General features: G+C 44.2%; 4 protein-coding genes across 8 annotated transcripts; 2 read left to right on the top strand and 2 right to left on the bottom strand.

The window, feature by feature from the left end:
- Positions 1-65,144: 65,144 nt before the first annotated feature.
- rab3gap1 (RAB3 GTPase activating protein subunit 1) lies at positions 65,145-114,562 on the bottom strand. Of its 2 annotated transcripts, XM_055878524.1 has the most exons (25): positions 114,461-114,562; positions 114,309-114,364; positions 112,625-112,700; positions 112,367-112,499; positions 111,347-111,425; positions 110,973-111,092; positions 108,227-108,392; positions 103,885-103,984; positions 100,311-100,392; positions 100,048-100,116; positions 98,367-98,440; positions 96,917-97,009; positions 96,431-96,594; positions 95,756-95,866; positions 95,287-95,459; positions 92,969-93,023; positions 84,584-84,961; positions 79,660-79,797; positions 77,359-77,586; positions 75,591-75,687; positions 75,395-75,498; positions 75,062-75,177; positions 69,616-69,718; positions 68,127-68,150; positions 65,145-65,870 (listed from the first exon to the last, which is right to left on the bottom strand). In XM_055878524.1, exons 1-25 carry the CDS (start codon positions 114,479-114,481, stop codon positions 65,625-65,627), a joined length of 3,006 nt encoding a protein of 1,001 aa, XP_055734499.1. In that variant the 5' UTR covers positions 114,482-114,562; the 3' UTR covers positions 65,145-65,624. The 2 variants fall into 2 exon arrangements, with proteins under 2 accessions (XP_055734499.1, XP_055734500.1); XM_055878525.1 differs by lacking the exon at positions 68,127-68,150 and having other exon boundaries at positions 114,461-114,561.
- A 211-nt stretch (positions 114,563-114,773) lies between these two features.
- LOC129821176 (FAST kinase domain-containing protein 3, mitochondrial-like) lies at positions 114,774-118,910 on the top strand. 2 transcript variants are annotated; one of them, XM_055878527.1, is made up of 6 exons: positions 114,775-115,161; positions 115,418-116,835; positions 117,124-117,206; positions 117,412-117,656; positions 117,948-118,062; positions 118,283-118,910. In XM_055878527.1, the coding sequence occupies exons 2-6, from the start codon at positions 115,458-115,460 to the stop codon at positions 118,379-118,381; spliced, it is 1,920 nt and encodes a 639-aa protein (XP_055734502.1). In that variant the 5' UTR covers positions 114,775-115,161; positions 115,418-115,457; the 3' UTR covers positions 118,382-118,910. The 2 variants fall into 2 exon arrangements, with proteins under 2 accessions (XP_055734501.1, XP_055734502.1); XM_055878526.1 differs by having other exon boundaries at positions 114,774-116,835.
- Positions 118,911-119,894: 984 nt separating this feature from the next.
- On the top strand, positions 119,895-133,777 carry LOC129821173 (mitogen-activated protein kinase kinase kinase 19-like). Its single transcript, XM_055878521.1, has 14 exons — positions 119,895-120,101; positions 122,670-122,863; positions 123,666-123,857; positions 124,212-124,372; positions 124,651-124,766; positions 126,011-126,222; positions 127,007-127,067; positions 128,108-128,195; positions 128,948-129,198; positions 129,381-129,424; positions 129,545-131,758; positions 131,874-131,978; positions 132,221-132,918; positions 133,223-133,777. The coding sequence occupies exons 2-14, from the start codon at positions 122,681-122,683 to the stop codon at positions 133,296-133,298; spliced, it is 4,401 nt and encodes a 1,466-aa protein (XP_055734496.1). The 5' UTR covers positions 119,895-120,101; positions 122,670-122,680; the 3' UTR covers positions 133,299-133,777.
- LOC129821174 (cyclin-T2-like) lies at positions 133,559-143,574 on the bottom strand. 3 transcript variants are annotated; one of them, XM_055878522.1, is made up of 10 exons: positions 143,363-143,572; positions 142,357-142,438; positions 142,112-142,240; positions 141,541-141,601; positions 140,954-141,016; positions 140,691-140,736; positions 137,081-137,244; positions 136,864-136,934; positions 135,535-136,684; positions 133,559-135,315 (listed from the first exon to the last, which is right to left on the bottom strand). In XM_055878522.1, exons 1-10 carry the CDS (start codon positions 143,518-143,520, stop codon positions 135,248-135,250), a joined length of 1,992 nt encoding a protein of 663 aa, XP_055734497.1. In that variant the 5' UTR covers positions 143,521-143,572; the 3' UTR covers positions 133,559-135,247. The 3 variants fall into 3 exon arrangements, 2 of the variants coding, with proteins under 2 accessions (XP_055734497.1, XP_055734498.1); XM_055878523.1 differs by lacking the exons at positions 142,357-142,438; positions 143,363-143,572 and having other exon boundaries at positions 140,954-141,821; positions 142,112-142,202; XR_008754279.1 differs by lacking the exons at positions 133,559-135,315; positions 135,535-136,684; positions 136,864-136,934 and having other exon boundaries at positions 137,155-137,244; positions 140,328-140,736; positions 143,363-143,574.
- Positions 143,575-144,179: the final 605 nt, after the last annotated feature.

Raw genomic sequence — 144,179 nt, 5'->3', positions numbered from 1 at the left:
AGGTTGCCGTATTCTCTGTAATTAAGTAAAATCATTCATTAATATTCGCTCACCATCAGAGTGTGAGTCTCATGAACGTGGACGTGTTCAGCTGCCAGCGGTGTCTTCTTCCATTACCTCATAAAGATCCCTGAAAAGTACAGCGTCTTGGAAGTTTAAGCGCCATCATGGACATATTGTGTCGACAATACAGCTCCTGCTCCTCCTAACTTTCTTCTTCTTGCAATTTATTGCTTATTGCTTTTCAAAAATGTTGTTCTGACGTTTGGCTTGAAACACTGCCTGTAGACAAGGTGTTCTCTTTCTTGCCTCTTATTTTGTCAATCCCACCACATTGTAGAGGACAAATCATTTGAGAAGACATTTGACTTTGTTCTCATACACTGACTTTATCAATATTGATCAATATACATCTGAACGGTGGTGGTGGAAGGACCCATCTCTTGGAAAATTGTCCTGGGGCTCTGTGAGGAATGGGAAACTAAACACGCTTGAACTTATCCTTTGCAGAAAAAACTGTACTGTATCGAATTCCACAGGAGCGGGAAAGCAGAAAGAATCAGAAAGAAACAGCTTCCCAGGGACAGAGTAAAAATGGTCATGTTAGTTTTAAGTAAAGATCAAGAACAAGTGATTCTCATTAATGAGTATCTGAAATGTCGGGGGATTGGCAGAGGGTACACGAGCAAGGTGACATTTATTCTCTCATACTTAATAGCTCTAGTAACATAGCCATCCTTGACTCCTGTCTCCTTCTCTCTGTCATTTAATTAACCTTTGCGCAGATTAAAATGTTATCCGGTGTTATCTGAAAGCAGAGGGTGCAAAGAACAGCTTCTCGCTGAGTTTTAAGCCTATATGAAGTGAGACGTTCGGTTCGCCACAATCTATTCCCTGCACACTAGGGATACCGGTATAATATGTGCTTTGATATTCAAAGGAATTATCATTGGGCGATGAAAAGGAGAGTGAACAGGTTGGCTGGTCTGTCTTTTCAGAAGCCAGCTGATTAGCATGGCAGCCCTGTGACAAATCACTGGGGCTAGATTAAACAACTCAGCTGCTGATCGTAAGGCCACTGCCTGTTGTTTCTGTCCTGCTCCCATCGTGTGGTCTATGCAACACTGGCACATCTGAATGGGCCAATTGTCATCATAATGTTTGGGAAGAAAGTCCCACAGCATAGGAGGAAAATCAATGCAACAATGCTTGGTTGTCATGCTGTGAACTACACATTCAAATCCGAAACTGAACTATATTACTTTTATCATTCAGGAATTCATACTGTTTTCTGAAAAGATCCATCCACATAATTAAAGTTTTTAATTGTAATTTAACCTTTATTTAACTAGGCAAGTCAGTTAAGAACAAATTCTTATTTTACAATGACGGCCTACCCCGGCCAAACCCTCCCCTAACCCGGACAATCCTGGGCCAATTGTGTGCCGCCCTATGGGGCTCCCGATCACGGCCGGTTGTGATACAGCCCGGGATCGAACCAGGGTCTGTAGTGACGCCTCTAGCACTGAGATGCATTGCTTTAGACCGCTGCGCAACTCGGGAGCCTCCAAATGACAAGTTGACAAGCTGATAAGATGACAAGTTATCCAGCCAATTTGCAAACTTACAAGAAAACCCTTTATTACTGTGTCATAACGCATTTGTTACACATCTGTAATACAATACCCCATATCGGCTTGTGTGTCCGAAGGAGTTTCGATACCGAAGGGTGTAACAAACCCTCATCCAACTGATTTTTTTTATTAGAACATTTCATTTTTCTACCATGTTTACCACCCATGAGAGAGGATGGCAGAGGCTACGGTAGAGATGATTCGGCTCCAGGATTCACGGGCCTATAAAGTGGGTTTATTGTGATTTGTGAGCTCCACATCTCCTGATATCATGATTGCCAGGATGTGCCTGGGAATAGACAGACCAGGTGGATGTGACGGAAGCAATTTAGGCTAGTGAAACCATACAGCTACTGTAACTGCTTGCATTGTACTAACCATAATTGGCAATAAGGTGAGGGCTGATACCGCACCATCTCTTGTACCTCATCATTGTCCTTCCCTTCCCTGCGACTGATGGCTATAAGCTATAAGCTTGGGTTGTCAGGGAGCAAAAACAGAATCGGCTCTGAAACCGCTGACACTCAGGTTTATAAAAGATTGATGTGATGCCTCCCAGCCCTGCACACTTTCTGTGTTGTTTGTCGGCAAGGAAACAACCAGGTACAATCCCCATGTGATATCTGGCATGCTGAATGTTTTATGACTCCGGAGTGCATCGGGACAGAGGTGCTGCGACGTTTGGCTACTTCAGGAAATTGTCTTGTGTTGCCCCATGGGACGAAAAGGGAATCATGAAAGAGATGCCAGAAAAAGACAAGAGATAGCAGCCACTTCTGCGTTTCTTCTGTTTCTCAATTTCTGTGACACAAAAGCTTGCTTGCACATTGACTCTGTATCGGTACCACCTGTATGTAGCCTCGTTATTGTTATTTTATTGTGTTACTTTACATGTTTTACTTTAGTTTAACTCTATTTCTTGAACTGCATTGTTGGTTAAGGGCTCATAAGTAAGCATTTCACGGTAAGGTCTACACCTGTTGTATTCGGCGCATATGACAAATACAATTTGATTTGAACAACAGTAGCCTACTGTCTCACACTTATTCATTTTTAAGATGTTAACAATTGGACCCCTGCTAACAATGAATGATTCATAACTATAACAAATGTTTCTATACATTGACATAACCAATTCATATAGTTCATGACAGGAATATAACAGAAATAATTGTCATAACGTTTCATTCAAAAGTGGGAAAATGCTGTTGGGAAGTTATTTTGTCAAGTTTTGGTGGACTGTGTGTCCTGAAATAGCAAAGAACAGTAAATATGTGACAAGTTCCTTTGTTCACGAGAGGATGAATTTATGTTGCTAAAGAAAGATTCTCACAAATGAAGGAGTTCTTGTTGTTCTGGCAGTAAACCGTCCCTGAGAATTCCAGCAGCATCAGTTAGGTGGACCTGTGTTGCTGCCATGGTAACATTTAGAATACATCTCTGATGTTGCCTGCCAGGCAGTATGCATGCATGTTATTTATATTGTATGTCTCCATACCTTATGTTAAACTATTAACCTCTTCCAAGAACAGGATGTTTTTCTCCTTCAAGAGAAAATAAAAACATTAAACATGTCAATTACACACAATGAGATTTTAAAGAACTCCCACTGTGCATCGCACGCCACCTACGTATGTGCAAAGAAATGATCTTAATCATTGGAAGTAAATTCAACATTTTATTGACTCAATTTAGTTTGTACAGAAATATGTGTATCTCTTTGTTACGTCACCTGAAGACTAACTCTCTACTTAAAGTTGTGTATAGAGAGCTTTACTCATACTAAGTGTTCTTGCTGTGAAAATGTGAATAATCTTTGCTTATTTAAAATAGTCACAAGCTACCCTGTTAGTCTCTTTATCAGGATATATTGTGCATCCAAGATTGTCATCGTTGTGTTCCTTTTGATTATTAACTTTAATACCCATCTTTTTTTCTAATCATTTGATGTTTGAGTTGACTTCTACTGACGAGCTGTCACTTTTTGAAACAAACATAGCAACCATAATTAATAACAAGCAAGAGTCTATCTGTCAAAGACACCATTCACAGTGTTGTTGTTTTTTTCTCACATTTATTGGTTATGCTTCTTGCTACACGCTCTTTTTTCCTAATTAACAGCTCATATGTTATAGCTTTAATTACAACAACAAAAAAGGCACATACACAACAACAAAATCTAAAGTATAATGTTACTTGATTACCATAAGCTGTGCTATGGTGTGTGGGATACTTCTCGAGTTCTCATTCGGAACGTTCACAATCAAATGATCATGTACAAATTAAAACAATCTCACACCTTAAAAGTGTTCACTGACTGTTTAAATGAACTCCCACACTAAGCTGAGGTGAGAAGAACAGCTCTGAGAATAGCTCCGGCTTTGTCAGATTGCCTTATGTTTGACTTTATTTCCACCAAACTTTTATATTTTATGAGCACATATATTCGTTTAACCTTTACCCTCCTACTGCAATGTCACAATCTAGACAGGTGTTCATGGGCTTTTACAGTATGATTTAAAAAAAAATGCTATGTACTTACATATGGTTTTTCAAAATCATTTAAACATGTTGCATGGTAGGATCCTATAGGACCAAAACAAATTTTTATTTAGTTTGTCATTTTTTCAGAAGGGGGGTTACAGGTACGTGTGAACTGAGTAGACAAAACATTAGGAACACCTTCCTAATATTGAGTTGCACTCCCTTTTGCCCTCAAAACAGCCTCAATTCATCGTGGTGTGTAGTTGATGCCAATGCTTGATGTCCTTTGGGTGGTGGACCATTATTGATTCACACGGGAAACTGTGGTTGTCGAACATCTCATTCCAAAGTCATGGGCATTGATATGGAATTGGTACCCCCTTTGCTACTATAAAAGCCTCCACTCTTCTGGGAAGGCTTTCCACTAGATGTTGGAACATTGCAGCAGGGACTTGGTTCCGTTCAGCCACGAGCATTAGTGTGGTCAGGCACTGATGTTGGGTGATTAGGCCTGGCTTGCAGTCGGCATTCCAATTCATCCCAAAGGTGTTCGATGGAGTTGAGGTCAGGGCTCTGTGCAGGCCAGTCAAGTTCTTCCACACCGATCTCGACAAATAATTTCTGTATGGACAGCGCTTTGTGCACGGGGGCATTGTCATGCTGAAACAGGAAAGGGCCTTCCCCAAACCTTTGCCACAAAGTTGGAAGCACAGAATCATCTATAATGTCATTGTAAGCTGTAGCATTAAGATTTCCCTTAACTGGAACAAAGGGGCCTGAACCATGAAAAACAGCTCCAGGCCATTATTACTCCTCCACCAAACTTTACATTTGGGGCAGCATTGGGGCAGGTAGCGATCTCCTGGCATCCACCTAACCCATTATTCATCACTCCAGAGAATGTGTTTCCACTTATTCAGAGTCTAATGGCGGCGAGCTTCACACCACTCCAGCCGACGCTTGGCATTGCGCATTGTGATCTTAGGCTTGTGTGTGGCTGTTGGGCCATGGAAACCCATTTCTTGAAGCTCCCGATGAACAGTTCTTGTGCTGACGTTGCTTCCAGAGGCAGTTTGGAACTCAGTAGTGAGTGTTGCAACCCGAGGACAGATGATTTTTACGTTTGCACTTCACAATAACAGCACTTACAGTTGACCAGGGCAGAAATTTGACAAACTGACTTGTTGGAAAGGTGGCATCCTATGACGGTGCCTCATTGAAAGTCACTGAGTTCTTCAGTAAGGCCATTCTACTGCCAATGTTTGTCTATGAAGATTGCATTGCTGTGTGCTCAATTTTATACACCTGTCAGCAACGGGTGTGGCTGAAATAGCCAAATCCACTCATTTGAAGGGATGTCCACATACTTTTGTAAATATAGTATATATTTATGACTATCACCCCCACTTATAGATGTTGGAGTTTCTAATAGAGCTGTAATACTAGTGACAGGCAGTGGGTATGTGTGGTGATGCTGGGATCCTTTGATGAGTGCAATCAGGTCTCTCTGTTCTGCACGTGGGCAACACAACAGTAGCGTCTCAGTAATTGCTAGTTATTAAAGCTGATAATCAGCCCCGGTGTGCAATGAAGTATAATGACCATCGTTGATGGACCTATCTCTGAGGATGTGAAAAGCCCTCATGCAGACGTACAGTATGGGGGTGAAAACATAGGGAGTGCGGTCGTGTGAGAATTAAACTTCAAACCGTTTCTCAGAACCACAACGACTGTTGTGATCGACTGTCATTTACTCAGCAAGTGGGGACTTCAGTGGGGTCTTCAGAGATGGAGTACTGCATTAGGGAAATTACCTCTTTACTTTGTTATTCCAAATTATATTCCATATAGAAATTCTAGTGCTGTAAGACATACAGTGCCTTCGGAAAGTATTCAGATCCCATGACTTTTTCCACATTTTGTTACGTTTCAGCCTTATTCTAAATTTGATTAAATAGTTTTTCACATCATCAATAAACACAATATACCCCATAATGACAAATCAAAAACCGTTTTTTAGAAATGTTAGCTAATTTATAAAATACAAATAACTGAAATATCACATTTGCATAAGTTTTCAGACCCTTTACTCAGTACATTGATGAAGCACATTTTGCAGCGATTACAGCCTTGAGTCTTCTTGGGTATGTCGTGACTATACTTTCATTCATCTGATGACTGTTATTTATTGAATCAACTAACTATGTGTAATTGTTACCCAATTTAAATGAATCATGTAACAATTAACTCATTAGGAATTTGGGGCACCACGAGAGCGGTTGTTTAAAGAGTTACCATCTCCTGAATTAAACTCCAAAGGTCTTTACCTATCACATCCATAAAACTGTCAAAGCATTAATCATAACTTCTTATCATATCATCATTTTGAACAGTCGTAACCTCCTGCAACTGCAAAATCCACCTTACTGATAATTCAGTACTACACAAATTGGTTTATTTACAAATGTATTTATTTACTAGCTAACTAAATGATAACATACAGCATACACACTTAATACATTAGGAAAATGTCCCAAGCGGACTGACACAAAATGGTGGCTTTTTACACAACGACATAGAGAGAAGAGAGAGAGAGAGAGACACTTATCATTGATACATTTTAAAAACTATTCTCACAGTAATCATATACTTTGCACATGAACCACCGTCCGTTAGGAGTAAGAAATCATTCATGTATTTACGTGTGAATGCCTTCGTTCACCGTTTATCTCTGTCGGAACCAGCCATCCTTAGGAAGGGTGATGGGTCTTTTAGCGGCATGCGTGTAAGGCTCTGATTGTCCGAAAGGGTCCAGACCCGTCTCTTCTACTGTTGTTCACTCTGGACGATGCTCCTGTCGTGGAAATTCTTACACAGGGACACTCAAAGTCAATCTTAAATGAATCATTGTTTATTGTCAGCGCTGGAGAGGTTCCAACCAACTCAATGCACCATAGTACAGATGTTAATCAGGAGCTCTGCCTGGCTGTCCCAGCAGTTGTCTTATATACAGCTATACACAGACAAGTTATATTTGCATGATTTAGCATCATTAATGAATCATTACCGTTTTGTTTCATTTGTGTGACAGACCAATACTGGTTCATAACATGTGACAGACCAATACCTCACAAGGCTTCTTCTCTCTAAACTGAGACCATGAAACTGAGATATCTTTCGTTCGTTCTCAAAACAAGGTCTGGGCGTACTGCCAAATTGCAGCTAAGCTACTGATAGTGAGGATTTGGGGAGTCAATCACATGCATGAACACAGACATTGATTTAAAGAACAGCACATGAATAGAACACAGACATGAGTTATAAGAAAAACATAAACATTAAAATTCCCATTACACTCATTTGAAGATAGGCTAGCCAGCCATGCTGATGGTTCCCATGGGGTGATGAGAGTAGTGTACTACGGTGATTTGAGAAGAGTAGTACAGTGGTCCCACTTAAATTTGGTTTTCAAAATGCTTATCTTGGGACAGCTAATCCGCTGTACCAGTGATTGTCTGAGGGGGGAGTTTTCTTCTACAAATCGTGTTGGTATTCAGGGTTCAAACCTCTTTGTACGTGAGCTGCAACTCCCCGTCTTTCCTGGTCTAAATGTTAATTTATTTACGAATCCTTTTATTGCACTCTGGTAGAAGGGGACGGTTCCGTCAGGCTGACACACTCTCTGACCTCACTCGGGAAACAAAGCACATTCCTATAAACAGGGTGTGAACTGTCAACCCCCCAGCAGCTCCCTCCTTCCCTCTGTGTGTGAGAGAGGGTCTTTTAACTGTCATCCATTGCCAAGCTGATCTGACCCATTCGCATTCTCACAGGACAGTCATGACAGGTATGACACTTGGCACACCTGTATTTGGGGAGTTTCTCCCATTCTCCCACTCTGCAGATCCTCTCAAGCTGTGTCAGGTTGGATGGGGAGCATTGCTGCACAGCTATTTTCAGGCCTCTCCAGAGATGTTCGAGTAGGTTCAAATCTGGGCTCTGACTGGGCCTCTCAAGAGCATTCAGAGACTTGTCCTGAAGCCACTCCTGTGTTGTCTTGGCTGTGTGCTTAGGGTCATTGTCCTGTTGAAAGGTGAACCGTCGCCCCCACAGTCTGAGGATCTCTCTGTCTTTGCTCTGTTCATCTTTGCCTCGATCCTGATTAGTCTCCCAGTCCCTGCTGCTGAAAAACATCCCCATGGCATGATGCTGCCACTACCATGCTTCACCGAAGGGATGGTGCAAGGTTTTCTCCAGACGTGACACTTGGCATTCAAGCCAAAGAGTTTGATCTTGGTTTCATCAGACCAGAGAATCTTGTTTCTCATGGTCTGAGAGTCTTTAGGTGCCTTTTGGCAAACCTTCTACCATAAAGGCCTGATTGGTGGAGTGCTGCAGAGATGGTTGTCCTTCTGGAAGGTTCTCCCAGCTCCACAGAGGAACTCTAGAGCTCTGTCAGAGTGACCATCGGGTTCTTGGTCACCTCCCTGACCAAGGCCCTTCTCCCCCGATTGCTCATTTTGGCCAGGCGGCCAGCTCTAGGAAGAGTCTTGGTGGTTCCAAACTTCTTCCGTTTAAACATGATGGACTGGGGGTCCTCCAGAGTGGCGCAGAGGTCTAAGGCACTGCATCGCACAGCTTGAAGCGTCACTACAGACCCGGGTTTGATCCCAGGCTGTTGCACAGCCAGCCGTGACTTGGAGACCCATGAGGAGGCACAAAATTGGCCCAGCGTCATCCAGGTTAGGGGAGGGTTTAGCCGTCCGGGATTGCCTTGTCCCATCTTGCTCAAGCGGGTCAGGCGCCTTCAAGCTGACTTCGGTCGCCAGCTGAATGGTGTTTTCTCTGACACATTGGTGCGGCTAGCTTCCGGGTTTAGCGGGCAGTGTGTCAAGAAGCATTGCGGCTTGGCAGGGTCGTGTTTCGGAGGACACATGGCGCTCGACCTTCGCCTCTCCTGAGTCCGTAGGGGAGTTGCAGTGATGAGACAAGACTCAGTACGACAAAAGAATGATGGAGGCCACTGTGTTCTTGGGGACCTTCAATGCTGCAGAATTCTGTTGGTACCTTTCCCCAGATCTGTGCCTTGACACAATCTTGTCTTGGAGCTCTACGTACAATTCCTTCGATTTCATGGCTTGGATTTTACTCTGGCATGCACTGTCAGCTGTGGGACCTTTATAGACAGGTGTGTGCCTTTCCAAATCATGCCCAATCAATTGAATATACCACAGTTGGACTCCAATCAAATTGTATAAACATCTCAAGGATAGTCAATAGAAACAGGATGCACCTGAGCTCAAAGTCTCTTAGCAAAGGTTCTGAATACTTATAAGGTATTTAATTTTTTTGGCAAAAATGTCTAAAAACTTGTTTTCGTTTTGTCATTACAGTATTGTGTGTAGATTGCTGAGGATTTGTATTTATTTAATCCATTTTAGATTACGGCTGTAATGTAACTGTCACGTTGTGTATGTAGGTGGCAGGGAAGTCAAGCGCAGGAGAATTAAACTTAGTATAAATGGAGTATTTTAATAACTTAAAACATAAACTCCAAAACCAAAGTCCATAATAAAATAAATGTCGGTACAAGAACCTGTCGCACACCAATCCATAAACATGAACATAACAATAAACAATCTCTGACAAGGACATGAAGGGAAACAGAGGGTTAAATACACAACGATTAATGAATGGGATTGGAACCAGGTGTGTAAGAAGACCAGACAAAACCAATGGAAAATGAAACATAGATCAATGATGGCTAGAAGACCGGTGACGTCGATCGCCGAGCACCGCCCGAAACAAGGAGAGGCATCGACTTCGCCAGAAGTCGTGACAGTAACAAATTGTGGAAAAAGTCAAGGAGTTTGAATACTTTCTGAAGGCACTGTATATGTAGACACCCACACACAGATAAAGGTGAAAATGCTTATATGTCTCTAGGAATGGTATGTTTTATTCCTCTCAGAAAGGAGAGAAAAATAACCAGTCTGATTGATTGGAGTTTGGACACACCTACTCATTCAAGGTTTTTTTTCATTATTGTTTGTATATTCTACATTGTAGAATAATAGTAAAGACATCAAAACTATGAATTAACACATATAGAATCATGTAGTAGCCAGAAAAGTGTTAAACAAATCAAAATATATTTTATATTTGACATTCTTCAAAGTAGCCACCCTTTGCCTTGATGACAGCTTTGCACACTCTTGGCATTCTCTCAGCCAGATTCATGAGGTAGTCACCTGGAATGCATTTCAATTAACAGGTGTGAGTTGTTAAAAGTTAATTTGTGGAATTTCTTTCCTTAATGCGTTATTTAAAAAAAAATTATCGGCATTATCTTTATGTGTACTTTATATCTGGTTTAAGCTTTAAGTTTACACCAAAAATGGTTTATCATCCCAAATTATTATTTTTATTATTATTATTTTTATTATATAGTATACAGTACAAGTCAAAAGTTTGGACACACATACTCATTATATATATATATATATATATATATATTCTGGCATCCTCCAAGTTACCAACTAGTGAATAAATGATAGCTGGGAAGGTAAAGAACTTGAAAGGAACTTTGTTTCATGGGGATGCTATTTGAAAGTTCCTCTGTGGTTGCTGAAATTGTAGGAACGGTTTTAGGCAAGTGCAGACTATACACTTAAAGTGAAAATGTACGATTTTGCCACTGTTACCATAAACAATCCATATTAATTCTGTGTGATTTGAATAGTAAGTACATTCAATTCAGTTTGAAAGATGTAAATTGTGTGCTGTCACCTGTACTAGGGATTGATACAATCTCACCAGGGATGTCAGTAGGTGTCACGCCCTGACCGTAGAGATCCTTTTTATGTCTCTATTTTGGTTGGTCAGGGCGTGAGTTGGGGTGGGCATTCTATGTTTTGTTCTATGTTGTCCTTTTCTATGTGTTTGGCCTGGTATGGTTCCCAATCAGAGGCAGCTGTCAATCATTGTCTCTGATTGAGAACCATACCATACTTGAGAACCCACCTGTGTTTGTGGGTAGTTGTTTCCTGTTTTGTGTTTTTTCACCTTACAGGACTGGTTCGTGTCGTTCACTCTCTTTGTTGTTTTTTGTCGTTCAGTTTATTTGATTAAATTTACTATGAACACTTACCATGCTGCGTGTTGGTCCGATGATTCCTATTCCTCATCATCAGACGAAGAGAAGGAGTGTTACAGTAGGCCTATGGATAAACATTCAGAACATTAAAACTTTGCTCATCAGAACCGGTATTATTCTGTTGCAGTGTGTAGCCTTGTAGAGAACTTTGCCCATCACTACAGAATATTTATGTTTTCAACATTTCTGGGCATTTTCTGCAACATTCCCTATGATATACAGTCAGGTCCAAAGTTATTGGCACCCTTGAGAAAGGAGCAAAAAATCCTGTATAAAATAAATAATACAAATACTACATATTTTTAAATTATATTATTTTATACTAGTACCATTTCTCAGAGAATGAGTGCCAATAATATGTTAATGTTTTTTGTTGTTATATTAGACTGTTACAACACAGATTAAAATGCTTTAGTTCCATTGCATTTATTAGGTTTTCTAACGACCATACAACATCACACACTGATGGCTTTCTATTCATTATTGATTTATAATTCATTATCAAATAAGTTACACTCATTTCATTCCAGCTAGGATAATTGATTTGGTAATGTTGTCTTTGTGAAGTGTTTAATTGATAGATCCTATTTTTTTCTGTGGTTGGGTCTCTCCTTTTTATATGAATGATTAAAGAGAGAAAATTTAATCAGTCTCAGAACCCTGCAGTAGATTTGCGTACAGTACTTCCATCTGACTAACTAAGTGGAGCGAGTGACGGCATCCCAATGGCCCCATATTCCATACATAGTTCACTACTTTTTACCAGAGCCCTATGAGGAATAAGGTGCCATTTGGGACACAGCCAGTGTCTTTGACCAAATGGCCAACTAATCGCCTCCCTCCCTCCTCCCTGTTCCAGATGACCCAATTGACATATCACACTTGGCACCTCACAGTATTAATGAACGTGTTTCATCATCTGTGATTAAATTGGATGCTTTATGATTCATCAGCAACATTTTTTGTGGGAATTAGAGTCTCTCCGAGGGGATTGACCATTTTAATTGCAGGTATGTGCACGGCACAACAGAAAAGAGAACGCGGGAGTTGCCTGCTGCCCACATAAATTCACCTGTGCATCAGCATTTTCACCAAAACCTGCTAGCAGAGGTGATACTACTGTAGCAAAAAATATTATTTTCAACATTACCAGCACTTCAATATCAGCATAATTTTGAACCCACGTACAATGGCTCCCTCCTTCAAAGCAGTTGTTGAGTGTGGCTGCATGGAGAGAGACAATCTGTTTTGTTCTTCTAAGTACTTTAATGGCTCTTCAACAAGCACACATGCTTCCTAATTCAATCTCTATGGAAATGGAGAATCACATTTTAATTTATGTAGTACTCAACTGCCTTGCGAACATGCACAGCAATTTATGGAAATCAGACCCTTCTATTGAGCCAAAATTAAGAAATGATTATCCTTAGCTCCGAAGTGTGTTTTTCTAATAACCCGGTGTGGATTACACATTAGTAATCCATGTTAGTGTCATTTAGAAAACGATAGGCAGCTGAGCTTTTTATATTTCTCTACATATTTATGGAACGTCACTACGATGAGTGCTGCTGACATCAGGGTTTCCGAATCAAAATATAGCTGTTACTTTGTGAAAGAACAAAATGTTCTGAGTCCATACAGATTCTTTTGATGTGATAATATGGCTTTGGGGTAAAAAATGTAAATGAGGCGTGGATTCCCTTTTAGAATGAGATCTGAGGCAGCAGCCCTGTCTGTCTGTCTGTCTGTCTGACACACACACACACACACACACACACACAGACACAGACACAGACACACACACACACACACACACACACACACACACACACACACACACACACACACACACACACACACACACACACACACACACACACACACACACACACACACACACACACACACACACACACACACACACACACACAGAGGCAGGAAGGCAGTACTGCCACTCTGGCCTTTCCTGTGCCCCCGAGCCAGGCTATGGGACGACAGGTGACTGGCATTGCCTCCTCTTCCTTTGCCTCCCCTCATAAAAGTTTTGAGCTGCACCTGAATGAAATAATAAAATCCACCTCTAGCTAGATATGAGGAAAAAGTCTGATTGACCCACAGCTTAAAGGCAGTTCTGCAAACCTCTTCTTTACTCTTTGAATCCGCCTGTGGTTCGCCTGAGAGGTAGTGGCGTGGCCAAATCCTTCTCCGGTACTGAGGGTGGGGGCAGAGGGAGAGACGGAGGAGATAAAAATAGAGCCTCATTACTCCATTATTGCAGCCCATTGTCTGTTGCTAGGCAATGGTATCAGATTAACACTAATTATCATTTTGTCACACTTTTCTTTCCCCTGTCGTTTTTTCTTATGTTTTACTCTACCTCCCTCTCGCTCACTCTCTCCCTGTCTCTCTGCTGTAAAGCTGAAACTGTGATTTTGATCATTTGCACTGAGGAGTTACTTTAGGAATTCACATTAAGATATTTACATTCGGAAGCATTTCATTTTCTGATATTATGAGAAAATAATCAATAAGAGCGATCCAATATTGGTGAAGGGCTGATATAACGTTAGTCCCTTTCAGAAATACCAGTCATTTGGCACATCACATTAAAACACCACTGATATATCTAGTTTGGGAAGTGCAGGACACGAGCAGAATCCAGAGAGTAATACAATTGTCTTAATCTGTTAGTCTGGAATAACTCAATTCAAGGTCACCTACTGGGCAAAAACTGGTTGAATCAACCTTGTTTCCACATCATTTCAACACAATTTTTTTTTTTTGATGATGTTGAATTAACATAGAAAATTGATTGGACTGGCAAAAAGTTGTCAACGTGAAATCAAGGGCATTTAATCTTTTTTTTCAACCGTTAAACTAAATCCAATGACATGGTGACATTTTTGTTGATTTCATGTTGAATGCACGTTGGTTGACAACTAAACCAAATGTACAGTACCAGTCAAAAGATTGGACACACCAACTAATTCAAAGGTTTTTCTCTATTTTTACTATTTTCTACATTGTAGAATAATAGTGAAGACATGAAAACGAGGAAATAATACAAATGGAATCATGTAGTAACCAAAAAAGTGTTAAACTAATCTAAATATATTTAACATTTTTGATTCTTCAAAGTAGCCACCCTTTGCCTTCTTGACAACTTTGTACACTCTTGGCATTCTCTCAACCAGCTTCACCTGGAATGTTTTTCTAACAGTCTTGAAGGAGTTCCCACATATGCTGAGCACTTGTTGGCTGCTTTTCTTTCGCTCTGCGGTCCAACTCATCCCAAACCATCTCAATTGGGTTGAGGTCGGGTGACAGTGGAGGCCAGGTCATCTGATGCAGCGCTCCATCACTCTATTTCTTGGTCAAATAGCCCTTACACAACCTGGATGTGTGTTGGGTCATCGTCCTGTTGAAAAACAAATGATAGTCCCAGTAAGCGCAAACCAGATGGGATGGCGTATCGCTGCAGAATGCTGTGGTAGCCATGCTGGTTAAGTTTGCCTTGAAATCAAAATAAATCACAGACAGTGTCACCAGCAAAGCACCCCACCCCAAAACAGCTCATCCTCCATGCTTCACGGTGTCACGCCCTGACCTTAGAGAACCTTTTTATGTCTCTATTTGGTTTGGTCAGGGTGTGATATGGGGTGGGTATTCTATGTTCTTTCGTTCTATTAATTTTATTTCTATGTTTTGGCCGGGTAGGGTTCTCAATCAGGGACAGCTGTCTATCGTTGTCTTTGATTGAGAACCATACTTAGGTATCCCTTTTCCCCACCTGTCTTTGTGGGAAGTTGACTTTGTTTGTGGCACTATAGCCTTTAGCTTCACGTTTTTTTGGATTGTTTATTGTTTTTGTCGGCGTCATATAAATAAAGTAATATGTACGCTCACCACGCTGCACCTTGGTCCTCTTCATTCAACGGCCGTGACAGAACTTCCCATCACCAAGGGACCAAGCAGCGTGGTAAGGGGGAGCAGCACTATCTGGAGAAATGGACATGGGAGGAGATACTGGACGGTAAGGGACCCTGGAGGCAGGCTGGGGAGTGTCGCCGTCCACGGGAGGAACTGGAGGCAGCAAAAGCAGAGCGGCAGCGTTACGAGGGAACATGGCCAGCAAGGAAGCCCGAGAGGCAGCCCCCCAAAAAATGTTTTGGGGGGCATGCGGGGAGTTTGGCTGAGTCAGGTTGGAGACCTGAGCCAACTCCCCGTGCTTACCGTGGCGAGCGTCGTACTGGTCAGGCACCGTGTTATGCAGTGGAACGCACGATGTCTCCAGTACGCGTTCTTAGCCCGGTGCGCTACATTCCAGCTCCCCGCATCTGAAGGGCTAGGGTGAGCATCCAGCCAGGACGGGTTGTGCCAGCCCTGCTCTCCAGACCTCCAGTGCGCCTCCTCGGCCCAGTATATCCTGCGCCGGCTGTGCCAGTCCTGTGCCAGCGCCCCGCATTTGCAGGGTGAAGATAACCACCCAGCCAGGACGGGTTGTGCAGGCTCTAAGCTCGAGACCTCCAGTGTGCCTCCACGGCCCAGTGTATCCGGTGCCTCTGCCTCTGCCAAGGACAAGGCCTCCTGTATGTCTCTCCAGCCTGGTGAGGCCTGAGGCAGCTCCACGTACCAGATTGCCCATATGTCTCCTCACTCCAGTGATGATCCATGGCACGAAGCCTCCAGTGATGATCCATGGCAAGAAGCCTCCAGTGATGATCCATGGCACGAAGCCTCCAGTGATGATCCATGGCACGAAGCATTCAGTGATGATCCATGGCAAAAAGCCTCCAGTGATGATCCATGGCACGAAGCCTCCAGTGATGATCCATGGCACAAAGCCTCCAGTGATGATCCATGGCACGAAGCCTCCAGTGATGATCCATGGCAAGAAGCCTCCAGTGATGATCCATGGCAAGAAGCCTCCAGTGATGATCCATGGCACGAAGCCTCCAGTGAGGAGTCATGGCACGAAGTCTCCAGCGACGTTCTACAGTCCGGGGCCTCCAGCGAGGGTCTCCAGTCCGGGGCCCCCAGCGACGGTACCCAGTCTGGGGCCCGCAACGAGGGCACTTGAAGAAACTTTCAAAGTTCTTGAAATGTTCCGTATTGACTGACCTGCATGTCTTAAAGTAATGATGGACTGTTATTTCTCTTTGCATATTTGAACTGTTCTTACCATAATATGGACTTGGTCTTTTACCAAATAGAGCTATCTTCTGTATACCACCCCTACCTTGTCACAACACACGTGATTGTCTCAAATGCATTAAGAAGGAAATAAATTCCACAAATTAGCTTTTAACATGGCACACCTGTTAATTGAAATCCATTCCAGGTGATTACCTCATGAGGCTGGTTGAGAGAATGCCAAGAGTGTGCAATGCTGTAATCAAGGAAAAGTGTGGCTACTTCGAAGAACCTCAAATATATCATATATTTTGATTTGTTTAACACATTTTTTTTTGGTTACTACATGATTCCATGTGTTATTTCATAGTTTTGATGTTTTCCCTATTATTCTACAAGGTATAAAATAGTAAAAATAAATAAAAACCCTTGAATTAGTAGGTGTGTCCAAACTTTTGACTGGTACTGTAAATCAAAACTAAACGTTGGACTGGCATCTGTGCTCAGTGTGAAGGCACCAATTTTCCGGTTAACATCCCAGAACCTACAGTAAGCTAATAGTGTACTCTGACTGCAGGTTTTTCTCTGAGATGGAACCCATCCAGAGGACTGAAGAAAAAACTTTCCACCTGTACACGGAGTTCCTCCTCTGTTCTTTGGAAATGTGTTTTCCTGCTTAGGAACTAGAATGGGAGGTGTATGTAATGTAAGCTGTGTTTTTGTGTTAAAAAGAGAATCCTGCTGATCACCCTAGTCATAGTGATTTATTCCTGTGGATCTCTGGCACCCGTGTAGGCCACAGCTCGGGGGCACACAGCATTCTTCCAGACCTGCCCATTGTTTCTCTATGCTGGCAGTAATGAGAGCTTCCATAGGAACAGAGCCCATCTTTCCTGTCAGGGTGAAGAATGCAGGCGGTGTGCTGTGTGCAAAAAGCCCACACACAGATGCACACAAACACACATGCACGAGCACACACAAATACACTACAGAGAGGCAAACAAGTAACACATGCACATACATACACACAACAACACAAAGACAGATTTGCCGGAAAATGTAGACACACGCACGCATGCACGCACGTACACACATACACACCTTCCAGCGACACAGACACTGTTCAAACACCTCAACAGCCCATAAATCACAGTGTCATTTCACACTAGCCTCCTGCAGTTAAGGCAATTAGGAGGAGGAAAATGCACTTATTTTTCCCTACATTTAGCATGCAAGAACATAATAACTATAACATTATGCATATGTAAGGTCTACATTTCCTGAAATATAATGTGGCTATCTGTATATGTACAGTACCAGTCAAAAGTTTAGAGAGGCCTACTCATTAAAGGGGTTTTCTTTATTTTTTACTATTTTTGACATTGTAGAATAATAGTGAAGACATCAAAACTATGAAATAACATAATAATGGAATCATGTAGTAACCAAAAAAGTGTTAAATCTAAATATATTTTATATTTGAGATTCTTCAAAGTAGCTTCCCTTGTTGACAGCTTTGCACACACACACACACACACACACACACACACATTTTCTCAACCAGCTTCATGAGGTAGTCACCTGGAATGCATTTCAATTAACAGGTGTGCCTTGTTAATTTGTGGAATTTCTTTCCTTCTTGATGCGTTTCAACCAACCAGTTGTGCTGTCACAAGGTAGGGGTGGTATACAGAAGATAGCCCTATTTGGTAAAAGACCAAGTCCATATTATAGCAAGAACAGCTCAAATAAGCAAACAGAAACGACAGTCCATCATTACTTTAAGACATGAAGGTCAGTCAATGAGGAAAATTTCAAGAACTTTGAAACTTTGAAAGTTCCTTCAAGTGCAGTCACATAAACCATCAAGCGCTATGATGAAACTGGCTCTCATGAGGACCGCCACAGGAAAGGAAGACCCAGAGTTACCTCTGCTGCAGGAGATAAGTTCACTAGAGTTACCAGCCTCAGAACTTGCAGCTCAAATAAATGCTTCTCAGAGTTCAAGTAACAGACATCTCAACCACAACTGTTCAGAGGAGACTGTGTGAATCAGGCCTTCATGGTTGAATTGCTGCAAAGAAACCACTACTAAAGGAAACCAATAAGAAGAAGAGACTTGCTTGGGCCAACAAACACGAGCAATGGGGATTAGACCGGTGAAAACATGTGCTTTGGTCTCATAGGTCCAAATTTGAGATTTTTTGTTCCAACCGCCGTGTCTGTGTGACGCAGAGTAGGTGAACGGATGATCTCCGTATGTGTGGTTCCCACCGTGAAGCATGGAGGAGGAGGTGTGAGGGTGTGGGGGGCTTTGCTGGCGACACTGTTGTGATTTATTTAGAATTCAAGGCACACTTAACCAGCATGGCTACCATAGCATTCTGCAGCGATACGCCATCCCATCTGGTTTGTGCTTACTGGGACTATCATTTGTTTTTCAACAGGACAATGACCCAACACACCTGCAGGCTGTGTAAGGGCTATTTGACCAAGAAGGAGAGTGATGGAGTGCTGCATCAGATGACCTGGCCTCCACAATCACCCGACCTCAACCCAATTGAGATGGTTTGGGATGAGTTGGACCGCAGAGTGAAGGGAAGGCAGCCAACAAGTGCTCAGCATATGTGGGAACTCCTTCAAGACTGTTGGAAAAGCATTCTAGGTGTAGCTGGATGAGAGAATGCCAAGAGTGTGCAAAGCTGTCATCGAGGCAAAGGGTGGCTACTTTGAAGAATCTCACTTTTTTGGTTACTACATGATGCCATATGTGTTATTTCATGGTTTTGATGTCTTCACTATTCTATAATGTCGAAAATAGTAAAAATAAACAAAAACCCTTGAATTAGTAGTGTGTCCAAACTTTTGACTGGTACTGTATATAAATCGAGAACAAGCTGGATTTGGGGCAGAATGAGAGTATTGCTATTCCAATTAAGAAAAATTATAATCATTTGTGGCACAAACTGTTCAGGACAAAATTATGGGAACTTACACCTTGCAATTTTTCAAGTCAACCATATTCTACTGTAGGTGTTTCCTTTTCACTGTAAGAGTTTCACTGTACGTGAGATGTGTAACGGTCAATGAACTCTCATCCATTCAGTGATTTCAGAACTTCTGTTCTTCCTTCTCTCTCCAACGTTCTAGAATCCTGGTTCTCCTTCCGTAATGTAATTCTCTGACTTTCCAACTTCCCTAAATGTGGATGGCTCTTCACCTTAAGAGGAGCTATCCATCTATGATTTATTACGGTGAAGCACTGAGTTTCCATCTTCGCCCCTGGGTTGTCACTGCTGTTCTATAATTGGGCGAGCCGCATGACTGACCTAGCCAGTGTTGATGCTTCAGCCACGCGATAGCTAGCGCCAGCACCGCCGCTGTCTTTCTTTGGGAGATTACCTCCCTTTCTCCCTCCCTTGTCTTCTTTCGTTTTATTTTTCACCAACAGAGAGTGAAAGTAGGACGCCATTTGCGTCTCCTTCATTAATTGCTCTGCCCTTTCTAGCTCAACCACAAAACAACCCCCTATAAAAGTGACGAAGTAAAAGGAAAGCAACAAACAAACGAAAAAAGAAATAAAGAACCGCAGCCAGTGCTGGACCCAGCTTTGAGGAATGGGTCAAATTAATGAGCCTGTTGTATCTTGTGAGCTGGAGGGAGGTGGAGGCAGCTCACTCCTGCTCGCCCTTTGAGAAAGTCATAATGATGGTGCTCTGTCTCCCTCACTGTTCCCAGTTCAAGGGGGGATGCTGCTACAGGCTCTGGACTTGACCTGACCCCTATGACTGGCCTCAAAATGTAATTTGCCCTTGTGACCCTGTTATGTCTCCTGCATCCTCCAACCATCCTTCCAACCTCAGCGTGTCATCCCTTCCTTTTTTTACCTGGCTGAGAAGACCTCTAGAAAGCTGGGGTGGAAACCATCAATCTCTCCCACCTACCTCTCCCATCTCTCCCCTTTTCTCCCATAGCTGTGTATGTCTCTGTCAGGGGAGGAAGTCTGCTTCCAGGTAGGCATGCCAGTTTGTTTCTCACCAACTCCACCCCTCATTTCCTTTCACTGTAGACAGTCAACACACAGAGCTTATGTAAAGCAATATTTACCTTTATAGGCTATGTCTGTGTTGGGCATCACTTATTAATGCATGGATCTCAATGGAAATGGAGAGGCATCCCGGGTCATGGGTGAGTATTTATGTCTCCCAGGGGAAGAACAGACCAATTAGCCAGGAAGACAACAATGTATTTCTGCTAATTACTCATGCTTCCTTTATGTCTGAACAAGAGGATCAACATTAAACAAAAAAAGTGGGGGGGTAGCTGAACAAAACAACACTGACACAGAAAAATAGTTAAAACTCCCTGTATGCTATAGGACTGGGAAGTACTGTAAAGGTGTTTTGAAAGAGGACTGTGTGCTTATAAGACAAGGATTTCCCCTAGAGGCCAGTATCTCTATGTTATAGTTTCAGTGTTCCATCTTTGAGGAAATGTGTTGCCTATAACAGAAACATGGTTTATTAGCATCTCCTTGATTATCTGCTAATAAATGGTGTGTAGCCACCGGTATTAAAGGTGTGGACCAACCAACAGTAAAGGTGTGGACAGGCTCTGTCGACCCCCTGCCATTTGGGCTTTACACCTCCCTTTCCTCAACTCCTCTCGGCTCCTCTCTGTTCCTGATACCACCCTGGAGCCCGAGCTGCAGAAACCAACCTTCCTCTTCCAGCCATCCTCTCTGAAGCAGTGGTTTCCATGACAACCTCGGGAGCTCAGCTCGCAGGAAAGTTTCTATCTTCACTTCTAGAAAGTCGGGTGCTCCGGGAGTCACAGAGGTGCTTTAGCTACAGGTGACATGAAGAGGAGCACTAAATATGCAGAAAAACAAAGCAGGGAGGGAGCGGCTTGGAGACGGATGGTATTTTTACGCTCCGTTCACCAACTCCCAACCCTTCTCTCTCTTTGCCATGAGGAGTCATGAAGTGGTCTCTAATGAGGGGAAAGGGATAGGCGTCAGGCACGAAGACATTGTCTATTGTGATAAGACACCCCCAATAAGAGAGTGGCTGCCATGGCAAGGCTTACTAGACTCCTACCAGAAAATGTGCTTTCTTAATCTGTCATTTTCAGATTCGAAGTCACCAGGCAGTTGATGAATTTCACTGCAGTTTGCCTTATCCTCTTTAAGTCCTATTCTCCCACTGTTGTTCACCAATGCAGATACCAACCGTGTTTCATTCCCTCTCTACTTTCTTAACATTAACCACACTGCCAGTTAACCAGAGGGGTGAAATAGGACATTGTGAGTAGCACGTCTGCAATTCCCCTCCACACACACATCCACGCCGGACGCACACACGCAAACACACACTAACACACACACGATGTTCTATCTACTGGCTCTCTGCAACTGAGAGAACCCAGTGAACGTGTGATGTAGCTAACATATTTTGCCTGACTCTTTACGGTGGTTCTGTTCTACAAGGCAGACATTTTGCAAGGAACAGATTGGGAGCTCAACGCTCCAATTAAGGATCGGAGCGAGTACAAAAGCAGGTTATGGTAAGAGCTCCTGTATCGCACATCACGAAAGACTTCAAGTTTGTGTGTGTGTACCTTTGTTCCCCCCACCCACACTCAAACCCTTTGATATTTAGTGGCTCTGCACTTTTGCAGCAGCCACCTGCGAGAGGAAGCCTGAGCCAGATGATGTGTGTATATTGACAGGCAGCTTCACAGCAGGTAGCTAGCACATCAGCTTGTTACAAAGGGAATTTCAGGTCTGTGCAGTGTGACACTTGGGGAATGTAAGGTGCTCAAAAGCACTCACACACACACACACACGCATGCACGTACGCACACAGACACACACATACATGCGCAGACACACACACACACACACACACACACACACACACACACACACACACACACACACACACACACACACACACACCAAGCTACAGTTTTTTTGGTTTTCACTTGTCATCCCAGCACAGTTGAGGCGTTCGTTCACCTGGGCCAGGAGCAATCAATGCTACCTGCAATTATACTGCCACCTTACCCTCCCCATCATGGTGGCTGTCATAGGTTCTGTTGTCTGCTTATTAGACCAGAGACAGGGGCAGGGTGGGGGAGCAGTGGAAGGGGAGGGGAAGCAGGTCCCTTCATGAGGCAGAACACAGATGTGTAGCATGGGCATCACCTGTCAGAGCCATCATCACATGACCTCCCCACCTGCCTCTCTCTCTCTCTGTCTCTCTCTCTCTCTCTCTCTCACTCTCTCGCCATGCAATTACTGATCTCATCACATGCTCGAGCCTTCTGCTCAGAAAATCCCATTGTCTTAAATTTGCAAGACCTTTGTGACCCGTCGTGAGGATGGGGAGTGGAAGGTAGAGAGAGACCAGGAGTAATGAGGTGAGAGAAAGAATTAAAGTACACTGCATGACCAAAGTATGTGGACACCAGCTTGTCAAACATCTAATTTCAAAATCATGGGCATTAATATGGAGTTGGTACCCCCTTTGCTGCTATAACTGCCTCCACTCCTCTGGGAAGGCTTTCCACTAGATGTTGGAACATTGCTGCAGGGACTTGCTTCCATTCAGCCACAAGAGCATTCGTGAGGTTGGGCACTGATGTTGGGTGATTAGGCCAGGCTCGCTGTCGGTATTCCAATTCATCCCAAAGGGGTTCGATGGAGTTGAGGTGAGGGCTCTGTGCAGGCCAGTCAAGTTCTTCCACACCAATCTCGACAAACCATTTCTGTATGGACCTTGTTTTGTGCACGGGGGAATTGTCATGCTTAAACAGGAAAGGGCCTTCCCCAAACTGTTGCCACAAAAGTTGGAAGCACAGAATTGTCTATAATGTCATTGTAAGCTGTGGCGTTAAGATTTCCCTTCACTGGAACAAAGGGGCCTGAACCATGAAAAACAGCCCCACACCATCATTCCTCCTTCTCCACCAAACTTTACAGTTGACACTATGCATTCGGGCACGTAGCATTCTCCTGGCATCTGCCAAACCCAGATTCATCCGTTGGACTGCCAGATGGCGAAGCAGGATTCACCACTCCAGAGAACGAGTTTCCACTGCTCCAGAGTCCAATGGCGGCGAGCTTTACACCACTCCAGTCAACGCTTGCCATTGCACATGGTGATCTTAGGCTCATGTGTGGCTGCTTGGCCATGGAAACCCATTTCTTGAAGCTTCCGATGAACAGTTTTTGTGCTGATATTGCTTCCAGAGGCAGTTTGGGACTCAGTAGAGAGTGTTGCAACCGAGGACAGACGATTTTTACGAGCTACGTACTTCAGCACTCAGTAGTCTTGTTCTGTGAGCTTGTGTGGCCGACCACTTTGCTGCTGAGACGTTCTTGCTCCTAGACATTTGCATTTCACAATAACAGAACTTACAGTTGACCGGGGCAGCTCTAGCAGGGCAGATATTTGACGAACTGACATGTTGGAAAGGTGGCATCCTATGATGGTGCCACATTGGGGGTCACTGAGCTCTTGAGTAAAGCCATTCTACTGCTAATATTTGTCTATGAAGATTGCATGGCTGTGTACTCAATTTTATACACCTGTTGTTACGTTCCCCAGTTTCTGTGTTGTAGTTTGTGTATTTGAGTGTGTGTGTTTCAGGAGATGGCTTCCTGAATTCTCCCCAAGCAGCTGATTGGTCAGCCCCATTGATGATTGGAGCTGACCCCGCCCCCTCGTCAAGTTACAGCTGTATCCCATTAGACTCCTTCTCCAGCTATAAAAACCAGTGTTCTATTGCTCAGAAAAAAAGAGATCATTGCTGAGAGATGATTGCTGAGAGAGGAGGCTGATGGCTGAGGGTGATATACTGTGTTGGTTGTTCTCAGAGGGAAATTATCAGTGTGTCCTGTATTGGTTGAGTGAGAGAGCTGATTGGTTATGTCTGTTGTGTGTAAATTGGATGCAGTTTTTATCACTGTGAAATTGTTTGTAAAATTCTGTTTTGTTTGTTCCCAGGGGGGAAGGGGAAGGCACCTAGGGAGTGCTTAGGCAAGAGGCCTGCGGGCATACATATACCCATAGTATATTCACTGTATAGGCACACTAGGTAAGACCAGGTAGTGCTAAGTTGGGTAAGTAGTGGGTAGGCAGGTAAGGTAGGAGAGGGGGATTTGATATTTACTTTCTTTGCTTTGGTTCCATCCAGCCCCTTTTCCCCATATTACCGTGTGAAGGAATAAATTCCTAGTAAACGGTAAATTCTCTGCCTTTTGTCATCCTTACTCGCACCTACAGTCCCATACCTCTTTCACTTCACGGAGTTGAGTTGTAGCAGGGTGTTGCGTTCCCTCTTAGAGGCGTGCGTAACACCTGTGTCATGACGTTGGCTTGGGGGTAGGTTTATGACAGTCATAAATACCTCTTCCCCCCCCCCCCCTTTCCTCTCCCTACTCTACTGATGTGAAATTAGCAAGCCCCTTGGTTAACATAGATTCTGGGAACATCAGAAGTTGGGGGGAAATTAACTATATTCTGGTAATCCGACCAACTGAACATATGGGGTGGTACTTAAGGTATATTATGTCAGTTCGGTTGTCCTCTGGCACATTCTCATCAATGATAGAATGACAGTCTAAACATCAGCGGTATCGGATTCACATGGAATTGTTTAGTTCAAATGTTTGAATACGAAATTATTTGTGAAGAGATGAAATGTAATTTTAGCTTCCAAATGAGAGATTTGGGTTTTCATAAGTTTAGGGCTCTGCTCAACCAGTGGCCCGCCCCTGTGAAGAGACATGGGTAATAAACTTTTCAGACACACCCCTCTCCCTCCACTATATAAGCCATTAACAAAAATTTAACCTTCTGTTCCAGGTACATTAGGATGGTGATCCGATGTCAGAAGGGTTCAGGTAATAACTACAGAACGAAACCAACCTCAGCATAAGCTTTGGTTGCGACTGGTCTGAACTTTGAAATCTTATTGACTATAGAAGTGACACCTCCTTGACGTTGTTAGCAACAGCAGCTGCAAATGTAAATTAGGACAGAAAGAGTATCCAGTCTACCACTCTGCAGCAGCAGAGACATTCTTCAAAGGACAACGGACCCGGTTGGGCAACACGGCCTTCCATCTACCACCAACCTACCGAAGCACAGCTCAGAGTAAATATTTATTGCATTTTCCTTTTTCAAATGGGCGGTAATGTAGAATGTTAAGATATTGTATTTACGATAGCACAGCTTCGCCCCTTTGTTCCTCAGTCTTCCCGCTCTTTCACTCAAACCCAGCCCTTTTCTTTTGTGTAACAAGCTGTCATATCTGTTCAGCCCGCTAGGGATGTTTTCCTTTATGACGTAATTTGTAATCAAGGTATGATTCTTTCCGTGTATATGTAATTCTGTGTGATTTAGTTAGGTATTTAGTAAATAATTAAACCCAATTTTGTATGTCTGATTCAACTTGTTAGCCAGGGTTCGTGAAGATAACCAAGAATTTACAACTTTCAGATGAGACTGAAATAATGTGACGATTAATATTGACTGCTATTGACGTAAAATATTATTAGTTCTTCATGAGTTTATTCGGAAGATAACAGCTCTATAAATATTATTTAGTGGTGCCCCTCTCTAGTTAGTTACATTTACATGATTAGTTCAATCAGGTAATATTAATTACGGAGAAAGTATTTTATAGAATAGCATGTCATAACACTTAATCCGGCATAGCCAAAGACACGACACCTGTCAGCAGCGGGTGAACTAGCCAAATCCACTAATTTGAAGGGGTGTCCACATACCTTTGTATATATAGTGTATGTCTGGGGTGCTTTGTGGGTTTGTGACTGGAAACACATTTGACGTTGAGAATCCTTATCATTCCTAGCTGTCCATTCAGTGCTACTAGAGGGCTTGAGAGTTTCAGCACCATGGAAAGCGTCTATACTTTCCCTGCTTTGTTGAGTTTCCATCAGTGCTCTGTTATGCAGTTGGATGACCTGTGCAGTTGGATGAAGTTAGCATTGTAAGGTAATACAGGATATTATAATTTTATGACCAACTAGAGCATAGGAAAAGCATATTTTAAAGCATACTATTACATAGCACCTTTGTATTTTTGCCCCTTGCCAGGGAACAATAGACAGCAATTACCATTAAACAAGAGTAGTATCTCTTAAACAAGCTTCAGTTTAAGAAATGTTTTGATTTCTTACTTTACTTTCAGCTTGGCTATTATGAACTTTGGCCTGAATGTCTCTGTTGTCAGGGGACTGTGAAAAGCTAGTCTTAAAATAAGGAAGAAAATGAGATGTTTTATTGCTGTTGTTGCGCCATGCTCCTCTGAGAGCGGTCTCCGCAACTCAGGAAACTAATCTTCTCCACGCGCTCTCAATAACACGCCAGGAAAAGGTGTGAAAAAGAAAAAGGAGAAGACAGCAGGAAACAAAACGTCTACCGTAAAGTACGCAATTTCACCTCCCCATGCGAACATTTTCACACGTTCAGATTCCTCACCTCCAATAAGCAAGGAAATGGAGGCTGAATTTAGATCTCCCAGAACACACTCAATCTGATCACAACACATGGTTGGTAAGAGACCCCAAGAGCAAATCTGTATCACAAATGGCACCCTATTGCCTATATGGTGCAATAGTTTTGACCAGAGTCCGATGGGCCCTGGTCAAAAGTAGTGAACTATGTAGGGAGAAGGTTGCCGTTTGGGACACATCTCAAATGAATGTGATTACAGTTAGCTGACGGAATGAAGCCCTGGTGAAAAGGAGGTAAAGTTAGTTAGCTGGGTTGCTGGATAACTGGCGCCCTGTGGTGTGGCCAGCAGTGCCTTCCACCAATCTCATCAGCAGCTCTCGGTGGGAGACAATCAGAGGGCTTTGGAGAACTTTGTGTTCTAGAATTGTAGAACGAAGGAAATGATTAACTATTGTGCTGTTGACAATCTGGCTTAGGGTATGGCATGGGTTGAGTGCTATGTGTGTCTGTCTGCCATACAGTTGGGTGGTATTATTGTCCTTTTTAAATCAGGCTCTTTAGTGATGCCTTTTCCTAATGATGACAATGTATCACACTGTGAATGGAATGTAGCACTTGAATAGACCGGTATGACAATACAATAGTAGCCCAGTAAGACATCTATTTATCTTATCACAAAAGGAATGGCCTTCGACTGAAATCGCTTTACTGTTTCATCTATGTATAAAGGTTTTCGCATGCTTCCCATCCGAAACAGTTCTTAGCAGTTTGTACATATATTATGACGACATTTTGTAACTTTTTTTGTTAGTTTTGGTCTTCGGCAAGTTTTATTTTTCGGCTGTTCGTGCACATAATGTTTCTCGAGGCAAGCTGAAGTCGGCACCCGAAGTTTACACCCCTTTGTTGGTGATTGGTCAATAGTAGGGATTCTTTAATGAAGTGTTTGTTGTAATTCAACGAGGGACGACTTGTTTTCATGCAAATCTTTTCACTTGAGTAATACTGACACAAAAAAACGTCAAAATGAATTTTTTGAGTTATCTTATATTAATTCTGACTATTTTGAGAAGGTGTATACTGGCTACGGTGTCTCAAGATGTACGAACAGTACTACTGCCACTTTCTCATTTTTCAAGCGAAGGTATTTTAAGAGAGTATGCGAGCACGCTCGGTTCGCCTAGCCGAGTTTGGAGCATGCTAATGCCTTAAGAGTTGTGTCTGTGGCTCAGTGTCTGCATGCAAGCCCTCAGAGTAAAGGTCAATTTGAAAGCTAGTGAGCCATCTCATTGGACTCTCGCCTCAGGATAGGGATGGAGCATCCTAAGACATGCACAGCTACACAGCTAGTTGGCTACACCCCCCTGGGCACTGTTGTTGTCTATGGAACAGGGGTTAATCCATGAAGATGGAAGCGTCCTGTCCTGCCTCCACTGGCCGTGGCGTATCCACTGCAAAACTCTGCTGCAGGCCTTGTGACATATCATCATTATGGTGGACGAAAGGGGCCAATATTCCGTAATGGCCCTAGTAATAAAGTCCTGAACCAACCTCTGGCCCTCTACTGGGGGTCATACAGCTCAATCTAAAAACACCATCCTCCAGGCCTATAGTCCTAGCCCAGTGAGCAACCTCATTTTCTTACCACTTACAAGCAGCAAGTCCCAATCACGTTCTTCTATTGGTTTGAGGCCAAACTCTCTAATTCCTCCCAGTACACCCCATCTCTCTCCCATTTCTCCTGTTCCCCACATTTCTCCCCTTTCAATCTTCCCCCATCCCCCTATCTCTCCCAGTCCCCCCCCCCCATCTCTCCCAGTCCCATCCCAACAGTGGGAGTGTGTCAGTAATTAAGAGGTGGACTCACACCCAGAGGCCCCAGAGTACAGGAGAAGGGGCCTCCAACTCTCTCTCCACCCAACCGTTAACTGGCCAATGACGAGAGGAGAGCCAGGAGGAGAGGACGTCCTTCTCCTTCCCACTCATATCCCCCCAGCAGCCCCACTCAAGGTGACAAATCCAGGATGGCCCTCAGAGGGATTGGCATAACATGGAGATGGGGTTGGGGTAGGGGGGATGAGGGGGGTGATTGAAAACCTAATTTACACAATTTTATCTGTTATGTAGAGAATGGGCACAAGGGGTATTATGTATTCTATGTAATAAAAGAGCTCAGAATACACTTTTTGTGGTTGATAAGAGATGAGAACTTTTTTGGACTGCTGCATTCTCATAGTGATGTAGTACCACTATTATGGAAGACATGCTATTGCAAAACGGACAAGTCTTTCTTGTGTCAAAGTGCTAAATTTGACCTTATGTTATATTAAATCAATCAACTCAATGTGGTTCTTTCCACCGTTTTGGCCGGTATGCTGTGTACAGTAATGACATCTCACTTCTAAGGCCTGTACGTCACTGAGCTGTGTGTGCTTGTGTTTGCTTATGTGTGTGAACTATGTCAGAAGATGACACACACACACACATTGTCCTCGGCCACTGTCCCTCACCCCAGTGACCCTGCCAGCACCCCAGCCGGGTGAAGCGGATGAGGCAGGTGATCTCAGTTAGACCCCCGTGCCACTGGTGAGAGGACATCTGTCTGCTTTGCCAGTCTCTCCACACAGAATAACACATACAGTACACACCAAACACACGCAAACACATGCACACACACACAAACGACCACACAGTGCACAACAGAGAACGCCATGCCACGTATGTAATAGAGCCCGGTGGGTGAGCTCCCAAAAAACAACAGAGAGAAAGAAAAGGGTTAGAAATGAACAGGGTTAGAAATGAACTTTACATTGATTTATAAGGTTAAGAAAACCCTTACCATCTTGCCCAACCTGTTTTTAATCAAATTGTTAAAAGCAAATAGATTTTTTTTTGTGCTTTCAGATTTTTTTATTGTTGGTTTCTTTCTACGTCCTCAAGTTGTTATATTTGACCCCAAGTCACTCTTTGAACAAAGAATTTAAGTGCTCACAACAACATTCAACAGAAACCTGCTGCCTGCCATACGTTTCATCAATCACAGCATACTCACAAATCCTCCGGAAACCTAGCAACAGCAGGAGCCAAGCTCCACAGATTTAACGATTCCATTCCATTGGTGTGTCTTCTTAATTGGTGGTGTTTCCAAATATCTCTGTGTTATTTCAGAGTACAGGGTACATTCTGCCAGATCTCACTTTATTGGTATCATGAAAATCATGCTGCTTTCATCTACCTTTCATCCCCTTATTTTCAGACAAACGGTATGGCGGGGTGAAAATGTTAACTATCAGTAGGAATTATTGTGTAGGCAGAGAGTGATCATTAGAAGAGAAAGCAGATTTTTCCGCCATCAGATATCTTTCTGATTTACCATTGGAGACAGCACACTGGCTATAATGTTAAAAAATGCAGATTCTGACATTCTGTGTCGTCTCCTGTTTGATATCTGAGTACACAGATGTTAATAGGCCCATTTCTTGCTCTCTCTCGCTCTCTCATCCTCAATGCAATTAACACAAGCTAGCTGTTCTGTTTTATCTCTAATAAAAGAGCTATCAAATTGAATATGTCTAGCTGTCTACCAAGTTATGTCCTAATCTTAGGCTTCATTTTGCTATATTTTTCGGGTGCTCAGTAAAAGTAAGATAACAATTTGAAAGTCAGACAAAAATTATGCCCACCAGCCATCTGGTTGTCACTTATATTCATATCAGTCTTGAATCACACTATAATTTTTGATCAATATTATCCCATTATTACGGAATCTCTTATTTTGATATAACAATTAACCGTGCAATGACAACACCATAACAGAAAAGCATAAAAATATAGAAAGTGCATACAGTAAGTGAAAGGACATTTTTTATGAAGGGCTATTTGAAAGCCTCCTGTTTTTGCTTGGTGGATTGACCCTGCCAGTGCCATGACTCCTGATACAGAGACATTTTCAGTTTGTCAGTATTTATGGTCAGGCACCTCTTTGTACCCTCCTCCCAGGAGAGGAGCACGGTAAGTCAGCCTCTCAGTTGGAAGATTAGATTAAACAGAGGAAAGGTCAGTTCCATCACTTTCCCCTCACATTAAGGACCTCCGTCACCTGTGCTGCTCAGAATAGCACCTCCGCCATTCTATTCTATCTCTCCACCACCATATGGCGTGATGAATGTGGAGTGTAGAGAGGAAAGAGGAGAGGAGATTGACTAGAACACGTTAGTTAACGGGATGGAATGACATTAATTCAGCTCTGGCAGAGCTGAGTAGCTGGAAAGATGTGTTGACCTCGCTACCCTTGTCTTAATGAATCTACCGACCGCCACACTGAAAACAAAGAGAACACACACGAGTGTCTGTTGTCTCTCCTTTTTCAATTATGGTTTTGTGATTGAACCGATGCAGCAGGCGTTTTGTTTCATAACTTATATAAAGAGAGTACATTACTAAAAGAGGCCCATTAGCGGTGTTATTTGCGTTGCTGGCTCTCCTAGTGTGTGATTTCCCATTGTTCCTCCTCTGAAACATATGCTGTTTGATTGGCTCTAACAGATGCATTCAATGTCCTACTTCCTGCTCGTGTTCAGTGAGACAAAAATGGGCTACACCAACATGATGATTTAATACGTCAACTTTTCTGGTTGGTTTATTGTCAGAATCAGAAATGTTTTAGCAGGAAATATTAGTCAGAAATGTTATACTTTTTACATTTTAGTCATTTAGCAGACACACTTATCCAGAGTCACTTAAAATTTGAGCATTCATCTTAAGATAGATGGGTCAGAAATCCACATATCACAGTCAAATCAAGTACACTTTCCCTCAATAAAGTAGTTATCAGCAACGTCAGTGCTAGTAGAAAGAAACAATTTTCTGGGATTAATTTAATATACTCTTTGAAGAGGTAGGGTTCCAGACGTATTCGGAAGATAGGCAGGGACTCTACTGTCCTAGCTTCAGGCGGAAGCTGGTTCCACCATCGGGAAACTTTCTCAATTTGAGCTAGGATATATATAATCCCTACAGTGTTAGAATTTTGAGAACTAAGCAATTTTTTACACGTTGGAGTGCAGACATACTGTATCTCATTTTCATATTGGCGATATAGCTAATATGTCGGCCAAAGTGACATAACTACAATGGTTAAATGTCACAATTTTGACATATTCTAACGAGAACATGTTGGAATGGGGAGACAGAAAGCGTACTTTCTCCCGAAAGAGTCACATTCACGATGATGTGCCCATGGCAGCATGCTGCCATGTAATAAAGTCCTTCAAGTTTTTCTTCATCTGTTCCTTCACAACCTGGCAGCTGAGAGACATCTGATTGGACAGTCCTTATCGCTGTCCTTATCACTGCAGCTGTGGTATATTTTTCCCTACCTGCGCGGTGTTGAGACAACGAAAGGAACCCAAGTGTGTGTCACTCCCAAATGTTCCCCTGTAGAGGTGTGATGAGGTTCTAACATTGTCTCTCTGTCACACCAGCAGCCCTGTCATGACACACCCTAATGAGCAACACTTTACTGTCTGCCATTGATGAAGGCTTCTCTTCTTCTCTCTCACACAAGGGTACAGAAGTGAGACCAACACCTAAAGTCAACCCTGAACTATTCTGATTGGACCTGAAGTTTTTCCATGCAATGTGACCTGACAAAAATAAATCGAAGCCACCACTACACCTTGACACGTATACTACAACATGACAGTGAGGCCCAATGTAGCGAAAAGTTTCAATTAAACTTCCACTTCAAGACATCCCTGTGCTGAACTATTCTCCCACCTTTAATACAACCCAGCTTGGAAAGGCCCCAAGGCATGTCTGCCAACAGAAAATGACAAGACGAATTTAGACACTGTGTAAAGTGAGTGAGGGGCGATGCCATACACGCCTCCCTCCCAGAAGCTTACTCAAACAGCTGTAAGAGAGGGCTATAGTAGTACTAAAATGAAGAAATGTAAGTCACCTTGGCTAAGGCGAATGAATAATGGAATGGAAAGCGGGCCTGGCCTAGTTGAAATGTTATCTGCGGGTGCGTCCGAAATGGCACCCTGTTCCCTATTTAGCAGTGGCTCTGGTCAAAAGTAGTGCACTATCTGGGAATAGAGAGCCATTTGGGCAGCAGACTATGTGTGAGGCTGAACATGGGGAGGATGTCTCCAGTTTAAAGACAGACCTCCTGGGTGCTTCCATCTGAAACAGGATCTCACACACGGCTATCCTCTACGTGAACTTACATATCTTATTAACATTCGGTGAACACCTATCTGTGGTGTTAATACAAGTACTACATATATATCTCCATGTTCTGATATATGTGGTGTTAATACAAATACTACATATATATCTCCATGTTCTGATATCTGTGGTGTTAATACAAGTACTACATATATATCTCCATGTTCTGATATATGTGGTGTTAATACAAATACTATATATATATCTCCATGTTCTGATATCTGTGGTGTTAATACAAGTACTACATATATATCTCCATGTTCTGATATCTGTGGTGTTAATACAAGTACTACATATATATCTCCATGTTCTGATATCTGTGGTGTTAATACAAGTACTTGTCACGCCCTGGCCTTAGTATTCTTTGTTTTCTTTATTATTTTAGTTAGGTCAGGGTGTGACATGGGGAATGTTTGTGTTTTGTTGGTTTTGGGTGTTTTTATGGTGAAGGGGTTGTTGGGTATAGTATATGGGTTTGTGTGGAGTACATGTGTCTAGTGTTGTCTATGTATGTTTAGTTGTCTAGGAGAGTCTATGGTTACCTGAATGAGTTCCCAATTAGAGACAGCTGATTTCGGTTGTCTCTGATTGGGAGCCTTATTTAGGGTAGCCATAGGCTCTCATTGGTGGTGAGTAGTTGTCTATGTTATACGTTTGTAGCCTGTGTGTGCACATCGTTATTTAGCTTCACGATCGTTTTGTTAGTGTGTAAGTGTTTTTGTTTCGTTTTGCCTTCTTCGTCAATAAAAGGAGATGGCTTATTTTCCTAAAGCTGCGTTTTGGTCCGTCAATCCCCCACACGATCGTGACAGTACTACATATATATCTCCATGTTCTGATATCTGTGGTGTTAATACAAGTACTACATATATATCTCCATGTTCTGATATCTGTGGTGTTAATACAAGTACTACATATATATCTCCATGTTCTGATATCTGTGGTGTTAATACAAGTACTACATATATATCTCCATGTTCTGATATCTGTGGTGTTAATACAAGTACTACATATATATCTCCATGTTCTGATATCTGTGGTGTTAATACAAGTACTACATATATATCTCCATGTTCTGATATCTGTGAAATGCGGCTGGCTATCTATCTCATTAGACTATAGTAGACTGGGGAATACAAGGTCTTCAAGTATGGATGGTACATATGTAGAATAGAATAGAACACAACAGAATAGAACAGAATAAAATAGACTAGAATATAATAGATTAGAATATAATACAACAGAACAGAATAGATTAGAATTGACACTGCCGTCAGCTGGTCCGCCTTTTAAACTCTATAAAAAAGCTTCAAAAATATGTTAAAATGGGTCTACAAACTAAACTGGTCACTTAATGGCAATGTCAAATACCCATTACAGAGGTTAAAGTCTCTGAATTCTAATGGAATGTTAGGCCCACAGGCCTAAGCATAGAAAAAAATGATCACTAAGGGAATTTTAAAAATTATTCTAATCAATAAAACATAGAAAATATTAATGCATCATTTACACTGATGTAATTTACATGAGCAATGGTGACACTAGGGATAAATATTGTATTGTTTCTTATTATATGAACAAATTACCAAATGAATAATTCATTGATAACTGGTGGCTTAAGTATCACAAATATGCTGCTTCCACAATGAGTTAAGCTACGATGAGGGAGATTCTGATTGCTTCAGACATTTACAGTTAAGTAAACAGATTGCTGTCAATGATATAAAAACATTGAAATTAGAGCAAATGATCTCCAAATAGTATACTGATAAACAGGTAGCAGTCATCATATTTTTGTACTGTTTATAACTAAAACATGTTTTTTCTTATTTTCAATTTCATTTTAGTTTTATTTTACCAGGTAAGACTGAGAACACATTCTAATTTACCCTGTTTCTTCCCAACACTCCATCAGAATGTGTTTCACGCTAGATTGGTTCTGACGACAAGCATCCGTTCACACACTCTCAACACATGTCAGTGTTGCCGCGGCAGCAAGCGCCAGCAGATGTAACGCTAGGATGGGAAGCTGCCTTCATGTCGCTGAAGAAGAAGACACAGCGGTACAGCAGAGCTGGCAGCCAGCTGTTACACTCCACAGACACAGCTCTCAACGGCAATGCTCTTCTCAACTACACCGTGTGTGTGGGCCAGGGGGCTGAGAGGGTGACACGTCTCAAATGGCACCCTATTCCTTATATATTGCACTACTTTTGACCAGAGCCCTATGCACCCTGGTCAAAAGTAGTGCACTAAATATGGAATAGGGTGCCATTTGGGACACACACTAAGGCCTACTGTACACCCCAGCTCAACGTGATCACAAAACACACATCACCCATGATTCACAGGTCTGATGTGCGTTGGCACGACGATAGAGAGAAACGAAAGACGCCAGGTGGCTCAAAGAGGTAGGCATCATCACTTTGTGTAAATAATCAGGTGTTAACCAAATTATATGCTTATTTTCATAGGTGCAAGAGGACGTGGTATTGTTCACAAAAGGTGGTGTTTAGATTCATCACTAATCAAGCCATTCTTACTATCTCCTAGATTTCCACCTGCCTTGAATGAATTAGTAGAGTCGCAGGCTACGTGTATCCAGTTTCTCACAACAATAGACAACAGATTACATCCCAGGCATTAGCCTTTAGTAATGCATTAGCAATCATACAGCTAGTACCTATACATCCACAGATATGAAAAGTATTAGTGTTGAAAATAGAACCATTTGATATACTGCATGAATAAGTAATGAAGTGTTGTCTCAAGAATATGAAGCTTAGATTTCAATGTGTTGTTAAAAGGCATGTCTTTGGAGATTTTGGCTGGCACTAGGGAATGGAGGGGAATTTAGTGGGGGTGGAACCCAAAACTCAGATGACATTTCATAAAATCCATAAGAGTCCCTGGCCTTTTGAGAGATGCCAAGAAACAGCTTCTCGGGGTGGAAAAAACAATTAGCAGCCTTTCTGAGGCGCAGGAAAGGAAAAAGGCACGGCATGCGTCTTTTGTTTTCACATCGACCTGTGGGGGAAGGTGTCTACAGCCACTTAAAAGGGGTATTGGCAGCAGTTAAAGCATGTAACACATTACACGGGTCGTTGTCGGTCATGCAGGCCTGCTTTTCTAGTCCCCACTTAAGGCCTATATTGTAAAATCATGAAAGCTATATGTTTATATATAAATATATATATATAAAAATATATACACATATTTGCACATAAAGCATTTAACTTCCTTTTTTACCTGGGTTATGTCATTATCTCAATCCTCCATGTAGTGAAAAGGTCTATGACGGCCAAATCTACTGTCTGTTTGTCTTCCTGTATATGTTACATAAAGCTTGTATGTGCACGACTGTGTAAAGACCTATGTTGTGGGAATGTTTTATCCATCCACGGTGAATTCTAACATTGCTGTCACTCCTCAATGAGGATAACCGTCAATATTCCATTACACTCTGGATCTTTATCTTCCGAAGGATATCGCCGATTCCTCATCTCGCTCTCCCTGCAGACCAAAAAAGTACAGATATCTTCAAATATGGATTTCCACAGGCCCCTTCTCTTACTTGCAGATGTAGGATCTTAATTTAATCTATTTTGTTGCTGAGAATTTTTAAACTTTTAAAAAGGCTTCTAAAGTTTGTAATTTCCACTTTAAAATGCCAGACTTGATTTGCCCTAACAAAAAAGGTATCAACCCCTGCAAAAAAAGTCCATTAATTACAAACCATATAATAATTCACATTTCCTGTTGCTGCAGGATTATTTTCCTGCTGTAGCAAACTGGCTCAAATTAAGATCCTACATCTGTAGCCTGAGTATTCCATCCCTTCGCTTTCATTTAATCTGAAGGTTACTGCAGGGTTTAATCACTACTTGCTAATAAAATGGAATATCTAGAATGTTCAGAGCATACATCTATTTTTATGCATTCCATCCATGCAGTCAGTTCCTGTCTGTGTCCCAAATGTTACCCTATTCCTTACACGGTGCATTACTTTGGACCAGAGCCCATGGGCCCTGGTCAAAAGTAGTGCACGATATAGGGAATAGGGTGCCATTTAGGACACAGCGCCTGACTGGTCTGGAACCATGACGTCAGCTGTTTTATTTTATCATTTGATGCCATTGACCAGAGAGGTATCCTGATGGGTTTATGGATTGGCCTACGAGCTATGGCCAGGCTAGTGTTTAATTCACAATCACACCTTCTGAGGCATATTTCACTCCTTAATCACTGATCCCTACTACTGCTCCCTGTGGAGCAACAGGCCGCAAATGACACCATTTATTACACCTGCTTATTTTCCATTTGAGGAGGGTGAATCTTGATTCTTCATTAATTTGTACATATATTAAAAATGGTACCAAAATATCCATCAAACTACTCATCAATAACATAATCCCATTTCTAAGTGAACACAGTAAACAATACAGTGCAAAATAAATTATGGTACATTAGTAATTTACTCCACATCTACATGGTAAGTAAAATTGGATGCAAATGAAGGAGAAAAAATAGATGCTCCAGAGTCTCTTCATACATACTGTGCTGAGGGGAAGGGAACCATATGCTGCTCGCTACATCACAGCAGCTCGAGGTCAGGGAAGGTTGAGGAAAACGAGTTGGCAGTGAACCATCAAGTCAGCCTCATACATACACCAACCACCATCAAAGACCCAGTGTCAACCAGTGGACCAGGGTTCCGGTCTAGAAGCATCCTTTTCACTGCCTTCAGAAGGCACATTCGGGACTTCAGTTTAGCTAAAACCGAGCCCAAAAGGACAATTCCTATAGATGGCTCCATAGAGAATTCCAATTCCAAGACACTTTCTATGTCACTTTAGCACCAAAAATGTCCATTCTTTTCCATCACTCACAGCTGAAGATATTAACGTATAATATTCATCCGATGTCTGCCATATTTCTGGATGACATGATGATGACATCCCTGCTTGCTCTAGTGCGCACTGAGTGCTAGTGCGGCGTTATCGGCTCTGTAAAGCACAAGACGGGCCACGAAATGGCGAATGCAAATATGGGTAGATTACGTTGAGAACAAGGGGCGTCCATCTTTTAGAGAGAGAGAGAGAGAGAGAGAGAGAGAGAGAGAGAGAGAGAGAGAGAGAGAGAGAGAGAGAGAGAGAGAGAGAGAGAGAGAGAGAGAGAGAGAGGAGAGAGAGAGAGAGAGAGAGAGAGAGAGAGAGAGAGAGAGAGAGAGAGAGAGGAGAGAGAGAGAGAGAGAGAGAGAGAGAGAGAGAGAGAGAGAGAGAGAGAGAGAGAGAGAGAGAGAGAGAGAGAGAGAGAGAGAGAGAGAGAGAGAGAGAGAGAGAGAGAGAAACAAACACACCAATCAACAACCCCTCTTCCTCTGGATGCCCTCTGAAACCTGTCCAAGGATTTCTTTCAGGATGTTTTAGATCCTTGAAAGGATAAAAAAACTGCCAACAATCAAACAGAGATCATTGAAATGGCAAAGGCTTGTTTATTTCTTTCATTTTTCCGCCTGCCTCCACTCCGTCTCCCTGGAGAAAGACGTTGCCATGACCCCAGAGAGCAGCTCTTAATGGCTGTTAATGGGTCTGTGTGATTACTGAGGCAGTGCCGACGCTGTGTTCCTAAAGGCTACCTCTGCTCTCTTGTACCAGTGCTTCATTCTCATAGATTGTCGGTACCAATGCTACGTTCTCATTGGGTGAGGCTTTGCTCGCCAGCGGTGGCATGTCAGGGGGTTAAATTTCAGGGCAGAGTGGTGGGTCAGTTAGACTGGACCTGCATGGATTTGATGCTCAGCACCAAGCGAAACGCTTGCTTGTTCACTCATTCGACCAGGGACACAAAAAACGCTCTCCGTGAAAAAAGGAGCGTTAGCAACACGTCTTCCTTTTTTAGCAACCTAGCAACGCCAACGTGGCACGGCAGCTTGCTGGATGCTTTCTCAAGGTGCTGATTGATCCTAAGGGTTGCTCGCCCGTTGTGTCTGTTCCTTCCATGCCTATTTCCTATGTAGTGCACTGCTTTTGGACCAGGGCCTATAGGGCTTAGGTCAAAAGTAGTGCACTCCATAAGGAATAGGTTGCAATTTGGAAAACAAACCATGACATTTCTTCCCGCATTCAAAAACGTCTCCGTTCTATTATTCAGGAGTCAATGGGTTGTATAACCAGGTTAAAATCACATTCACTCAGTACGGTCTCATGGACATTGATGGTTGAAAGTTAATAGGCGCTATAGACAGACAGCAGTGGCGGTGGGTGAAGGACGCAGCAACATGACCAAACTACAGTAGAGAGAAAGAGAGTGATCTTCACAGCTTTCTCTGTCACCTGCTGGCCTTTTCTCTCACAGCTCCTGGCATTATTATTTTGAGGCTCTGTGACAGACATTAATGAACACCACCCCCATTCCATCAGCACTACTTTCCTCTGCCGTGTTGACAGGGAGCGGGTGGCGGGAGACGGGTAGTGGTGCGATTCTGCTGATGCCACCCTTCCTTCCCTCATTCGCCACAGGCTCTTATGCCAGCAGAAAACCTGACAGGATCTGTCTTCAGAATAGCAAGGTGGTGACGAACGAGATGGTGGATAGGGTCTGTGTGTGTGTGTGTGTGTGTGTGTGTGTGTGTGTGTGTGTGTGCGAGCTGACACACACAGGCATGAACAAACACTCACCCATTGCAATCACCTGTTTACCTACACACACATGCAGTGAGCATACACACACACATGCAGGTGCTGACATAAACACGTTGCGTACTCTCAACACACGCCTACACAAAACCATCATCAAGTGCGTTGTTGAAAAGACGGAAAGATGCAGTAAGAAGAGTTATTTACAATCTCTTGCATCCAATCAACTTCATTTGATTCTGCGTCTGTCCTTATCTGACGCCCTGCAGATAGAAGAGAAGAAGAGAGGGGACATGGTCGTCTCGCTAAAGCACATAGCTGAAACTGAAACAAGCCACTCGGCTCAACTCAGAGGAGAGGAGACCTGATTTACACTGTGTCAGATTATTTTAAACCCAGAGGTATTGTTCAAGCCCCCTCTCAGTCAGGGTTTATGTTTTCAGAGGGGATCTGTTTAAATCTGTAATGAGATTAGGGCTGCTGAATGGAAAAGAAGATTATGCCGGGATGGGGTCTGGCGAAGGAGAAGAGAGAGAGAGAAGTGTATCAATGTCTGTCCTCTTCCCCCAGTCAATCACGTCAACTGCCGTCACTTGGCTGTATCGATCGCCAACAAGCCGCCATGCGTTCTCATGCTGATTCCTGTCTCTAGTCAAAATGCCTGCTCCTGCTCTCTCTGTTTCTTTCAGTTTCAACCGACTTGAGTTAAGATTTTTAAAAAGCGTAAAAACCTGGTGGGTGGATAACCCCAGTGAGTCAGTGACATCCATCCATCGATTGGCCATTTGTAAGTGATAGAATGGAGAATAGCTTTTATTCCTGTCAGGATGGAATTGGTTTTGGCTTCTGTGTGGGAGTGTGTGTGTCATTAGAGGGCTCACTCTTTCTCCTCGCCCGCCCACACGCTGAAGGGGAGAGCGGAGCGTCTGAGCAGAGCTTTCATCCCTATGGATGAGCCGGTAGATGCATGGTGGGAGGATGGAGAGAGGATGGAGTGCATAGTGGAGAGAGAAAAAAGAGAGAGGAACCAGGCTGCTGTGAACAAGACGGCAAGCACTGTGGTGTTTGAAGCACACAGAGAGAAAGAAGTCCGACATGCACATGAAGTGGAGAATGAGAGTCCATAGTGGTGCAGTGTGTGCGTGTGTTGTGTGTTGTGTGTGTGATTTGTGTGTGTGTTGTGTGTGTGATTTGTGTGTGTGTGTGTGTGTGTGTGTAAAGTTTGGGCTGCGAGAGAGTGCGCTCACAACTTACACGAGGAGGACAGAGACCACAGTTAGACCCAAGGCTGTAAAGTGTTATGCAACACAATGACTCCAGTTTCCACATTGGACCTCTTTCAGCTTTGGCTTAACACAAAAACAACTGCAGGAAATAACGGTGAATTTTACAATAAATTAGTGAAGACTGTTAGAAAGACCTCTGAAGTTTACACTCTTTTCATTTGCTTAGGAGACTCAAAGATAACATTTATACACTTGTACAGTACATGATATTTATGTATTTGAAATATGTTCTTAAGCAGTTCAGCAGAGTTGAGTGACTTTAGCTGTCTTTACTCACCCCAATAAATGTATTTCCTGTTACCAAGTTATTTACGGTTTCTATTAGTTTTCCATTTGGACCAATTTATCGGTGAATTCTGAAAAGCTATCCAAGGATTGTTCCATAGGGTTGTGTTTTTAGGGAGTGATATTGGTTCTTGTAGAATCCATTTCATCTTCTTCCATGTTGTTATAGTGTTCTTAACAATGAAGTTGTTAATGGTTTTAGGTTTATCCTTTGAAAATAGACACGTACAAATATTCTGGGAATGAGCATCTTCCATATGTACCCATTGTTCCTTGTTGGTGCATTTAACTATACAGTATGGGTAGCGAGTTGATACAATTCCAAAACTGGAAGGTTAAAACCACCCTCAGACTTTTTATTCTATTCATTTTATTTGCCCATATAAAGTCTGTTATGCCAAGTTTACTTTTTAAAAGAATGTCTTCGTGGGGTAATTGGTATTGCCGAAAATAAATCCTCAAACTTTGGGAGCTAAGCCATTCTAAAGAGTTTTATTCTACCTGTAAGATTTATGATAATACTGTTCCATTTAATTAGTTCTGCTTTCATATTGTTGAGTAATGGATTAAAGTTATCTTTATATATTTGTTGTTTTTTGTCACTTATTAAGTATCTAATATTTTTTGTGGTCCACTTAAAGGATTGCTGTAATCTGCAAATAAATTTAGTTTATATTCATGTTTACCAACACTGATGCCTGTTACCAGTAGGACTTTTAATAAAAATGCTAGCTGAGGTTAACTGTTTCGAATTCCAAGCACAGAGAGGACACATGGAAATAGATTTGGTTAGGCATTAATCATCAAAACACACAAAAAAATGTGGCATGGCATCAGTGAGATTAGAACCTTGGATCTTTTGATCAATATGCATGGTTTTAGTCCACCGAGCCACCAGGATGAAGCTAGCATAGCATTGTTTTTTACTCATACGAAGCTGTTCATTTTTGTCTATTCAAACAGACCCCATTACAACGGATAGATCAGGTGTGGCCAATTAATGGGTGCGGCCAACACACCTGAACACACTTAAAAAGATAAAGGATTAAAAAAAGAAATATTACGCTGAGAACAAAATGCATATGTTTTTCAATAATATTCTTAGATTATTGACTCGGTAACGGTAGTCCTTGTATATATTCTCTTTATTGTACATTTTTGTCTTAATATTTATTTTATTTTTTGGCACATTTTTCTTACTTTTTACCTCTGCATTGTTGGTAAAGGCCTTTCGGTAAGCATTTCACGGTAAAGTCTACACCTGTTGTATTCGGCACGTGACAAATACAATTTGATTTGATTCCTTGAACGTTACTAATGTTTTCTTGTGGTTTTTATGGAAAGTTTTCTTAATGTTCTGAGAACATGACTTTAAATAGAACCATGAGGAAACCTGTAGGAAATGTCATTCTGAAGTATTGAAATTCCCACAGAAGAACCTTTCCTTCACATTCTCTGAACAATTTGAGAACATTCCCAATGCCAAAGCAGTTGGAGAACATTCCTAGGACATTTGCCAAAAGATGTATTAAATGTAACCATGTTCTGATCTTTTAGGAAACATTCTGTTAAAGTAATGAAATACCAAGAACATTTTATTTTGTAAAGTTCCTTAATGTGCTGAGAATGTTCAAAAGCCAAGCAACTATCCTGCACCAGAACTTTGTGGGAAGGTTGTATGCAAAATAATCATAAGACCACAACACTCACGCCAAGCTCTAAGGAACATATGGTTCACAGAACATTATGTGTTACTGGGACAACCCTATGATTGGTTTCCCACTATTTCTGTTAGGTACAGTACTGTAACTCCTTCCAGGTAGAAGACAATAAAAGGAGGCACCAGTGTTTCTTCACTCCATTAGCGGCAGCATTGAGGGAGAAAACATGGCAATTAAAAGGTGAGAATCCTATGGAGGAACCAGTTCCATATACAAACCTCCAGTGAGATCACCCCTCAGCCCACTACTGTCCCTGTGCACAGACACACGCGCCCACATGCAAGCACACCTACTCCTATAACTTGATCCGAACCTTGTCAGGGTGGGATGCACCTTTCATGTGGTCCTTTTCATTCCCCCCTCCATCCCTAATTTCTACTGCTCTCCGCTGCTATTTTCCACACACACACACACACACACACACACACACACACACACACACACACTCATTCAAATGCACACATGTGCACATACACGGACACACACTTAAATAGTGCCATACATGCACTCAAACATATTCAGTTGGCCTTGCTGTTATGATTTTTGTTGTCCTTTATGTCTTTTGTTATTTGCATTGTTGTTTTCTGTTTTCCTTTGTCTTTGTCTTTTTTCTCTTTTGTTCATTTTCTTGGTTATGGGGGGGTGGAATGGGTTTAGCCATGGTTTAACCAAGCGATTACTGAGGCGGAGCACAGAGAATATCTAACCTTTTTGAGATATTAACGCACAATATATGCTAACCGTATTCTCGACATAACATGAACTACGGCGGATCAACAGAAATCAAATAACATACAGTATCTTTACAGAGAACAATCATTGAAGAACACAAACCAAGGTCCTACCATACCAGAGCCCACATTTGTATCCTGTGGCGTACAAGGTACTCTCTAATAATGGAAGGTAAACACGGGTGGTCATGGAGACAGAAGTAGTGGTCAGATGGCACCAATATGCAGAGAACTAAGAATAGACCTGATGAAGAGAGAGCGATGACCCCATCTGGGATCTGCACACATAGAGTGGCTCTGCTGTCAAATCAAAACAAAATCAACCCCCTCCAATATCACCACCAGAGAATAGATATATTGTAATAATAATGAAATGTGAAACCAACGCTCCCTCCTCCAATATCACAGTGTTTGCTGAAGCGATTCCCCCCTCCTCTCCCCCTGGCTCCCTCTCTCAGGGGCCTGTTCAGATGGGGCTCGATATGAGGTTAGGACTCAAAGCAGAGGATGAGATATCGCCCACAGACTGTTTGCTCTGCTGAGCCCGGCGGCGTCTACAAAAACAACGTCGGGCGGCTCCTGGAAGAGGAGCGAGTGAATGTTTGGCTATGCGGGGAACTTAATCCATTGTCTAAGACCTGAGGCAGGTGGAGCTGGAACCCCATTGGCTGGTTGGTGTGGACGTTGCCTTGGGAACAGCGGTGGGCTTTATGTCGAGCAAAGAAGGTCTCTGTGAAGGCTGGGGCTTCTGGGTAGAGCAGGAACCCTCAGCGGGCGAGGCACAGGTCAACAGGCTCTCACTGGTGCACCATGGGATATGTTCACCCCTCCACAGAGAAATAAAGCAAAGAGAGCCATGCAGATAAAGCTACATTATGTCGGCTTCAACGTCAACATCTGAACTCTGTGTAGTTTTGATGAGGTCTGTTAGGCTGGAGGAGCATGGAGTTAGTGTGTGTTTTGAAAGAGGTGGAGGAGAGGATAACCTTCAAACAGAACACGAACCGTGGGGTAGTGCTCAGAGAGAAACACACTGCTCTCCTCTCTGTCTCTGTGTCCCAATGATCTGCTTGCAAAGCTTAAAGCCTCCTTTAGATCCATTCGACTGGATAATGACAAAAACATGATTCTATTGAAACAAGATGTTAGAAATGCTCACAAGATCATTGAAAATCCATATTTTGCTTTAAATGATGATGATTTTGGTAATTATTATTGATCATGTTTAGTCACAGTATTGAATTACTTAGCTGACGTGCTATTAATAGATCCCAGTAAATGCATGCATGACTAAGTTGCTTTGGATAAAAGTGTCTGTTAAACTGCATATATGTATGTATATATGTTATAAATTACTAGAAATATCTAACTTTATTCAAACTACTGCCTGACAAAACATACGAGAAATCATATGAGTAGTGTACAAAAACAAAAAAAACGTTGTTGTACAATCGATGAAAACTCAGGTTTACATAAATATTACGCAAACCAATCCAATAACTGGAGTAAAATACTGTATATTCATACAGGACAGTATATCCGTCCACACTCCAAGACTGTGGACGTTATGGAACAGCTAGTGTGAATCATTGTGGACTACTAGGCATAAATGTTTCAGAGTGAACTACATAAAGCTACAGCACTTTTCTACCATTCCACTAAAGCCTTTACAATACCCTACAAGAACTGGGGTGAAAGGGTAAGAACATGTTCCAACCCCTCAGTTCTCCTGTAGCTTCTCTGTCCATGGCTCCTCTACCTCGTAAAGCTCCGGGAGAAAGAGAGAGGCGTCTCTGAAGCTGTCAAACAGGGCCATGGGGAGGCGGGGGGGAGGAGAGAAGGCGAGAGGGAGGGAAGGGGGATGGAACACCAACACATTCTCTCTCTCTTTCTTCCCCTATGATCTGCGGCTTTGTGCCGGGAGAAGATAAACGATTTGGAGCTGCGTGGGATGCCCTCCCCCTGGAAGAGAGCAACAATGCCAAGATGCCGACGGAGGGATGGTGGTGGGGGAGCGATGAAGAGAGTTTGAGGGAAGGAAGGAGATGGGGGGAAGTAGAGAGGGTGAGATGAGGTTGGAGGAGAGGGGTGGTGAGGGAGGGGTAGGTGTTTAAGGGATGTGCAGATGCCTGTGGGCCTGTGAGACGCTTACAGGAAATAGAATCCGGGGTCCGGTGGAACAGGCATTGATTTCTCCCTGCAGCTCAGCGCTAGCCGCCGGTCCCCAGCCCAGCGGCCCTCTGATACTGTTTGCCATTTTCCCACAAGAGCCCCCAAAGACTGCTTCTCACAAATCAATGGTAGGCTTTTTGGCTGGCTAGACCTCCGCCGTGTCAGAGAGGAAATAGCCAGGACAATAAATACTATCAGCAGTGAACATGATTAGTCCAATACAGTGGAGGTTCAGACCTCTTCTCCCTATAGAGGGGTGTACAGGAAGGGGAATGCCCAGATGTGGTAGTATTGGTCTGTGTTTCGGAGGAGGGTGTGTGTGTGCGCGTGCATGTCCTACGTGCAAGTATGTGTTTGAGTGAGATTGTGCATGTATGTTTTCAGGTGGTTTGTCACTCCCACTAAGTGCTCCTTTAAGGTCCTCTGGGGGTTCTCTAGTGCTGCTCAGCCCAGATCAAGCTTATTACACACTATGAAATGGGGATCGATTTCTGGAGCCGGACTCCTCCTGTGGGTCTCTCCTCCTAAAGAGCCCTCAAGGTAAAGTCTGTGATTTGGGCCTCTCTCTCTCTCTAATATGCAACTGCGTTTTCATTTTGTACTCTCCCTCACTGACATTTTAAATGGAATTTTATTGAATTCATTTTTAGTGTGCTGGGGAAACATTATTTGTTTAGCCAAGTCAACGCTGCTCTTCAGAAAGAAAGAAAGTAGGTCTTCACTTCAGACCACACAACATCTGCAAAGCATCATAAACAATCAAGGCAGTCATCACAAATGGGTTAGCCCTTAGACAGATCTCCAACAGCTCTGAAATAGAATGTTGGTAATAGAATGTCGGAATAGAATGTTGGTAATAGAATGTCGGAATAGAATGTTGCCTCAAACAGAGAGAAGGAAGACAGGTTAGCTAAGGATACAACATTCTTGTGTACGCACAGACAGAGAGACAAAAGTTGAGGTCCAAAAGGCTTCTACTCCCAAGCCTCCTGAACAGCTAATCAAAGCACTAACACTTTTCATTAACACTTTTCTTCTTAACTTCTTAAAGCATTGTTGGTTAAGGGCTTGTAAGTAAGCATTTCACTATAAGGTTGTATTCGGCGCATGTGACAAATACAATTTGATTTGAAAAGCTCCTTGCATTGATTTCTTCTCTGAAATAACAGAGATTACAAAGACAGGCCAGAAAGACAACCCTGTGCACCTGGTCTGAGGCCTTATCCTCACGACTGATGATAATAGTCTCTCTGATAGGTGGACAGCATATTAATAGCAAGACTGTCAGAAGTAGTTAACACATAGAGGATGGGCAGCACTTGTCAAAGATGAGTGGCATCAAGAATCATGTGGGCTGAGTGAGTACATAAAGAAACACTATCCATGTTTCCATTGGCTTGACACAGAATTTCAAGCAAGCTTCACAGAGAAATACAATCAGATTCTATTAAAGTGGCCTTATGTTGAACAAACAAGGGAACATATTTCATCACACGTTACAATTTTCTTCACATAGAAACTGTTTTGATGGATTGATCAGCAAACTTTGGCAAGACAAAAATAACCAGTGTTTGAGGAGCCCAATACACCATCCTCTCATAGAGGGGTTGTATAATAGTTTCATTTTTACAGCAGTTGTATAACGAAGCATTTTGCTCCTCAGTTCGACACAATCCTATTTCGCTGGAGGTGTTGTAGCAAAATCCATAGCATTGCTTGCTTTCCCTGTGCAGAAGGAGCATCCACCACCCACTCTGTCCTATCTCTACCCATTCAGGAATCACTTTAATCCTGATCAGCAAGCCACACAGCACAGAGACACTAATCTGGCTGTCTGCTTTTCACCGCGACCGACAGTCAAGCTGCAGTCTCTTAAACACAGTTGATCTAAACAAAGGCGCTAGGCAGCTGTAAATACAGTATACCAGTTCTAGCTACATGCCCTCCACCATAGAGGGGTAATATCAAGAAAGTACTGCATCATGGGCAAGGACTGGAGTAATCTACAGTTATCTGCCATGTATTTAAGTTCTCCCAGAACTGTATCCTATGCAGCGGATTCGTGTCAGGTTTGATTTATGACAAGCTTATCTGGCTCAAGGGGGAGGGGGGGGGGGGGGGGGTTAAGAGGGAAAAGCGAGGGAAGGAGGGGATTGAGACAGTTGGGAAAGGAGGGTACGGTTAAAAGTGTCACAGCTATTTTAAGTGGTGCAAAACTTAATGAAAAATGGCATTCGCGATGCCTTCTCGCTGCATATTCCAGTGTGTTTTCAAGTTTCACAAAGTTCTCCTAACATTATGTCTGTTAGGTTTTGTCACATTTGTGTGAAGGGAAGGAAAGGGAAGCAGCCCTCGCTTTTAACACACCCAAATGTTCCTTGTCTTCTCTTCTGCGCTCCAGCCGACTCTTTTATCAGTGCTAATTGAGCTTCTGAACTTCACAACACAACATACAGTATTCATACCAGGGGTATGTGCTTCATCGAGCTGCCGTTGAAAAACAACAAAGGAGCATCGGAATTCTCCGGCCTTAGTAAAATATGTTGTTCCGTTCTCGAAGAGACAGAAGTGTGTGTGGTGTGTGCATGCGTCCCTGTGCGTGTTTGCGTATCACTGCCCACATAAAAACCCATCCAACTGTACTTTATGTTTGTGGCTGTAATACAAGAGGAGTAAGGCGAAGTTGGGGGCGGAGGGGCTGGAACCAAAGTGCTGCGCGTCGCCATGGAAACAGAAGCTGAGGGATAAGCCGCACTTAGAGTGTTAAAGCGCTTTACAGCCATATTTCTGTTTATGGAAACGCTACGGGACCAGCTAGCAGCCATTGATGAAGCTGTGAACAGCTCTACCACTGAACTGATCATATTGTGCCAGGAGAACCATATCTCAATCTGTCTCACATGCTCACACATTTGGGCTAGCAATAATGAGACGATCAGCTTGATTGATAAACTGTTGAGAAAGAAAGTTGTGTGGCTTTTATTTCAGTCAGTCAGTGATGAGGCTATTGAACAATTGACAAGCCAGAAGTTCACAGAAAGGAAATGCCATTATCCTGAATACGTGAAGAAAAATGGAACTCCCTGAAACAGTTATCAACGGCATACCATTATATGGCATAGTTGGAATGTTCTTTGTGGTTGCTCATTGTATTCCTTATCTTTTAACCCATAAGAGTCTAAGCTGGGGGAGGGGTTCTACTAAGCGATGGAATTGTTTTAAGAAGGTCATACCAAGGATCATTTTGCTATTGTATTTTGAATTTCAAGACCCCTTGAAGTATCCCAAAAATATATTTAAAAAATATTTGATAAAATGTTTTATTTGGCCTTTTATTAGCCCATACAAACGCATTGAATAACAGATTCACTACATGGAACAACAGACAATCCCACAAAAAAAAGGAAGTTTGTTCTGAAGTGTATGTCCTATATCTGAGAGATATAAGAAAGATCAGGATTTATATATATTTATTTTTACATGTGCTTAACCCCTTAACCCCCATTTACATAAGGATTCAGACCATTTACTCAGTACTTTGTTGAAGCACCCTTTGCAGCGATTACGGCCTCTAGTCCTCTTGGGTATGATGCTACAAGCTTGGCACACCTGTATTTGGGAAGTTTCTCCAATTCTTCTCTGCAGATCCTCTCAAGCTCTGTCAGGTTGGATGGGGAGCGTCGCTGCACAGCTATTTTACAATCTCTCCAGAGATGTTAGATCAGATTTAAGTCCGGGCTCTGGCTGGGCCACTCAAGGACAATCAGAGACTTGTCTCGAAGCCACTCCTGCGTTGTCCCGAAGCCACTCCTGCGTTGTCTTCTGTGTGCTTAGGGTCATTGTCCTGCTGGAAGGTGAACATTTGCCCCAGTCTGAGGTTCTGGAGCAGGTTTTCATCAAGGATCTCTCTGTCTTTGTTCCGTTCATCTTTGCCTCGATCCTGACTAGTCTCACAGTCCCTGCCGCTGAAAAACATCCCCACAGCATGATGCTGACACCATTATGCTTCACCATAGGAATGGTGCCAGGTTTCCTCCAGACGTGACGCTTAGCATTCAGGCCAAATAGTTTAATGTTGGTTTCATCAGACCAGAGAATGTTGTTTCTCATGGTCTAAGAGTCTTTAGGTGCCTTTTGGCAAACTCCAAGCAGGCTTTCATGTGCCTTTTACTGAGGAGGGGCATCCGTCTGGCCGCTCTACCATAAAGGCCTGATTGGTGGGGTGCCGCAGAGATGGATGTCCTTTTGGAAGGTTATCCCATCTCCACAGAGGAACTCTAGAGCTCTGTCAGAGTGACCATCAGGTTCTTGGTGAGTGACCATCGGGTTCTTGGTCACCTCCCTGACCAAGGTCCTTTCTCCCACGATTGCTCAGTTTGGACTGGGGGCCAGCTCTAGGAAGATTTTTGGTGGTTCCAAACCTTTTCAGTCTAAGAATGATGGAGGTGTAACGGCTATCGTCATTTTCCTCCTCCTCGGACGAGGAGAGGCGAGAAGGATCGGACCAATACGCGGAGTGGTTAGTGTTCATGATGAATGATTTATTATAACGGAAAAACTGAACACCAAAAATACAAAACAAATAAACGAAGTGCAGAAAACAGATACAGTACCGTGTGGTGAAAAACACAAACACGGAAACAAACACCCACAAAACACACGTGAAACCCAGTCTGCCTAAGTATGATTCTCAATCAGGGACAACGATTGACAGCTGCCTCTGATTGAGAATCATACCAGGCCGAACACAAAAATCCCAACATAGAAAATCAACCATAGACAAACCCACCCAACTCACGCCCTTACCAACTAAAATAAATTCAAGACAAAGGAAAGCAGGTCAGGAACGTGACAGAACCCCCCCCCCCCTTAAGGTGCGAACTCCGGGCGCACCACCATAAACTCTAGGGGAGGGTCTGAGTGGGCGTCTGTATGCGGTGGCGGCTCTGGCGCGGGACGTGGACCCCACCTTAACAATGTCTTTGTCCGCCTCCTTACTCTCCCCCGTGGCCTCCTCCTAACCACCACCCTCCATGTCAATCCCACTATACCAAAGGGCAGCACCGGACTAAGGGGCAGCTCCGGACTGAGGGGCAGCACCGGACTGAGGGGCAGCACCGGACTGAGGGGCAGCTCCGGACTGAGGGGCGGATCCTGGCTGGCTGGCTCTGGCGGATCCTGGCTGGCTGGCTCTGGCGGATCCTGGCTGGACGGCTCTGGCGGATCCTGGCTGGACGGCTTTGGCTGGTCCTGGCTGGACGGCTCTGGCTGGTCCTGGCTGGACGGCTCTGGCTGGTCCTGGCTGGACGGCTCTGGCTGCTCCTGTCTGGCAGAAGGCTCTGGTTGCTCCTGTCTGGCGGAAGGCTCTGGCTGCTCCTGTCTGGCGGAAGGCTCTGGCTGCTCCTGTCTGGCGGAAGGCTCTGGCTGCTCCTGTCTGGCGGAAGGCTCTGGCTGCTCCTGTCTGGCGGACGGCTCTGACGGCTCGGGACAGACGGGCAGCTCTGACTGCTCGGGACAGACGGGCAGCTCTGACGGCACGGGACAGACGGGCAGCTCTGACGGCACGGGACAGACGGGCAGCTCTGACGGCTCGGAACAGACGGACAGCGCTGGGCATGCAGGCAGCTCAGACAGCGCTGGGCAGGCAGGCAGTTCAGACAGCGCTGGGCAGGCAGACAGTTCAGACAGCGCTGGGCAGGCAGGCAGTTCTGGGCAGACTGGCAGTTCAGGCAGCGCTGGGCAGGCAGGCAGTTCAGGCAGCGCTGGGCAGGCAGGCAGTTCTGGGCAGACGAGCACACCTGTAGGGAGGAGACGGAGAGACAGCCTGGTGCGTGGGGCTGCCACAGGACCCACCAGGCTGGAGAGACCTACAGGAGGCTTGATGTTAAGAAGAGGCACCTGAAGGACCGGGCTGTGGGGGAGCACTGGAGCTCTGGTGCGCAGCCTTGGCACCACTCCCCCAGGCTGGAATACTACTCCAGCCCGTACCCTCCAGAGTGCAGGCACAGGTTGAACTGGGCTGTGGATGAGCACTGGAGATCTAGTGCCTACTACGCGCATCTCTCCCTTAGGCTCCACTCCCACATTTGCCCGGTACGAGCGGAGCGTAGGCATAGGACGCACTGCACCCTCCCAGCGCCCCGGAGACACAGCACGCAGAGCCGGCGCAGGATACCCTGGACCGAAACTGCGTACCGGAGACCAGACGCGCTGAGCAGGCACAATACGCCCCGGCTGGATGCCCACACTCACATGACACTTTCGGGGGGCTGCCCTATAGCGCACCGGGCTATGGGCACGCAATGGCGACACCGTGCGCTTAACCGCATAACACGGTGCCTGACCAGTAAAGCGTTGCTTATGATAAGCACGAGGAGTGCGCTCAGGTCTGCTACCTGGCTTAGCCACACTCCTCTCTAGCCCCCCCCCCCCCCCCCCAAAAAAAATTCTGGGGTTGCCTCTCGTACCTGTCGCGCTGCCGTGCTGCCTCCTCATATCGCCGCCGCTCAGCTTTCGCTTCCTCCAGCTCAGCTTTGGGGCGGCGATACTCCCCAGCCTGTGCCCAGGGTCCTTCACCGTTCAAAATCTCCTCCCATGTCCAGGAGTCCTGGGATTTCTGCTGCTGCTGTCGCTGCCCTTTTCCACTCCGCTTGGTCCTTTGGTGGTGGGTGTTTCTGTAACGGCTATCGTCATTTTCCTCCTCCTCGGGCGAGGAGAGGCGAGAAGGATCGGACCAATACGAGGAGTGGTTAGTGTTCGTGATGAATGATTTATTATAACGGAAAAACTGAACACCGAAATACAAAACAAATAAACGAAGTGCAGAAAACAGATACAGTACCGTGTGGTGAAAAACACAAACACGGAAACAAACACCCACGTGAAACCCAGTCTGCCTAAGTATGATTCTCAATCAGGGACAACGATTGACAGCTGCCTCTGATTGAGAATCATACCAGGCCGAACACAAAAATCCCAACATAGAAAATCAACCATAGACAAACCCACCCAACTCACGCCCTGACCAACTAAAATAAATACAAGACAAAGGAAAACAGGTCAGGAACGTGACAGGAGGCCACTGTGTTCTTGGGGACCTTCAATGCTGCAGACATTTGTTGGTACCCAGATCTTTGTACCTTGACACAATCCTGTCTCAGAGCTCTATGGACAATTCCTTCGACCTCATGGCTTGGCGTGACAAAACAGTTTTTTGAAATGTTTGCATTATGGGTTATTGTGTGTAGATTGCTGAGGGTATTTAAAAAAATCCATTTTAGATTAAGGCTGTAACATAACAAAATGTGGAGAAAGTAAATGGGGTTTGAATACTTTCCGAAGGCACTGTATACTTCCATTCAACTGGTACTGGGGGAACTTCAGATGAGTCTTGTGAAGCCTGTGGGTGTCCTAGAGCAAAACAACCAACACTGTACATGTTCGTGAGAGTTTCATCTCTCCATAGAGGGGTCATAATAGTTTTCTAGGCCAAACCGTTCGGACGCTACAGACAAGCTACAGACGATTTTGTGAGAAGACTGACTTTTGGGATGTCTCATGGTCTGACAAACACCGCTCTAGCTCTGTCACCTTTCACCGCAGATGCGTAAGTGCGACATGGGTGGATGCGGTGGATTGAGATGCATCCAAAGAAAAAAACTGATTTCTCTAGTTTAAACTAACAGGTTTTTATGGCGATTTTTGTATTATGCTAATTCGATTTCCGCAGGAGCGAGGACATTGATCTATTCAAGTTATTCAATGAATCGCAATTCCACAAGAAAGACTCCTTCATATTTGTTCTTCATAGCCCAGAATTTCTTCAAAGTAAAAGTATTTTTTTTCAGTGTAACAGCTACAAATAGAGCATGGACTGTCATTAATGTAGAGGAAATCATGTTGCTGGAATAATAACATATTAATAGGGAAACACTTTAGCTGGATAAAGGACATTAGGCATACTAAAGAGACAGAACGGAAGCCATTACAGAGGGGCTAGAGTAACTAAACTGAACGTGGCACTAGCAGTGCTTTGATGTGATAATGATGTTCTGTCTAACATTTTTACATACAGTATCCTATTTACTTGGTGTACTTAGAAACCACATGGCAAAATTGTTACTTAATACAGTTGGTTTCTTTGAGATTCATTAACCAACAGTGCAGTTCAAGAAGAGTTATGAAAATATTTACCAAATAAACTAAAGTAAAAAATAATAAAAATGAACACAATAACATAAAAATAACGAGGCTATATACAGGGGGTACCGGTACCGAGTCAGTGTGTGGGGGTACAGGTTGGACGTAATTTGTACATGTAGGTATGGGTGAAGTGACTATGCATAGATAATAAACAGTGAGTAGCAGCAGTGTACAAAACAAATGGAGGGGGGTCAATGTAATAGTCCGGTGGCCCCTTGATTAGTTGTTCAGCAGTCTTATGGCTAGGGTGTAGAAGCTGTTAAGGAGCCTTTTGGTCCAAGACTTGGCGCTCTGGTACCGCTTGCTGTGCGGTAGCAGAGAAAACTGTCTATGACTAGGGTGACTGGAGTCTCTGACAATTTTATGGGCTTTCCTCTGATACCGCCTATTATATAGGTCCTGGATTGCAGGAAGCTTGGCCCCAGTGATGTACTGGGCCGTACGCACTACCCTCTGTAGCGCCTTACGGTCAGATGCCGAGCAGTTGCCATACCAGGCGGTGATGCAACCGGTCAGGATGCTCTCGATGGTGCAGCTGTATAACATTTTGAGGATCTGGGGACCCATGCCAAATCTTTTCAGTCTCCTGAGGGGGAAAGGTTTTGTCGTGCCCTCTTCACTACGGTCTTGCTGTGTTTGGACCAGGATAGATTGTTGGTGATGTGGACACCAAAGAACTTGAAACTCTCGACCCGCTCCACTACAGCCCCGTTGATGTTAATGGGGGCCTTTTCGGCCCGTCTTTTCCTGTTGTCCACGATCAGCTCCTTTGTCTTGCTCACATTGAGGGAGAGGTTGTTGTCCTGGCACCACACTGCCAGTTCTCTAACCTCCTCCATATAGGCTGTCTCATCGTTGTCTGAAATCAGACCTACTACCTTTGTGTCATCAGCAAACTTAATGGTGGTGTTGGAGTTGTGTTCCCAGTTGCAGAGGGAGGTGATGCCTTAACTTAGTGATGAGCTTCGTGGGCACTATGGTGTTGAACGCCGAGCTGTAGTCAATGAACAGCATTCTCACATAGGTGTTCCTTTTGTCCATGTGGGAAAGGGCAGTGTGGAGTGCGATTGAGATTACATCATCTGTGGATCTGTTGGGGCGGTATGTGAATTGGAGTGGGTCTAGGGTATCCGGGAGGATGCTGTTGATGTGAGCCATGACCAGCCTTTCAAAGATCTTCATGGCCAGTGACGTGAGTGCTTCGAGGCAGTAATAATTTATGCAGGTTACCTTTTACATGAGTCTTTGAAAAAGCCACCTGTAGGTCCCAGTATTCCTTCGGGATAGGGACGTGGGTGGCCTGGTCCGGACTTTCCAAGGAGGTGACACTGATAGACACCAAAACATCAGCCAGGAAGCATAGGAACTGAGAAGTGGTCTGTGGTCACCACCTGCAGAATCACTCCTTTTTTGGGGGTGTCTTGCTAATTGCCTATAATTTCCACCTTTTGTCTATTCCATTTGCACAACAGCATGTGAAATGTATTGTCAATCAGTGTTGCTTCCTAAGTGGACAGTTTGATTTCACAGAAGTGTGATTGACTTGGAGTTACATTGTGTTGTTTAAGTGTTCCCTTTATTTTTTTGAGCAGTGTATATATCATTGAGTTAATAAATCCGCATACAAACATGGTCTCTTTTTGTTTTCTTGAGTAAGGCAGCTCCAAAATGCAGGTGTTTCAGCCTAGCTCAGTGCTTTCTGCGGTGGTGGGGCAAGCCAGCAGAAAATACGGAGCGTTGGGTCTTGATTGGCTCAGTGTTCTGTTACTCATGGGGACTCAACGTCACCGCCAAGTCTAAGGGTAAAGCTAGTAAATTCAAGCGCCTTGGGTGCTGTCATAGAGTTACATTAGAAGTTCCCATGCAAGAAAGCTCAAGGTCATTGGCCACAGTTAAAATGACATCAAATCACATTATATCTAGAGTAGCTTTGATTGGACTGATCATCTCAACATCATACTTTCAAAATCTTAGGTAGCAGTCATCATCATGAATCAAGTCGACAATCTACTTGCAAATCCTTTTAACTCCTTGTCATATGAAGAGAAATAATGAAGAGAAATTATAGATAAAATGTATCGGTGCTCATCGGCCATTGGACATAAACATTACACAACAGGTAGAAAATCACAAATTCAACAATGAGTGGTTCTGAAGGAATCAGTATGGCTAACTGCAAGCATTGCAAAGCAATCACTAGCCTTCTATTCAGTTGAGTGGCTGTGTGGCTCCAAGTCTAAGATGAAGGGTCTCTTTTCCTAGTTTAAAATGATAAACATTCAGCATTGGCCATGCTGTCAATGAAGCATGATTTGTGCCGTGCTCAAAACAACTTGGAACAGCAAAATCGGACTTTAGTGAGTTCAAGACAACTGGGAACTTGGGAAAAACGTTTTTAACATTCATCCAACTCGGAAATGTAAATTCGGAACTCGGGCCTCTTTCTAGAGCTATGACCTGAAGATCACTGACGTCATCATGATTCAACTTTTGTTTCCTTTGAGTTCCCAGTTGTCTTGAAAGCACCATACATCTAGATAATGCCACACTTTGATGACAAAATGTGCCAACGAAGGGCTGCCGCGCCACCTTCCTTTTCAAGTGAGCACAGCACAACAAGCTGAGTCCAAAAATGTATTGTATGCTGCTTAATAAATTATGTAATATACCAAGGAGATATGTATACTGTAGCTAAGAAAGTAATACTAAGTATATGTTGTGTAGTAAGCTATTAGTAGCCCATTTGCCTCACCCTAATAATTTGGTCTATTTTCACCTCCTAATTTTGCCTACTGTTCTGACATGTAGCCTATAACCTGTTTTTGAGAAATATAATCATCAAATATTGTAAGAGCTTTCATTGTCTGCTTTTCGGCCCCCTTTATTTATCCTACAGTTCAGACTTGGTGTACAGGGAGAACACTGTAAGAACGGCCCATGTTCTGAATTCTGTTGCTGTACATTTCAAAAGTGCTGAACAAATAGTTATTTTGACTACGTCAAGCCTAGCTCGCTCATTAATGTCTTAATCGAAATTACGGATTGCCTCTTATCCGCTTGTCATCCCCTTATGCCATAGTTTGTACATCTCAATTGTCAGTAGAGACCACATTTGTTTAAGCAGGTCAGCCATATCAGCTATGTTTTTCTAAAGGCAGTAAATGAGGCTCCGCTGATAGCCAGGGGTAGCAGTGGTAAGGTGTTGGGACTGCTTATGTAGGCCCTAACAGTTTGTGGGCACCGTTTGTCACCGTTATAGTTCAATGAATGCATTGTTTAGTGTTGTGTTGTGTAGTGGCTTTGCTGGCATGCATCCCACATTTATTTATTTTTACCCCACCAAAATGTACAGTTGAAGTCGGAATTTTACATTCACCTTAGCCAAATACATTTAAACTCAGTTTATCTACAATTCCTGACATTTAATCCTAGTAAGAATTCCCTGTCTTTGGTCAGTTAGGATCACCACTTTATCTTAAGAATGTGAAATGTCAGAATAATAGTAGAGAGAATTATTTCTTTCAGCTTTATTTCTTTCATCACATTCCCACAACTTTGGAAGTATGCTTGGGGTCATTGTCCATTTGGAAGACCCATTTGCGAACAAGCTTTAACTTCCTGACTGATGTCTTGAGATGTTGCTTCAATATATCCACATCATTTTCATCTCTCATGATGCCATCTATTTTGTGAGGTGCACCAGTCCCTCCAACAGCAAAGGACCCCCAGAACATGATGCTGCCACCCCCATGCTTAACGGTTGGGATATTGTTCTTCGGCTTGCAAGCCTCCCCCTTTTTCCTCCAAACATAATGATGGTCATTATGACCAAACAGTTCTATTTTTGTTTCATCAGACCAGAGGACATTTCTCCAAAAAGTACAATCTTTGTCCCCATGTGCAGTTGCAAACCGTAGTCTGGCTTTTTTATGGCGATTTTGGAGCAGTGGCTTCTTCCTTGCTGAGCGGCCTTTCAGGTTATGTCGATATAGGACTCGTTATACTCTGAATATATATACTTTTGTACCCGTCTCCTTCAGCATCTTCACAAGGTCCTTTGCTGTTGTTCTGTGATTAATTTGCACTTTTCGTACCAAAGTACGTTAATCTCTAGGAGGCAGAACGCGTCTCCTTCCTGAGCGGTATGACGGCTGTCTGATCCCATGGTGTTTATACTTGCTTACTATTGTTTGTACAGATGAACATGGTACCTTCAGGCATTTGGAAATTACTCCCAATGATGAATCGGACTTGTGGAGGTCTACAATTTGTTTTCTGAGGTATTGGCTGATTTATTTAGATTTTCCCATGATGTCAAGCAAAGAGGCACTGATTTTGAAGGTAGGCCTTGAAATACATCCACAGGTACACCTCCAATTGACTCAAATTGTGTCAATTAGCCTATCAGAAGCTTATAAAGCCATGACATAATTTTCTGGAATTTTTCAAGCTGTTTAAAGGCACAGTCAACTTAGTGTATGTAAACTTCTGACCCACTGGAATTGTGGGTTGTGATACAGTGAATTATAACTGAAATAATACAGTGGGGAGAACAAGTATTTGATACACTGCCGATTTTGCAGGTTTTCCTACTTACAAAGCATGTAGAGGTCTGTAATTTTTATCATAGGTACACTTCAACTGTGAGAGACGGAATCAAAAACAAAAATCCAGAAATCACATTGTATGATTTTTAAGTAATTAATTTTAATTTTATTGCATGACATAAGTATTTGATACATCAGAAAAGCATTACTTAATATTTGGTACAGAAACCTTTGTTTGCAATTACAGAGATCATACATTTCCTGTAGTTCTTGACCAGGTTTGCACACACTGCAGCAGGGATTTTGGCCCACTCCTCCATACAGAGCTTCTCCAGATCCTTCAGGTTTCGGGGGTGTCGCTGGGCAATACAGACTTTCAGCTCCCTCCAAAGATTTTCTATTGGGTTCAGGTCTGGAGACTGGCTAGGCCACTACAGGACCTTGAGATGCTTCTTACGGAGCCACTCCTTAGTTGCCCTGGCTGTATGTTTCGGGCCGTTGTCATGCTGGAAGACCCAGCCACGACCCATCTTCAATGCTCTTACTGAGGGAAGGAGGTTGTTGGCCAAGATCTCGCGATACATGGCCCCATCCATCCTCCCCTCATTACGGTGCAGTCGTCCTGTCCCCTTTGCAGAAAAGCATCCCCAAAGAATGATGTTTCCACCTCCATGCTTCACGGTTTGGATGGTGTTCTTGGGGGTTGTACTCATCCTTCTTCCTCCAAATACGGCGAGTGGAGTTTAGACCAAAAAGCTCTATTTTTGTCTCATCAGACCACATGACCTTCTCCCATTCCTCCTCTGGATCATCCAGATGGTCATTGGCAAACTTCAGATGGGCCTGGACATGCGCTGGCTTGAGCAGGGGGACCTTGCGTGCGCTGCAGGATTTTAATCCATGACGGCGTAGTGTGTTCCTAGTGGTTTTCTTTGAGACTGTGGTCCCAGCTCTCTGCAGGTCATTAACCAGGTCCTGTCGTGTAGTTCTGGGCTGATCCCTCACCTTCCTCATGATCATTGATGCCCCACGAGGTGAGATCTTTTATGGAGACCCAGACCGAGGGTGATTGACCATCATCTTGAACTTCTTCCATTTTCTAATAATTGCGCCAGCAGTTACCTTCTCACCAAGCTGCTTGCCTATTGTCCTGTAGCCCATCCCAGCCTTGTGCAGGTCTACAATTTTATCCCTGATGTCCTTACACAGCTCTGGTCTTGGCCATTGTGGAGAGGTTGGAGTCTGTTTGATTGAGTGTGTGGACAGGTGTCTTTTATACAGGTAACGAGTTCAAACAGGTGCAGTTAATACAGGTAATGAGTGGAGAACAGGAGGGCTTCTTAAAGAAAAACTAACAGGTCTGTGAGAGCCGGAATTCTTACTGGTTGATAGGTGATCAAAAACTTATGTCATGCAATAAAATGCTAATTAATTACTTACAAATCATACAATGTGATTTTCTGGATTTTTGTTTAGATTCCGTCTCTCACAATTGAAGTGTACCTATGATAAAAATGACAGACCTCTACATGCTTTGTAAGTAGGAAAACATGCAAAATCGGCAGTGTATCAAATACTTGTTCTCTCCACTGTATGTCTGTAAACAATTGCTGGAAAGATTACTTGTGTCATGCACAATATAGATCTCCTAACCGACTTGCCAAAACTATAGTTTGTTAACAAAAAATGTGTGGAGTGGTTGAAAAACAGTTTTAATGACTCCAACCTAAGTGTATGTAAACTTCCGACTTCAACTGTATGTGGACAACTACAAATACCTAGGTGTCTGGTTAGACTGTAAACTCGCCTCCCAGACTCACATTAAGCATCTCCAATCCAAAATTAAATCTAGAATCGGCTTCCTATTCGGAAACAAAGCATCCTTCACTCATGCTGCCAAACATACCCTCGTAAAACTGAGTATCCTACTGATCCTTGACTTCGGCGATGTCATTTACGAATCATATTCCAACACTCTACTCAGCAAATTGGATGTAGTCTATCACAGTGCCATCTGTTTTGTCATCAAAGCCCCATATACTACCCACCACTGCGACCTGTATGTTCTTGTTGGCTGGCCCTCGCTTCATACCCGTCGCCAAACCCACTGGCTCCAGGTCATCTATAAGTCTTTGCTAGGTAAAGCCCCGCCTTATCTCAGCTCACTGGTCACCATAGCAGCACCCACCCGTAGCACACGCTCCAGCATGTATATTTCACTGGTCTTCCCCTTTGCTATGAGACTCGAAATTGAGCTCAGGTGGATCATGTTTCCATTGATCATCCTTGAGATGTTTCTACAACTTGATTGGAGTCCACCTGTGGCACATACCTGTCTATATAAGATCCCACAGTTGACAGTGCATGTCAGAGCAAAAACCAAACAATGAGGTTGAAGGAATTGTCCATAGAGCTCCGAGACAGGATTGTGTCGAGGCACAGATCTAGGGAATGGTACCAAAATACCAATACCAAAATACCTCCATCATTCTTAAATAGAAGAAGTTTGGAACCACCAAGACTCCTTCTAGAGCTGGCTACCCAGCCAAACTTAGCAATCGGTGGAGAAGGGCCTTGGTCAGGGAGGTGACCAAGAACCGATGGCCACCGTTACAGAGCTCCAGAGTTCCTATGTGGTGATGGGATAACCTTCCAGAAGGACAACCATCTCTGCAGCACTCCACCAATCAGGCCTTTATTGTAGAGTGGCCAGAAGGAAGCCCCTCCTCAGTAAAAGGCACTTGACAGCCCGCTTGGAGTTTGCCAAAAGGCACCTAAAGGACTCTCAGACCATGAGAAACAAGATTCTCTGGTCTGATGAAATCAAGATGGAACCATCAAGATGGTCTAAAACAAATTGTGGTCTTGGCTAATTTCTTTTGATGTCAAGCAAAGAGGCACTGAGTTTGAAGGTAGGCCTTGAAATACATCCACAGGTACACTTCCAATTGACTCAAATTAAGTCAATTACCCAATCAGAAACTTTTAAAGCCTTGACATCATTTTCTGGAATTTTCCAAGCTGTTTAGAGGCACAGTCAATGTAAACTTCTGACCCACTGGAATTGTGATAGTGAATTATAACTGAAATAATATGTATTTAAACAGTTGTTGGAAAAATTACTTGTGTCATGCACAAAGTAGATGTCCTAACCGACTTGCCAAAACTATAGTTTGTTAACAAGACATTTGTGGAGTGGTTGAAAAACAAGTTTTAATGACTGCAACCTAAGTGTATGAAGAAATCTAGAGAGGAACCAGGCCTCTTCTGGCTGAGCCGGGTAGAGATTATAACAGAACATGGCCAAGATGTTCAAATGTTCATAGATGACCAGCAGGGTCAAATAATAATAATAATTATATGGCAAAGATACTTATATGTCTCCCCTTTCATCTGTGTCTAGTGTTAGCTAGTTACTGGCTAGCTAGATCTTCAACAGGCATGGAACAAAAGGGGGGCGGTTCATTCAATACTCTGATGCAGTTGTCATGTGCTGCTGTGAATTGCATCACAAGCGACATGCCAAACGGGAGATGTAAACAGAAAAAGTTCATCATTCCTGCAATTTCAATGTTGTTTGAGTTGCTTTGTTTATCACCAAATTTGGTGATTTCATTGGCCTTGTCAGGTGTGATTCTAAGTTCTTCAGTTCAGCTTCCCATGTGTTGTACCGAGATTACTGACTGAAAGGGAACTAGTGCTGCTGTAACAGTAGTAACTTTACGTCGTCCCCTCGCCCCGACACGGGCGCGAACCAGGGACCCTCTGCACACATCAACAGTCACCCACTCGTTACCCATCGCTCCACAAAAGCCGCGGGCAACACTACTTAAGTCTCAGAGCAAGTGACGTAACTGATTGAAATGCTACTAGCGCGCACCCGCTAACTAGCTAGCCATTTCACATCCGTTACACTCACACCCCTTTCAACCTCCTCCTTTTCCCGCAGCAACCAGTGATCCGGGTCAACAGCATCAATGTAACAGTAGTAACTTTACGTCGTCCCCTCGCCCCGACACGGGCGCGAACCAGGGACCCTCTGCACACATCAACAGTCACCCATGAAGCGTCGTTACCCATCGCTCCACAAAAGCCGCGGGCAACACTACTTAAGTCTCAGAGCAAGTGACGTAACTGATTGAAATGCTACTAGCGCGCACCCGCTAACTAGCTAGTCATTTCACATCCGTTACACTGCCAAAAGATTTGCAGTGATTAATTGCAAATTCTGAATTTGCACGTATTTAGCTGTAATTTGAAGGGTAGGAAATATGAGTATTTACTCACCAATGTAACAACACAGTGTAGTCAAAGACTTTATTGTAGTCACGATCTGGCTACTTCAAAGTAAACAGTTATGTTTTTGGGTTATTACATATTTATTAACTTATTCAGATACCTTCTAAACTACCCACAATGCGCTATTTCTCAACGTCATATGGAGGATCTACTCCGTGCTACCAAGTTTGTATGCTAGCTCGGTAGCTAGCTCAAGCTCTTCACGGACTTTGTGGCTGTGTTAACTAATGGGAACCCGTTAGCATGGCAGGCTCTGGTGCCTTCTTGCTGTGGGCTCAAAATGAAAGAGAAAAATCCTACCTGCCTGCTCTAATTGTGTAGTACCTCGTCTGTTTTGCTTTTTGTTTTGTCAACTTTTTTCATGTTTGCTGTGAAATTGGCTACGGGACTTTTCTAACTTTTTCCACCTTCCACCAAGCTGACTGACGTCTGGAATCGATCTATTTCGGATTTTTCTGGCTATATAGCTACTGGATTTCCCCGACTCTTCCTCAGTCCGGCGAAGCTCCCGCCTCCCGCTCACTTTGGTAGCTCTCAGCTTGCACTCTTTTAAAAAAGATGGGCCTGCACTCTACCATCGGATGGGCCCCGGTCATCAATCTGTAAGTCTCTGCTTGCCCTTTGCTTTTATTTGCGGTTATGTTTTAGTTGTGTTAGTTGTGTTCTAGCTGGTCTCCAGTAGTTGGGGCTTTAGCTTGCCGACCATAACATTGGTGGTTGGCTAGGCTAATAGCAAGTTGGCTTAAAAGCAAACATTAGCTGGCTGGCTAACTACATATATCGAACATTCTTTGATAACTGGTTAGATTTGATAACTGGTTAGATGGCGTTATGTACTTCCAAAACGTTGGTTAACTTTAATAAGGTCGGTGTTGATAGCAACTGACTGACTTATTCAGTGCTAACGTAACGTTAGCAACTCTGTTGGAGTTTACATTATAGGGAATAGGCTGGCTTGACGGGTCCTCCATATTACACCTCAACCCGTAAAAACATTTTCTGACATGACATTCGGATTGCTGATCGGTTTTATGTAATAAAAACTTTAGGAAAGTGATGTGTAACTTTGCATTGGGACTTTTGTTGTGTACACGAATGCAAATCCATATAGTATAGTATTACGTTTATGCTACCTACCCTTTAAGATTGATACAAAAAGCATTACAAGAATATTGACGCCTTGATTTTGCCCAAAGTAACATTAAACTAAATTTGGTAAATTGATAAATAACACTTTCTTTTACCTCAATGTCAACCTGTTTTGACACCGCATTGTTGTTTTTAGCTGTATACAGTAGATTATGTATTTGAGATGTTTTCAGTATATTTTGAACGCTTTCAGACAATATGATTAATCGCAGCTAAGAAAATAAGTGCACAAAATGTTAAATAGTTATACCAATAACAGATACCAATATTATACATTTTAGTGTCGAATTAAAATGTTTATTTTTTACCAATGTAACAGGACTAAACTAGGAGAAATTTACAACCAACACCCACTTGACATGTACAGACTTTGGCTAGCTCCAGTTTGAATCCACCCACTCAGTCAATTACTGACAAAGTAGAAAAGTTGTCTGCATTGACTTAAGTTAAACTACTCAGCAATTTAACAATTAACAGCACTTAACATCCTTCTTCATAGAAACAGCACTAACAACATTAACTGGGACACCTTTCTCTCTGCTGCTATATGTAAGGCTACGTCTTTACAATGTAGAATATGTAATTGCACTTTCAACTAGGATTCAATATATTTAGGTGACAAGGGAAAACCTACAGTGATTGCATGTATATCAATAAGCATTATTATAGTGAGAAATCCTTTAAGAAGTGGTAACTAATTACGAAGTAAGTACGAGCGCGATGGGCAGCGCGAGAGTGTCTGGGGCTACAGAACAGACAGAGCATTGTGAGCGCCTAAGAGATGATGGTCTTCAACCAATGACTGATTGGGTAACACTGGAGAGCCACAAACGATCACAATCAAGGGGCAGGGAAAAATACATGTTATGCTATTTAGCGTCCTAATATATTACCACTCAGGGAGATAGGTCAAAGGGAATATTCTCACCCCCCCCCAAAAAAAATATTTTCACACAAGGGTACATTTATTTCCCTCTAGTATATTTTGTCAGAGCTACGCAACAAAAAAAGCAAGAGATTTATTTTACTACACAAGTCATAGTAAGCTCAGTTCCCAGTTGAATACAGTCTATTTTGCATTTAAACCCCAAATAACTGAATAGTCTAAATCAACAAATAGTCGTTGGTACGAACAGTCTGACATGAGTCGTTGCACAGTGCGATGATTTCATAAGAAAGCGCTGCCTGCCAGCCCACCGTTCTGTTTCTCTGATCCTCCCAGGACACATTTGAGATGGCGCCAGCCCCGAGATGGGTGGAGCTTTCCGTCATGTGGCTTTGGAACAAACCATGGACTCGCCCATAGCTCCACCCATGATGAGATGCACACAGCCTTGATTGAGTCACTGACCAGAGATCTCAAATGCCCTCCTGACCTCCCACCAACACTCCCTGGTTCATCTTCCAGACTAGCCTCTCTCTCCATTTCCTTCCTTCTTTCTCTCGCTCTCCCTCTCTCACTCTCAGAAGAAGGAGGTGTCGGATGAGAAGGCCCCAGCCAGCCTGAAGTCTTCTCTCATCAGGACACAGAAGAGACGCTGGGGGAGGGCCTTGGAGTAGGGCGCGGGCCGCGGGACACACGTACGCAGCAGGATCTCACGCCCTGCAGGGGGAGGGAAGTCTGGCACACTGGCACCTCCCATTGGCTTTTTGTCATCAGCTCCACCCCCACGTCCTGTGTCTTCATCCAATGGAGCCAAAAGGGCAGCCTGTGGGGGGCGAGGCAGACAGAAGGGAGGAGTCAACATCTGCGTTTAGACACAGACCAATTCTAATACCACTAATTGGTATTTTGACCAATCAGATCAGCTCTGAAAATTATCTGATGGGATTGTCAAAAGACCAATTAGTGGAAAAAAGACTAGAATTAGGCTGCCTGTCTAAATGCAAGTGGCTAACATTCAGGCTGGCACAAAATGGAGAATGCAGTGCCCAACACACAGTAGACTTTCTATAAAAGCCCAATAAAATGTGGAAACTAGAACACAATATATTTTTAGGCAGTCTAAGCAGAACCTTAACACATACTACACTTTTACAATGTGAGTATAACAGAGTGTGACACGCGAGACTGAGAAAAACATACATACAACTCATTCTATCGCTTAATATTCTAAGTCGTGGGGGGAATGAAACAACCTCGACAGTGATCAGACCTGGCGCAAGTGAAAGCGGCTGGACTGGAAAACGACAGCAGCATGTTAACACAATCTATTTTTACTGAGCAGGAACAAATTACATAAATTAGAAGGCTGATTACAAATTAACAAATGCCTTCCCACATCTCCCAAACTATTGTCTAAGGCGAGGAAAGGAGAACACATTTAATGGATTGGAGCGATTCGGTGTGTGCTTCCAGATCAATGTATGCATTTGTTTTCAGTGGGGCACAGCATAGCCCTGGAGGGATGGCAACACAAGAAAGCTACGTGACGCTAAGATCTAAAGCCAAAAGGGATCAAACACACCACAGCAACCTCCAATACTTACATAGTAAACTAGCAGGCTAAAACTAGTATATAACGAACCAGACAGAAAAGAGCAACCTACCAGTCCTGTGTACATACTAAACAGCAGGATACCGCTAACCTACTGTAATGTATACACTGAGTGTACAAAACATTAGGAACAAATTCCTAATATTGAGTTGCACCCCATTTTGCCCTCAGAATAGCCTCAATTGGTCAGGGCATGGACTATACAAGGTGTCGAAGGCGTTCCACAGGGATGCTGGCCCTTGTTGACAGCAACGCTTCCCCCAGTTGTGTCAAATTGGCTGGATGTCCTTTGGGTGGTGGACCATTCATTATCAAATCTTATTGGTCGCATCCACATATTTAGTAGATGTTATTGTGGGTGTAGCAAAATGCTTGTGTTACTAGCTCCAACAGTGCACTAATATCTAACAACACACACAAATCTAAAAGTAAAAGAATGGAATTAAGAAATATAGAAATATTAGGATGAGCAATGTCGGAGTCCGGAGTATAATTATATATGTATGTGATGGCATGTTTAGACATTATGTGGATAGAATATGTAGTATATCTGAAGAATAGGTAGGATTCTTGATATACATGGGAAACTGTTGAGCATGAAAAACCTAGCAGCGTAGTAGTTCTTGACAAATCGGTGCGCTTGGCACCTACTATCAAAGCCCGTTCAAAAGGCACACATCTTTTGACTTCCCCACTCATCCTCTGAATGGCACACATACACAATCCATGTCTCAATTGTCTCAAGGCTTGAAAATCCTTGTCTCCACCCTTCATCTACACTGATTGAAGTGGATTTAACAAGTGACATCCATAAGGGATCGTAGCTTTGAGCTGGATTCACTTGGTCAGTCTGTCATGAAAAGAGCAGGTGTTCCTAATGTTTTGTGCACTCAGTGTATAGAGACATACCACTCCTTAGTATACATACTAAACCAGCAGGCTAAAACTAGTCTATTATAAACCAACCTCCACATCCACCAGAAAACACTTGTTTATCAACGCAGACCCATCATCAGAGAATGAGAGCAAATGGACATACAACAAAAATAATTGATTAGAGCTACACTAACAGATAGGTGGTTAGAAGAATAGATGGAAGGGAGAAGGAGAAGAAGAGGGGGAAGGTGGTTAGGTAAAAAGGTCAGTGGGAGGTTAAAAACACGGTAAGTGGCATCGCTTTAGGAACCCTGTGCTTCTCCATTGTGTTATGGAGGTCTGGAAATTGCAGCGGTTCACTCTTCCAAACCATTACCAGAGAAATAACTGTAATCTTTGTCTGTATCCCTCCCTCAGCTAGCCTGAACCTCAGTGGCAGCACTGCTTGCAGGTAGAAAGAGGGAGAAGTCATCGTGGAGAGGGGCATGGGGGGTGGATGGATGGACAGGGGGGGTGGAGGCAGCTAGGGTGGGGGGTGGGGGGGTGAACTAGGGGTGTAAAGGGGGGATAGGGAGGGTTGCTAGTGGTTACCTCATCACTGCTGTAGTCAGCGAGCTTGACATGGGTGAGGCAAGCAGCGTTAGGAGACAAAAAAAAACATAATACGATGGAGAGAACGAAAAAACATAAAATAAGAAACAGAAGAACAAACAACAAACCGACACAAAGTCAGGTGATTAAGAAGAGGATTAGGTTTTGCTTAAGACATGACATTCATCCCACCGAATGCATCACATGCAAAGCATACGCACTCAAGCCAGAGCAAGCGGCATTGCAATCAGACAACAATCAAACTAGTACTCTAGTCTTGTACTGGTAACATGGGTAAGATGAGGGGCAGGACATCTCTCCTCCCTTCTATTCTTCTCTGTCTCTCTTCTCTGTTCCCTCGTTCCCAAGAAACTCACCTCATTTGATTGGCTGATGATTTCATCTGATTTACATGTGCTTGGGATAATTACTAGCTTTCTTTCGAGAGCTTGGCAAAACACAGGCTGTAATTTAACACTCCGACATCTTGCTGGGTAAAAAAATAAATAAAGTGATTGAGGGAGTGAGAGTTTGCTGGAATCTAACTATTTTTTTGCACCGTTTCATCCTCCAACACAAGGCACAGGGGAGAGAGCCAAGACAAGCATTCATTCCTTGTTTGCATTTTACTAGCAATTATTCTAAGGAACAGATCTGGGACCAGGGACTGCATCTGTTGATGAACTCCGGAAGAAGACACATTTATTGGCTTTAACTAACTTTCACATTGAACAAACAAATGTATGCGTCGTTGGAGGTGCCAAGAACAAACCAGGCTTTGTATTTCAATGTGTTACAGCCAAGCATACACTTACTTTCATAACCAATACAGGTGCAACTGTACAGCACAATGCGAGAGGTCATTGCAAGTGCCTTTTAACTGATCATCTCAGACTATTCAGTCGGAGTATACTCAGAAAGACATGCAGCACAGAATAGACAGTAATTTGGTCCAGGTGTTTGTCAAATCATATCAGACTGAATAAAACAAGACGTGTTTAATTGTCCTTCTGCTAATCATAACAGAGGAAACTACAGAGCATGGATCTTTGTCAGATTGCACAAAGCCATTTTTTGACAGAAGTCTTTATCATACTTGGTATGAGTTGCATTATGTGATATGCAAGAAGAGTGACTTAACTTAAGCAATTAAACAGTTTAATAAAGCGGCAAGAAGAAAGTAGTGATAAGTGAACACATTAGAACAGAGTCCAGCAGCAGCATGCTTTTTGTTACTCAGGCAGCATGCCCAGGAGCCCCTCAGGGCCTGGAAGAAGGGTGGGGTTGTAGGAGGGGAATCAGTCAGGGGGAACATAACATCTTCTGCCTGGGCCATTGGACAGACAGCAGGTGAGCCGATAGTGGTGGCGGGATATCCTGTGATGCCAGGATTTAGGAAAGGCCCCAGTGTGAGATGGTGTGTATGTTTGTACAAGTGTGTGTGTGTGTGTTCTAGATGGTGGTGACAGTGTGAGATGGTGTGCTTTACCCTCTGAGCGCTGACAAACAGCTTGTGGATGATGCTGCCGGCTGGGCCGCGCCCGGCTCCGATCACAGACACCTCAGGCTCCTCCAGCAGAGAGCTCACGAACCTGAGAGCGAGAAGAGGAGATGGGGGAAGAGGTTCATTTCAGGGGAGCATAGTCAGAAAACACATGCAGGTATATTATATTTAAAAGACATGCAATTATACTTTTACCAACGGAATAACGAGAAGGGGTTGTAAAACTAGCTACACTACACAACATGTGAAAACTACAGCCTTTTGGAACGCATCCCTCTCCCCTGACACAGCATCTCAGATACAAGACAGGACAGGCCATTCATTGTTGGAGAGAAAAGGGACAGGTTAGTGGCTGCATGGTGTTCCAGGCCAGCTCTGAGTGTCCTCAAAATTAGTCAGGCTCTGCCTGGTTCTACTGTCTGGGCCATCAGAGGCCCCTGGGACAAATTAACACTGGGGGCCTCCCTAATATAACCCCGTCTGTCTGGATATCTATGTTTCTCTCTCTCAATGCACCTGAACCTCTGATACTGTACGTAAATCCCTAGACAGACAGACACACACAGATGTATCTACATACTCCAGACACACACTCACTTATTCACTCTCAAGATAGGCACACGCACACAAACACTATACTATGCTCCTTTATTACAATCTGAGCAGAGTGTGTGCCTGGGGAGAGGGTGGTGGAGTTTTAATATAGCACACAACACAGTATGTGTGTTTGCCCAACATTTATTAGCATTCCTACTCAAGCCCCCCCCCCCCCCCCCCCCCATCCGAGCAGGGTGTATGATGAAATAAGAGCCGGCTTGTGATATTAATAAAGCGAGGATGGGATGGAAGGTACACAAGTGGTACCCACTCCAATTCACATCCCGCCTCAACAGAGCCACAGATGACACAATCTCTATTGCACTTCACACCGCCCTCTCCCATCTGGACAAGAGGAACACCTATGTGAGAACGCTGTTCATCGACTACAGCTCATCGTTTAACACCATAGCGCCCTCCAAGCGCATCACTACGCTAAGGACACTGGGACTGAACACTTCCCTCTGCAACTGGATCCTGGACATCCTGACAGTCCACCCCCAGGTATTGAGGTTAGGCAATGGGGATTTTCGCTATAATCGACAGTTTCAATACCGGGAATAATTAATCTAACCAGAGAGTCTGGGGAAATACAGCAAAAATGTGCCCATTTAAAGCGTTCAAAACCAAGATATGGTGACTAAGCAAGGATTCTCCGCAAATAAGAGAGGTGCTGTGCCACCTTGTCAGCGCCACCATGTAAATACTTCACAGAAAGTGAAACTGATATTTAGTAATGATAGAGTAATTGATTGGCAATTAAATTGTTGTGAATTGAGAAACAGGCCGTTCATAAATTCAGAGTGTTATCATGTTCCTCAATTAATTCAGCGCATTTCAACAGTTGAACCAGGCTACAGTATCTTGACACACAGCAGACCCCCTGAGTAGGCTATAGCGTTGTCGGATCATGCAAACTTTGTAACGGCAGTCAAACAAAAGTAAAATGACCAAAGTTGAAAGCTTGCTAGATACCTCCAACGAATGACAGAATATCTCCTATTTGGCAAAGTCAAGTTGATGATTATACAGACAGCAGATCAGCTCATGAATAACGGGGAGATGATGAGAGGGAAATGTTTAAATATCAAGGCATCTTAACAGGGACCAACTCTATTTATCAATTTTTTTAAATCCATATCTACTCTCATACCGTTTGATGGTCACATTCTCTACCGAAGCTCTCATATGGGCAGCAATACGAGACAGAGCAGACATCTTATAGCGGTATTTCGACATGCATAGGCGAGACATGCTTTGATAATGCAACCTATGGATTACAAAATAAGGTTAGGAATTTTCAAGCGAGACAGGAGTCAGGATTTTGGGTTTCAGTGAGATTGGGACAATAGAAACATCACCTGGGGTCTATATAAGGCTACTACGTGAGTCAATAGATAAATAATACACTTGATTTAGGCTACATTATTGCATGCTAAATGTTTCTGATCAGTGATAGATGAGCAAATTAATAAATAAGCTACCAATTCCACTTGTCCAACCAGAGATCAATTAACCAAATATATAGACAGAGATTCAGTGAAACAAACTCACATTGGTTGATTATCAGACAAGTCAGAGGTTTTTGGTCAAGAGTAGGCCAGGTTACTACACGAGTGAAGGTCAAGGAGACTAGCATGTATAACATGCTAGCAAAATGTTCTGATCAGATAATATTCATTCGGGAAGTATTCAGAACCCTTGACTTTTACCACATTTTGTTACGTTTCAGCCTTACTCTAAAATTAATTACATGTTTTTGCCCCGTCAATCAACACACAATAATCCATAACGACAAAGCAAAAACAGGTTTTTAGACATTTTTGCAAAAAAAATGAAATAATCACTTTTACATAAGTATTCAGACCCTTTACTCAGTACGTTGTATCTCAAAATCATTGCAATGTGGTTAACCTTAATCAAAACATTTCAAATATAAAAAGATACAACTCTACCAGAGTGCCCTTAGATCATTTGAAAAGGCTGCACTTGACTGTTGCACTTGAATCATTCCCACAGTGAATTGCTAGGCCCGCTATGCTATGAAACCACACACTATTACAGAGACTTTGATATTACTGGCCGCAATTGATATGGTGAAAACAACGTATGGGGTGGGAGAAGTACAGAAACTCGCATCAATACCTTTGTCAGATAACACTGCTAAATTAAGAAATGATGCTATTGCTAGTAATCAAGAGAAAACTCTAACTGAATGACTCAAACTCCCCAGCTTATGCTCTCCAAATGTACGTTAGCCGTGAGGGCCGAGATGCCCATGAATTGACTTTTGTACGTCGGGGGTTGCTATTCACGAGGACATATAGTTCCGTCTCACGATTCCTGAGCATGAAACGGCACAGAGGATGTTCAGTGTGCTGCGTGGCTATATTGACGAAAAACAGATTCCATGAGATCGAATGGTGGGCTTTTGCACAGATGGGGCTCCATCTATGGCGGGACGGCAGGCAGGCCTCTGCACTCTAGTTATGAATGCGTCTCCCTCTGCCATATGGAAGCATTGTATGATACACCGAGAGAAACTGGCGGCAAAAGAGCTGAGCACAGAACTGAGATATACTGCAGCAGGTAACTTCAATGGTAAACTACATCAAACCATATCCACTGCACGCAGGCCTGTTCACAAAACTATGTGATATGGGATCAGAGCATGACAATGTTCTATTTCACACTGAGGATTGGTGGTTAGTAAGGGGGAGGGTTGAAAAGATTTTCACATTGACAGAGGAACTTCTGTCATTCACAATGGATGTAAAAAAGAAAAGAAAAAAAGACAACTTTCTGTGTAAAGTAAAATAAAATGTCACCTTGCCTATGCAATAGACATCTTTGAGAAACTGAAAGCAAGCATGCTGGGGAAATAAAAAAAACATTCTATAGATGCGTAAATGCATCAATGGATTCAGAGGAAAGAATTCTTATTGGAGAGACTTACAAAGGTCTTACTTATTGGAGAGCCTTCCCACAGCTGAGCATGTTTCTAACAGAAAACAGCATCAGTAAGTGAACTGGGAACTCAGAAATCTCAGACTTCTGACTTCAGTGCATTAAGGACAACTGGGAACAAAGGGAAAAAACTAGCTCTGACTGGGAAAAATCCTTTTGAACGGTCATCCAACTTGGGCCTCTTTCTAGAGCTCCGACATTCCGACCTGAATATCACTGACGTCATGATTTGACCTCTAATTTTTCAGAGTTCCCAGTTTTCTTGAAAGCAGCATAAAACTCCTAGTACCCTTCGCCAGCTCAAATCTGTGTGAAGCTGGACTGAGTGCTCTCGTTTGCATTAAAACCAAAAATCGATCCAGGTTGGATGTGACAGCAGAGATGAGTTGCACACTGTCGACTACGACTCCTGACTTTGAGAAGCTCCGACGCGACATGCATCAAGCATACCCATCTCATTAGCAGTGGTGAGACAAGACATTATGTCAGACTAATTTGCAATTGACTGTCATAGCCCCGCATTCAAAGTATGTGATGGTGAGTTAAGACAATCAGAATGTTAGAAATGTTTTTCAATTGACTGCAACAGCCCCAAATAAAAGTAAAAAGTTAACATAGGCTGTTAATGACAATTGTTAGGGACTCCCTCGGACACCGCCTGGTATAGAGGTCCTGGATGGCAGGGAGCTCGGCCCCAGTGATGTACTGGTCCGTACGCGCTACCCTCTGTAGCGTCATGCGGTCGGATGCCAAGCAGTTGTCATACCAAGCGGTGATGTAGCCAGTCAAGATGCTCTCAATAGCGCAGCTGTAGTACGTTTTGAGGATCTAAGGGGCCATGCCCAATCTTTTCAGCCTCTTGAGGGGGAAGAGGCATTATCGTGCCCTCTTCACGACTGTGTTGATGTGTGTGGACCATGATAGATCCTTAATGATGTGGATATGAGGAACTTGAAGCTCTCGACCCGCTCCACTACTGCCCTGTCGATGTGAATGGGGGAGTGCTCAGCCCTCCATTTCCTTTGTCTAGCTGACGGTGAGGGAGAGGTTGTTGTCCTCGCACCACCCTGCCAGGTCTCTGACGACCTCCTTATAGACGAGGGGTTCTCAAACTTGTTTAGCCCATGACCCCATTTTGATATCTGAAAATTCTCACGACCCCAACCATGTGAATTTTTTTTGTCATTAACAGCCTATGGTTGGGGTCGCGAGAGTTTGGGAACCCCTGCCCTATAAGGAGGTCGTCAGAGACCTGGCAGGGTGTTGCGAGGACAACAACCTCTCCCTCAAAAGTGTTATTACTTTTCTATTATTTTCTTTCTCTCTGCATTGTTGGGAAGGGCCCGTAAGGAAGCATTTCACTGTTAGCCTACGTCTGTTGTTTACAAAGCAGGTGATGAATAAAATGTTATTTGATTTGAGAGGACAAAAGAACAACAGAGGGGAAGGAGGAGTAGTGGCATGGAGGGTTGGTTAAAATGTGCCTGCTGGTTTCATCAGGAGTAGGGCTGGAGAGAATCTACAGGGAAGTTAAGAGCACTGTCTGAAAACCGAATCGATAACACTTAAGCTATTCATGGTTTCGATTGGTCTCACTTGCAAAAGAGATTTTATCTCAATAGAAATAGACCTGCATAGAAATAGATAGGTTTGAAGCAGTTGGATTGATTTCATTTAACTCCATAGGTATTTTTGTATCTCCGCAGATCTATCTGGCCCTACTGGTTAACATTAAATTACTTCTGGTAGCGCAGAGTGCTTGCAATGCCAGGAATGTATGCATGCCTAAGTCGCTTTGGATAAAAGTGTCTGCTAAATGGAATATATCCTTATTATTTCAGGGCGTGCGGCTTTTGTCCTACTGTACCTCTCCAGATCCTCTGCGTTGTCGCCCTGCTCTGCCTTCCCGATGCCAAACTTGGCCTTCAGAGAGCGGGAGCGGGCAATGACCGTCTCCACTGCTATCAGCTGGGTAATCACGTCCTGTTGAAGGAAACAGACACATAGAGTGGGTGGATGAATTGGGGGTAGAAAAAAAGTATACTGTGGCTACCTTGCAGTCCAACCAATGGGTTAGAGGTAGAGGTTAGGGATTAGACTGTTGGGGAGAGATCGTCAATCTTGCCAGGTCTCCCTTGAAAAACAGGATTTATCCTGGTAAGATAAAGGCTAGATGGAAAAAAAAGTTGTTTCCAGTCACCTCTAGTTTCTTGTAGTCTGGGCTGGGGTGGCGCAGCAGCTTGCTGGCATGAGAGGTGGCCTGCTGGATGGCCTTTCTAGCAGATAGGATGTCCTCTACTGACTCTGTATGGGAGAGAAGAGAGGAAGTTGGTGAAATATGAGAGAGGGATAGATAAAAGAGACAGACAGAGCAACAGGACCCTGCGGTCACTAACCCTCCTCCTTCTCCTTGAGGATGGCAGCATGGAGGATGCAGGGCAGGAGATGGCGGGTCAGGTCTGCTGGCTTCTGTACCGCCAAGTAGTGCAGCACCTGGGGGGAAGGGAAGAATATCAAAAGCAAATTCTCTCTCTCCATCTCTCTCTTACAGCAATTATGATTCCAGAGGTTGTCAGGGACCCGGCAAGGTACTTGACATTTCCAAAGGCATTGTTCTTTTACAAAACTGGTTCATCGGCTTCTTTTGACTTATGGAGGCTGTCTGCCGCATAAACGCAATTGTGTTGGCGAGAGGCAGCGCTGCATTTTAATGACCCTCCTCTTTATACAACACAGGGTCATTCGTTATGTTGAGTGAGTCAGTGATGAGATTCCAGGAGCTCAATCTGATTTGGTATCCCTTAATAACACACAACCCTTCAGGCTCTCGTGCACAGGGAGAGAACAGGGATAGAAGGAAAGGCACAGTACAGCGCTCTTAAGTTGTCGCAGAGTGACCTTGTGGCGATGATCTTGACTGCAATCAGAGGACTGTGGAATATAGAAGCACACCTGTCATCTACCTACTTAAGAGGACAACTTACTGGAGCAGGAAGAAAAAAGAAATATATATATATATATAAATCAGCAGTAAATTAATTCCAAACTAAATTGTGCACCTGGAATTTCCCCAAAAGAGACGACTGGCGGCAGCCATACGGATGAAGGACGCAGCGCTATAGGCTAGATGACCGACCTTCAAGGCCCGGCAAGGTTCCCCTGAACTCAGTTTAAACTCTCAGGGAGGGGAGCCATGGCAGGGAGGGGAGGGACACCTTGTGTGTGTGTGTGTGTGTGTGTCTCGTAGCAGGGACACCTTGTGTTCTGACCTACTTCCTATTTCTAGCAGCGCTGCATGGTGATTGGCTGAAACAGGGACAAACAGAGAGAGGCAGAGTGTGTAGTGAACCTGGCAGTGTTTAGTTCTCTGGGCTGGCAGCAATGAGCTACAGAACAGGTGGAGGTGTCATTCACTGAGTCTCAATCTAGCAGTTCAAAGGGGGGGGGGGGGGGGGGGGGGGGCGGGCTTTTGAACTGCTAGTTATATTAAATCAGTCAGTGAATCACAATGCAAAATGGCTCTGGGTAAAAGTTGTTCTTAGGCACAACTTATCCTCCCCAAATCCTAACCTTGAGGGGAAAACCCCCAAAATTAGCTTATCCCCCCTTTTAGTTTTTCCTGGTCTGGTAACCAAAGACTCTGGAACTAACACGGTATGATGTGATTAATCAGTTGTAAAAAGGTTTAATAAGGGCTCTGATGGGACCAGAGTTTTTCTAAAAATCAGGTCACATGGTTTTAAAAACTCCTGGCCTTTGAGAGGATGAAAATCATGTCAAACTGCAGCAACCTTTATATTTTAAAGCTAGACTAAAAGGGGCGTTTTCATCTACACACACAGAGACACCAACATTATTGGACAATAGAACTCACAGGGCTGAGCTTGCTTCATGCAGGTCTGCATCGTGTAGGCCTGCACTACGCAACTATAGGCCTAATTTAAAAAAAAAAGACCTCAGTCTGTCGGATATTGAGTTTATTGATTCATTCCAGTTAATAATGTTGGATCGAAAATGTCTAGGTTGCCTAGTCACCCAAAGTTTGAATATAAACTAAATTGGATCCCATTCACATATTTTCAAAACCCAAAAAATGAGCTAGCTATAAAAACACAAAATGTTACCGGCCCTGCAATGCACAATACAATTCTTAAAGCTCAGTACCTTCTCCGCCTCCTTGGTGTCGTCAAACAGGCGTCTCTGTCTGCGAGCGGGGGTAATCTTGGCTGTGGCCCAGGCCTCCATCCACATGTTTCCCGGGATCTTCATCCTGGCACTCAAGTCACCCCTGACCACCGTGTCCCCGTTCTCGTCCACCACCTCCTCCTCAACGTAGTCCCTGGGTGAGTACCACCTCACAAAGTCCTCCAGGGTACAGCCAGGGTTCGCTGCCTAATATGGACACGGACATACACAGGCTTGTTACTGTCACGTCATAGCCAAGTCATGTTCTCAAACCCCACAGATGTTCAAGGTTTTCAAATATATTCTAATCTTCCAAAGCATATATACGCACTCAAGAGAAGTCAAAAGTCTTCTAAAAAACCCTGGCGATAGTAGCAGAAAACACACATACATCTGGCTGATGTCATCACCACCTCTAGTGCTTCAGCTCCACTCCAGAGCAGTGCTCGCTGTCTGTGAGCTCATGACTCAGAGACAGGTGATGATTCAGGTGTAGCAGACAGCATCAGTCTGTTAATGGCCCTCAGAGGGACTGATTCTGAATCAGAGTACCTGCTGCTGTGAAATAAATCAATGTCTCACTGTTTCCCTGCTTCCTCTGGAAACCAACCGACTGACCAAGAAGAACTTTTGTGTGACCTTTCGCTGATGTGCGTTAGTGAGATTCAACACAGTCATTTCTCTCCTTCATTCACACTCCATAATTAATTAGAAGCCTGCCTTACTTCATTTCCTTTATTTTTTTTCTGTGGTAAGTTTCGTAGCGAGGAGACAGTTCCATTTCAGTGCAGCGGCAGTAGATGGATTGATGAGAAAGAGGATAAAGCGTGAATAACTGAGACAGGAGCTACTCCGTAGCCTGGGGGTCCAGGGCAGGGGGCTTCTCCTCTACTGCAGTCCCCCTAAAGAAGGTGTGTGTGTGTGTGTGTGTGTGTGTGTGTGTACATGCCGGAATTCGTGCGTGTGACATATTCAGTTGAGGAGGGGGCTGGTTATGTAGTGCTTGGCTGTCATATTCCTAAGTCCCCACCATTCATCAGTGGTCCATCCTTGGCATTGCGCCTGCAGGGACCGGGATAATTAAAGCTAAAATGCCAGATTATGCTTGGCTAAGCACAATTACATACAGAGCAGGTCGGCCCTGACCATGAAACATTTTGAGGCCATTCCAACTCAACTATGGGCTCTGGCTGAATACACAACATTCTTCTTCCTCTAGTTTTTAACCCATCTCCCTCCTCCTCACGTCAGCTGTTGTCGGAGCTCAAAAAGAACAGAAGAAGAAGAGGTCGAGAACATACAACTAACTCCAAAGTAGAGCATTTAGTGGGCCAGCTAAAAACAGACCGGGGTAATGCAACAGAAAGTTGCAACTGTGCCCCCTGAGAAAACACTATTTGTCAACGTTTGTTACTGTTGGGAACAAAGGGGTCGAGCCTGAAGTCCCATCAGAGAAGTTTAAAGATAATGACCTGAATTTCTGAACCTCTTGAATCCAACAGCTTGGAGTTGGCAGGTGTGGCTGCACTCAACTCAGCAGAAAAATGGGGTACGTTTCACTGTATTCATTGCACAATAAGGTGACCATAGAGATTAATGAAGCTTACTTTAGCCTGAGTCCATTCTTTTTTTAAAGGGACAACTATTAAATGTAACTTGATGAAATTAATTTGAGACACATAGCAGGATTGTAAAGAGCTTTGTAGATTTGTCTGCATGACGAAGGAAATTTACATGAATCATCAAAAGCATGTGTGTTCAACCTTCTATCAACTAATACTTTTACAGGCATAACATCAACGACTAGTATTCAATAATTCAACACGACGGAGGCTTATTTTCTAGATGGAAATTATTTGAAGCACTAAAACAGAAATCTATACAGTACATCAGCTCTCAAAGACTTCTTCACATGTCCAAATCCACACCCCTCACGCTTTCTAATAAGAAAGAAGCCTTTCATTGATATTAATAACACAATTAGCATGCCCTCCACTATGCCACCGTGTGAGACGAGGGAGGCAGAGAGACTGTGAGAATCAAATCAAACGCCCCCCAGTCTGACACATTGACTGACTGAGGACGGAGAACACTAATAGGCTCCTGTGCCACTCACCCAGTCTGGGTGTCAGTGAGAGTGAGTGTGCCTCTCTCTGTGTATGTTTCTCTGTGTTTGTGTGTGCCAGCATTCATTTCAGGGCGTGTGTGTGTGTGTGTGTGTGTGTGTAAAATACGTGTGTGTGTAAAATATATATGTCAGGGTGGGGTATGTGTCCTCACCTTAAAAGACTCCATGTCTGAGAGCAGACAGGCACTCTGCATGCGGGCGCGGAGGTGGGCACCCTCGGCTGACGTGCCTAGTTTTGCCAATACCTCCGACTGCTCCTCTAGAAGGTCTTCTGTCATGGGCGCTGGCTCCTGGGGAGTGGGGAGGAGGACACTCAGGGTTTCTGTGTTTTATGGGTTTTAGTGTGTGCATGAAGAAGCATGTGTGTGGATTGGTTTCTGACACACAAGGAAGCCAGAAACTGACCCCTTAAGTTGATCCATAAGGTCTGTATGTTACAGTACTTATTAGTGTGTGAGAGACATGCTGCAGTGACAAGGATTGGCCCGGTCATTCACTCTGAGGAGAACAGAGCAGAACAGAGGAGACAGCTCGTCATGTTCATTAGCAACCTGTGGAACAATGGAACACTTGGGGCACCTACAACCCCATGCCAAAACAACCACAACGCCCTGCCAATCTCCCATCAGCTCCAGCTAATGAACACTGGTTCTGTCTTGTAGAGCAATGTCCACAGTCCTGTCTAGTGTCCAAGTTGCTGAAGGGCAACTGAACACTGCATAATGTTCGCTAAGGTCGGACTCGGTTCCACCACTGGCAAAGTCAGTCATGATCACCGGCCAATCAAGTGCATAGCGAAAATTGTTATGCACCTATTTGAATGAGCAAGAAAGACTGATTACATGTAGAGGTAGGTGGTGGTTGGCCAAACTCCGCTTGCTTGATGAGTAACCTTGCTTGAGACTCTGGAACTTGAGTTAGCCAGGGCTTTAGCTAAGAGGACTAACATTGTCTTGAGTCACACAGATTACCCAGTAGGTTTGTTATGTACAAAATAATCACTATTGTTCAGATAAACCTGCTAAAGAAAAGTCCCTAATTTCATAGAATCCTGATTCTGCTCCCTGGCTTGTAATAACTCCCTAATAGCCATTACTTATACATTCTATAACCTGCTTTAATTGGCCATTCCTGCCTTTTGCATTGCTGCCATTATGCAACTGTTTTCCAGCACAAAGCAGGCTTATATAACAATGGGCTCGATACAACACCCAAAGGATTTCTGAGCGGAAGTAGCCCAATGTAAGGCTGCTGTACCTACCTTTTTAAACAACAACCGCATACCTCTAAATGCAGAAGGCCACACCATGCAATCATGAATGGAAAACGGGGGGGGGGGGGGGGGGCAGAATCCAACTGTGCCTTTCTTTCTTTACCATCACAGCCTCTAATGCATTCTACCCAGTGGGCTCAGACTGACTAATGCACAGTCGGGTCTGGGAGAAAGAAAAGACTAAAAGCCTGTCCCCTCCTGAGCAAGTTTCTAATGAAATAAAGAAAGACCTGAGTCAGAGGGGACCATTAGCTGTGGCTCGAGAGATCCGCATCCTAAATTGCACCCCATTCCCATATATAGTGCACTACTTTTGACCAGAGCCCTATAGGCCTTGCCCCTTGTCAAAAGTAGTGCACCATATACAGTATAGTATGCTATTTAGGACGCAGACAGTGTGGAGAATACAAACAGGGCAGACAGGAGCGGCGATCAAAAAACACTTTACCCAGACTAATTAAAACTAGGGAAGGAAGGTGAGAATGCCGAGCAGAGCATGAGTAGTAGTGGAGCAGAGGCATCCACCTCATTACAAATAGTGGCAATGCCATGAATCTAAAACACCCATCTCTGACCACCCCTGTCCTCCCCTTCTACCCTGCCCCTGCTGTTTAAAGTTCGACAGAGATGGAGAAAGAGAAAAGAGGGAGTGCGGGAGAGAAAGAGAGAGAAAGAGAGCGCGAGAGAGAGATTGACAGGGGTGTCAGAGAGGAAATGGTTGAAAGGTAATAGAAAGAAAAAAACAGACAGGCGAGTAGAGATGGAGACAACAGATCCAGACAGAGACAGAGCAGCACAGATGAGCAAACAGACGTACAGATAATCGATGGATATAGGAAGAGAAAGAGAAAGAGAGAACATGTCATTGAGAGGACAGACAGCGAGAGAAAGAGAAAAGAGAGAGGAAATGGAAAAGGACTGAGGGGTAGTGGGAGTGATATATGAGAGACAGAGACACAAAAGTTTGGAGAATGGTGTGGATAAAGAGGGAGAGAGATAGATAAAGACAAGTGCAAAAATCCCTGCATGATACACCGAGACAGCCGGAGACTGAGGCCGTGTCTAGACTTGACAGTTAATGAATGCAGTTTTTGTATTCTTCACAGACACATCTTGCGTCTTCAGCTACATTTAAATGTATCCACCATGTCCACAGTCAGTGTTGCCAATTTAGCGACTATGTCGATATATTTAGCAAGTTTTCAGACCCCCTCCAGTGACTTTATTGGTAAAAGTGGATAGCGTCAAATTCAGCTACTTTTCAGGCTACTTTTGGGGAGTTTCGACACCGAGGATTTCTCTGATTTTAATAGCATTTTGCGACTTTCCCCAATCAATTCGGCCGCAAACAAGAGTGGGAGAAGCTGTCTCTGCAACAGAAGTCACTGCAATGGTTCAGAGACAGGCAGAGAAGCACAAGGGGAGGGGGTGCAAGGCAAATTAGTCCACATTTGGTCAGGATTTTCCGGACTATATTCAAATGCCAGTATGTAGTCTGCAAACGGTGGAATAGGCTAAATATTATAACACAACAACTTAATGGTAGTAGCTAACTACTGTAGCTAACAAGCCAGGTAACAATCTGTGGCTAGCCAGCAAGCAAAGCTAAAGGGATTGCAAACGGGTTAGAATAACTCGAGAATAGAGTTATTAGAATCACTATAGAAATAGTTGTTAGCTGGCTAGCATTCATGAGGCCAGCAAACACGTTCCTCACACGCTAGGAATGTATTTCCGCAAATGTTATAATGCTCTTTCCCAAAACCCGAGTGTTCTGGACTCTGTATACACCAGGGATCATCATTGAGAATCAGCCGCGGGACAATTTTTTCTTGAGCGGATGGTCGGGGGGCAGGAACATGAATACAAATCATTTGTAGACTGCAAATTGACCGCAAGCAGCCCAAACAGATATGTTTAACTAAAACATAATCATTTCAAACCTTGCTTACATTTGTATATGATCACGTATTGTCTCTATTATGCGTGGGAATACTTGGGAACAGATTTCTTCAATTAAAATCCCTTGGAGCTGATTTCCTGGGGACTTTTACAATCTTTTATGTCCAACAATGAAAATGCCACACCCAATTATTATTACAAACCTCCTGAGGGAAAATGGCTCGATAAGGTGGTCAGCCAGATCTGAACACAATCAGACCACAATGCAACTTCAGTGCGTCTAGAACTGATCTTCGATCTTCGTATTCTGATAGCAGAAGTCAAATGTAAGTGTCAATTGTAGACACGGCCTGAGACTGTGTGTGTGTGTGTGTGTTAGCAGACACAAGCTGTGTGAAAACGTTGGGCCCATCTAGAAGTGCTGACACTAGTTTATTTTACACTCACACACTCCATCCATCTCTCCTCCACGCAGCACACGGTTGTTCCGCTCTCTTAACACGGCAAGGCGTCCGTCCTCGCCCACCATCTGCAGCGTTTGCTATGTGTGTGTGTCCCCGTGTACTGGGTCTGTGTGTCTTCTTTGTGTGCGTGTACCGTGTATATGTCCGTGTACTGTGTGTGTGTGTGTGTGTGTCGTCTTTGTGTGCGTGTTATGCATTTGTGGATAGATAGCAGCTTCAGACAGCCCGGGCCACCATCTCCATTCCTGCATCTCACCTCCTAGTGTTAATCATTGAACAGTGTCAGCCTCAGCCTTGTGCATTAATTAACTCTCCTATTCATCCCAGTCTATAATTGATGAGGGGTAGAGGAGCTACACATCTCTCCAGGCTAGCTCTGGGCTCACACACATAGCAGGGAATGTAGAGGGAGGGAGGTAGCACTATCAGAGAGACTCATAGTATAGAGCACATGTGCCAATCTTGTTCCACGTAGGGCCAACGGTCTGCGGGTTTTCGCTCGTCCCTTGTACTTTATTGATGAATTAAGGTCACTAATTAGTAAGGAGTGCCTCTTACCTGGTTGACTAGGGCTTAATTGTAAAGGAAAAAACATAAACCAGCAGACACTAGTCTCCCCATGGAATGAGATTCACACACCTGGCATAGAGGTTGATCACCAAATGGAAGAGGATATAGCCAATTATAACAAGATGTATTGTAGTATCTACCTGCCCCCAAATGCCTTCTACAATAAGAGGCTGAGCACAACCTTTGTTGAGTTGATTCTGTCAGGCTAAGTTCCACATCATGCTGCTCTTGGCGTTTACCATACTTATTAAGATGAACCCACAGACATTTAAAGCTAATTATGGGATTTATGTTACAACAATTTCTTAAAAGTCTGTGATAATGAATTAGGCACTGTGTGCAGTGTGTATTGGTCAGGGCAACCGTGTTAGTGATTTATGGTACCATAGTAACAATGAGTCACAGTATCACTACAATGTAGTAATGAATAGTTCAATGAGTCACAGTATCACTACAATGTAGTAATGAATAGTTCAATGAGTCACAGTATCACTACAATGTTGTAATGAATAGTTCAATGAGTCACAGTATCACTACAATGTAGTAATGAATAGTTCAATGAGTCACAGTATCACTACAATGTAGTAATGAATAGTTCAATGAGTCACAGTATCACTACAATGTAGTAATGAATAGTTCAATGAGTTAGTGGTGCATATTGTACAGTACATCTGCCATGGCTGTCTATCTGTCTGACCTGTGGCATTGTTAATGACATGGTCAGTATGGGGACATATTGGTCCTTGGAATCATTTTACAATGATATGCACTGAGTATACCAAACATAAGGAAACAATTAAAGGGTGCTTGAAGCCATCAGTCAATCACATGAAGATTGAAATGGCTGTGTGTGCTTGTGTGTCTGACCTGAGTAACAGGGATGTACAGGGGTTCCTGGGAGTTGAGCAGAGTCAACTTGCCGTGGGGGTGGAGCCGACCCTCCGGCTTGGCCACTTTGGCCCCGCCCTTCTCTCCGTCTGTGGACCCAGCCTCCTTCATCTCCTCCGTGTCGCTCAGGCACTCAAAGAACTCGTCCTCGCCCTCGCTGTCACTCCACGAGTCCCACGACTTCCCAGGAGACACCTCTCTGCCCATCTCCGCACTCCCTGGCCCCAGGCGCCCATTCTCAGTGCCAGTCGACCCTGACACCTTCCTCTCCCTCCCTCTCTCCCTCTCCTTCCCTCCCTCAGCCGTCTTCCTCCCATCATCCCTCGCTCTCTTCCTCTCAATGCAGCAGTTGAGCATCTGGGGGGTAGAGATGGACAAAGAGTGATGAGTGCAGGGAGTCAGGGAAACAGCAGCAGATGGCAAGCTTTTGGGCGGTGTGTGTGTGTGTAATTCTATCCGGTATAACCCCATCCCTTTGCCCCTTATCGAGCCATTTCTCATCATCATGTCCCTGTGTGCCCACACTAAAGTCTTCTCTTCCTCCTACACTGAGCTCCAAACCTCTACCTAGTGCAGGCTGCAGCACTTTATTACTATGAATAGAGTCACTTCCTGCTCTAATACTGATGCATGCCTAGCCTAGGTGTGTGTGTGTGAAAGAGAGAACAGAGAGAGAGAAAGGGGAAAGAGAGCAGAGAGGTAGGTAAGTAGAGGGAGAGAGCGCGAGAGCGATACAGAGACAGACTCAGCTTATGAGTCAGAAGCTCTCTGCCCAGTGCAGGCTGGGCACCTCTTCCTCTTATTAAAGTGATTGCAGATAAAGTGGCTCTCTCCACCTTTCCAGAAAGATATTACCTCTCCTTCCTTCCCTCTCATCCTCGCTCACACTCTCTCCGGACATCTTTATTACCACCTCTCCCTACTTCCTTTTATCGCTTCCTCTCACTCTCCTCAATCCCTCCCTCCCCCAGGTGAGGCGTGGGCAGCTGAATAACAACACAGTTTATGGGTCTGGTTCTGTCTGGGGCCTCTGCAGACATCTGGCTGGGCCGTGGGGAGTAGGGCTGGCACAAAAGTTGACTGGATGACCACAATGCAGCAGCAGGACACATAGAAAAATTATTCATCGAACAGGCTTGGAACCGCTGCCTGGTATTGAAATAATTTCCAAAGTATTGTAGAACGTTCATTCAAATGAGGTTAACTGACTTTTTTTTGGGGGGGGGGGCTGTTCTTTTCATTCTAGTTCTATGGCAGCACATGCAGTCAGGAGCAGAGGAGAGGAGAAAATGTGTCAAGAACAACCCCAACAATTATAATATACAGTACCAGTCAAAGGTGTGGACACACCTACTCAATTCCAGGGTTTTTCTTTATTTTCACTATTTTCTATATTGTAAAACAATAGCGAAGACATCAAAACTATGAAATAACAAATAAATAACAAATAATGTAGCAACCAAAAAAGTGTTAAACGTAGCTACCCTTTGCCTTGATGACAGCTTTGTACACTCTTGGCATTATCTCAACCAGCTTCATGAGGTAGGTCACCTGGAAGGCATTTCAATTAACATGTGTGCCTTGTTAAAAGTTCAATTTGTGGAATTTCTTTCCTAATTAATGCATTTGAGCCAATCAATCCATCATTCCGTTAAGACATGAAGGTCAGTCAATCCAGAAAATTTCAAGAACTTTGCCGTTTTCTTCAAGAGCAGTTTCAAAAACCATCAAGGGCTATGATGAAACTGGCTCTCACGAGGACCGCCACAGGAAAGGAAGACCCAGAGTTACCTCTGCTGCAGAGGATAAGTTCATTAGAGTTAACTGCACCTCAGATTGCAGCCCAAATAAATGCTTCACAGAGTTCAAGTAACAGACACAGCTCAACGTCAAGTGTTCAGAGGAGACTGCATGAGTCAGGCCTTCATGGTCGAATTGCTGCAAAGAAACCACTACTAAAGGACACCAATAAGAAGAAGAGACCTGCTTGGGCCAAGAAACACGAGCAATGGACATTAGACCAGTGGAAATCTGTCTTTTGGTCTGATAAGTCCAAATTTGAGATTTTTGGTTCCAACCGCCGTGTCTTTGTGAGACGCAGAGTAGGTGAACAGATGATCTCTGCATGTGTGGTTCCCACTGTGAAGCATGGAGGTGGTGGTGTGATGGTTCTTTGCTGGTGACACTGTCATTGATTTAATTAGTATGCAAGGCACACTTAACCCGGCATGGCTACCACAGCATTCTGCATCCCATCCCATCTGGTTTGCGCTTAGTGGGACTATAATTTGTTTTTCAACAGGACAATGACTGAAAATTCACCTCAAGGCTGTGTAAGGAGAGTGATGAGTGCTGCATCAGATGACCTGGCCTCCACAATCACCCAACCTCAACCCAATTGAGATGGTTTGGGATGAGTTGGACCGCAGACGGTTGGAAAAGCAATCCAGGTGAAGCTGGTTGAGAGAATGCCAATCGTATGCAAAGCTGTCATCGAGGCAAAGGGTGGCTGCTTTGAAGAATCTCAAATATAAAATGTATTTTGATTTGTTGGAACACTTTTTTGGTTACTACATGATTCCATATATGTTATTTCACAGTTTGGATGTCTTCACTCTTATTCAACAATGTAGAAAACAGTAAAAATAAAGAAAACCCTTGAATGAGTAGGTGTGTCAACTTTTGACTGGTACTATAAGAATATTTTGAAGATAAATACGCAACGCAGAGGATGAGAGGACGAGAGTACTAAAAACTAAATAGAGTACTAATGGTCAATAGGGAATTGTCAAGGGAAATAGTTGGGTCTCAGTTCAACAGCTGTTTAGAATCTGTGGAATGTCAGTCCTGAGCTACGTGTGCTACGTTTTCATTGGTCTGTACATTGAGTCTGGAGCAGGATCCTTGTTATTTGGCCATTGGCCTAGTTGTACTGTAAGGACTTCTGATTGGTCAACTCCAGGCTAGGGTGGGGGGTTATAAATGGCATCATGTTACTTTGTTCTGTGGAGAAAAGCTGAGGACAGGGGAGATTGAACATCTACCTCCCAGCATAACAGCTATGATTTGTCCTTCTCAAATAAATATGATTTTTTATTTTATTTTCTATTTTCTCCACCGATTTGCTTTGGGGTTTGTGTTATTGAAGTACAACACCTGCAAACAATACTGTCTATATTTATTTTCTTGCTATTAAAACAGTTTTTGCAGTGACCGTGGTCATTTGGCAGGCCAATTACTGTCATCCAAAATTCCATGACCGTCACAGCCCTAGGGGGGAGACACTCCTACCTGTCGACTCGCTCTCTCTCGCTCTCCTACCTGTCGACTCGCTCTCTCCTACCTGTCGACTGGCTGGCTTTCTCTCTGGCTCTCTCCTACCCGTCGGCTCGCTCTCCTACCCCGTCGGCTCGCTCTCCTACCCCGTCGGCTCGCTCTCCTACCCCGTCGGCTCGCTCTCTCGCTTTCTCTCCTACCCCGTCGGCTCGCTCTCTCGCTTTCTCTCCTACCCCGTCGGCTCGCTCTCTCGCTTTCTCTCCTACCCCGTCGGCTCGCTCTCTCGCTTTCTCTCCTACCCGTCGGCTCGCTCTCTCGCTTTCTCTCCTACCCGTCGGCTCGCTCTCTCGCTTTCTCTCCTACCCGTCGGCTCGCTCTCTCGCTTTCTCTCCTACCCGTCGGCTCGCTCTCTCGCTTTCTCTCCTACCCGTCGGCTCGCTCTCTCGCTTTCTCTCCTACCCGTCGGCTCGCTCTCTCGCTTTCTCTCCTACCCGTCGGCTCGCTCTCTCGCTTTCTCTCCTACCCGTCGGCTCGCTCTCTCGCTTTCTCTCCTACCCGTCGGCTCGCTCTCTCGCTTTCTCTCCTACCCGTCGGCTCGCTCTCTCGCTTTCTCTCCTACCCGTCGGCTCGCTCTCTCGCTTTCTCTCCTACCCGTCGGCTCGCTCTCTCGCTTTCTCTCCTACCCGTCGGCTCGCTCTCTCGCTTTCTCTCCTACCCGTCGGCTCGCTCTCTCGCTTTCTCTCCTACCCGTCGGCTCGCTCTCTCGCTTTCTCTCCTACCCGTCGGCTCGCTCTCTCGCTTTCTCTCCTACCCGTCGGCTCGCTCTCTCTCCTACCCGTCGGCTCGCTCTCTCTCCTACCCGTCGGCTCGCTCTCTCTCCTACCCGTCGGCTCGCTCTCTCGCTCTCTCTCCTACCCGTCGGCTCGCTCTCTCGCTCTCTCTCCTACCCGTCGGCTCGCTCTCTCGCTCTCTCTCCTACCCGTCGGCTCGCTCTCTCGCTCTCTCTCCTACCCGTCGGCTCGCTCTCTCGCTCTCTCTCCTACCCGTCGGCTCGCTCTCTCTCCTACCCGTCGGCTCGCTCTCTCGCTCTCTCTCCTACCCGTCGGCTCGCTCTCTCGCTCTCTCTCCTACCCGTCGGCTCGCTCTCTCGCTCTCTCTCCTACCCGTCGGCTCGCTCTCTCGCTCTCTCTCCTACCCGTCGGCTCGCTCTCTCGCTCTCTCTCCTACCCGTCGGCTCGCTCTCTCGCTCTCTCTCCTACCCGTCGGCTCGCTCTCTCGCTCTCTCTCCTACCCGTCGGCTCGCTCTCTCGCTCTCTCTCCTACCCGTCGGCTCGCTCTCTCGCTCTCTCTCCTACCCGTCGGCTCGCTCTCTCGCTCTCTCTCCTACCCGTCGGCTCGCTCTCTCGCTCTCTCTCCTACCCGTCGGCTCGCTCTCTCGCTCTCTCTCCTACCCGTCGGCTCGCTCTCTCGCTCTCTCTCCTACCCGTCGGCTCGCTCTCTCGCTCTCTCTCCTACCCGTCGGCTCGCTCTCTCGCTCTCTCTCCTACCCGTCGGCTCGCTCTCTCGCTCTCTCTCCTACCCGTCGGCTCGCTCTCTCGCTCTCTCTCCTACCCGTCGGCTCGCTCTCTCGCTCTCTCTCCTACCCGTCGGCTCGCTCTCTCGCTCTCTCTCCTACCCGTCGGCTCGCTCTCTCGCTCTCTCTCCTACCCGTCGGCTCGCTCTCTCGCTCTCTCTCCTACCCGTCGGCTCGCTCTCTCGCTCTCTCTCCTACCCGTCGGCTCGCTCTCTCGCTCTCTCTCCTACCCGTCGGCTCGCTCTCTCGCTCTCTCTCCTACCCGTCGGCTCGCTCTCTCGCTCTCTCTCCTACCCGTCGGCTCGCTCTCTCGCTCTCTCTCCTACCCGTCGGCTCGCTCTCTCGCTCTCTCTCCTACCCGTCGGCTCGCTCTCTCGCTCTCTCTCCTACCCGTCGGCTCGCTCTCTCGCTCTCTCTCCTACCCGTCGGCTCGCTCTCTCGCTCTCTCTCCTACCCGTCGGCTCGCTCTCTCGCTCTCTCTCCTACCCGTCGGCTCGCTCTCTCGCTCTCTCTCCTACCCGTCGGCTCGCTCTCTCGCTCTCTCTCCTACCCGTCGGCTCGCTCTCTCGCTCTCTCTCCTACCCGTCGGCTCGCTCTCTCGCTCTCTCTCCTACCCGTCGGCTCGCTCTCTCGCTCTCTCTCCTACCCGTCGGCTCGCTCTCTCGCTCTCTCTCCTACCCGTCGGCTCGCTCTCTCGCTCTCTCTCCTACCCGTCGGCTCGCTCTCTCGCTCTCTCTCCTACCCGTCGGCTCGCTCTCTCGCTCTCTCTCCTACCCGTCGGCTCGCTCTCTCGCTCTCTCTCCTACCCGTCGGCTCGCTCTCTCGCTCTCTCTCCTACCCGTCGGCTCGCTCTCTCGCTCTCTCTCCTACCCGTCGGCTCGCTCTCTCGCTCTCTCTCCTACCCGTCGGCTCGCTCTCTCGCTCTCTCTCCTACCCGTCGGCTCGCTCTCTCGCTCTCTCTCCTACCCGTCGGCTCGCTCTCTCGCTCTCTCTCCTACCCGTCGGCTCGCTCTCTCGCTCTCTCTCCTACCCGTCGGCTCGCTCTCTCGCTCTCTCTCCTACCCGTCGGCTCGCTCTCTCGCTCTCTCTCCTACCCGTCGGCTCGCTCTCTCGCTCTCTCTCCTACCCGTCGGCTCGCTCTCTCGCTCTCTCTCCTACCCGTCGGCTCGCTCTCTCGCTCTCTCTCCTACCCGTCGGCTCGCTCTCTCGCTCTCTCTCCTACCCGTCGGCTCGCTCTCTCGCTCTCTCTCCTACCCGTCGGCTCGCTCTCTCGCTCTCTCTCCTACCCGTCGGCTCGCTCTCTCGCTCTCTCTCCTACCCGTCGGCTCGCTCTCTCGCTCTCTCTCCTACCCGTCGGCTCGCTCTCTCGCTCTCTCTCCTACCCGTCGGCTCGCTCTCTCGCTCTCTCTCCTACCCGTCGGCTCGCTCTCTCGCTCTCTCTCCTACCCGTCGGCTCGCTCTCTCGCTCTCTCTCCTACCCGTCGGCTCGCTCTCTCGCTCTCTCTCCTACCCGTCGGCTCGCTCTCTCGCTCTCTCTCCTACCCGTCGGCTCGCTCTCTCGCTCTCTCTCCTACCCGTCGGCTCGCTCTCTCGCTCTCTCTCCTACCCGTCGGCTCGCTCTCTCGCTCTCTCTCCTACCCGTCGGCTCGCTCTCTCGCTCTCTCTCCTACCCGTCGGCTCGCTCTCTCTCGCTCTCTCTCCTACCCGTCGGCTCGCTCTCTCTCTCTCTCTCTCCTACCCGTCGGCTCGCTCTCTCTCTCTCTCCTACCCGTCGGCTCGCTCTCTCTCTCTCTCCTACCCGTCGGCTCGCTCTCTCTCTCTCTCTCCTACCCGTCGGCTCGCTCTCTCTCTCTCTCTCCTACCCGTCGGCTCGCTCTCTCTCTCTCTCCTACCCGTCGGCTCGCTCTCTCTCTCTCTCTCCTACCCGTCGGCTCGCTCTCTCTCTCTCTCCTACCCGTCGGCTCGCTCTCTCTCTCTCTCCTACCCGTCGGCTCGCTCTCTCTCTCTCTCCTACCCGTCGGCTCGCTCTCTCTCTCTCTCCTACCCGTCGGCTCGCTCTCTCTCTCTCCTACCCGTCGGCTCGCTCTCTCTCTCTCCTACCCGTCGGCTCGCTCTCTCTCTCTCCTACCCGTCGGCTCGCTCTCTCTCTCTCCTACCCGTCGGCTCGCTCTCTCTCTCTCCTACCCGTCGGCTCGCTCTCTCTCTCTCCTACCCGTCGGCTCGCTCTCTCTCTCTCCTACCCGTCGGCTCGCTCTCTCTCTCTCCTACCCGTCGGCTCGCTCTCTCTCTCTCCTACCCGTCGGCTCGCTCTCTCTCTCTCCTACCCGTCGGCTCGCTCTCTCTCTCTCCTACCCGTCGGCTCGCTCTCTCTCTCTCCTACCCGTCGGCTCGCTCTCTCTCTCTCCTACCCGTCGGCTCGCTCTCTCTCTCTCCTACCCGTCGGCTCGCTCTCTCTCTCTCCTACCCGTCGGCTCGCTCTCTCTCTCTCCTACCCGTCGGCTCGCTCTCTCTCTCTCCTACCCGTCGGCTCGCTCTCTCTCTCTCCTACCCGTCGGCTCGCTCTCTCTCTCTCCTACCCGTCGGCTCGCTCTCTCTCTCTCCTACCCGTCGGCTCGCTCTCTCTCTCTCCTACCCGTCGGCTCGCTCTCTCTCTCTCCTACCCGTCGGCTCGCTCTCTCTCTCTCCTACCCGTCGGCTCGCTCTCTCTCTCTCCTACCCGTCGGCTCGCTCTCTCTCTCTCCTACCCGTCGGCTCGCTCTCTCTCTCTCCTACCCGTCGGCTCGCTCTCTCTCTCTCCTACCCGTCGGCTCGCTCTCTCTCTCTCCTACCCGTCGGCTCGCTCTCTCTCTCTCCTACCCGTCGGCTCGCTCTCTCTCTCTCCTACCCGTCGGCTCGCTCTCTTTCTCTCCTACCCGTCGGCTCGCTCTCTTTCTCTCCTACCTGTCGGCTCGCTCGCTCTCTTTCTCTCCTACCTGTCGGCTCTCCCTCTCTTACCTGTCCACTCACTCACTCACACCCTCTCCATCATAAACTTAAGACAGAGGCATTATTATCAACAGTTTGACCTTATTCACTCTATCCTCTCCAGGATAAATTTAGACTCAATTGAGTGAAAGCTCGGAGGAGAGATGTACTTCTTTTGTACTACCAGTAAAAATGTTTGGACATGCTATTGCTACCGGACTAATATGCAAAACCAAAACACACAGAACGATAGAGATCCTGGTGTACAAGTTGCTGCTGCTGTTACCACCATCTTAATCCATAATTTCTAAACAATTAATTTCTGCAGATAGTTTGCTTTGTGCTGGATTAATGCTTTCATGTAGCTATTGTTTATGTTGGTGTGTGGGGCTTATAGTGGTCTTTATCATTACAGAGAGCTTTGTTGTTGTTGCAGGCCTTAAAGAGGGAAAACTCTGACAAAGCTGTTATTAATTAGGACTGAGTAAACAGTCATAGTAATAATCATAGTGAGGTCTGTATGTATACAGTTGATAGACTGGGCTAGTCACCTGGAGTTTCTGGTGCAGGAGACAGCAGCGAAGGTCTGGAGGACCACTGGCCAGTCTGAAATAAAAGACAGGGAAGGGGATAATTCAGTATATAGTCCCGGTGTATACCCTCAACATCATTATTGATGGGATTCCGGTTTGGGTTCAATCCAATTTGATGAGGGTTCAATCCAATTTCTATTTCTATTCCCTCTGTAATCAAGTGCAGTGTTTCCCCTAGGATTTTTTTCAACAGCGGTGGGAAAGGTAGCGGGAGGGGTGGGGGGGGGGTTCTTTGCTGAAGGGGTCTGGGCGCATGCCCCCAGGAGATTTTCTTGTAGAACGACTTTGAGAAGGTGACAAAAAACAACAACATTTGACACCAAAATGCATGAAAATTAAATGATGTTGACACCATATTAAATATAACTGATGGGAGCCAGTGCACTGTAGGGATATGAGCAAGCGGTGGCTGTGCGCTCGTGGCTCTGAATCGCGCCACTGCTCGCTCTGCCTGCTACAAATATATGATGTAACTTGTTTCTCTGATCTTATAGGGATAGTGTGAGATTTTGGGAATTACCATTTTTTATGTCTCTGCGTGCAGTTTGAACAAAGTTGAAGGTAGTTTCACAAGCCATTGCTAACTAGCGCAATGACTTGAAGGCTAGGGGAACAGCTAGCACATTGGTAGTCTACAGGAACAGCTAACATGCTACATGTTCCCATAGACATGCAGTCATTGCGCTAATGATAGTTAGCAACTTCCTTCAAACTGCATGCAGAGACATAAAAATGGTATCCATGAGTTCATCTGACTCTGGATAAGTAAAGAAATGGCTTAGTTGCCAAAATGTCACACTATCCCGTAAAAAAAAATGTAAATGCACACCGCTGCAAAAATTAAAATATAGACTCAGCAAAAAAAGAAACATCCCTTTTCAGGACCCTGTCTTTCAAAGATAATTCATAAAAATCCAAATAACTTCAAAGATCTTCATTGTAAAGGGTTTAAACACTGTTTCCCATGCTTGTTCAATGAACCATAAACAATTAATGAACATGCACCTGTGGAACGGTCGTTAAGACACTAACAGCTTACAGACAGTAGGCAACTAAGGTCACAACTATAAAAACTTAGGATACTAAAAAGAAGCCTTTCTACTGACTCTGAAAAACACAAAAAGAAAGATGCCCAGTGTCCCTGCTCAGCTGCGTGAACGTGCCTTAGGCATGCTGCAAGGAAGCATGAGGACTGCAGACGTGGCCAGAGCAATAAATAGCAATGTCCGTACTGTGAGATGCCTAAGACAGCGCTACAAGGAGACAGGACGGACAGCTGATCGTCCTCGCAGTGGCAGACCACGTGTAACAACACCTGCACAGGATCGGTACATCCGAACATCACACCTGCGGGACAAGTACAGGAACACACCAGGAACGCACAATCCCTCCATCAGTGCTCAGACTGTCCGCAATAGGCTGAGAGAGGCTGGACTGAGGGCTTGTAGGCCTGTTGTAAGGCAGGTGCTTACCAGACATCACTGGCAACAACGTCGCCTATGGGCACAAACCCACCGTTGCTGGACCAGACAGGACTGGCAAAAAGTGCTCTTCACTTACGAGTCGTGGTTTTGTCTCACCGGAGGTGATGGTCGGATTCGAGTTTATAGTCGAAGGAATGAGCGTTACACCGAGGCATGTACTCTGGAGCGGGATCGATTTGGAGGTGGACGGTCCGTCATGGTCTGGGGCGGTGTGTCGCAGCATCATCGGACTGAGCTTGTTGTCATTGCAGGCAATCTCAACGCTGTGCGATACAGGGAAGACATCCTCCTCCCTCATGTGGTACCCTTCCTGCAGGCTCCTCCTGACATGACCCTCCAGCATGACAATGCCACCAGCCATACTGCTCGTTCTGTGTGTGATTTCCTGCAAGACAGGAATGTCAGTGTTCTGCCATGGCCAGCGAAGAGCCCGGATCTCAATCCCATTGAGCACGTCTGGGACCTGTTGGATCGGAGGGTGAGGGCTAGGGCCATTCCCCCAAGAAATGTCCGGGAACTTGCAGGTGCCTTGGTGGAAGAGTGGGGTAACATCTCACAGCAAGAACTGGCAAATCTGGTGCAGTCCATGAGGAGGAGATGCACTGCAGTACTTAATGCAGCTGGTGGCCACGGCAAATACTGACTGTTACTTTTGATTTTGACCCCCCCTTTGTTCAGGGACACATTATTCAATTTTAAGTTTGCTGGAAATAAACACAGTTGACAGTGAGACGACGTTTCTTTTTTTGCTGAGTTTAGTTTGTTGCGTAATAAATATGATAATGGTCTCACCCGTAGACGAGGTAGTTGTTCTCCCAGCGGTATCTCATCTCCAGGACAAACTCCTGCCAGAGGTGAGCCACCGCCCTGACCCCTCCATGGTAGAAGTTAACCAGACACACACACAGAGCCAGGCGGTATGTCAGACTGTCACTAGGAGCAGACTTCAGCTGGTTGTACAGGTTCTGGATGGAGACAGTTGACAAAGAGAATGCAATCAGGATGCAGTACTACAGAAAATTACACTAATCAATCATGGATTTTCTGAATGTGTAAGTTTGACAATTGAAAATTGTATTTGTGAGTTTCGTTCAGTAAGGAACAATCTCGTTCACACTGAAAAAAGACAATGAGTGCTTTTATCAGACAAGTTCAGGTATTTAAATGTTTTTTTGGAATGTCATGCCTGCTGAACACATCCCTGATGTACAATGTCTGTCTTTGAGAACGATAGAGAGATAGAGATAGAGGGCAGACATACATAGTCGTCAGACTCCTTCTCTTCTGGTTTCCCATCAGTATTCAATTGAGAAGCCTTGCTCTCGCCGTTCTCTGATGATGACTTGTCTATGGCGGCGTCTGGGAAGAGATACTGAGACACACACACACACAAATATGAGCTTAACCATTCTCTTACATAGGGAACATCCATTCCATCTCACCGTTTGGACAAAAAAAAAACCCTCAAGGAACAATTCTGCTACTAACAGAGTCTGGTTTAAATGTTTTATTCACCTCACTGAGCCTCTAGGCCAATGGCAGTGTGTGTATCCCAAAATGGCACCCTATTCACTATTGAGTCCAATACTTTTGACCAGGACCCATAAAGGCCCTTAGGGACTTACCAATTGAGACTCCAAGTGTCTTCACGGCTGATTAAGAAACAGTTCCACACAGCAATGCCAGTGGAGCCTGGCTGCAGACTCAGCTCCCTTTCTCTCCTCTCAGTGAATGGCTGGAGCTCTCTCTCACAGCCACTGAGACAGAGCCACTTGTGTAGTATGTCAGCCAGACTAAATCCCCATAAGCCTTCAGAGGGCTGCAGTAGACATCTGAGCAGGCCAAACACATGGCCTAGTGTACCCATCAGAGCTGATGCATTTTATTATATGGGGTTTCACTGTGTGTGTGTGTGTCTATGCGTTGCCCCTCTCACCAGCAGTATGGAGTTGAGTACATCGTTGCTGAGCGGTGATTCGTCGACGCGGCGGTGGCGGCGGATGCGTTTGCGGGCACTGTGCACCATGTTAGAGACAGACAGCTTGGGGATGGGCACGGCCGTGGGCTCTGTCAACTTAGACAGGGCATGGCTGATGTCATCTGTAACGACAGGGGAGGGGGAGAGAGAGAGAGAGAGAAAATATACACAGGGAGGGAATGAGGATGGGCTCTGACAGAGCGAGCATATGCTCCCTTCACATGCACCAGCAAACAAACAAAAATGGAAAGACGCAAGCCAAGGGTGCATCTCAATAGTCCAAAGTGGCTTCATGTTCTACTCTTCCTTTCCTCCATCAGCACTGAGCTCTGCACAAATCCCCTTTGAGCATACACCATATAGGAAAATGAGAGGGAGTGATGTTAGACTATTGAGACACACCCCAGAAGCCATAGCACACACTAATAGAGGGAGTCGTATTACCTTTGCCTTCCTCCTCAACTGGACCCCGTCCCAGGATCTCCTCTGTTGACTCCTTCTTAGAGCACAGCTTGAAGAACTCCGTCAGGAAGTCACCTGGGATGGGCAACATGAGGTTTTATTACATTAAATTCAAAGTCAAATAGCTTTATTGTAGGGTTGGGCAATGGCAACCTTTGTCGTATCGTGCTTAGGTACCCATAAAACATTGTGATATACGATGCTCTCTCGATTGGCCACCAAAAAATTTAAATCAGCTAAAACAGTTGCGCTATAGTGCGAAATTGAATGCAACTGGAAGAACCATGACAAAAGATAATGTTGTTGAAAGCCTGGGTAGAGGCTATGTGCCGGCAATGGCAAATATTTTCCTTTCTGGTGGAGGAGCAGAACAGGTTTGTGTGTGTGTGTGTGTGTCTGTGTGTGTGTCTGTGTGTGTGTGTCTGTGTGTGTGTCTGTGTGTGTGTCTGTGTGTGTGTCTGTGTGTGTGTCTGTGTGTCTGGCACGTACATGCTGGAGCAGTAACTGTGTGATGAGGACTGGGCTTTCTTACTGTAGTGAGCTAGGTTATAGGCCTACATCACGGGCTGGATATAATCAGTCTACCGTCTTCAAAACTGGACAATAATAGCTTTATTTGCATCATAAAATAATACAACAAACACTATTATTTATTTTGCTCTCTCTCATTAAGCTGTGACTGAGAATAGCCTATGCCTAGACCATAGACTTCAATTCTGGTTATTTTTGAAAGCCACAACAACTTTAGGGCAACACCTTCGTAGGCTACAATATTTGGGAAATAAGCTACTGTTCATAACTTTAAACTTGTTTTAAAGCTTTTATGATAGGCCTAGTAGGAGGATAGGTTACTGTCCATTTGGTTTTCAACCTCGCATGGAAGGATTTTTCCGGACAGCATAATTTATTTCTTAAAAGTAATTTATTTCTTAAAAGCTTAAACTTGATGTAACTTGACATTCTATTTTCCTATTGATATTGTTTGTTCTCTCTAATTATTAATACTCTGGCTACCTTAAGTTTTTAGACTATTCAAATAACTTTTGGAGATGGAACTCTGTTACATCCATTGCTTGATCGTAGCCTTCAATCATATTCATAGCCTATCGAATGGAGAGAGAAAGGAATATAGGACATGTTTTTTTAAACAGCTAGACATAGTTAAATCAGTGTCCGATATAAAATAGGCCACAACAAATAGGAATAGGCTAAACCATCATCTGTCACATGATTTAGTCACCATCGACCTAACCCTACTTTATTGTCCAACAAATCTTAAAAAAGACGTCTTTTGCATGTAGCTCCCAAAAACCCCACTATACACATATCTGGTAGGTGAAGGACAATGGAAATGCATACTGCTCTACATGGGTATCCATAGGATTCTATAATGTTTCTTTAAGGTCAGTAAGTATTTTTGTGAAGGTCTTACCGAGCAAACACGTGGGGCTGTCTGCTTTCCTGACTCGGACTGACCAATGAGGGGCCTGGAGCGGGTCCAGGTCACTGTGAGGTCACACAGAGAGCACAGTCAGACAACACAGGGGAGGAAGGCAAACTGGCCCTGGATTGTTTCAGTGGTTCACATTTACCATTATAGTCAAGGTCAGGACTGAACAATAGCTATTAAAACATGGTGCTCTGAAAGGAGGAAAGGATCCTTGTTAGTGTGGTTTATTTTACAGCCTGGAACCTACTGGTGTTAGTATAGGGATTATATAGTGGAAAGAGTCATTACATGATAATCATCTATTGACTTTTTGGTTAATTTGAGATCCTTGAAATAAGAACCACTAAATATCACTTGCCATATAATCTACACTGAGTGTACAAAACATTAAGAACACCTGCTCTTTCCATGACACAGAGTGACCAGGTGAATCCAGGTGAAAGCTATGTCACTTGATAAATCCACTTCAAATCAGTGTAGATGAAGGGGAGGAAACAGGTTAAAGAAGGTTTTGTAAGCCTCGAGACAATTGAGACATGGATTGTGTATGTGTGCCATTCAGAGGGTGAATGGGCAAAACAAATATTTAAGTGCCCTTGAACGGGCTATGGTAGTAGATGCCAGGCTCACCGGTTTGTGTCAAGAACTGCAACGCTGCTGGGTTTTTCACACACAACAGTTTACTGTGTGTATCAAGACTGGTCCACCACCCAAAGAACATCCAGCCAACTAGATACAACTGTGGGAAGCATTGGAGTCAACATTGGCCAGCATCCCCGTGGAACGCTTTCGACACCTTGTAGAGTCCATGCCCTGACGAATTGAGGCAGTTCTGAGGGCAAAAAGGGGTTCTTACCAGGTATATTACCCATTCAGTCAGGGAATGTCGAATTTAAAATTTCAAGTTGACATGAGGCAAGTCATATCTTTTTTTTTTTTTTTTTACGCCAAAATACCATGTATAACATTTCTATCCCAGAATGCCCTAAGGGGATTCAACAATAAATACAACCATCAAAATAAAACCCAAAACATATTTGGAGGAGGACCATCTTAGGCTGGGCTAATCTCGGTCTTCGAATCTCTTCAGAGGGCTGAGATTAGTCTCGATGTCTTTATACAGTGAATGTCATGAACATTTAGGATGAAGGCCCTCGAAGAAAAACACAAACACTGTTAATAAGATGCGCTGGCTCACTGAGCACCACTTTATCACTAAACTGAAAAGCGTAAAGTCATTCAGCTTTAATGCAGTTGAACAAGCGAGTGGTGTTGCTAGGGCTGAAGTACTTGTTATATCAACTCCCACACAACTCCTCCACATCCGCCCTCAACACCTACACTGTCTGGCACACAGGAAATTATTACGGGCAACAACCTTTCCCAATGTTTCAAAGGGAACTTATTTCATTGTTGGCATCACCTACCTGGAGGTTCCCTCTCTCTGTCCATCTCAATGCTCACTTACTTGATGAGTTTAAACTGGCTACTGATTCTATTTATTGAAGACGACACATCCATCTTCCCTGTCTAAATACCTGTCATTCTGTGGGGCGACAAACAATGTTGTTGATAGATCATAGCTCAGGTTGTTGAGATGTATTTTCAGTGTGAGTCAACCAGCAGGGCAGAAGAGAGAGGGAGGGTGGTGGTGGATACTTACGAGTACACATCGTTATCCACCACGATGCCTTCTGTCAGGTGGGGCCAGGTGGTCGCTAGGTGAAGCTCACTAAACAACAATTAAATACAGATATGTTTATTTTGCATAATCAACTTCACATTATGAGATTAATGAATTACATAAAACAATTAATTAAAGGCTCATACTAAAAGGACACAAACAATACACATGACCAATGATGTAAATTGCTAAATCAAGCATGAATTGTTTTATCGTCATGGCTACAGTACCATCGATCCTACCTGATTGGATCCTCACACGCTCCGAATGGCAGCTTCCCGAACTCCACCCCTCCCACCTCACCTCCGAGGAGAGCGTCGAAGTCTGGAGGCAGCAAAAAAACACTTACCTTCATTGTTCAAACATGACTTTGATTCAGCACACAATACGTCCACTTAGAAGTAGCAAGAAGAACCCAAACCGTAAACACTTTATCATCTTCAATGCCTTGAAGGCAGGCAAATTCATCCCATAAAAACTAAAGGTCCAAATATACTCTGGTCTCTCAAACTAGAGCTCACCAGTCCCATTCAAGAGGAGCAGAAATAGTGACTGTTTGTAAGCCGTTTAAAAAGCTCTCCGAGCTCTTACCTTTTACCGCCTTCCCTGCACCACTCAAAGAGTTGAGCATCTCTTTGCAGCACTAAAATGTACCCTGGAGAGCAGCACTTAACATGACCGTGGGAAGAATCATCCACTATTGAATTTGGTGCAAAGAGATCGAGTGGATTATATCAGTTTCCTAAAAGAGTTGCCAATGCGCGTGGAGGCGTTGAAAGACCAGTTTCAATACACTATGGGCTAACCTATATAGGCCTAGAACCATTTTTAAGTTCAGGAGTAAAAATATAATAAGTCACATAATAAGTTGCATGGACTCACTGTGTTCAATAATAGGGTTGAACATGATTTTTTAATGACTAACTCATCTCTGTACCCCACACATACAATTATCATCTGTAAGGTTCATCAGTTGGGCAGTGATTTCCAACAGATTCAACCACAAAGACCGGGGAGGTTTTCCAATGCCTCGCAAAGAAGGACACCTATTGGTAGATGGGTATAAATAAATAAAAAGGAGACTTTGAATATCTCTGAGCATGGTGAAGTTATTAATTACACTTTGGGTGGTGTATCAATACACCCACTCACTACAAAAGACACAGGCATCCTTCCTAACTCAGTTGCCAGAGAGGAAGGAAACTGTTCAGGGATTTCACAATGAGGACAATGGTGGCTTTAAAACAGTTACAGAGCTTAATGGCTATGATAGGAGAAACCTGAGGATGGATCAACATTGTAGTTACTCCCTAATACTAACCTAAATAACACAGTGAAAAGAAGGAAGCATGTACAGACAAAACATATTCCAAAACATGCATCCTGTTTGCAATAAGGCTCTAAATAAAACAGCAAAACATTTGGCTAAGAAATTAACTGTGTCCTGAATAGAAAATGCTCTGTTTGAGGAAAATCCAACAACAGATCACAGAGTTCCACTCTTCATATTATCGTGAATCATGGTGGTGGCTGCATCATATTATAGGTATGCTTGTAATCAGCAAGGACTAAGGAGTTTTCTTTTGGGGGAGGGGGGGTAAAAATAAACGGAATAGAGCTAAGTACAGGCAAAATCCTAGAGGAAAACCTGGTTCAGCCTGCTTTCCAACAGACACTGGGCGACAAAATCACCCTTCAGCAGGACAATAACCTAAAGCACAAGGCCACATATACACTGGAGTTGCTTACCAAGATGACATTGAATGTTCCCCTTCGTAACCTAGTTACAGTTTTGACTTAAATTGGCTTGAAAATCTATGGCAAGACTTGAAAGTGGCTGTCTAGCAAAGATCAACAACCAACTTGACAAACCTTGAAGAATTTCCGAAAGAATAATGTGCAAATATTGTACCATCCAGGTGTGCAATGCTCTTAGAGACTGAGTATCTTGTTTAGATCGTCAACAAAAAAAAGACAATTAAATCCATTTTAATACTACCTTGTAACACAACAAAATTTAGAAAAAGTCAAGGGGTGTGAATAGTTTGAAGACACTGTAGCTCCTTCCTGTTTTATATTTTGTGATTTTACTGAACAGATAGGATGTGGTTTTATAAGATCAGCCAGGTAAGGTAGGAGGAGTGCGACTGGGCGAGTTAGACGGGCAGTGGGCTGAATTCAAACCAATATCGACTCTGGAATACACAGTGCCTTCGGAAAGTATGCAGACCCCTTGACTTTTTTCCACATTTTGTTAGGTTAAAGCCGTATTCTAAATTCCATGGCTTTTCTCCCCCTCAATCTACACACAATAACAAAGCAAAAACATTTTATTTTATTTTACATTTTTGCTAATTTATTATAAACTGAAATATTACATTTACATAAGTATATAAGAATTCAGACCCTTTACTCAGTACTTTGTTGAAGCACCTTTGGCAGCGATTACAGCCTCGAGTCCTCTTGGGTATGACGCTTCAAGCTTGGCACACCTGTATTTGGGGATTTTCTCCCATTCTTCTCTGCAGATCCCCTCAAGCTCTGTCAGGTTGGATGGGGAGCGTTGCTGCACAATTATTTTCAGGTCTCTCCAGAGATGTTTGATCGGGTTTAAGTCCGGGCCACTCAAGGACATTCAGAGACTTGTCCCGAAGTCACTCCTGCGTTGTCTTGGCTGTGTGCTTAGGGTCGTTGTCCTGTTGGAAGGTGAAGCATCGCCCCATTCTGAGGTTCTGAGCAGGTTTTCATCTCTGGACTTCGCTCCGTTCATCTTTGCCTCGATCCTGACTAGTCTCCCAGTTCCTGCCGCTGAAAAACATCCCCACAGCATGATGCTGCCACCACCATGCTTCACAGTAGGAATGGTGCCAGGTTTACTCCAGACGTGACACTTGGCATTCAGGCCAAAGAATTCCATCTTGGTTTCATCAGACCAGAGAATCTTGCCTCTCATTGTCTGAGAGTCTTTAAGTGCCTTTGGGCAAACTCCAAGCAGGCTGTCATGTGCCTTTTACTGAGGAGTGGCTTCCGTCTGGTCATTCGACCATAAAGACCTGATTGGTGGAGTGCTGCAGAGATGGTTGTCCTTCTGGAAGGTTCTCCCATCGACACAGAGGAACTATAGCTGTCAGAGTGACCATCGGGTTCTTGGTCACCCCCCTGACCAAGACGATTCTCCCCCGATTGCTCAGCTTGGCCAGGCTGCCAGGTCTAGGAAGAGTCTTGGTGGTTCTAAACTTCTTCCATTTAAGAATTATGGAGGCCACTGTTTTCTTGGGGACCTTCAATGCTGCAGACATTTTTTGGTACCCTTCCCCAGATCTGTGACTCGACACAATCCAGTCTCTGAGCTCTACGGACAATTCCTTTAACCTCATGGCTTGGTTTTTACTCGGACATGCACTGTCAACTGTGGGACCTTATATAGACAGGCGTGTGCCTTTCCAAATCACGTCCAATCAATTGAATTTACCACAGTTGGCCAATCAAGTTGTAAAAACATCTCAACAATGATCAATGGAAACAGGGTGCACCTGAGCTCAATTTCGAGTCTCATAGTAAAAGGTCTGAAAACTTAGGTAAATAAGGTATCCGTTGTTAATTTTTATTACATTTGCAAAAAACAAAAAATAAACTGTTTTCGCTTTGTCCTCGTGGGGTAGTGTGTAGATTGCTGAGGACATATTTATTTATTTAATCCATTTTCGAATAAGGCTGTAACGTAACAAAATGTGGAAAAAGTCAAGGGGTCATAATAACTCAATACATTTCTTCCAGTTTAGTAGGCTGTGTGGTTGTGTTGTTGATGGTACTTACCAGGGGGCTGCTGAGGCCAGGAGTACTGCTGCCAGTCTTGCAGGACATACGTGAAGCGGATAGCGATGTTGATGGGAGGAAGAGGAGTCAGGGGACAACCCTGGAGAACAACATAAGACAGAAGACAAAAGGCGAAAAGGGCAGAGACAGAAAGAGTCAAAATGATGTATTATCTTGTTCTATCCATCATATGTACATTTAATCCAAGTAAATATTCCCTGTCTTAGGTCAGATAGGATCACCACTTTATTTTAGGAATGTGAAATGTCAGAATAATAGTAGAGAGAATGATTTATTTCAGCTTTTATTTCTTTCATCACATTTCCAGTGGGTCAGAAGTTTACATACACTCAATTAGTATTTGGTAGCATTGCCTTTAAATTGTTTGACTTGGGTCAAACGTGTCGGGTAGCCTTCCACAAGCTTCCCACAATAAATTGGGTGAATTTTGGCCCATTCCTCCTGACAGAGCTGGTGTAACTGAGTCAGGTTTGTAGCCCTCCTTGCACATGCTTTTTCAGTTCTGCCCACACATTTTCTATAAGATTGAGGTCACGGCTTTGTGATGGCCACTCCAATACCTTGACTTTGTTGTCCTTAAGCCATTTTGCAACAACTTTGGAAGTATGCTTGGGGTCATTTGAGGCGGCAGCGTAGCCTAATGGTTAGAGCGTTGGACTAGTAACCGAAAGGTTGCAAGATCGAATCCCCGAGCTGACAAGGTCGTCTGTCGTTCTGCCCGAGGCCGTCATTGAAAATAAGAACTTGTTCTTAAAACTTCTTGTCAATAGGGGGGCGCTGTTTTCACTTTGGAAAAAATCATGCCCAAATTAAACTGCCTCGTACTCTATTCTAGATCGTACAATATGCATATTATTATTACTATTGGATAGAAAACACTCTCAAGTTTCTAAAACTGTTTGAATAATATCTGTGAGTAAAACAGAACTCATTTTGCAGCAAACTTCCATATAGGAAGTGAAAAATCTGAAAACGATGCTCTGTTCCAGGGCCTGCCTATTCAATTGCCTTATATTTATTGATATGCATGCACTTCATACGCCTTCCACTAGATGTCAACAGGCAGTGGAAGGTGGAATGGGGTGTCTAGCTTGATCTGAGGCCGAACAAGAGCTTTTGGAGTGACAGGTCTGGAAATGTCATTGTCTTCTCTGGCACGCGAAGTACGTCGACATTGGCTTCTGAAAAGCGTTCGGTATACACGGCGGATATCTCCGGCTCTGATTTTATTTGATACATGTGATAATAACATCATAAAGTAGTTTTTTTCAACTGAGTTGTATCAGTTTATTCAACGTTTATTGGGACTTTTGGAATTTTTCGTTCTTTGCGTCAAGAGGAGATGGGCATGTTCGCGCCACATGGCTAGCTAAGGTTGCTAATTCGACAGGAGAAAAGGACATTCTAAAACCAAACAAAGATTTATTCTGGACCTAGGACTCCTTGTACAAGATTATGATGGAAGCTCAGCAAAAGTAAGAACAATTTATGATGTTATTTTGTATTTCTGTGGAAAATGTTGATTCCTATTCTCTGCCGTTTTGGCGGGCGCTGTCTCGCAATAACGCAAGCTTTTTGTTATGGTAAAGTTATTTTTAAAAGTCTAACACGGCGGTTGCATTAAGAACCGGTGTGTCTTTCATTTGCCATACAACAAGTATTTTTATGTAACGTTTATGATGAGTTCTTTGGTCAGATTAGGTGAGTGTCCAAAATAGCTCCGGACATTCTGGTGAATCGATGCTACATATTTACAATGTATAACCGCGGTTTGCAGCTCTAAATATGCACATTTTCGAACAAAACATAAGTGTATTGTATAACCTGATGTTATAAGACTGTCATCTGATGAAGTTGGTCAAGGTTAGTGATTAATTTTATATCTTTTGCTGGTTTTTGCGAATGCTATCTATGCGGTGAATAAATGCGGTTGTGTGTTTGGCTATTGTGGTAAGCTAATATAATGCTATATTGTGTTTTCGCTGTAAAACTCTTTAAAAAAAATTGGAAGTATTGGCTGGATTCACAAGATGTTTATCTTTCATTTGCTGTACACCTTGTATTTTTCATAAATGTTTTATGATGAGTATTTAGGTATTTCACGTTGCTCGGTAATTATTCTGGCTGCTTGGTGATATTTTTGATGGTAGCTGCAATGTAAAACTATGATTTAAACCTCAAATATGCACATTTTCGAACAAAACATATATTTATTGTATAACATGTTATAAGACTGTCATCTGATGAAGTTGTTTCTTGGTTAGTTTATTTTTATTTATTTATTTTACCGTTATTTTACCAGGTAAGTTGACTGAGAACACGTTCTCATTTGCAGCAACGACCTGGGGAATAGTTACAGGGGAGAGGAGGGGGATGAATGAGCCAATTGTAAACTGGGGATTATTAGGTGACCATGATGGTTTGAGGGCCAGATTGGGAATTTAGCCAGGACACCGGGGTTAACACCCCTACTCTTACGATAAGTGCCATGGGATCTTTAATGACCTCAGAGAGTCAGGACACCCGTTTAACGTCCCATCCGAAAGACGGCACCCTACACAGGGCAGTGTCCCCAATCACTGCCCTGGGGCATTGGGATATTTTTTTTAGACCAGAGGAAAGAGTGCCTCCTACTGGCCCTCCAACACCACTTCCAGCAGCATCTGGTCTCCCATCCAGGGCCTGACCAGGACCAACCCTGCTTAGCTTCAGAAGCAAGCCAGTAGTGGTATGCAGGGTGGTATGCTGCTGGCATAAGTGACTAATTATAGTGACTAATAATATCTCTATTTGGTCGGTTTTGTGATAGCTACCTATGCGGTAGACACATGGTGAAAATATGCGGTTGAGTCTTTTGCTATTGTGGTTAGCTAATAGAAATACATAGTGTTTTCGCTGTAAAACATTTTAAAAATCGGAAATGATGGCTGGATTCACAAGATGTTTATCTTTCATTTGCTGTATTGGACTTGTGATTTCATGATATTTATATGCTATTATTTACTTGTGGCGCTATGCTAGGCTATGCTAGTCAGCTTTTACTGATGAGGATGCTCCCGGATCCGGGATGGGTGTTAAGTAAAGGTTAACTGACTTGCCTAGTTAAATAAAGGTAAAATAATTTGTCCATTTGGAAGACCCATTTGCGACCAAGCTTTAACTTCCTGACTGATGTCTTGAGATGTTGATTCAATATATCCACATAATTTTCCTTCCTCGTGATGCCATCAATGTTGTGAAGTGCACCAGTCCCTCCTGCAGCAAAGCACCCCCACAACAGGATACCCCCGTGCTTCACGGTTGGGATGGTGTTCCTCGGCTTGTGATGTTCATTTTGGCCAAACAGTTCTATTTTTGTTTCATCAGACCAGATTACATTTCTCCAAAAAGTATGATCTTTGTCCCCATGTGCAGTTGCAAACCGTAGTCTGGCTTTTTTATGGCCGTTTTGGAGCAGTTGCTTCTTCCTTGCTGAGCGGCCTTTCAGGTTATGGCGATATAGGACTCGTTTTACTGTGGATATAGATACTTTTGTACCCGTTTCCTCCAGCATCTTCACAAGGTCCTTTGCTGTTGTTCTGGTATTGATTTGCACTTTTCACACCAAAGTACGTTCATCTCTAGACGACAGAAAGTGTCTCCTTCCTGAGCGGTATGACGGCTGCGTGGTTCCATGGTTTTTATACTTGCGTACTATTGTTTGTACAGATGAACGTGGTACCTTCAGGCGTTCGGAAATTGCTCCCAAGGATGAACCTTGAAAGGCCTTGAAAATACATCCACAGGTACACCTCCAATTGACTCAAATGATATCAATTAGCCTATCAAAAGCTTCCAAAGCCATGACATTTTCTGGAATTTTCCAAGCTGTTTAAAGGCACAGTCAACTTAGTGCATGTAAACTTCTGACCCACTGGAATTGTGATACAGTGAATTATAAGTGAAATAATCTGTCTGTAAACAATTGTTGGAAAAATTACTTGTGTCATGCATTGCCAAAACTATAGTTTGTTAACAAGAAATTGGTGGAGTGGTTGAAAAATGAATTTTAATGACTCCAACCTAAGTGTAAGTAAACTTCCGACTTCAACTGTATCATAGAATTTAATTGTAGGGACTGAGTGCCCGGACCCAGATTAACCCATGGCTGAACAAGCATGCTCAATGGAGATTCACCATTGAAAGTACATTCTAGTCCACTATGCTTACTCTCATTCCGGGAAACTAGTCCTACAATTATTTATGGGTGACCCATGTGAAAGGCACTACTCATAAAAGCCCATGTAAGGCAATAAGTAAGCCCTGGCCCTTCATTACTCACTATTTTGGACTTGAAAATGTCCAGTAGGCCTGAGAGATGGTTGTATTGGCTAGGCACTTTGCGGAGGTGGACCATCTCAAAGTCGGTACGCACCCCCAGGCCCTGGCACTCCCCATGGTACATCCTCCTCCACTTCTGCTGGATCTGAACAAACATGGGTACCTGGCTGCATGGCATCCACAGGGATAGAGACGTTAAAGGGGATAGGTCACTTCAAATTCTAATTCATTCAGATGTTTTGTGGGAAGGTAGCCACACATTGAAATCCTGTTGCTACTGTAACTACACCTGTTCTTGTGTCAAGACGAGGTAATGTCCTATGTCATCAGTTGTGAAGACATAGCTATGTGCATCAACTCCAAATTAATGAGAAATATAAACACCATCTAGTTGAATCATTTTAGATTTTGCTCATCTTTCCCATTCGTTTGGGATTGAGGTATTCAGTTGGAGCTGCACAACAGACAAATCATGATGTTTGAAAAACTTTGATTTTTAAGTTATCCCTTTAGAGACATGCAAGGCATCTCTGGTATCAATGTGGAAGAGCAGGCACACACTGACATCCTGTAACTACCTCAGCATCCCTGATATACCACAGCTACACAGCAGCACCTGGTGCACAATAGAGAAATTACAATCAAAACATACACCTCCTAGTGGATTGAACAAGTATGGAATTTAAATAATAAGCCTTGTTATATCTGTTGATTCATTTTTTTTTTCCAGTCACAAGATTGTGGTAAAAAAAAATGCAGTAAATGCTCTATGCATTAGTAATAGAACAAGTGCTCATGCAAGAAAAGAACTTGAAGCTATACAGTGCCTTCGGAAAGTATTCAGACCCCTTCCCTTCTTCCACATTTTGTTACGTCACAGCCTTATTCTAAAATGGATTAAATAAATTTAAAAAATAGACGTGATTTGGAAAGGCACACACCGGTCTATATAAGGTCCCACAGTTGACAGTGCATGTCTTGAGCAAAAACCAAGCCATGAGGTCGACGGAATTGTACGTAGAGCTCCGAAACTGGATTGTGTCACGGTACAGATCTGGGGAAGGGCACCAAAACATTTCTGCTGGGAAGGTCCCCAATAACACAGTGGCCTCCATCATTCTTAAAGGGAAGAAGTTCAGAAACATCAAGACACTTCATAGAGCTGGCCAAACAGAGCAATCGAGGGTTTTGGTCAGGGAGGTGACCAAGAACCCGATGGTCACTCCGACAGAGCTCTAAAGTTCCTCTGTGGAGATGGGAGAATCTTCCAGAAGGATAACTATCTCCACAGCACTCCACCAATCAGGCCTTTATGATAAAGTGGCCAGACGGAAGCCACTCCTCAGTAAAAGGCACGTTCCAGCCCGCTTGGAGTTTGCCAAAAGGCACCTAAAGACTCTCAGACCACGAGACACAAGAGTCTCTGGTGTGATGAAACCAAGACTGAATTCTTTGGCCTGAATGCCAAGAGTCACATCTGGAAGAAACCTGGCACAATCTCTGTGGTGAGGCATGGTGGTGGCAGCATCATGCTGTGGGATGTTTTTCAGCGGCAGGGAATGGGAGACTAATCAGGATCGAGGCAAAGATGAACGGAGCAAAGACAGAGAGATCCTTGATGAAAACCTGCTCCAGAGCTTGCAGGACCTCAGACTGGGGTGAAGTTTCACCTTTCAACAGGACAACAATCCTAAGCATAGAGCCAAGACAACGCAGGAGTGGCTTCGGGACTTGTCTCTGATTGTCCTTGAGTGGCCCAGCCAGAGCCCAGGCTTGAACCCGATTGAACATCTCTGGAAAGACCTGAAAATAGCTGTGCAGCAACGCTCCCCCTTCAACCTGACAGAGCTTGAGGGGATCTGCAGAAAAGAATGGGAGAAATTCCCATAATACAGGTGTGCCAAGCTTCTAGCGTCATACCCAAGAAGACTCGAGGCTGTAATCGCTGCCAACGTCGCTTCAACAAAGTATTGAGTAAAGGGTCTGAATACTTATGTAAATGTGATATTTCCGTTTTTAATTTGTAATAAATTAACAAACATTTCTAAATACCTGTTTTTGCTTTGTCATTATAGGGTATTGCATGTAGATTGAAAAAATACAATTGAATCAATTTTAGAATAAGGCTGTAACGTAACAAAATATGGAAAAAGTCAAGGGGTCTGAACACTTTCTGAAGGTACTGTATGTTCTGATGGTCGGCTACACGCTTCCTCCTCTTATAACCACGTTATTAGTGTCACTCTGCCTCACAGTAAACTCCCAGAGACACAGTGGGAGGCCAGGTGACCTTGCTGCTACCACAGAGCAGAGCTGCAGAGCCACAGCACTCGGAGCATCTACAATGGTACCATCTCCCATTTTGCCCAGTGTTGCCATGGATACCAGCTGATCTACCGCAATACGATGCCACGGAGAGCTGTACTCACCACCCACAGTATTGCTATTTTAAAACATGCTTGTGTCATCAAACAGAAACACACACAAAGGGCATGTTGCCACTAGATGTGTGAATGTGTAAGAACTAACACTGTTTTCCCTTAGCGTAGATTCATGAACACATTGGCAGTATCAGCCCTTTTCTTTGTCAAAGCAAATTCTGTTACCAATATTAACTTGATTTTCCATAAGAACATAAAGTGATGTTCTGGCATACTAATGTAACTGTGAATTATAACAATTATACTGTTCCCAAAGAGTATTAGTTAATATAGTATTCACTGTTGCTCTGAGTTACTGTCACCTACCAGCCTGTGTTGGCCAGAGAGATGGAGATGGAGCTAAGTAGCAGGTTGCACTTGGACTCACTGATGACCGCCTCACAGTTGGCCCCGGGGGAGATGACCACAAACTCACGCATGCCATACCTGCAAACACAGACGGAATACTTTAAAGAGCGCAGACAGCTACCATCTATCTATCCATTAAGTTGAGACTCATTCAAACCAAACTCTGTAATATATTTCTCAAAAAGATCAGACATCCGCTGGATTTGGTGATAACAAATATCAATAGCAGTTGTGAATGTCTATCCTCAGTCATTTTAATTCCCATCTTAAAATAAATGTAAGAGGTAAAGGTTAGAGGTCGGAGGTTAGGAGACCTGGAGTACTGTACTCACCATCTGACGAGGCAGTGGGCCCTGGGAGGGAAGTCATTGTTCATACAGAGCAGGTCCTGCATGGCTGTGGGGAAGGCATCTGGGGAGAGAGCAGAGTGGGAAACTTCATTTATATTCTAACATCCACTACGATTTTCTCTGTTGCTGGAGAGCAGAGCAGTGGTCCAGACAAAACTGTGGAGTTCATCCATATAGTCTCATCATATAGTTTCTGTGTTGGAATGGTGTGGGAATACCCTAACAGAATGGTGTGGGAATACCCTAACAGAATGGTGTGGGAATACCCTAACAGAATGGTGTGGGAACACCCTAACAGAATGGTGTGGGAATACCCTAACAGAATGGGGTGGGAATACCCTAACAGAATGGGGTGGGAATACCCTAACAGAATGGTGTGGGAACACCCTAACAGAATGGTGTGGGAACACCCTAACAGAATGGTGTGGGAACACCCTAACAGAATGGTGTGGGAACACCCTAACAGAATGGTGTGGGAACACCCTAACAGAATGGTGTGGGAACACCCTAATAGAATGGTGTGGGAATACCCTAACAGAATGGTGTGGGCATATAACGGTCATTACAAATATTAATTTGAGTAGTTGCTGATTGGCCAGCTCATCCTCCTCTAGACCACTGATTTGCCAGCTTATCCTCCTCAGAGGATGACATCATACTCTGTGAGGAAATAGCAAGACTTTTTAAATGGTCTGTTTGAGATACAGGTGGGGTTTTTGAAGTGTTTTTGTCCAATTTATGCTTTGGCCATAAATACACGTATAGGACGAGTCACCAACATTATTTGGGTATGAGTTTACAGAATAATTACTTTTAGAAGTGAAATTATCTGCAGCCAAGAAAGGGACCTCTAAAATTGTAGGTTGGAGACCGCATTATTGGTCACACCCACTACACTAAGTTTGCTACCACTGCTGAAATAAATCCTAGGGGAAACACTGAGTGACAATTCCTATGAGACAGATATGATAACAGGGATTATAAATAAAAGCAGCAATGTACCCTCCTCAGGTTCCTCCTTCCCCTCGCCCTCCTCAGACTCCTGCTTCAGGCAGTGGTGCGTTACGGAGAATTTAAAATCAGCAAAATTGATATCCTGGGTCTTCTCCTCCCAGGTACCACTGGTGTATTCACCCTGGATCAAGACGACAATCAGGGCATCCATGAATGAATTCAACAAGCTTACCAGATCGCTGCTTTTTAATGCATGGTGCTTCTTACATAACATTAAGGTCTGATTGAATGAGGGTTTATTGTTACCTTCTCTGGTGGTTTGCTTGAATTGTTCCCAATCAACTTCCAGTCATTCAGAACCTCTTCTACTCTGGACACAAACCTAGCAAACAACATGGGGATCATAACATATACCAGCAGAAGTCAGACGAGCAGTGTTCACACAAGCACGCACGCATGCACGCAAGCACGCACATACACAATCTCGAAATAAATGGCTCTGGGAAATACTGTTAAGGAAGGACCAGCTACACTACAAGGTCAAAAGTATGTGGACACCAGCTCATCTCATTCCAAAATCATGGGCATTAATATAGAGTTGGTCCCACTTTGTTACTATAACAGCCTGCACTACTCTGGGAAGGCTTTCCAACTTTATGTTGGAACATTGCTGCGGGAACTTGCTTCCATTCAGCCACAAGAGCATTAGTGAGGTCAGGCACTGATGTTGGGCAATTAGGCCTGGCTCGCAGTCAGCGTTCCAATTAATCCCAAAGGTGTTCAATGGGTTGAGGTCAGGGCTCTGTGCAGGCCAGTCAAGATCTTCCACACCGATCTCGACAAACCATTTCTGTATGCACAGGGGCATTGTCATGCTGAAACAGGAAAGGGCCTTCCCCAAACTGTTGCCACAAAGTTGGAAGCACAGAACCGTTTAGAATGTCATTGTATGCTGTAGCATTAATGTTTACATTCACTGGAACTAAGGGGCCTAGCCCAAATCATGAAAAACAGCCCCAGACCATTATTCCCCCACCACCAAACTTCACAGTTGGCACTACGCATTGGAGCAGGTAGCATTCTCCTGGCATCCGCCAAACCTAGATTCGTCCATCGGACCGCCAGATGGTGAAGTGTGATTCATCACTCCAGAGAACGTGTTTCCACTTCTCCAGAGTCCAATGGTAGCGAGCTTTACACCACTCCAGCCGACGCTTGGCATTGAGCATGGTGATCTTAGGCTTGCGTGCGGCTGCTTGGCCATGGAAACTCAATTCATGAAGCTCCCGACTAACAGTTCTTGTGCTGACGTTGCTTCCAGAGGCAGTTTAGTGTTGCAACCGAGGACATACGATTTTTATGAGCTACGCTCTTCAGCGGTCCCGTTCTGTGAGATTGTGTGGCCTACCATTTCGTGGCTGAGCAATTGTTGCTCCTAGACATTTCCACTTCACAATAACAGCACTTACAGTTGACCGGGACAGCTCTAGGAGGGCAGAAATTTGATGAACTGACTTGTTGGAAAGGTGGCATCCTATAATGGAAAGTCCCTGAACTCTTCAGTACGGGCCATTCTACTGCCAATGTTTGTCTATGGAGATTGCATGGCGTAGGGCTCAATGTTATACACCTGTCAGCAAAGGGTGTGGCTGAAATAACAGAATCCACTAATTTCAAGTGTGTCCACACACCTTTGGCCATGTAGTGTATGTAGGGCTCTTCTGAGCTGTCAACATTGGTAAGAACGGTTGCTTTCTAGCCGATTGAGCAATGTGATTGACAGCAGGAGACGAGAACGTTGTCTGCCATATACTCAGCATAGTATGCTAGCTATATGGAACAGGCGAACTATATTTGGCCAGCCATGAATAGCTTCTAATCCAATTCTTCTATCTAGTCTGAGTCTGATGATGATTCACAACTAACGTTACTGTTGTTGTTGTTAGCTAAAGCTAATTTAGCTAGCCAGAGATCTCCAGTATCCACCTACCTCTCCCACTCCGACGCGGTGGTAAAATCCGTGATCTCGAAGACCTCCGACTCCGGCTGTAAAGGAAATAACGTTAACATCCAATATTTTCTAAACATTGTTAATATGATGCAATGTTTACTTTATAAACTGTACACCAGTACTGTACTCACGTCACTGTCAGCCGCCATCATGAATTCCTGTTTATGAATTTTGCTGTCCGTTGCATTATGGGATTCTTGTCGATGGAGTCTCTTCCGCAATTAAGCAATGACGTCACCGAATTTGACATCTTTTACACCAAAAAAAAGCTTTTGACACAAGGCTCGTGCTTTGAACGACTCGTAATGAAAATGGACAATATTTACCTCCATTCGAATCCTTTGTTTTAAATTCCTTTATTTAATGCAGTTTAATTTGTTAATCTAGTAGTAACAGTAGTAGAAAAATATATCTTACTTTTACAACTTAGTCTTGAAATTAATATCAGTCTGCATATTGTCAAACACTCAAATCAGAAAAAATCTAATGTTATTTATCACATGCGCAGAATACAACAAGTGTAGCCCTTACAGTGAAATGCTTACTTACAAGCCCTTAACCAACAATGCAGATACTTACAAGCCCTTAACCAGGTTTTGCAGATACAATTATTGCTTTGATACATATTGTAATATATTTGTTATTAAAGGTGATATGATGGCATAATAATAAGCCTTATTGGAGACGTGAAATGCCTTCATGGATACATGTTGCCAGCAGATGGCAGCAAATAGTGACACATGTGACATTACACAAGGTATTTACCGAACACACAATGCCAGTTCCGTAAGTGCCCGTGACTCGTCAGTTCTTCCAATTTATTCGAACCGAGGTAAGCAATCTACACACTTAAAGAAAAAAATATTAACTGTGCTCAAAAGCTAATGATGATGTAAGGTAGGCAATGTCTTTTACTGGAATGTTCATTCGGGAATTTTACCAAAAGTGAAAGAGTGCTGTGTGTTTTTGGTGCATGGAAGTTGCTGCTAAAGAAGGTACTGTAACAAACTGGACTGCAATGTAATTAATGAAGTATAATAATGTTTCTGCATGCATAATAACACAATTGTATGTTCTTATTATTCTAGGTTCCACTGTAATTCAGAGGGAGATTACATCATTTCAAGCATGAAGTCAGTTGTCAGCATTTCTTCCTCAGTTAGGGCTGTGTGCCAGTATTCTCCTAACTATTTTATGACTAGTAGTCGGGGGTTAATACGTCACTCAGATTCACTTGGAAGAATATTGAAATCGGACGTTTCTTTTAAAGCCAGACTGGCACAACTATGTGTAAAAAGTAGTTTAGGCTGCTTCCATAACACACGTGAGATGGGGGCGGTGGCGCAACAGTTAAGTAACCTCCCATTTGCAGAAGAGAAAGACTACGAATTAAGGGTTCACCTGGAGAAAGACCTTTTGCCCAAAACAGCTGGACAGCCTTCCATTGACACCCAATTAGGAACCAGTGCTTCACCAACACAACTAGGGCACTTAAAAGTGGAGCCACTTTCTGTCAAATCCCTTTTTGAGGTTGAGGTTTTACCTGAGTTGTTAACACGTTTGAAAGAAGCTTCCAGCAATGAGAAAACTGAGGGTCTGGCAACCTTACTGGGAGTATGTGTTGAGTTTGGTGTGGACTATCAAAGTTCAATTGTCTCCAGATTGAAAGAGGAGTGGAGGACACACCTCTCCAAAACAGACATTGGGGTCATTCACCTGTGCCACCTTGGAGAAGTAGCCTATAATCTGGAGGGGAAGAGGTCAGAGATTGTCGAGCAGGTTCTCGACTCCGTGAGCATCAGCATTGATGAGGGTGAGGCTCTCACCCAAAATGAAACCGCTCGTGTGTACTCCTTCCTTGCACTACTCGAGGACCCACACCGTTGCCAAGATCTCATGTCAAGACTGCACAGACACACAGAGAAATTGACACACAGACTACAAGCCATCAACATCAGTGACATCTTCCACTCCCTGGTGGCATTACAACAGAGGCAGGCCATTGCACTGATTGTGAAGCTGAGCAGACGGGCCTCTAGGGTATTCAGATCGTTCCAAGATGAAGAGCTCATCAAAGTTCTAGCTGCCTTAATGCATTTCGGTCAGCATGATGAAGACTTCATAACAGCCATGGAAAAGCACCTGCCAGGCAAAATAGTTGACGCAGACCCCGAACTCACAAGCGTGGTGATGGAGTTTTGCCTTCAGATGAGGTGTCGCTCAGAGCCCATATTCGAAGCTGTGGCTGAGAGCTTTATTTGCAACTCAGAGAAGTATACCACATCCCAGATAGCCCGGCAGATCATTGCCATGGGGAGACTGAGCTACCTGCCCCAGTGCTCCAGTCAGATGTTTAAGAAGCTGGAGAGTATCCTCTCCTCTCGCTTCTCTCAGTTCCAGCCCAGGGCTCTGATTGAAGTGCTCCACTCCTGTATTCACCTGGAGAGGTTTCCACTCAACTTTGTGTCCAAAGTCTTCAGCCCCTACTTCCTACAGAGGTTGCAAGGTAGGCTAGTCAGTTTTTGTCTGTGTGTGTAAAAAAAAAAGTGAGAGCAAAAGTAAAAGAGCTACATTTGAGTATGTGTGCACAATTTCATGTCACGTGTGTGTATGTCTATGTAACAGGGTCAGTTTTGTCCTTTCCATTCAGTTGCAAATTAAATTCCTCCAGATGATGGTCAGAAATACTCTTTGGTTTAAGTTCCATCGTACCAGCAGCACAGTTCTGTCAATGTCCACAGCTGAGCTAGCCAGAGTCATGTTATGTATGATGAAGGCTGCTATTCTTTCACAGCACAAGGGGAGCCCCTGGACAAGCATGCCTTAGGCCAGCTAACCCAACTCAACCTCTCTATCTCACTCGAGTGCACCTACCGGGTGAGTACCTCCCTAATAACATTGTAAATATACAAATAAATCATACAATAATTATGCAAAATTGTCTGTCAAATTAAAGCCATCTGACTCCTACAATGGGCCTTCACGTGTCACACTGAATGAAAAATATTATTTTGAAGTAGTTGGATTGAACACTAAGTTCATTCTGATGTATATACTGTATATTATACTGTGTTCCGTACAGGGCCCGAGATTACCATACCATCTCCATGTGAAGAAGTTTTCCTCCATGGACCACTCCTTTGAGAGCCCTGTAGAGAGCTACCTGTACAACCAGGTGAAGGGCCCTCTTAACAAGCTGCTAGAGGGAAAGACCTACTACTCTACCAGGGTCTTCACACAGCCTGGATACACCATAGACGTGGAGATCTGTCTGGATGAGGAGGGGTTTGTCCTGCCTCTCTCACAGTGGGACCACACTCATAGGAGGTTAGAGCCATTGGAACTTTGTTAGAGGATCAGTCTGACAGGGCGCTGCACAGACTCATTCCCTGATCTACCAATCACCCTGTTTTGCGAAGTGCCCAATAAGTGGTCCTTATTTCCAAAGATTCAATTCAATTGAAATACAACAATTTATTCCAATGAGCAAATCTTCACAGCACCTTGTTCAGGCAGATCCTCGGACACAGAGAATGATACTTATTGCATTTCACGACTTATCACCCATTGAATAAAATGGCCAGTCAGATAACAGGTGAATTGTTTTCCTCTACGTAGGATTGCCTTGTGCCTGGATGCTCAGGACCGCTTCTGCAGCAACACCCATCACCTTCTGGGAAAGGAGGCCACAAAGAGACGCCACCTCTGCAGAATGGGCTACGAAGTGGTTCAGGTAGGGAAACTCCACTCCTGGTTACAGGCTAGAATAGACACACAATGTGAGGTGTGTGGAATGTGTGTTAGTACTGTATGTGCTTTGAATTCATCTCTATAATCAATGTAATGTGTCATTTTCTGTGTCATTCTGTGACTGAGTTACATTTATCTAGGGATATTTCTTTTCTCATGAAGACCTATCTGACATTGGTCTTTGTATGTATGTTCCCAACCAGATCCCTTACTTTGAATTTGAAAAATTGAGAACACAAGAGGAACGGGTACAATACCTTCATAAGAAGATATTCCCCACAATCTTCAGGTTTTACCGGTGACTTCTCAGATAGGATAGGAGGACATTGTGTGACATCACATCCAAGCTCCTTGACCTCTGACCTGACATGGCCTTCAACAAGATGAACTAGGATGTTTCTTAAACTGTCTACTAATCATCACAGAAAACATTGGATTGGATTAGGCATGAACCTTCCGTTTATAAACGGAAGGTTCATAATACTATTGTTATGACAGTGTTGGGCTAGAAAAGTGTTAAGTCATTGTACATAATGTGATGGCATTTTTCACAAAATATGGGCTATGGTGGTAATAGGTCAACTATAAACTGCATACTTCCATATATGAGCTTTCTGCAGTCTGTAAGTTATACACTGACTCTATATTTATAAATAAAACAGGTTTGTGTTTCCATGTAAGCTTGAAGGTACTGTATATTTTGTACAATGCACTCTATTTTCCAATACAAAATGTGTAAAACCAGTTTTCAAACTACCATGGGAAAAACTCAAAGTTCCATCGCTGTTATGTGCTTTTGTAAACAATAAACATGATTTGTATAAAGCCTCACTAAGTTGAAGGGGAACATAAAGTAATAGATTAAAGGGTACTGAAATGCTGACAGGCATATGGACCAAAGCATGTACAAGGGGTGCTCTGCGTAACAGGCTTTATTTTGAAGACAAAGCTATACCCCATACATGTCATGTGAAATATGAGCATAATACTGATTAACTACAGAGCTGAGTGTCAGAACAGCTTGTTGTGACTGAATCAACACATTTTTGGTGTAATATGATTACCAATTCACCGTGGTGTAAAGTAAAAATTACTTTAAAGTACTACTTAAGTAGTTTTTTGGGGGGTTACATTACTATTTATATTTGACAACTTTTACTTTTACTCCACTACGTTCCTCAACAAAATAATGTACTTTTTACTCCTTACATTTTCCCTGACACCCAAAAGTACTAGTTACATTTTGAATTCTTAGCAGGACAGGAAAATTGTCTAATTCAAACACTTATCAAGAGAACATCCCGGTCATCCCTACTGCCTCTGATTTGGCACTCACTAAACACAAATGCTTCATTTGTAAATGATGTCTGAGTGTTGACGTGTGCCCCTGGCTATCCGTTAATTTAAAAAATCAAGATAATAGTGCCATTTGGTTTGCTTAATACTTTCACTTTTGATACTTAAGTATATTTTAGCGATTACATTTACTTTTGATACGTAAGTACATTTAAAGCTAAATATTTTTACTCAAGTATTATTTTACTAGGTGACTTCCACTTTTACTTGAATCCTTTTATTTTAAGGTATCTTTACTTTTACTCAAGTATGACAATTGGGTACTTTTTCCACCACTGCTAATTCATACAGGAAAAAGGAACGTTTGACAGATATCACTTCTAATTGTAGGCATGCACTCAGTATTGCCTTTATTTGTTTGAGAGGCCCATTCAGACTGGCAATTAATCTACTGTTGGCCTGCCTGGCTAACAATCTCCTTGGTAACAGATTGTAAACATTCGAGCTACTTAGGAGGGTAGGCATGCACACTGCACAGGGAAGGAGAGCAGACATACACTGAAGAAGCTATTTAAACTAGGAGGAAGTTTACTTATAAAACAGCTGCTATTAAAATGCAGAACACTATATTTGTTTGTCAAAGAACATTGGAGTAAATGTGAAGCAGGAAAATTGGGCAAAGGACTGAGGAAGATATTTCAAAGTCGGAGACCAAGAACACTGAAGGTGAGTAAAGTTGTTCATTTCACTCTACTGCTTTTCTTTTTCAAGACTTCTTGCTTTAACTATGTCCATTCTGACTGACACTTTTAGTACTATTCCATTAATTGGTTCTAGAATGCTAATCTGTAAAGAACTCCCAAAATGGTTTAAATGACTAGTTGTCAGTCATGAATCCACTAGGATGCTGGTTAATGTTCCAGGGATGAATAGTTGTTATTATGATGCCAGTCAGGCTTGTGGTTTGAATTTGTTCTAGTACTCTCTCATTAACTCATTGTTATTGTCCAAGTCACATCATGAGTCAGTGGTCGTGTCCCTAATGGCACCCTATCCCCTATATCAGTGTTTCCCAACTCCAGTCCTTGAGTATCCCCAACAGCACACATTTTTGTTGTTGCCCCGGACAAACTCACCCAATCCAACTCATTGAGGGCTTGATGATTAGTTGACAAGTTGAATCAGGTGTGCTTGTCTGGGGATACAACAAAATGTGCACTGTTGAGGGTACTATATATAGTGCCTTCAGAAAGTATTCATACCCCTTGACTTATTCCACATGTTGTGTTATAGCCTGAATTCCAAATGGATTAAAAACATTTTTTTATCATTCCATCTACCCACTATACCAAATAATGAATGTTAAAACATGCTTTTAGAAATGTTAGCAAATTTGTTGGAAATGAAATACGGAAATATCTAATTTACATAAGTATTCACACCCCTGAGTAAATACATGTTAGAATCACCTTTGCCAACGATTACAGCTGTCAGTCTTTCTGGGAAAGTTTCTAAAGCCTTATTCACATTGGCAGGTTGAAGTGACTCAAGTCAAATTTGAGCCATGTCACCAAATTACTATTGTCTGAGCTCTGAACACACACAAATCCAATTTGGTCGCTTGTAACTTGCTGTTTGGACAGTAATGATTCCGAAACGGATTTGAAAAGCAGAACTGATTTGAGCATTAAGGCCTGTAGTGTGAACAGGGCAAGAGCGTTGCACATCTGGATTGCGCAACATTTGCTCATTCTTTTCAAAATCCTTTCATCTCTGTCAAATTTGTTGTTGATCATTGAAAGACCATTTTCAGATCTTGTCTAAGATGTTCATGCAGATTTAAGTCAAAACTGTAACTCGGCCACTCAGGAACATGCACGGTCTTCTTTGTATGCAACTCCAGTGTAGATTTGGCCTTGTGTTTTAAGTTATTGTCCTGCTGAAAGGTGAATTCATCTCCCAGAAAGCAGACTGAACCAGGTTTTTCTCTAGGATTTTACCTGTGCTTAGCTCTATTCCGTAAATATTTTTATTGGGAAAAACTTCCCAGTCCTCAACGATTACAAGCATACCCATAACATGATGCAGCCACCACTTGAACATATGTAGAGTGGTATTCAGTAATGTGTTGTTTTGAATTTGACCCAAACATAACACTTTGTATTCAGCACATAAAGTTAATTTCTTTGCCACATTCTTTGCATTTTTACTTCAGTGGTTTATTGCAAACAATGCATGTTTTGGAATATTTGTATTCTGTATAGACTTCTTTCTTTTTACTCTGTCATTTAGGTTAGTATTGTGGAGTAACTACAATGTAGATCCATCCTAAGTTTTCTCCAATCACAGCCATTAAACTCTTAACTGTTTTAAAGTCACCATTGGCCTCATGGTGAAATCCCTGAGAGGTTTCCTTCCTCTCTGGCAACTGAGTTAGGAAGGAGGCCTGTATTTATGTAGTGACTGGGTGTATTGATACACCATCCAAAGTGTAATTAATAACTTCACCATGCTCAGATGGATATTCAATTATTGCTTTTTATTTTTACCCATCTATCAATAGGTGTCCTTTGTGAGGCAGATAGACATTTCAGCTTTTAATTTTTTGTAAAAATACCTAACAACATAATTCAACGCTATCGGGTATTATGTGTAGGCACCGTAGTGCATTACTTTTGACCAGGGGCCCTGCATCAAAAGCATTACACTGTATAGGGCCCTCAAACATAACCCTGGACATCAAAGCCAGTTCCACAGTTTTTTTTTCATTGTTCCCCTCTAATTTAGAGGGGACTCCAGGTGTGTGCCATTAATTATCATGTAGAACAGAAAACCAGTATGCTCCATACCTTGTAGGGTAAGCTTTTAATACCGCTGGTATAGGGGATATAGGATACCATGTGAGAGGCAGTCATTCTCTGATACACATGATACAGTAACGAGAGGAAATGTCCTCCACTCCACTGTCCCTCTCCTACTGGGACTTAGATTATAGTAATTATTATAAGCAGGTGCGCTAGATTAGGGTTGGAGTGAAAACCTACTGGACGGTAGCTCTAAAGGAACAGGGATGGAGAGCCCTAGAGGCTTGCATCAACATTCAACACAAACATGCTGAAGCCCCACACCATACATGGAGGGACCAGATCTGAAAGAGGAGAGTAACCACATACCAAGTGTCCACAGCAAACAAACCAAGCTGAAAGGCAGCAAGCTACAGAGCAACAAAACAACCTTCACTGTTATCTCTTACATTCATCCTTCTGGCTTCTATTCATGCCAACTTGGCAACAGGACCCTTGTGGATGATGGAGAGTAGTGAGAGAAGAGGTCTGGGGGCTGGTATTGAGGTGCTGAGGGGAGAGCTGGAGGTGGTAGGCCTGGGGCTGGAGGAGCTGGGAGATTGTCCCTGGGAGGAGGTGGATGTTCCCCGCATGGAGGGGGGCTGTACTCCCCTTATCACTGCCTGCCAGAGGGGCTTGACTGAGGTAAGCACCATTGGGGAGGGGAATTTGGTTTAGGGGGAGGTCTGTCTAGTATGTTAGTCTGCTTCAGAGACCCTTTGACTGAACTGATAAGATGTGATTAGTATTCTTATTGTTAGTGAATAAGCCTATATATTTGAATGGAAACACAGCATGACTGATATGCTTTATACAGACTTTGTTCTGTTTATGTGGTTGCATGTTTATTAGTCTTGCACATTGTAATCTATATTCAACAAAAGCATCACTGTGTGAATGAAGGAATATTTAAATCAGAAACAGTTTAACATACTGTGAGGATGTGAATAATCCATTTAAACACAGGTGTTGACAGACGAAAAATTATAGACTATTTATTCCTCTCAGCGTTACAGTGACATTACTCATCAGTTGTATTTTTCTTCGCAATAACAATAACATGGTGTCATGTGACATTGACGGGGGGGGGGGGGGGGGTGAAGACCCATGATCATTCTCTGGAGATGCACTATCAAAACAACCACATGACTTTGTTAGTAGTGTGTCTAAGGCCACAGGGAAACAATTGATTGCATGTGTCCCAGGCGTTGGGTCTTTCTGGCTTTTGTTTTGACTCTGTATGATTTAACAGATTTCACTGTTGCCATAGCAAAACATGGCATTGTACTATGTACACGGAGAAAACATGCAATAAACCCCATACTATTATGCTGGCTATCATTTACTTGACCCTTGCCATTTTGAAATAGGGGACCAAAGCATGTCATTAACCCTACCAATAAAACATAGGAAGGGGGGGGTATTTTAATGTAAATTTTGTTGTCAGGTTGTACACTTCCTTCTGAAAAGAGGAGCCGATGTGACTCTGTGCAACCATAGCAACCAGACACCACTGCATGTGAGTCTTCCAGTCCTCCAGGAGGTGCTGTTAACAGCCATGTTCAGGGCTCTGCCCCACCAGACCCAGCTCCTCCAGGCTGCCTGGCAGGGAGACCTCCACTCCCTGCAGCACCTCCTGGTAAGTCCGCCTCCCCCCAAAACTCCTTTACAATGCCTCACCATAGACCACACACACGCGCGCGCACACAAGCACACACCAAGCGCGCACACAGTCACTGCCACCACTCCCAACGCCCTTTACATTGTGTAACTGGAATTGTGACACACAGCATCAGGTTTGTCTAACAACGGGGTAGGCTAGAGTTTAGATTAGCACAAAGGACAGCATTGTGTGGATGCAGGCAAAGCAGCTATGAGCATTTAATCTGTAATCATCTCCAGGACATTTCTCATTTGACCTATCTTTGTTCGTAATGTGTAACTCTCAGGCACCAGTGCTGAGCCTATATCTCTATGTCTGTGTGTGTTGCAGGCCCAGACTGACCTAGTGGACGTGAACACTCAGAACCGCGACGGGCTGACCCCTCTAATGCTGGCTGTGAGGGACGTCGACCTGTTTGAAGAGCTGGACGTCCGGTTGCCATGGGAATACAGACCTGTGGAGGTGGTCAGGGAACTGCTGTCTCTCTCAGCGTAAGGAAACCTGCAGCAATGACAATATCGCTTTGGTTTTGTTATTACAACAGCCTAAAACATTACATTATTACAGAACCTAATTGCAAAGCGACCTTGATACTGCAATACAATTTTATTACAATCTTACAACATAATAATATATTCCACCTGCCAAGCTAACAACTTCCTTGTTCTACTCACAAATACTTTTTCACATTGCTCCTGCATTTTTATTGGTCTATACGCTGCCTTCCGCTCTATAAATTATGTTAATTATTCTCCCTCTTTCCAAACAGTGACCTGGGGGTGTGTGATGTCAACGGCTGTTCTGCTCTTCACTATGCTGCTCAGATAGAGAGCCCCCTGAAAGACGAACTTATCCACATGATGGTTGAGTCCCTCAGACAGCCAGGTATAACATGACTTTCAACCAAGATGGTCAGACAATGTTGTTACTACAGTTATTGCTGTGTAATTATGTGACATGACTTTCAACCATGATGTTCAGACAAATCCAACATAACACAACCCAGATTTTTGGTATGGTTTAATATATTCTCTGTTTACTTTTGAGGATATTCCAGGGAAATACTTCTCTATCCAAGTACAAACCATGTGATCTGTTTGTTATACACATACTAGTACCACACCAAGTCTGCTTGTTTGTGGCAGTGCATTCTTATGACATCACAGCACTCAGGTCATGTACAACATGATGCCTTTAAAGATTTTTTCAAATCAATCCTGACAGAAACGCAATACAGATTTGACTTATCTATTAGCTTAGTGTATAGCACATTTATTTATTTATTTTTTATTTATTTTACCGTTATTTTACCAGGTAAGTTGACTGAGAACACGTTCTCATTTGCAGCAACGACCTGGGGAATAGTTACAGGGGAGAGGAGGGGGATGAATGAGCCAATTGTAAACTGGGGATTATTAGGTGACCATGATGGTTTGAGGGCCAGATTGGGAATTTAGCCAGGACACCGGGGTTAACACCCCTACTCTTACGATAAGTGCCATGGGATCTTTAATGACCTCAGAGAGTCAGGACACCCGTTTAACGTCCCATCCGAAAGACGGCACCCTACACAGGGCAGTGTCCCCAATCACTGCCCTGGGGCATTGGGATATTTTTTCGACCAGAGGAAAGAGTGCCTCCTACTGGCCCTCCAACACCACTTCCAGCAGCATCTGGTCTCCCATCCAGGGACTGACCAGGACCAACCCTGCTTAGCTTCAGAAGCAAGCCAGTAGTGGTATGCAGGGTGGTATGCTGCTTGCGGCTGCTGAGGGGAGAACTGCTCATAATAATGGCAGAAACAGCACAAATGGAATGGCATCAAACACATGGAAACCATGTCTCTGATACCATTCAACGTATTCCGCTCCAGCCATTACCATGAGCCCCTTCTCCCCAATTAAGGTGCCACGAACCTACTGTGGTGAATAGTATTGATTTAGTCGATCCATGCAGTGTGTACTTGCGTAATCAAATGTTTTCCTGAGCTTGGAGGAGTGGTCAAAACCAGCACTCATATGGGAAATCCTGGTGAATTCCTGAGGGGCTGAGTGTGTGAGAGGGCCTTGTTTCCTCTTGTGCTCACTGACTCCACACCTCTGTCTCATTCTGCCCTGGTCAACAAACAGCGCCCACGCCCCTGGACCTGCAGTGCTTCCACCCTGATGAGCTGAGAGTAAACTCCCCCAGCCTCTCTCCCTCTCTGACCGATGAGCTGAGAGCAACAAACTCCCCCAGCCCCTCTCCCTCTCTGACCGATGAGCTGAGAGCAACAAACTCCCCCAGCCCCTCTCCCTCTCTGACCCAAAATGTCCTCATTCAGACTGCTGCCAGCACAGAGGTAAGTGATCGTCCGGTCGTACAGTTATGTAAGAAGTGTACAAGTCTATCATTTTGTGGAGACCTACTTCATCATGTGATTTTGTTCACTATCTGTTAACACATTTTAAGATCATCAAATATATTACAAGACAAGTTAGTTGTATTGCATCCCAAAAAAATTACTACACCATAGCTTCTGTCTCAAATGCATTATTTATTACTTAACCAAATAATGCCCAAATATCCTTAATCAATTAAAAGGCTTAATCCATAGTGGCTCTTCCCCTAAAGCAATGGGGCCCAATTCACCAGAGACCTGAGTTACATCAGTGTACTTGGCTGGTGGGGAGTCTGTGTTCTGACTAGCTGACTCTTAGCTATATCCTGACTTTGCTTTGAAGTGGCCTTAACAGGTGAGACAAGGGCAGGGAGCGCAGCTGGCTACTGTCGGGTGTCTAATGACCCAGCCCACTTATTGAATAGCGGAAAAGCAGATGGTTGAAAGAGGCTATCCCAGGGGCACACAAACATAGCAGACTGGGCACTAACGTGAAGCTATATTATATTTTAGGGCCCCTCCAGGGAAATTAAATGGGGTGGAGTTGTTAATCAGATGTTTACCAATCTAATTCGTTATAGGCTCTGAGAAATGTCAGTTGAACATAACCACTAGCTACAAGAACAGTCACCATCGTCCTCTTAACTGCACTTAGGACAGTTATATCATAGATATTTTTGTGGATTCATGCCAAATGCCACAGGGTTTAAGGCTACTTATGATCATTCTTATTTTCCCATTGTAGGATTTGCTGGAGTCTCCAGAGTACGTTCCTTTATGCGCCCATCATAAAGCCATCAAACAAGGTAAGCTGTATTTCCCTATTGTGCACGCTCACCTACAGTAGGTAGGGTATTGGACAGTGACTCCTTGTGTCTCTGGTCTGTGTGCCATGTTGGCACCACCCCCTCCTCCCAAACACACCCTTCCCCTCTCTTCACACACTGGGCCTATCCCACAAAGGACAGCCACAAAGGCCAGCCCTGCCATGGCCCAAGCTGATTGGGTCAGTGTGCTAAATCACTCCCCTCGGGAGACACAATACAGACTCCCAGCTGGAAACCTTCCTGACTCCTGTCAGACACACACAACAGAACAGAATAGCTCAGAGAGCGAAAACGAGAGCGAGCGAGGTGTACAGCCCCTCTCAACCTGTCATATAATCTGAGTAGGCTGAGATGACGGTAGATTGGACTAACTGGCTCAAACAGGTAACGTCTATTGTTTCTTATGTTGTTCTCCAACCACTTTGTTTGGAAAGTACTGTAAATGCTTAATGTAATTTGTAGTTTTCTGCACATAGGCTGTGTATAGAAACAGTTATGTGTAAAAACAATGTGTAAATAGTGTAAAATGTTTGGCATTATGCAGTGATAATTGTATTATTGGTTAATTTTGATCTTGGTGAAATCCTACTGAGTTTATCATAAACAGTGTCATGGTGGAGCATCTGGGCTCCCGAGTGGCACAGCGGTCTAATGCACTGCATCTCAGTGCAAGAGGCGTCACTACAGTCCCTGGTTCGAATCCAGGCTGTATCACATCCGGCCGTGATTGGGAGTCCCATAAGGCTGCGCACAATTGGCCCAGCATCGTCTGGGTTTGGCCGTCATTGTAAATAAGAAATTGTTCTGAACTGACTAGGTAAATAATGGTTAACTGGAAGGAAAAAATCGGATTTGTCAGTGGACTGTTGTGATACCAAATGCTATCCTACGTGTAACAGAGGAACCATTCACTGTTGGCTTGGGACTTTTGCTGTTGACACACAGTAGCAGTAATGTCCCTGCTGTGTGTGAAAGGTACATCAACCCCTACTGACCTCAGGCTGTGTTGGGTCCTGTAGATAAGGGGCTCTCCCTCTCCTTCCAGAGTGCCATTGATGCCCTGATGGACATGAGGCAAGCCTACCAAGATCTGGGGAAGGGTAGCAGGTGGGCATGCACACACGCTCCATGTTAATTAGAACGGCTATAAATTAATACAACAATACAGTAACCACAGAGCAAATTGACAGTCAGGAACACACCCAAACACCAACACCTGTTCATACACACACACAAACACTTATGCACACATCCTTGCTATTAACAAGCACTCTCACACACATGAACAAACAAATCCACCGTATGCTAGTCCCTCCTCCTTGTGTGTACTTCACCCCCCCATCCCTCTTCCACACCTCCCTCTCACTTACATAAATACAGAATAAGAAGTGTCCAGTTACACGGTCAGGCCAGCAGTCATGTCAAGGGCATGCCAATCTTCCCAAACAGAGAACAGAGGGAGACCGAGAGAAACAGAGGGAGGGAGAAACCGAGGGAGAGTCTACTTTGCTTTCTGAAACAGATCATTGTCTGTAGGGCTCTTACTGCTGAAAGAGGTCCAAAGGGATCCTGGGAAAATAAACCCCTTTGAAAAGTTCTCACTTTACAGCATCAGCCCCTGGCCAGCGTCCTTCTGCTGTGCCCTCTGTCCTGCGTCCACAGAACAGAGAAAGTGCAATTGAAAGGGAGGGACAGTGTTCATTATTAGGAAATTATATAAGGTTACCCTACGTCTCAGCTCCAGGTTTTGTGAATTATAGATGATTTTAATGAACCAAATTATTTGACCAAGATTACCTGTGAAGAGCATTGTGAGGTGCAAAGGATTTATTCTCAAATCTAATTTGTTCTCTCTTCAGTCAAGGTTCGTCTCTACCCAGTCTGTGGTTCAGAGCCAGACACTTAGACAAACTGGATCCTACACCGGGGCTATTGAAGACCACAGGAAGCTCATCCTGCCTGCCTGTTCCCCCCAGGCTCAGATGTGAGGCTGTGGCCCCCAGCCCGGTGGCCCCTCACCCAGCCCAGCTGAGCCAATCTGCCCCCGGTCTATTGGAACCTCTCCTGGACTCCAGCTCTCTGGTCCAGGCCCGAGTTCACATCCAGAACAGTTAGTAATATAATAATGATGTGTCTGCTAAAGGCTTAGAGGACAGTATATGGTCAGCATGTTGTTGATTCATTTGTTTAGGTAAAGGTCATGCTCATGAATGTGTTTAGAGAAGTACTCTGTTGAGAAAATTAGTTGCATCATTTTATGTTTGTAAAGCTTGGCATGTTCTTGTCTTGCAGGGCTTGGGTGTGGTGAAACGGAGAAAAAAAGCAGTGGTCGAAAGGTAGGTCAACTCAAATAAATCATGTTTTATTCGGACATCACATTTTCATACAGCTTCCTTAGTTTGTAAAACCACCTGCAATCTGCTATTTATTCCCCTTTTCCTATCATCTCTGTCCAGGGCTCCTTCCCTTCCCTGCTTCCAGGCCCCACCAAGACCCCCAAGCTGTTAGCCCCTCTGGAGGGGAGGCATAGAAACGGAGGAGTGCTGCCCGGCCTGAAGCACCCTTCTCCCCTAAAGCCCATCAGCCTCGTGCCCCTGATGCCCCTGACCTCCATGTCCTCCATGACCTCCAGGCTGAGGAGGGAGAGGCTGGCCAGGACCAGGGTGAGCCCTAGAGGGTCCCCAGGCACCAGGGGGGGCAGCGAGGAGAGCAGCTTCAGTAGCCAATCCTCCATCGACTTGGAGGTAGAGGTGGATGACAATAGAGACATACGAGAGACTACAGCAAAACAACACGCTGGGGAGACTTTTGAGGGAAGGTTGCAGTTGGATCTAGACTCATCTGGAAAGTTTAATGTTGGAGATTACAGTGAGGATAATGCAAACCATAGGAATAGGGAGTCGACAAGACATCAGGGTGCCTTTCCTAGGGATAACAAGGAAGGAGTATCTATCAAATCTGACCCTGGAGGGAGAGGGAACAAAGCAATGATTGAGTTGAGGCACCAACTTAACCCCGATTTGACACATTTTAAAGATGTTACCAGCACTTCATGCTTTGAAAGGGACTGTGAGGGTGAGGTTGTGGCAGTGGAATGGACAAAGGTGATGTGCTCAGGGGGTCTCTCAAAAGAGACCACAAGTACTGAGCCAACTACCACATGTCCCTTTGCATCTAAAAGAAATGGAAACAAAGATATTCAAGTCGATGACAATGCAAAGACTAGTGTTGTGGATAACACCAAGTATCAATGTCTTCCTTCTACTGTGAATGTCACACTACCTGAGTTAAACCCTCCTACAGAGAAAAAGATCAAAGCTATCAAGCCTGCCAAGAACAAAGAGAGAAGAGGCAGCACTAGTGTCCAAACCAATCAGTCTTTCAACGTCTTGGCACACAAAGATCACATTCGGGGGAACAGCAAGTCCAAAAGCAACCTGAGGACTTCACCCATTCCTTCACAAGTCAAAGGCAAAGTCAGAAAACCTCCTGATCTCATCGTGAGTGGGTTAATCTCTACAAAGACTGGTCAGAAAAGCACAGACTCAACCTCTGTCAGAACGAGGGTTACAGAGCCCGTACATCCAAGCTGCAAAAGGCTGAACAACGACAAAAAGGCACTTAAAATAAAAGTCCCTTGTCAGAAACATATTCAGCAGAGGGAACCGAAAAGTGCCAGACAAGCCAAGACTGGGTCACAACTGGGGACCCCGAGGGCCAAGTCAGCCGTGGACTACATCACGTATAGTGATATCTTCCAGGAAATCAACACCAGGGATGAGGAGGGACCAGTCATCTATGAGATGTTTGCCGGCCCGGTGTTTGACAACATAAGAGTTTCCAGTTCATGTGAGAGGACCAGGCAGGTCCTGTCTGCCCCATCTAGGAAGACCCAAACCCACAGGACCAAACACAAATGCCCTAAACCACTGGAGAGCAGAAGAGTGAGGCGAAGCCCAGTGGACAAGGCCAAACAGAGGAAGAACAGGGCTATTAGGCCTATATCCAGGGGAAAGTTGCATCTGATGCCTATCGCCATCACGGATGACAAAGACGACGTGGTGGTTATTTCTGCGCTCGACTGGCAAATCCACATCCAGACTAAGACTGAGCTGGTCCTCGGTAAAGATGGAGAAGAAACCCTCTCTCCCAGCACACCAGAGTTTCAGGAGCTGGACCATATGTTGTCACTGTCAGCGATAGAAGAAGTGCTGTCTATGTCCAGCCATGCACCAAACCCACTAATCTCTCACCACCGGCTGAGAGACAAAACCTCTCCCAGTCAGACAAAGACTAAACTCACATCTCATTCGGACCCAGATGATGATCACCTCCATGTGCTGCACAATAGGGGACCCATGGGGAACAACATGTCAGAAAATGAGAAAAATAAGGAAAATCGCTTTGACCATTCATCCACCCCATCCGATTGCCCAGTGCAGCCTAAGATCAACACCTGGACCTCGGGTAGCTGTGACAGCAGGACAGTGTCCCCTGTGTTCCAGAAGTTTCTGGATGACGTGGGGGAGGGACCACTGACCGATGACCTGCTCCGTTGTCTGGCAGAAGAGCTGATATCACTGGATGAAAGAGATGGTGTATGTCCAGAAAACAACTATGACTCAGACCAGAGGGAATTTAGAAACGATTCTGAGCGGTCATTACTGGGGGTAAGTTGGCACTAGAGTACCTACACCAATTACAGCTAATCATATATACACACACACATACGTGTGGTTATGTGTGTGTGTGTGTAACTTCCTACCCTGTGCGGTTGTCCATTAGGATTTTACATCACCTGGAGAAGTGCTCAGTGGGTCTGGGTTGGTAGTGGATGATGCCATCACCTGGAGGAAAGGAGAAGTGCTGGGCAGAGGAGCTTATGGAACTGTGAGTATATGTCAGCTTCTCAATTGCCTTGGAGAAAAGGAAAAGTTACATCACAGTAAAGAGATCCAATCATGCCAACACCCAAACCTTGCTATAGTTGTATAATCCCATATCAAAACAAGGCTACCTTCATCTTAGAGACATTCAAATGAAACAGTTGCGCTAATCTCTAGGGTCTCAAATTAGCACCTGAGCCTGTCTGTAATAGGAATTTTAAAACTTCATATTTACACTGTTTTTAGGTGTTCTGTGGACTGACCAGCCAAGGCCAGCTGATAGCCGTAAAACAGGTGGCCTTGGACGCCTCAGACCTCGAAACCGCAGACAAGGAGTACAACCGTCTACAGGAGGAAGTAGACCTCTTAAAGAACCTCCATCACGGCAACATTGTGGGATTTCTGGGCACCTCTCTGCGGGACCACATAGTCAGCATCTTCATGGAGTATGTCCCCGGAGGCTCCATCGCCAGCGTGCTCCACCGCTTTGGTCCCCTTCCGGAGCGTGTCCTGGCCCTGTACACCCGTCAGATCCTGGAGGGGGTGTCCTACCTGCACCTCAACAGGATCATCCACAGGGACCTGAAGGGGAACAATGTGATGTTGATGCCTACAGGAGTAGTCAAGTTGATAGACTTCGGCTGCGCCCGCCGTTTGAGTTGCCTCACTCACACACACAGTCATAGTGACCTCCTGAAATCGGTGCACGGCACGCCCTATTGGATGGCGCCAGAGGTAATCAACGAGACGGGTCACGGCAGGAAGTCGGACATCTGGAGCGTGGGGTGCACAGTGTTTGAAATGGCCACGGGGAAGCCGCCGCTGTCACACATGGACAAGATGGCAGCGCTGTTCTACATCGGGGCGAGGCGAGGCCTAATGCCCTCGCTGCCTGACAGGTTCTCAGAGGACGCCAGGGATTTTGTTCAAGTCTGTCTGACCAAGTGAGTTGATTTACAATTCTGTACTACATATAATATTTTTTAAAGGCATAGTTCAACTAAATGACTGGATGTTTCCTTACCTTGAACGTGGTCTCCAAATATGAGGATTGGGATCTACACTCTGGGTTTATATAGAACGCTACGAAGACTAAAGTAAAACAGTGTGGATTAACATTTCAGTAACTTAATTAGATTAACAATTACTAAGTCAAAGATAAAATGTGACAACTCACCAACAGTCAGTAAATCATGATAATAAAAGGGCACCCAAGTTGAATAACATATTATTTTGTCCTCTTTGCAGTGACCAGAAACAGCGCCCGTCTGCAGAACAACTATTGGACCACCCGTTCATTCCTAACAATGTCATCTTAGTTTAGGACCTACACTCAAAGCTGTTAGGAAATAGCGCCAGAAGTGCCAATCAGGAACACCTATCAATCATCTATATAACAAGTCCAAATTGTATATTTAAATTCACTTTCAAATGTATTGCTTGAAACTTAGATACTTTCCCTAGACTATTATACAAATAATTCCTTGAATATTTGGGGCACCTTTGATACAAAGAGCATTTGTCAAACATATTGCATCCATACTTTTCATATAGCATACAATAATACCAATCATACAACATAGGTCATGTTTTAAGGTAGTGGTAACCGTAATATTTATTTGTAGAACAAAAAAAACTAAAATGGATGTCAAGGTTTGCATTTGCCTTCTTGTTGAGACCAAACCACTGTAATAATGTCTGTGCCCAAGAGTATAATCACTATCATTACTGGGGAAATATACCATCTTGGCCTCAAACTGTCTGCACACTGAAATAAAGGACTAACCAGTCAAAGAACAGTTACTATTGTGTGTCCAGAATTGAGAACGATATACTCCATATATTAGGAAACTGACCCGTTAGAGAACAAACAGCATACAAGCCACCGTACTGTATCAACACTGATGGAACGTTAAGCCCTACAGCCTTTACTGCTAGCCTGGTCCCAGATCGGTTTGTGCTCTTGCCTACTCCATTGTCAAGCCATATTGTCAAGCCATATTACATAAGGAGTTAGCAAGAGAGCAGAAAGACTGGCACCCAGGCTACTTTTCTGCTATTGTTTTCTTTCACCAGACATAAACAATACCATATTACTTACCTACAGCTTTGTATCTATGGGCTACAGCGTCAAGCCAAGTAACAATTTTGTGTAAATGCTCTTCACAGCAAAGGTTAGGCATGTAACCGTTATAGCACTATTATTATTGTCCTCTTCTCATGTATGTCTTTCGTTTTTTTGTGAGGCAAAGCCTTTGGCATCCAGCTTAAGGTAATCTTGGAAGTCCAAAAATAAAATAAGTGTATAAATTGCATGGCCTCTGACAACATGCCAGGTGGTTGGTACTGTTTGTAGGGTCTGGATTGGCTGAGTTGGAAAGGTCGAAGTTCAAGTGCCATCTCCTGGCAGCCAGCCATGTGTAGTACAGGCTCTCAGCACAACACAGGAATGCGGCAGTCAGAATCACCGATGATAGGACTCCTACATCAAGTTACAATAGTATTTTTCCCCAATATATATATCTTGTTATAGTTACAAGCAGCTCCAAACCTGAGTATTTATGGTATAGCTTTTTAAACATACAAAAATGTATGTACATTTATCTTTACTTTCTGTAAACAGCGGTCAGCTTTCTGCGTTATCCCTTTGATGATTGCATGCAGATCCTACATACAGTATTCAGCATAAAAAAGGAAAAACTAATTCAAGAGAAATAAACAACTAAAAATCCAACTGCCATTGGCAGCCATGTTTGGCCTGCCTTTACTTCTGTCTGAGTTAAGCCCCCTCCTGCCACAACAGAGGGCTACTTGACATGTTCTCACCAGAATGGATAACAGCTGTGGCAATGCTGTTTAAATTATTATTTAAAAGAAACTATTAGAAATTGCACCTTTCGTGCATTTTCAGTATTTATACTTTTCCCCCCTCTGAACATGTGAGATTTAAACTCGGATGACCCCCTAACACTCACACACGTCCGCATTCCAAGACCCATCTTGAGAATATGGAGGACAAAGCAGCAGTTACACATTGAAAGGGGCAGGACTATACCAGCACTTCCAAAAGATCAGATGATCAGGAAGCATTCATTTCTCTCTTTTTGCCTCAACCGTTGAGATGTCCTACACTTTCCGTTATATTTTTTACTTTACCTTCCTATGCTTTGCTACAAAGGGTTCATGAGTTAATTCCTTGGGCACTTGAGAGAATCGAGCATGTCAAAAGTGTTTGTAGTCTGCCCGCTGGCAGCAAACGTCCGGCCGGCTCCCTCAAGACTGCGGCTCTCCACTGGCTTCTTGTCCAGTTTCACTAGGGCGTTGAGATGTTCGTAGCCCACCTGGTATGTGACAGGGGGAGGAGGGGGGAAGGGAAGGTTAAAACAAGAGCTGTGATTGAGACGACACACACTGTGACTGAGACGACACACACTGTGACTGAGACGACACACACTGTGACTGAGACGACACACACTGTGACTGAGACGACACACACTGTGACTGAGACGACACACACTGTGACTGCAGCTGAACAGAGGAACAATGAGAGGAGGAACTACCTGCGCCGCCCTTGGAGCTTTTGCTCGTTTTGGAGGAGTGGTGGTTGTGGCTTGCGACGTGTGGGTGCCCCCTCTTGCGGGAGGAGCTGGAACCAGAGCTAGGGGCCATGCCCGCCACCCCCTCAACACCTCCCAGCCCTAGGGGTCTCCGGAGGACGGCTGGCCCGGCCCCCGCTGGCCCCTCGGGGACCCCTCGGCCGTTGCCACTGTGCTGTGCTGCATGAAGGTGAGAGTGGCCGTGCTGCTTGTGGTGGTGGCGGTGGGTTGAGTGTTCCCGGTGCTTCTCCTTGCTCACGAGCGGGCTGGAATGTTTGCTCTTGGCCCCGCCCTCATCAGAAGAGCTGTGGCGCTCCGAGGACACCTTGATTTTCATCTTCAGCTCCTCTTTGCTGGCCACGCCCCCTTGAGAAGGAACTGGAAGGCGGAGTTTGAGTGAGCCTCCCTTGTCCCGTTTGTCAGAGGGGACCTTGTCCTGGCCTGGCGTGGCCAGCTTAATTTTAAGAGGGGAGGCAGTGGTGCTGCTGCTGCTCCCAGGGTTAGGGTGGAGCTGCATGAGTTTCCTGTGGTCTGATTGGACAGAGGGTATATATGAGTCCCTGCCCTCAGGCTCAAAACTCTGCTGCTCAGCCCTGCGTTTATGCTGCACCGCCAGCTCAGCAGCGTGCTTCTCTCTATACTTGTCCAGGGACATTTTCTGAGCCGGTGGGGGCGGTGGAGGGAAAACTGGCTGCTGTTGCTTCCCCACACCTCCCCCCGACCCAACCTTGTGTTCATGTTTAGTAGGGTTGAACTCTACTGTCTTATCTGGTCTGTTCGGGTTCATTGGAGCACCCTGCTGGAGGCCAAGTGCATCTGTTTTGAGGGAATAGCTTCCTCCCTCCAAGCGACCCCCCGTATCCTGGGGCCAGTCGCTGGGGGCTGTGAAGGTGTAGGAGCTGCCCTGCATGGACGCGATAGAGTCTAGGGAGAGGGGCCCACTGGCGTGCCCTGGCAGAGGGACAGGGAACGATGAAGCGGCTTTGGAGAAGGCTGAGTTGGAGACCCCAGGGATAGCATCTCCCAGGGAATGTTCGTGGACCAGGGAGGGTCCTGGGTAGGGGTCGTTTGCCTGAGAGCCATCTCCCTTGGTCTTCTTGGCAGCTTGCGTGGTCTGGCAAGTGGGAGAAGAGAGAAAGATGGCGTGAGGAGGCGATTTTGCAAAGGGCATTATATAAAACTGTACAGCAATAAAACTACACTGAATTTAAAATCAGCAGACACAAGACGCTGTACAGTGTTTAACGTGAGTAAAAGGTCTTAATGATTCACTGGTGAAAAACAGAAGCTTACCCTCCAATTTCGTATCCTCTTCAACCTGCTCGGTGTCTTCTCCAGAATCTGAAGGAACTCATGCGTCAGTTCTGAAGACAAGGAAAGATCACACTTGGTTTTAACACCTAATTCATAGGAATGACATCTCAAACATTTCTCATTGATGAAAACAAACTATTCTTCTAAACTTAACCACAATGTAACTGTGGCTTTTCGACTATGATCAAATCCTCACCATCGAGAAGCTCCAGTGTGACAGAGTTGTCCACGTACTCCCACCAGTGTTTCCCGTCAGTGGAGACAGGGATCTCCCAGTTGGACCATTTACAGGCCAGGTGGATGCAGACGCAGGCGATTACTGTGGGCTTGTGTTGCAGGCAGAAGGTGGTGAGGTGGAGGCTGTGTGAAGAGAGGCCGGAGCACAACGGGTCACATGAACGAGAGGGAAGAAAAAACAAAGAGGGGAGGGGGGAACAACGTTAGTAACAGGTGCTTAGGGCTGAGGTAAAACATAGTATTAGAGAAGAATAAGAATCATTATAACAGAAATGTTAGACACAGATTGACACAGTTGCACACTTACCAAAATAACAAACAATGACTGGCATGCAGAATAGATCATGAGTCAGTTTCACATTGTGGCTACCATCCTAGTGTTTACCACAAGGAGCTGCAGATATAGCAATAACATCAATTCTAATTAAAAAGATGACTAGTATGTTTTTATGTGTGGGGAAAGTGACCGAATTTCACCCTTCATTGAAACATCAACCACCAATAAATAACACACAAGGTGAACATTTTATGGCAAAGTAAACTCAAGTTAATTCAAACAGACACTCATTCTGCATTCATCACTCATGACTAACTGGTTATGGTGAGACATGCATAGAAATGCCTTTTTCTGGTCAACTCTAGTCCAAGTTGGTTTGAGTTCTAAAGAACCTGAGTAATAGGGAACTAGATCGAGCTACAATACTGAACCGTACAATATTTTCTAGCACAGAGAGCTAGGTAGCCTACCATTTGAAAGACCGTGGTAAAAGCTGGATGGTAACCTTGTGTCACAACAAGTACAATGCCTGGACGCTACACAATGCATATTATGTTGTTTTTTTGTCCATCTCCTGTATGACTGCGCTGCCTGAGCCTAGTGCGCACACAATCCTGAAAAACAACAGATTAGAAGTTCCAGAATTCACCATGGTGACTAACCTTAGTATTTCTATGGTTTGGATTCTAAAACAGACATTCCCATTCAAGTCAATTATATTTCTATGCTCCTACTTGCTGTGGCTGGTTATTGGGTTCAGTTCAGGCATTAAGAAGCCATTTATCCTCGAATTACAGCGATGTCTCAGGCACAGCGGCAACCTCTTATTCTCCTTGTTCACTGTCTATAAGCCTCTACAGTTCTAACGTGTCAAACCCAGCCGAACAGGCCGCGTTTGGAACACAACGTTGTCTTTGGCTCTTTGATATTTGTTTCTATAAAAAAAAACACATATATACATATCCATACGATTGCTGAATTACAGCACTTTAATTAAGACTAGGCCTAACAAAAAAGCAACTATCAAAATCTACGTCCAGACACTGTAGTTTGTTGAGGGCATTCAACAGTTGGAAACAAAAAGGCTATATTTAAATCCCAACCCAACATGTCATGTTAAAAGTAACCCTTTAAGGACCTAGTTCTACGAGAATTTGCAGAACATGAACTGTGAAAGGTTGTTTGTACGCAGAGAGCCAGAAACCAAGAATAATACGTATGATAATGGGCAGATGTGGCACCAAATCAGTATTTTACAATGCAATGGTGTATGAAAACATGAATTCTTCTCTTCAAATCTAATAAAAACTTGCTATTTGAGCAGGTCCTTAATGGGTTAACATCAGAAATGTAAAATTGGCACTTCCATTTCTGTTTTATATACAAAACAGCGCATTCGGGAAGTATTCAGACCACTTGACCCTTTCCACATTGTTACGTTACAGACTTTTCCTAAAATGATTTAAATCATGTTGTTTTCCCTCTATCTACACACAATATTACAATGACAAAGCAAAAACAGGTTTAGAAATTTCAGCAAATTCATTCATTTAAAACAGAAATACCTTATTTACATAAGTATTCAGACCCCTAGCTATGAGACTCAAAATTGAGCTCAGGTTCATCCTGTTTCCATTGATCATCCTTGAGATGTTTCTACAACTTGATTGGAGTCCACCTGTGGTCAATTCAATTGATTGGACATGATTTGGAAAGGCACACACCAGTCTATATAAAAGGTCCCGCAGCTGACAGTGCATGTCTGAGCAAAAACCAAGCCATGAGGTTGAAGGAATTGTCCGAAGAGCTCAGAGACAGGATTGTGCCGAGGCACAGATCTGGGGAAGGGTTCCCAAAACAATTACTGCATCATTGAAGGACCCAAGAACAAAGTGGCCTCAATCATTCTTAAAAATGTAAGAAGTCTGGAACCACCAAGACTCTTCCGAGAGCTGGCTGCCCAGCCAAACAGAGCAATTGGGGGAAAAGGGCCTTGGTCAAGGAGTTGACCAAGAACCCGATGGTCACTCTGACAGAGCTATAGAGTTCCTCTCTTTGGCCTGAACACCAAGTGTCACATCTGGAGGGAACCTGGCAACATTCCTACGGTGAAGCACGGTGGTGGCAGCATCATGATGTGGAGGTGTTTTTCAGCGGCAGGGACAGGGAGACTAGTCAGGATCGAGGGAAAGATGAATGGAGTACAGCGAGATTCTTGGTGAAAACCTGCGTCAGAGCGCTCAGGACTTCAGACTGGGGGCGAAGGTTCACCTTCCAACAGGACAACAACCCTAAGCACACAGCCAAGACAACGCAGGCATGGCTTCGGGACAAATCTCTGAATGTCCTTGAGTGGCACAGCCAGAGCCCAGACTCGAACATGATCAAACATCTCTGGAGAGACATGAAAATAGATGTGCAGCGACGCTCCCCATCCAACCTGACATAGCTTGAGAGGATCTGGGGAGAATTGGAGAAACTCCCCAAATACAGGTGTGACAAGCTTGTAGCATCATACCCAAGAAGACTCAAGGATGTAATCACCGCCAAAGGTGCTTCAACACAGTCCTGAGTAAAGGGTCTGATTACTTAAGTAAATGTGATATAGAATTTGTATTATTATTATTATACGCTTGCAAAAATGTCTAAAACCCGGTTTCAGCTTTTATCCTTGTGGAGTTTTGTGTGTAGATTGATGAGGGAAAAAAATAAATTTCATCCACTTTAGAATAAGGCTGTAATGTAACAAAATGTGGGAAAAGTCAAGGGGTCTGCATACATTCCTAATGCACTGTTAATGATATCATTCCACGAAAAAGTATTTGGTTAACTGACTTAAAAATTTGAAACTTAAGAAAATACTTAAATAAAACTATTTTGTGAAATTGGAAAAATACAAATAAAAAGAAAATAGGGTATTGGTACTTACCGGGATGACTTCTACGTTATGTTTACATCTGTGTAATCTTTAGCTGCTATTCAGGCTACCAAAGTGTCTTTTTAGACATATGCACTTTTGTAACCGAGCAAACGTGAGGTTCTAGCGCACCACTACACTTCACATTGTGCATTCAACCCTACTGTGCCAACTCTGGTCCCTTGTACAATACACCGCACTGCAACCGGGGCCGGTACCGCCAAACGCCCCCAACCCGGGGGGCAAGGAGGGGGCTGGCGTCCCACTAGCCACCGGCGCATAGAGGGCCGTTGGACACTGAAAGGGTACCCTGCATTAAAGGAAGCTATAGTGTGCAGTAGTCACAGTGCAACAAAGGAGGGTCAGGATAACAACCTGTTGGTAGCCATGAAATAGGAAGTCTGTGCCAGATCCTTGCTTGCTGCAAGTGAAAGAAAAAGAGGGTAAGGTTTTGCCAACCAGTAAGCTCCGGTAAGGGTTATTATTAGAAGTTCACAAATTGTACATCATGTTTTGTGAACTCTAAGGTCAACAATGACTTGTTTCACAATCATTATGTCAGCATTATCTTCTCTCCCACCCACATTAGAGGTTGGGTGGGCTAGAGGGCATGAAAGAGCAAAGAAAGAAGCCTCTACCTCTCACTAGCTGGGAACATTTCACCACATCAGTGTGTGGATGTTCAATAGTTATTTCAAATCCTGTAACAAAATACATGACAGGTGAGTTTCAACAGTAGCAGTTTGTAGATTAAATGTATTAAAGTAATGTTCTATGGTTCTTCCCTTCTATTCTTTATCACAGGAGCACAGTCTGGATAACATGTGGACTATGAAAAGGAGTTCTCATTTCTTTCCATCTAAATAAGGGCGAGTATATTGGTGTTGTATAATCTAAATGGCCAGATGGTGGCCACATAATTAGAGTATTTCGTAGTCATAGAGACCACAGATTGGATCATGCTTGGTTGGGACTGCTGTTTGCCAAGATCTGAAATTCATCATAACAGAAGAACATTTTGACCTGCGCGGGTACAATAGAATTATGGCATTGAGGAATGATCAACATGTTACTATGACAAACCTAATTTAAAACAGTCTGAAAAATGGAAATTCACCAATGCCTGGCAGCAATGAACCAACAGAATATTCAAACATAATATTCAAACACTTTGGAGACAAGATCAAGCTCTCACTAAATGCTCACTCAGTCAGACTTTACTTACCTAAAGTCTGCAGCACTATGGTTTCAAGTATCACCAGCTCTTGAGCTTGCTGGAGGTATGCCTGAAGTTCAATAGACAATCATTACATGACATGTGTAATGTGTCTATCCATACCTCTATTTCAAAGCTCAATTCCAAACTGTAACAGTATTGTTTTCTTAGTGTCAGTGGTTTCAACTCAGTCTCGCTACTAGGAATAATATGAGCACTAAGATCTTGCTGAGACTGGACTGAGACATCAGTCTGACAAAGCCGGAATGTTGTCAATCTAGACTCGCCCTCTGGTGACAAAGGAGAATATACCAAACATTAGGAACACCTAACTAATATTAAGCTGACATCAATAAGGGACTATAGCTTTCACCTGGATTCACTGGTCAGTCTCATGGAAAGAGCAGATATTCTTATTGTTTTGTATACTCAGTGTATACTAACACTTTGTATAAACCTTTACACTCAAACCTCAATATAATCACACAAAAGAAAGTGTTCAAGCCATTGACAAAATGGGACAAGCAGGGAGGTGGGAAGGGAAAATAAAACCTACAATACCCATACTACCCAGACTTACATTACTCTTTGTATCAAGCGGGGTCTCTTGAGGGTTTAGACAAGCATGGGCAACTTTAATAACATGCTCAAGTTTCCGAGGTTGCTCTTCAACTTTCGCAGCTAGGAATAAGGTGGTTGGAGAAATTGTCTGTAACAAAAGAAATTGATTTGAATATATTAATATGTAAACATGTAGAAAATTGTCTATATGGAGAAAACAGACAGTCAGACTGACTATACATAATGGAGAAAAAAAATACTTACATTTCTGTGGAATTTGGTGAAAGAGTGGAACATATAAAATCTATGCATGTAAACAATTGCTGTATTTATTGTAAGTTGTGAGCTGGAGAAAATGGGTTAAGGAATTCAAATATATTTCAACTTACGATGTTTCATCAACTAGCTAAAATTATGTATTTTAGTCCACAGATCACAGTTGCGTTTACAATCAGTCCAATTGTGATTTTTTTCACCAATTGGTCCCTGTACCAATCAGATCAGCTTTCAAATCTGATGTGATCTTTTTCCCCACTGATTTATCTTTTGACCAATCACAATTGGGATGCCTGTATAAACGCAGCCATTGTTATCCATGGGGTAAGCCATTAGTTACTTAATTAAATCAATTCAATGAGATGTGGCAACTCCTAATCATTTGATCCACGTTGTGTTGACAATGCCGGCTAGATACTAGCGACCTATTAGTTAAGGTACAGAAGCTAGATACATTTTATCCAGTAAGCAAAATACTAACATGGCAACCGAGCAAATGAAATTGACAAATACAACAATGCACGTTCTGCTTTACCTGATTGAACCTGCTCGCGCTAACTAGCTAAGCAACTTAGTCACAACGAACTAGGTAGCTTGACAGGACCGTTCAATGCTACTATAGCTGACTAGTGCAACTATCACTTGTCTAAGCGAAGGAACTATGATTCATCATTAAACATCGGCGTTAGCTAACTATCATTTCAGTTACGGTAACTAACAAGTAGTGGGCTAGTTAGCTGCTAGCATTGCTAGTTTGCTAACCAGCGCTAGAGAGATGCCCTTCATGTTGAATGTTGGTTGATGTTTGCTAGTCAAACTTGGATGGGTAATAACCTACACCACACTGGCACATTTGAAATGTTCTACTATGACAAAATAATGTCGAACATAACCTGCCTCTAGCGCGTGCCCCAGACACGGGCCTACAAAGAGCGCTATGTAAATCCTCCTTCCTTCGACATCTGATGACTGAAAGCTTGTTTATAAAGGATACACGTTGAGTCTCTGGCCCATATCTTGAATAAGGTTAGCCGCTTGCTGTCGGTAAGATAGCTCCCTGTCCGGATCCACTCCCGAACGGCGGGACGGCGTGGCTTCGATTTGCTCCCGGGTGAAAAACCATTTTGAAGAGGATCCCCGGCACGCCGCCATAGCTCTCCAGCTTTCACACAGCACACCAAGGCCGGAATGGACGCATGCGCGGCACGTACCGGAAACGACAATAGCTATTCTTCGATTACTTTTTTTGACACAGCCAAACCAACTGGTAGTGCATCATCGCCTCCATTCGTTCTGGAGTGTGAACTTCACGATTCTGTATTAATGTGCAGCTTAGTGCGCACATTTTTTATTAGTAGGCTAGTTTTAATTCGGTTACAGCCGATAAAAGCAATAGAGAGGAAGATGGACAAAGATAGTGGATAAATGAACATAACTTGTTAACAGTTCCGGTCTGCTTAAGGGGTGCCTCTCCCATATGCACCAATGCATTAGCAACTGGGTCTGGTCTTAGTTCATTAATTGTTTGTGTACCAGGAAAAAAAAGGAGCAAAAGGAGATCTCTGCTGATGGAGGCCCAGCAATGGCAGTTCATGGTTCAAGGTTAGGAGAGCATTTGAGCTAACCCTTTTTCTAACCTCAACCAAATTTTTCCAGAACCAAAAAATAAACATTTTCAAGGAACAGAAACAGAACCTGGAACACAAGTGATCCATACTGTTCCGTAACAGAACTATTAATTTAAATGCATGGGAACCAGTTAATAAAGTGATTTAATGCTCTGTCCCTCAGAAACTTATTCCAGTGTCTGC

Source organism: Salvelinus fontinalis, chromosome 23 (genome assembly GCF_029448725.1).
Source record: "Salvelinus fontinalis isolate EN_2023a chromosome 23, ASM2944872v1, whole genome shotgun sequence".
Taxonomy (NCBI): domain Eukaryota; kingdom Metazoa; phylum Chordata; class Actinopteri; order Salmoniformes; family Salmonidae; genus Salvelinus; species Salvelinus fontinalis.
This window is presented reverse-complemented; position numbering and strand designations above follow the sequence as displayed.

What these genes read in the sequence shown, in the direction of transcription:
- rab3gap1 (XM_055878524.1), bottom strand. Translation starts at nt 114,481, where the DNA reads ATGATGGCGGCTGACAGTGAC. An exon ending in TACTCAACTCCATACTGCTG is followed by an intron (nt 95,867 to 96,430) that starts GTGAGAGGGGCA and finishes TGTGTGTCTCAG; the next exon opens with TATCTCTTCCCAGACGCCGC. An exon ending in AACGCAGAGGATCTGGAGAG is followed by an intron (nt 69,719 to 75,061) that starts GTACAGTAGGAC and finishes TCTCGCTCTCAG; the next exon opens with GTTCGTGAGCTCTCTGCTGG.
- LOC129821174 (XM_055878522.1), bottom strand. Translation starts at nt 143,520, where the DNA reads ATGGCGGCGTGCCGGGGATCCTCTTCAAAATGGTTTTTCACCCGGGAG. An exon ending in CACACTGGAGCTTCTCGATG is followed by an intron (nt 136,935 to 137,080) that starts GTGAGGATTTGA and finishes CCTTGTCTTCAG; the next exon opens with AACTGACGCATGAGTTCCTT. An exon ending in AGAGGATACGAAATTGGAGG is followed by an intron (nt 136,685 to 136,863) that starts GTAAGCTTCTGT and finishes CCCACTTGCCAG; the next exon opens with ACCACGCAAGCTGCCAAGAA.
- LOC129821176 (XM_055878526.1), top strand. Translation starts at nt 115,380, where the DNA reads ATGCATAATAACACAATTGTATGTTCTTATTATTCTAGGTTCCACTGT. An exon ending in CACTCGAGTGCACCTACCGG is followed by an intron (nt 117,207 to 117,411) that starts GTGAGTACCTCC and finishes TGTTCCGTACAG; the next exon opens with GGCCCGAGATTACCATACCA. An exon ending in TGGGACCACACTCATAGGAG is followed by an intron (nt 117,657 to 117,947) that starts GTTAGAGCCATT and finishes TCCTCTACGTAG; the next exon opens with GATTGCCTTGTGCCTGGATG.
- LOC129821173 (XM_055878521.1), top strand. Translation starts at nt 122,681, where the DNA reads ATGATGGAGAGTAGTGAGAGAAGAGGTCTGGGGGCTGGTATTGAGGTG. An exon ending in ACTCCCTGCAGCACCTCCTG is followed by an intron (nt 123,858 to 124,211) that starts GTAAGTCCGCCT and finishes TGTGTGTTGCAG; the next exon opens with GCCCAGACTGACCTAGTGGA. An exon ending in AGACTGCTGCCAGCACAGAG is followed by an intron (nt 126,223 to 127,006) that starts GTAAGTGATCGT and finishes TTCCCATTGTAG; the next exon opens with GATTTGCTGGAGTCTCCAGA.